We start from the raw sequence: 144,179 nt of genomic DNA on the forward strand, positions 1-144,179 counted from the left end.
ATGATTCTTTTTTGCAGTTTTCAATTTTGTGTTTAAATGAAGAATGGAAAAAAAACGGATAACGGCTGTTTCCCGTTTAGGTGACTTCCGTGACTGCGATGCCGGATTTTTGCGCTGCATATGGACTGAACCAGGACTGATCCATGTCTGGGACCACACCGGGACCAAAGCGGGACTGAGACCAGGACCAGACCGGGATCAGACCAGAGGCTCAGAGCCCACAGAAAGGCCGGAGCTCAAAGCTGAGGTTTGGACCCCGCAGAAGTTCGGAGTCAAAGCTCGGAGTCAAAGCTCGGAGTCCACTCTGGTCTCGGTCTCAGTCCCGGTCTGGTTCCGGTCCAGCATCGCAATCACGGAAGTCACGTAAACGGTTGTTATCCGTTTTTTCCATTCTTCATTTAAACACAAAATCGAAAACTGAAAAAAAAACAACAAACCGTTTTTTCATTTTGGATTTAGAGACAATTAATGAAGAAAACTGTTGTTTTTTCGTTTTCTTAGTTTTGGTTTTATATTGAAAAATGAATGAACGAATGATACACGAATTCATTTCATTAACCCAAATGTTGTTATTCAGCACCATACATAAAAATACGTGATTCAGAAATTCCTTGGCAAGTTACTTGGAAGGGATTGGAGAGCTACTGGTTGGAAACCCCTGTTTTAAAGGTTGTATGGAGGATTTTGTTTTAGTTTCATATTGTCAATTAAAGTTTAAAATACCATTACGAGACGCAGCAGACTTGTAATTATGATGACCAAAAAAAAAAAAAGAATGAAAATCTATCAACTGTGGACGTAGTGAGGCCAGATAAACATCAGCCAATAGAAAACAAGGCTGCCTGATTTTCTATTGGCTGTTGGGTTGTCAGTCAAACTCCCTACGTTTCTAGTGTAACTGACTTGCTGCTGCGTGGGGATTACGTGGTTTATGCAGCGGTTCTTAGAGGCTTTTTCAAACTGTTGCTTTTCGCACAAAGTTTGCCGCGATGGCAGACGAGAATCCACGACCGGTTCGCCACAAAAGAAAGTCCGTTTTCGAGGTCACTGAAAGAAGAAGAGAAGGAGAAAAGGAGCAAAGTCAAACTGAGGTGATTCTTGGAGATTTCTTCCAGCGATGGCGCGACTGAAGCAGACGGAAGGTCTAAAACTGACGCGTCGGTCGCTAAATTACTTCTAGACAGGAAACTTCAGCAGTAATTCTGAACGCGCACTGGATGTAAATGTGATTTCAAGGAGTAAAGAGGTGGGAGGAGATGTTTCTACTGAGGCTGTAGAGGACGGAGGTGGTTTGTGTCTCTGTAGTTTTCTTCCCTTAAAAAATCATCTACACAACCTTGAAACAAACCAGAAACACACGGGAAACAGCGGAACTAGAACGACTTACTACTTTCACGCTTAACATCTTCCTCAGCTCGAAATCGGCTGCTTGAATTCCAGACACGGTGCTCTGCTTCCTAGTTTTTACGGCCCATGTGACAACTTGACGCCAGCTCAGCCACGTGACCAGCGTTTCAGGCGGTTTCGTGTTACTGTGCGGAGGGAAAGCTTTGATCGCGGACACAGAAACGACACGTCTGGACGCAAATCATTTCCGGTACGGTGATGATTCGTTTCAGTGTAAACATAACCTCATTCTGACCTCAAGAGTTGCTTATAGAATCTATCTGTACTGTTTTGTGTCAGTTTTTGTTTCATGTTTGTGTTGGTACAGTATTTTTGGATCTTTTATGGGATCCAAATCGTTTTCGTGTGTTCATTTTATTTCAAAAAGTCGTTCAAAAGTCTGTGTTTCACTCTGTATTGATACGACAGGAGCCAATGTGAAAGCTCGTTTTATCTACAAATTAATCACGCAGAGAAATGACCAAGGCCCAGATTTGTTTAAACTGTTCAAACTGAGAGTGGGAGTGTGTTTGCTCATTGAAATGACGCAGAACCCAAATAAAACATTACTCTACAATAAATACTGAAACGTAAACTGTAATAATGATGTCAATTCGGGGTTTTTTTGGGGCACAAACCTCTCACTCCAGTTGCCGTCTCTGCTCCAAAAAAAAAAGCATAAACGTTTGCATCTGACAGCGACACGGTGAACTCCACCTGAGAGCTCTGACCCGTCTCCAGCTCAGGATTAAACAATTAAAAGTTGTGTTGTCTTGTAATCTGTGTATCATTCGTTCATTCATTTTTCAATATAAAACCAAAAATAAGAAAACGAAAAAACAACAGTTTTCTTTATTATTTGTCTCCCAAACCAAAATGAAAAGACGAATAACGACCGTTTCCCATTTACGTGACTGCGCTTCATACGAACTGAACCAGGACTGATCCAGGTCTGGGACCAGATCAGAACCAGACTGGGACTGAGACCGGGACCAGAGCAGGACAAGAGCGGACTCCGAGCTTTGACTCCAAGCCTCCGCGGAGTCCGAGCCTCAGCTTCGAGCTCTGGCCCTGCCGTGGGCTCTGAGCCTCCGGTCTGGTCTCGGTCTCAGTCACGGTATCAGTCCCGGTCTGGTCACGGTATCAGTCCCAGTCTGGTCTCAGTCTCAGTCCCGGTCTGGTCCCAGTCTCAGTCCCGGTCTGGTCCCGGTCTGGTCCCGGTCTGGGTCCCGGTCTGGTCCCGGTCTGGTCCCAGTCTCAGTCCCGGTCTGGTCCCAGTCTGGTCACGGTATCAGTCCCAGTCTGGTCTCAGTCTCAGTCCCAGTCTGGTCCCGGTCTGGTCCCGGTCAGGTCCCGGTCTGGTCCCAGTCTCAGTCCCGGTCTGGTCCCAGTCTGGTCTCGGTCTCAGTCCCGGTCTGGTCCCGGTCTGGTCCCCATCTGGTCCCCGTCTGGTCTCGGTCTCAGTCCTGGTCTGGTTCCGGTCTGGTCCCATCTGGTCCCCGTCTGGTCTCGGTCTCAGTCCTGGTCTGGTTCCGGTCTGGTCCCGGTCTGGTCCCCGTCTGGTCTCGGTCTCAGTCCTGGTCTGGTTCCGGTCTGGTCTCGGACTGATCTCGGTCTCAGTCGCGCTGTGGTCCCAGTTTGGTCCCAGCCTGGTCCTGGTCTCGTCTCTGTCTCAGCCCCGCTCTGGTCCCGGTCTGGTCTCAGTCTCGGTCTGGTCCCGGTCTGGTCCCGGACCTGGATCAGTCCAGACCGGGAAACGGCCGTTATCTGTTTTTTTTTTTTTTCAATTCTTCATTTAAACACAAAATCGAAAACTGAAAAAACAAATCATTATCTGTTTTTTCAATTTGGTTTTGGAGACAAATAATTCTTATTTTTGGTTTTATATTGAAAAACGAATTAATGACACATGGATCGTCTCGTGAACCCGGCCTCTGTCCAAAACGGATCCATTACTTGAGTATCTGTGACGGTGTTAGTCAGAATTAACTCACTCGCTCGTAGATCTGCGAGGGCCTCTGAGCTGCGGGATTTTCTTGGATTTTTGGCTCGTGATGTTTGTTTTCGCTGTAAATCAGGCCTCCCCGCGCTGCTCGCCGAGGATCCTAAAGCCTTTTTATAGAAATATCAATAAAACAACACTTATGAAAGAGTTAAACGCAGTAAAGTCCGCACGCCGGGGAAGAGTTATGTACCTCGGAGAAGCGCGGGGTTAAAGGGCCGTGCAGGGAGGAAAGGGGGGGGTTTACTTCGTGTACGTGGATGTTTCACTTTGGTAACCCGGCCCGCGGAGTCTGCACGTTCTCTGGGTGTTTCCGTCGGCCGGTTTCGCCACGTACACTAATCGCGGCACGTTGGGGTCTAATCGCAGATCTGTAAAGACGCTTCAGAATCCGGCTGATGAATGACTCCAGCAAGAATAGAGTCAGAGCTGCGGATTAAGAGCGCCAGTTTCGGTAAGATTGAAGAGGAAAAACTGGTTGTGTTGACGTGACATCACAGGATTCTGCAATGTCTTGTTTGAAAACTGGACGACAGGTCAGTGTTCTTAGGTGGAATTTGTCACATGAAAGAATCTGACAAAATATATCAAGTTTTATTTTTTTTTGAAGCCATTAGTCAACTCTGAAAGTGTGACTGTTTAGTTGAAAGGAAAGTTGAAAGTTAGGCTACGTTCAGACTGCATTCTGAAGTGACCCAAATCCGATTTTTTGGCCGCTATGTGACCTGTATCTGATCGTTTAATGACAGTCTGAACGACACAGATCTGATTTTTTTCAAATGCGACCCAGGACACTTGGATATGTGCTCCTGAAACCGATACATATCTGATCTTTTGACATGTGACTTCAGTTTGAACGGCCAAGGTGCATTCATCCACCTACACGTTATCAACAAGTGACAAATGTACACAAACGTTCATCTCGAAAATTGTTAATGAACTCCGTGTCACTGAAGCGACGCACATCGCCACTCACCACTCTTGGCTCCGTCTCCACATCCACACGTTCCTTTCAACGGACTGAACCACAAAACACCACGACCTAAAAACCTCGTCCTTCTCCTAAGTAAGTTGTTCATGTTCTGGCTCCGGTACGAGAGGAACTTTAAAATCTCCAGGTGCTCGATGCTCGCGTCCATGTTTGGACAACTTCCGTAAACACAGAGACGCTCGCTGCGGTTGACGTCGTCGTGTCTCCAGTGTCACATGTGGGACACTTTCGGGCCGTTTAACGTTCACACTGGAGTCACATACAAGTCACATTTAATTGGAAATGTGAACGACCTCGCAAAAACATCGGATTTCACAAAAAATTTCCGAATTGAGCGTTAAATAGGGACATGTGAGGGACATATTTAACAGCACAAGTCAAAGTCACCTGATGTAGCTCCAATTAAGTTACTTCTTTATGGTCAGATTGTGTTGAGCTCCCGAGGCAGACGTGGAGGAACAAGTCACATTTTAAAAGTGCATTGATTTTATTGTCTGTTTGTACCATGTGTGCACTTTAGTTTGACCAGAATATTTATTTGGTCAGAATACGACTGTCTACATAAACGACACAGATTCAGATAAATTATTTTTTTAAGTTTAAATGAGTTGAAATTTGACAAAACTTTATACTAGGTATAAAGTTTGATCACTGCACGCAAACAGCATCAAACCCACTGTCTCTAATCCAAAGATTTTCTTTTTCAATTTAATATAAATAAAAATTAATTAATTAAGTAAAAGGCTTAAGAAATGTGCAATCAAAACTGCATATAGGTTAAGGCAGGCATGTCCAAACTGTTTTCTTGGTCCTCAGGATTCCAGGTGAATTGGCCCAAATGACCTTGCATCAATGAAAAATTTACTTTTTACTGCAAGTTTTTTTTTTTTTTTTTAAATCTACCTTGATAAAGTTCATATTTAATATTTAGTGTGTGGTTTTAAGGATCTTAGCTCTGATAAAAAACTGACGGCTCATTCTAACATGTTAAGTTTTGACTGTATTGAGCACCAGTCTACGGCCCTCGATCAAACCTCTGCTTCATCTGTGTTTAGAGATGTGGTACTTGATTTAAAAAAAGTTTGGACACCGCTGGGCTAAGGGAATGTGCCAACAAAACTGCACAAACGCTAAGGGAGTGTGCAATGACTAATAGAAAACAAGACTGCAAATGGCTTAAAGGTTTTATTGGTGCATCACTCGTGGTCACACTTGGTCTCTTATTTGTTCTTATGTTCTATGGCAGAGGTGCGCAATACGTCGATCGCAATCTACCAGTCGATCGCCAAGGTCGTGTGGGTAGATCGCTGTGTCTTAGTACTCATCTCGGACTCGATCGTGTTTGGACTCGGTCTTGTCTCTCACTCGAGGTCTGACACTCAACAAGTGTGATCATATTTCATTACGGCCGCTGCTGTTGGTAATAAACTTGTAGCGGGTGCAGGAGCGTGTGGGGCGTCTCAGTGCAGCCTGTGCGCTCATTTGAAACCCGCGGAGACTCTACGGCGCATCACAAACACACACGCTCCCTATGCACGGCTCGTCTGCGACAGCGTGTGCCCTCGTGTACCAGCGTGCATCACAGGGCAGGTTCAACTTCCTAAACATCCTACCTGTCCACCTGCCTCACGTCAGCACGCCGCCCCTCGCCTTTTCACGCTCTCGCTCCTTCCTGTTGTGTTCCAGTGTTGGCACAAAGCAGGTCTACAGCATAGAGCGGATCTACAGAACAGACCTACTGCCACATTTGGCTGAAGTTTGTCTAACAAAAGTGACAAATGCATCTGTGTTTGTCACGATGTGCGTTTGGTTTGGTAAACGTGCAGAGGCTGGTAAATATCACTGCAAAACCAGAAAAGAATGTAACTCCAGTTTGGAACTTTAAAAAAAAAGGTTTAAAAATCTTCCTTCACTTTTTTCACAGAGTGCCAGAGGAAGTTCTCTTAAAGAAGAGGTTCTCAAACTGTGGGTGAGGGTCCAAAAAAGGGGCACAGAGTGTTTCAGTGCAGTTTGTTTGGCTTTGTATTAGGTAGATCATTTTGACTTGGTCATTTTGTAAGTAGCTCACATGTTGAAAAAGTGTGAACACCACTGATCTATGGTGAATGTTTGTGTGGTGCTTTTTAGGGGTGTGCAAAAATATCGAAATATCGACATATCATATCGTTTAATTTGATGATACAGTATCGATATCGTGGGTTGCTGTATCTATATGTCGCCGACAGTATTGTTTGGTATATTTTACTAAATTTTACTGAATTATTTACAGCGCTACAGTTTTGTTGCTTGTTCAGAGGAAGGAAACTCGTTTATGAGACACGTTTGACATTTTCACAGTTTTGATGATTATTAAAATGTTTGTGTTTCATATGAACTTTGCACAAGAAGAAGTGGTTTAACTTTAACTTTTAGTATCACAGCCATGATTTAGCCTTTATTTTTTATTGAACCATATCGAATTGTTTTGAAATATATCGTATCAATTCGAAAATGCACTGTATCAAGATATGTATCGTATCGTGGCTCATGTATCAAGTATGTATCGTATCGGCAACTTCTTAATGATATCCAGCCCTAGTGCTTTTGTTGTTGTGTTGTCCTGTTTTTTGATCAAACTCATGATCCCCTGATAAATTTCTCACGTGAGAGACAATAAAGGATTATCTTATTTCATCTTAAATACGTTGTAAAACTGGAGTGTGAGATTTACTGGATCTACACAACTGTAAACAGAAAAAACGTAAGGTTGTGTGAATCGATAGACGTCACTGTCGATTTAGGCTGCTGGGAGTTCATTTCAGCATCATCCCCTCGGTATGTTCATTACATCAGCTGCAAAGTATCAATAGAAAGTATCAAGAAATCCTTTGTGTTATATCCACATCTCCTGGCGAATCTTTCCACAGGATTCTAAATGTAGCGCTGCACTTCTGCCACCAGGGGTCGCCAAAATGTCTACAGACTCCCCCCCCCCATATATTCCAACCGTGTGAGAGTATCTACCTCTTGTAAATGCATGTGTAGCCCGGTGCTGTCAGTGCTGTAGATTTACAGGTCCCAGCGGCCCCGGGCCCCTCCCCTCTCGCTCTGAGGGCTCCTGGCAGCGGCGCGGGGGGAGGGAGGGGCACTTCTGGATTTAATGAAGGCGGGACCCTGGAAGACCTCTCCGAAGCATCACAATCATCCCGGGTCAGCCGCACATGGTTTACGATCCGGCTCCCAGGGGCCCGAGGACAGGGGATCAGAGCCGGAGCTGCGAGCCGATAGGTCGAGCCGGGAGCCGCGCGGTCCCCGGCGTCTGATTGGTGGAGAGCTCCGTGTATCCTTCAGGCGAAAACACTCACGACTTTAACTGTTTGCTCGCACACACCATCCGCCGAACGGTCGCAGAGTTCAACGAAGGTGATCCAATTTACGGCGAATGGAAAACAACATCGTAATTTGAGTAAAGAGATGTACAGCTTTTCACTGGCCTCTGTTTTCAGCGATTTCATCCACACATTCCCCTTGTACATGTGTGGAAGTCATGTAAACTAGACAAATACATTCATTCTCCTGTCACAGTCGAAGAGTTGTGAAGAACGATCACAAAAATGTGCAAAAAGAACAACAAAATGTACAAAAACTACAACAAAATGTGCAAAATTACAACAAAATGTACAAAAACTACAACAAAATGTGCAAAAACTACAACAAAATGTGCAAAATTACAACAAAATGTGCAAAAACTACAACTAAATGTACAAAATAACAACAGAATGTGCAAAAACTGACAAAATATGCAAAATTACGACAAAATGTGCAGAAACTACAACAAAATGCACAAAAAACTACAACAAAATGTGCAAAATCTACAAGAAAATGTGCAAAATTACAGCAAAATTCAATTTTTTAATTTAACCAATCGCTGCTATTTGGTCATGACGTATGTAATGCGCCAATTTACAGTCCAGCGTCAAATCGTTTGAGTCACGACACAGAGAGCCTGCGTCGACGTGAACCCCCTACACAGAGCGTCTGCATCGACCGACGTGCAACTCCAAAATTTTCTAACTACATGACGAAACGACACAGACAGCATGGGAAGTGACGCAGACAATAAGTGCTGTGATTGGTCGTCTCTACCACTGCACCACAGACATTTCCTATCCTCTGTTTTCCTTTCTTTCCATACACACTGAGTAATAATGTGTTTAATGCAGCTTTGCGCACATTTGTTTACGTTTTACAGAAACGAAACTTAAAACTGCATGGCTAATTTCCATAAACTAAGGCTCAAAAAACATCTCGTTCCTTGTGCCATGATGCAGTTCAGCTTCTGTCAGGCTTAAAAAGGACACGACTCAGTGGAATATGAGTGTTCTTTCTGTGACAGAGGGGTGTTCTGCTGATGGTGAGTCTGTTCTGTGTTTGTGTCGTGTTAGAGATGGTTCATGTTAATCTTTTTAGAGTTTATACGTCTGCAGGTCGTACATAGACACACGTTTATATGAATGTACATATATCCTCGCCCCCTAGTGTTTTGCTGGGTGAATTACTTTGCGGTGCACAGACCTGGACGCAGATCCATAAATCAAAAACGACAGTGACAAGGTGCCGGCGGCAGTGCGCGTTGAGTCGACGCAGAACTATACTTCACCCAAATCCCATAGGAAGAAGGACAATAGCGTCTTTCCCCTTGATAAAATTCACCAAACATTCTCTTTGTTCCGGCTTTAAATTCTCGATCTCGGGAATCGTTGCCAACACAGAATGTCTGGATCTTCGCTGATTGGTCGGTGCCTGAACTCGCACTTCCAGGGTTTTTGTGAACCTTCTAGTTTATTCTGATTCCTGACCTAGTCGCTGGAGAGAAATGAAATTGAGTGGAGGCACTAGGTGGCGCTAGAATGATTAACCAAACGACCCACCGTCCGACCAGTACTCAGTCTAGATGATCACTTTAGAAACACTCCTGGACGAATGAGGATCACATCGACTCAAGTCCAGGAAGCAAAACAAAAGTGAGGTATTCTGGTCAGTCGCTCCATCGTAAAGGTAAATCAGCACAAACCTGATCAGAGAGAATTTAGTAAAGTAGTACAGACTGAGAGCAGACCCCAAAGCCAAATGATCTTGTGTTCGATTCCCAAACCGTGTGGAGCTCTTCAGTGTAAAGAACCATGAACTACCAATGAACTGTGTAAGCTTTTACTCATAACAAGATGTTTTTGTAATTTGTTGTTCTCTCAAAAATCCAGTCGGTTTAAACCTAAAATGCCTGAGTCATCTCCTGTGCCTCTGCAGCTCGGGGAGGGAGATCTGGAGGTTTCTGAGCTTTCACACATGAGGCCTGTCCATAAACTTGAGAACGAGACACACTTGGATGAGCCCTCTACATATAATTGTCTAATCCTTCAGCCGCTCCTGACCCACATCCAGCTCGGATCGGGAGATGGGTCCCTGGAGGCGCTCTGTGGTGAGACGCAGCGTTGAAGGATGGGTCAGATCTGGCTTTCCTCTCTTAAGTGCGGTGAGTGGAGATCGTACTCTGTTACAGTCCATGTTCACAGCAACAGAACAGCGACGTGTTCATCAAAACCCCCAAACATGCGTCTTAAAGGCACACTATGGAACTTTTCTGGTTCAGGGTCCGTTACCTCCTTGTCTCCATGGAGTTGTCATGGATTTGCTTGGAATGTTCGACCGTATGGCTTTAAATGTACCTTATTTACTTAATGTGGGACACCTGAACTCCGCCCACAACCATTTTACAAACAGAGCTGTAAAACCGGGGACAATGAGCGTGATTGGTCGAACAGGTTTCCACTCTTTAAAGTTCGCCTCTTCAGTCAGGTGTTTGTACCAGAAACACCGCTCTGCTTATAGCTTATAAAACACCACATATACGAAACAAAATAGATAACGAATTATCTAAACTTTGTTGGCACAGTTGTGGGGCAGAGGGCACACTCATACACACACACACACACACACTCATACACACACACACACACACACACTCATACACACACACACACACACACACACACACACACACTCATACACACACACACACATCATACACACACACACACACACACACTCATACACACACACACAGCTCATACACACACACACACACACACACACACATCATACACACACACACACACACACACACACACTCACACACACACACACACACACACTCATACACACACACACTCATACACACACACACACACACTCATACACACACACACTACACACACACACACACACACACTCATACACACACACACACTCACACACACACACACTCATACACACACACACACACACACACACACACATCATACACACACACACTCATACACACACACACACACACACACTCATACACACACACACACACTCATACACACACACACACACTCATACACATGCTGTGGCATTGCCCTGAAGTGAAACTATATTGGAGCATTGTAATTGATCAGCTGTCTTGTATGTTTGATGTGCAGATCTCTTCATGCCCATTGCTGTGCCTATTTGGAATAAGAACTCAAGACTTTTCATCCCAAAAATGTGATCACATATTATCACTTGTTTTTTTTTATCAGGTAAATGTGTTATTATGATAAACTGGAAGGAGCGTAAACATAAGTGCTTTGACATAGACAATTGGTACAAAGACATTTTGGATTTAATTTCTATGGAGCCTCTGCTCAGCTGCTGGACACAGAAAACAAACACACTGTTGGCCTATGGACTGTGGCAAAACCCCATTTGGACAAAGCACAGTAAAATAAGAACAACATACTGTTGGACAATGTCAAAATATATGTATATGTAAATGCTTGTATAATGTAATGTACGTGTAAGTGCATTTTGGGGTTGCCAAAAACAAACAAATGAAAGATATGGGAAGCGAATAGAAAATATGTAAATGTAAATTTGATTTGACAGCGATAAAATGTAAATAAACACATATTTACATTTTAGGGAAATAGACGCATCCCACTGGGAAATCAAACATGGAGGTTTGATGCTCACTTTCTCGAAGGAACCTTTTCAGTATGGATTGCGCGATGACCGGAAGTCCTAAATTTGGGATCACATATATTGCAATAATACAGACGCCAACCAACAACCAAAGCTCCAAACACAATGAAAACACTTCATACTTACAGCTAACACTGGGGCGCAGCCGTCTTGGATTCTATCTTGTTATCTTTACTTGCTCAGTCTCCTGCGAGTTCTTCCGAGTTCTGAGTTCCACAGTCCGAGGAAAAGGGGCGTTTCAGTGTGTCACTAGGCAATGTCCGATTTGTATGGATAAACAAACGCACCGTCACTTACAGAGCGGAGCGACAATATGTCAGTGCAAAGTGAACTGGAGCCAGAGTTGGTGGAGTCGGAAGCGCCCCCCATGCTCACTTCCTCTTTGGAACGTGTCGGTCAGAGGATTAGCTGTGTTCACTTATATTTACAGTCAAAGTAATAACATCTCCATGGAGACAAGCATAAAAGTTACACAGTACGCCTTTAACTGCAGCTAAGTTGTTCTTCACATGCTCCTTTCTATTTTTAGTCCATGAAGTCGTCGTGTAAATACTGCTTTGTGTGTGTGCAGCTAATAAAGCCGTTCTGATCCGGTCCGGGTGATTGATGGTGCGGCTCCCTCCAGGCCGGTCCAGCTCCCCTCACCAGAGCCGCTCTTATTGACAAATACATCTTTTAAAGGCTCCAACATCTGCTGCGCATTAGCACGGAGACTCCACCGTGTGCCAAACGTGTGCTCCAGCTACAACAAGACGAGATTTAACTCTGCTGCTCCGGCCCGCGGCACCTCTGCATGCTAACGACGCACTAACAGCCGAGGAATGTCTCTGGTGACGCGAAGAAGAAGAGGAGGAGGAGGCGGAGAGGCTGAGGGGGAGGACGGTTCTGCTGATTTTGATTTTTTAAGGATTAATAAGTCAAATAAGTAGCTTTAGCTTTATCCAACCAAAATATCATTAGAATAGACGCGCAATTCATGGGAAGGATTTTCCAAAACTGAGCATCAAACCGCCGTGTTTGTTTTCCCAGTGAAATGTGTCTATTGACAAAGTCGATCTTTTCAAGTCTTTTGAACCATATCACTTTTGTTTCTGGTTCTGATATTGTCATATTTTAGTTTTGGGATTCGGACGTCGTAATTGTGTGGTTGTTGGATCCTAACAGCGGAAAACGAATCGAGAAACAGGCTTTGGAAGTTTGCGAACTCCATAACTGCAAAAGTGAATCAGATGTGTGTGACTCAAACCTCCGTTCAAACTGTTTCTCTTCCCAACGGAATTGAAAAATAGTGAAAGGTGAAGGCGATGGGCAGGATTGATCCACAGGAAGAACCAAAAAGGAAAACTTTGGCTGTCTAAGAAATCATCCTGAGTTTGCAGAGAACATTTTGTATGTGGAGCGACAACAAAGCAAAATCCCGTTTGTTAATGGAGAGGAGCAGAAGACAAACAGACTGAGCTGCACTTTCTTGTTCTTGTGGTTTTACAGCAACATCACGTCTTGGTCTCTTTGCAGTGGAAGGTGTTTCTTGGTGAACAGTTGGTGCCTTTCGCTTTGGCGTTGACTTTTTAAATTCGTAACCGAGGTTGAGCGACGGATCAGGATTTTGCTTTGTTGATGCTCCACATACAAAATGTTCTCTGCAAACTCTCTTAGTCAGACAAAGTTTTCCTTTTTGGTTCTTCATGTGGATCAATCCTGCCCATCACCTTCACCTTTCGCTATTTTTCAATTCCGTTGGGAAGAGAAACAGTTTGAACGGAGGTTTGAGTCACACACATCTGATTCACTTTTGCATTTATGGAGTTCGCAAACAAATTTCTCGAGCCGTTTTCCGCTGTTAGGATCCAACAATCCACACAGTTAACGATGTCCGAATCCCAAAACAAAAATATGACAATATCAGAACCAGAAACAAAAGTGATATGGTTCAAAAGACTTGAAAAGATCGACTTTGACAATAGACGCATCCCACTGGGAAAACAAACATGGAGGTTTGATGCTCACTTTTTCGGAAAATCCTTCCCAGTATGAATTACCCGTTGACCGGAAGTCCAGAGATTCTTGATGCATCTATTAAGTCCAGGTTCGCAAACAGTGATACGAGGTCCTGACCTTCGACTGTAACATGAATTCTCGCTCTAGCTGTGATTTCACAGACTCGTGGCAGGTTTGTCGTGCTCCCGCTGGAGATAAGAGACTGGAACAATCACGTCACAGTGTCATGGTTTGGGCAGAGCCAAAAGTGAAGCGTCCAAACAAACCAAAACAAACATGGAGACTCCAGCAAATGTACTTCAGACTATTTTAGTGAAATGCTGACTGTTTCGAGCAGAAGAGCTGTAGGGACAATTTTAGTCCTAACCTTTTGTCGTTTCTGGGTGCAGGGGATCCAGGTCTAACGCGCTACCAGATTGGCACATTAGATTATAGAGCAGAAAAAACAACAAATACAGACATCACAACACAAACGCAAATGCCGCAACACATTAAAAAGCCACAACACACCAAAAAAGGCACAACGGAAATGGCTGCGGGACTCTATTTTAATGCAAACGCCGCAACAAATACAAATGCGACAACAGAACAAAAAGCCACACCACACCAAAAAAAAAACACCACCACACCAAAAAAAGCCACAACACACCAAAAAAGCCACAATATACAAAAAAAGCCACATCACACCAAAAAAAAAGCCACAATGGAAATGGCCGCAGGACTCTATTTCAATGCAAACGCCGCAACAAATACAAATGCGACATCAGAACAAACAGCCACACCACACCATAAAAGTCACAACACACCAGAAAAGTCACAAAAAAGCCACAATATACCAAAAACAAAAGCCACACCACACCAAAAAAAAGCCACAACACGTAAAAAAGCCACAACACACAAAAAAAGCCACAACACACCACAAAAAAGCCACAATGGAAATGACCGCGGGACTCTATTTTAATGCAAACGCCGCAACAAATACAAACGCCACAACACAAACGCAAATGCCGCAACACATTAAAAAGCCACAACACATTAAAAAGCCACAACGGAAGTGACCGCGGGACTCTATTTTCCGAAGGACCAATCGAGCGGCAAGTGAAGAAGAAGAACTACAACGTGAAACGAATAATGATAAAACAATAAATTACTTTTACTCACGTTTCCAACTTCTCCGTTCCTTTACTTTTCACGTTGTAGTTCTTCTTCTTCACTTGCCGCTCGATCGGTCCATGGGAAAATAGAGTCCCGCGGTCACTTCCGTTGTGGCTTTTTGATGTGTTGTGGCTTTTTAATGTGTTGTGGCGTTTGCGTTTGTGTTGTGGCGTTTGTGTTTGTTGCGGCGTTTGCATTAAAATACAGTCCCGCGGTCATTTCTGTTGTGGCTTTTTTTGTGTGTTTTGTGGCTTTTTTGTTTGTGTGTGTGTGTTGTGGCTTTTTTGGTATGTTGTGGCTTTTTTTTGTGTGTTGTGTGTGTTTTTTTTTGGTGTGTTGTGGCCTTTTTGGTGTGTTGAGGCTTTTTTGGTTTGTTGTGGCTTTTTATGTGTTGTGGCTTTTTTTAGTGTGTTGTGTTTTATTTATTTATTTTTTTGGTGTGTTGTGGCTTTTTGGTTTGTTGAGGCTTTTTTGGTTTGTTGTGCCTTTTTTTATGTGTTGTGGCTTTTTAATGTGTTGCGGCGTTTGCGTTTGTGTTGTGGCGTTTGTATTTGTTGCAACGTTTGCATTAAAATAGAGTCCCGCGGTCATTTCCATTGTGGCTTTTTTTGGTTTGTTGCGGGTTTTTGTTGTGTTGTCGCGTTCGTATTTGTTGCGGCGTTTGCGTTTGTTGCGTTTGTTCCTCTCGGCTTCTGTAAGTTGGAGTCTTCAACCAAAACTAACCTTTGTCCAGTCGACAAACTGAATTTTCTCCTCGCCGTGGATTCAATAATATCACAGAGTTGAGTCGTGAAAGTTTGACCGCCGGCCAGAAGGAGAGAGGTACAGTGACAAACAGTGACCCAAATGAACCCCAGCCTAAACAAAAGAAGAAGCCTCCTACAAGAGCTTTAAGAGCTTTGTGCATTTGTGGACAGGGAGGATGTCTGTGCTTTTCTCCCAACTCGATATAACAAAAGTTTGATTTATTGGCTCTCTGTTGTGACGTTTCAACCAATCGGATCGGCGTATTCGTCTGAATGTGCCAGTCTCGTTTAGTGAGAGCCGTTCCAGACGCACAATGTGTAGGAGTGACTTCAGAGTGACACAGATCAGTCTGATGTGAGCGAATTGAACAGGGACCCCTGGGAGGCACTCAGATACTCACTGGGGGCAACGTGGATTCATTTTAAAATGCACACTACCCGTCAAAAGTTTTAGAACACCACACTTATTCCATTTTTTTACTGTTGAATGTTGACCAAAAAATATTCTAAACTTTTGATTGGTGTGTGTGTCGACCTGTAATGTCGCTGGTCCATTACACGGGCCTAGTGCAAAGTGAAAAGGCAGTGTTGGGGAGTAACAGATTACATGTACCGAAGTCACGTAATCAGAGTACAAATTATGAGTCAATGTATTCAGTTACAGTTACTATTTCAGTGAGTGGTAATTGGATTACAGTTACTTTGTTGAAATAAATGGATTACATGGTGGGATTTTCCTGTTTTCACATTTTGGGCTATTCCTTTTTTTTTTTTCCTTCTGTAATTCCGCTCATTGCCGAACATTAAACCATGTCTAAACCAGGTCTAAACCAGGTCTAAACCAGGACTAAACCAGGTCTAAACCAGGACTAAACCAGGTCTAAACCAGGACTAAACCAGGTCTAAACCAGGACTAAACCAGGACTAAAACCAGGTCCAAACTAGGTCTAAACCCAGGTCCAAACCAGGTCTAAAACCAGGTCTAAACCAGGTCTAAAACCAGGACTAAAGCAGAACTAAAACCAGGTCCAAACAGAGTCTAAACCCAGGTCCAAACCAGGTCTAAAACCAGGTCTAAAACCAGGTCTAAAACCAGGTCTAAACCAGGTCTAAACCAGGTCTAAACCAGGTCTAAAACCAGGTCTAAAACCAGGACTAAAGCAGAACTAAACCCAGGTCCAAACCAGGTCTAAAACAGGTTTAAACCAGGTCTAAACCAGGATTAAACCAGGACTAAACTAGGACTAAACCAGGTCCAAACTAGGTCTAAACCCAGGTCTAAACCAGGTCTAAACCCAGGACTAAACCAGGTCTAAAACCAGGACAAAAGCAGAACTAAAACCAGGTCCAAACCGAGTCTAAAACCAGGTCTAAACCAGGTCCAAACCAGGACTAAACCAGGACTAAACCAGGATTTAACAGGACTAAATCCTGCTGTGTGGACGTGTTTCTTCTTCTTCTATCAATAATATTTTTAATTTGGTTCAGTAAAGTCTGGACTTTTTATTTTCTTTTATCAGACAAAACTTCTTATGTGAAGATTTCCTCGTCTTTGCTTTCTCTACAGCAAATCAAGTAATCCAAAGTATTCAGATTACTTTACTCACTTTAAGTATTTTAATGGATTACGTTACAAACTACATGTTGGGGTGTGTAATCTGTAATCTGTAGGGGATTACATTTTAAAAGTCACCTTCCCGACACTGTGAAAAGGTAAGATAATAAGAAACAGTAACAAAGTTTTAAAAGTGTTTATTGAATTAACTGATTGATGTGCAGCTTGTTAAGTTACCTGTAAAAGAAAAGTAAGTAAGTAAAATAAATAGAATGAATTGTACTTACCCTGTGGTGTGGTCTGCTTCAGGTGTTCCGGCCAAAACAGTCCCCGGGGAGCCAGAGCACCTTAAGAAGGTTCCAGGGCAGCACAGATTTAAACTTTTTCTATTTAGTATTTTAAATTTGCCATTCAACACTGCTAATTTAAATAAAAATATATATATTTTTTTAGTTAAATGTAATTGAATATTTTTTGGCACTGTTTTTGATAGTTTAACTTTTAAATATTGAATGTAAAGGGACTGGAAATTACCTTTATCGTTAAGTTGGGCCTCACCCAATTAGGATGAGGCCTATAAAAGAAGCCAGCCTCACCTTTGTCAGAGAGAGGTGCTGTGTGAGCGCAGGTGACTGCCATGCCTGTTTTGTTTTTTTTTGTCTGGAAATGGAATAAATGCACTGGGATCTGCACTATAAATTGGCTCAACTTGACTCTGTTCCTCTGAAAGGTCCAGGCTGTTATTACTATTACACCACGTTTGTCAGATAGAACAGCAGGGTCTGGTCAAGCAGTAACAGAGGGAAACAGGGGCAGATTTTTGACATTCAAATGTCTCTTATTCAGAAACTAGAGGAACTATTGAAATAAGTAAAGTATCAGAATGTAGGAAAGAGTTACACTCCAACAGGGTCAAGTTAAACCTGTGATATTCTTTCAAGTTGTTGACAAAAAATAAAAAAACTCATGTCGGTAACGAAGGGAATGAAATATGCAGCACTTTTTGGGTAATAAATCCAAACAGTGATAACTCTTGGTTCTCACTTACATATCCTTAACAAACTGGTTTGAATATTTGCTTCATATAGTTTTCTACCATATGGTACAAGATTAGGTTGAAAAACCTCTTACTTTTTGACTCATGAGATTTTTTATTAAGAAAGTTCATGGTAACGGAGGGAAAAGTAACGGAGGGAAAATTGTTGAAACAAGTAGAAGGTGCAGGATTTTACATCATTTGTCACTTTTTTCTTCTGAATACTTTAATATTACTTCAAAATGAAAGGAAACTGTTTCTATAAAATATGTCAGTCCTTCCAAGCAAATTTTTATCATTTTAAATACTTTTTTTTTTTTTTTTAAATCATAAGATAAGATAAGATAAGATAAGATATGCCTTTATTAGTCCCACAGTGGGGAAATTCCAGTGTTGCAACGCACAATTTCAGAACAGCAGGAAAAGGTAACACAGATAATAAATGCACCTTCATCAACAGTTCAAAGATGGAATAACACAAGATATGATGAAATACAAACATTTATTTACATGATTTTCAGGTCTTTGAAATTTGGGAAATAGTTTTTGTTCCATGTTTCATACATGGTCTGTTTAAAACGTATGGAACTTTAGAACCAAAAATGGTACAGAAAAAAGGTCAACAGTTTCATAAACTAGAGTACATATGTATCTGTTCAATACACTTTTATATCAGATGCATTAACTTAAATTTTTGGCCTTGTTGTTTACTTCTGCCTGACCGGGCCCAGCTGAACACACTCGTAGCTCCTTCTTTTTACAACAGAAATAATCAAATATCCTTGAGAAAGTTCTTCCCAAGTCTGTTGCAGAAGTTTCCATAAATGTGTGGCACTTGTCGGTCGCTTCACTTTTCTGTCCAGTTCGTCCCAAACCAGCTCCATGGGGTTTAAGTCTGGACACTGTGCTGCTGCTGGACACTTCAGGTTTTCAAGTTTTACCGTCTAGTCCTTTTTTTTCCTGAGATCGTTTTGGCAGAGCTTGGACTTGTGTTTTGTTCTTTTTTTTTAACCTGTCCGTTCAGTTTTTACCTTTGTACCATTTCAAGCTCTTCACTGGACGACTTGAATTGTAATAAACAACTGGAAAAATGTGGGTGTTCTAAACCTTTTGACTCGTACTGTACGTTGTATGTTGTATATTGATTTCAAATGTTCTTTGATGTCAGATTTATATGTTTAATAATGTTTTGCAGAACCGCTGATTTGGACGGACTAAATCCATAATGTGTTTCGTCAACCAGATTTGTGAAAGTCCCCGCCTGGTGGGACATGTGCAGACGTGATGTTGGACGCTCGTGTTGTTTATGGTTTGGGGGCTTTGGGATTGAAAATTGGAGCTTGGATTTACTCTTCGCTCATTCTTTTCATATGCTTCGATTTTATTATTCAAGTCAAATTTAAATTCAAACCAAAATATCGACTTTTAGTTTCAGTCAACAAAAATGTTTTCAAATTTGCTTTGGACAAATACAACAAAATAACATGATACGACCAACAACAAAAAAAAAAACGGTGGTGGGTCAAGAGTGAGTCACAGGCGGATGTAACGTAGAGAATTTGGTCGTTTTTCAAAATAAAACATTGTTCGGACTCGGATAATAAATAAAACGGAAATAATGTAAGTTTTTTCTTCTTTATGTGTGACCCCGTTTTTTTATTTTGTTTTGGTCACGTGAATATAACACTGAAAACTCGTGGATGGAGTTAAAGACGAAGAGTAACTGTAACTTCAGCGCGGGCGACAGGAAGTGCATCTATGAACGACTTAAAGGTTGTATAGAAGATTTTCCTAGGAAAGAGAAATGCAGCGACGGTTTGTCCTTTTTCGAATGTTCCGCTTCGTTTCTTTTCCCCTTCTCTTCTTCTTTCCGCCGCGTCAAAAACGGACTTTCTTTTGCGGCGAACTGGTCGTGAATTCTCATCCGCCGTTACAACAAACTTCGTGCAAACTGACGGGAAACTACAGTTCGAAAAAGACCCTGAGAACTGCTGTGTTGGTTGAGTAAACGGCGAACGTAAACCTCTTAATCCCAGCGCGCCGGCGAGTCAGTGATGCTAGAAACGTAGGGAGTTTGATTGACAACATAACAGCCAATAGAAAATGAGGGAGCCTTGTTTTCTATTGGCTGATGTTTATCTGGCCTCATAACGTCCACAGTTGATGGATTTTCATTCTTTTTTTCTTTTTTTTTTGGTCATCATAATTACAAGGCTGCTGCATCTCTGTAATGGTATTTTAAACTTTCATTGACAATTTGAAACAAATAAACAAATCCTCCATACAACCTTTAAGACGTGATTGGTTGAGTGGTAAAAATATGAGGTTCTCGTGGCTTCGGGAAATAGCAGTCTTCTTAGTTGAATTTTCATTTCAACAACAGTGGGCAGAAGCAGAAGTAAACAACAAGGCCAAAAATTCTATTAATGCATCTGATATAAAAGTGTATTGAACAGATACATATGTTCTCTAGTTTATGAAACTGTTGACCTTTTTTCTGTACCATTTTTGGTTCTAAAGTTCCACACGTTTTAAACAGACCATGAATGAAACATGGAACAAAAATTATTTCCCAAATTTCAAAGACCTGAAAATCATGTAAATAAATGTTTGTATTTCATCATATCTTGTGTTATTCCATCTTTGAACTGTTGATGAAGGTACAGGATTTTTTCATAAAATGTATTTAAAATGATAAAAATGTTCTTGGAAGGACTGACATATTTTATAGAAATAGTTTCCTTTCATTTTGAAGTAATATTAAAGTATTCAGAAGAAAAAAGTGACAAATGATGTAAAATCCTGCACCTTCTACTTGTTTGTACAATTTTCCCTCCGTTACTTTTCCCTCCGTTACCATGACCTTTCTTAATAAAAAATCTCATGAGTCAAAAAGTAAGAGGTTTTTCAACCTAATCTTGTACCATATGGTAGAAAACTATATGAAGCAAATATTCAAACCAGTTTGTTAAGGATATGTAAGTGAGAACCAAGAGTTATCACTGTTTGGATTTATTGACCAAAAAGTGCTGCATATTTCATTCCCTCCGTTACCGACATGAGTTTTTTAATTTTTTGTCAACAACTTGAAAGAATCTCACAGGTTTAACTTGACCCTGTTGGAGTGTAACTCTTTCCTACATTCTGATACTTTACTTATTTCAATAGTTCCTCTAGTTTCTGAATAAGAGACATTTGAATGTCAAAAATCTGCCCCTGTTTCCCTCCGTTACCACTTGACCAAACCCATTGTATAATATAATTTACAATACACAATATCGTATTTACTCAAACACCCTCCATCCAGATAAATGTATTTTCAGATCTGATGGACTTTTTGAGGCCCGTTTAAATGAAATACTCGTTTACGTTAAAATAACTTAATTGCCGTGGCTGCAGTTTTCACCAAATCCCATAATTATGTCTTTGCTCGTGACACTTTTCCACAGTGACAATTACGGAGCAGATTTTCTCTTTCTGCACCTTTTCATTTCTGTTCACGCTGTAGTGAACAAGAGAGAGTTTAGAAAGTGAAAACACCTCTCCACAGTTGTAAATAGTGAATGCATTTTATGTATTTTGTTCTTGTCTCCATGGAGATGTTATTGCTTTGCCTTGGATGTTCCACAGTATAACATAAAACATACCAATCTCAATTACATAACCTGAAAAACATGCCGTCTTATCGTGAGTGGGCTCGTCTCTCCACAGAGCTGACCTGTGACTCGGCCTAGGAGCATCACCTGCTTGTCTCCATAAGTTTAATGCTTTACTTTGGAATATTTCTGGCAAAGCAGCCCTTGGATTGGCCATAACTGAGTGTTTATTGGCGTAAACTTAAACATAAATGTGCAATAAAAGTCTTTGTGGACCTCAGAACCAGTAGAGAGAATAAAGAACTTGAGTGATGTGTTCTTAGGTTTAGTCTTTGTTTGTATTGCAGCATTTGATGGTCTTGTGAGAAAGTCCTGTTTTCCGGCGTCTCTAGGCGACTGTACTGTGATCACTCAAAGCTAGACTGATTCATCAGACGGTTTCACTTCGTAGAAACCGTTTGAGCTCGCAGCATTAGGATTCTTTCACTCGACGGTAGAAGGGTACTTTTTAACATTTACCCAAGGGGTGTCAAACTAATTTTGGTCTGGGGGTCGTATCCAACCTTCTTTGATTCCAAAGGGGCCGGATCAGAAAACTCATGTCATAGAGGCGAGTTTCATTGTTGACAAAAGCGCATGCTGGGAATTATTTTGGTCGGCGGCAAGAAACAGTAATTCAACATGACGGACGGAGTGAGAAAGCACGTAAAGGGTATTGATCCTGGTTATTTATCCACTCTAACGGCAGACGACCCAAGACCATTTGACCAGAAATTGGTCATCATAAGCATCGACGGACGACAAATCACCCTTTTCAACCCCGACAAAATCTGGACCAAACCAAATTTCTGGTCAGAATCGCCAACTACCTGGACAAATATTCACTTTGGTGATATCCACAATGACTTGGTGGAAACTCCTGGGCCATTCACAGCAGAAAAGATGAAAACCTCCAAGAGTCTCGATGTGTTGTTGAACTTGTTGGAGTCCACGGTTTGTTAGGATCTTCTACGTTTGCTCTGCGGATGTTTCAAAAGTCGTTTAATTCACCGTTAGCGGTTCTTTTCACTCAGAATACGAAAGACATTTTCCTTCTTCCGTGCTTCTATTTGTGCATCTGATAATGCAGCAGGAATTTACCATTATCGGGGAGAAATACGCGAGGTTACGCACTGTGTTTGACGCTACCGTGTTTCTTACCTCTGACCAAAATATTTCCCAGCAGCAACGCGGGCTTTTAATAACAATGACGTCAGCTGAAACTCGCCTATAAACCCCAAAAATAACAATAAGTTCAAATATTTGTGCAGAGAAACACAAATCTATTACAGAAATCTTTTTTAATTGATGAACTCTTATACAAAATATTATAATATTATGAACAACCTGAGACTTTAAGAAAAACACAATTTCAACACAAAGTTTTAACATGAACTTGTTTGCATTTCATAGAATTTAGTCATGTTTTCTTTTTGCTCCTGAAACTTTTAGCCTGCACAAGAGCATCAATATCAGGCACCATGTCCTGAGGAGCTGCTGTCTTCAGAATCTCATTCAAGTGTTTGTGTTTAGTTTTGAGCGCAGCTTTGTTTTATTAATGTTTATTACTGAGAAAACCTGCTCATAAACGTATTAACTGTAATTCTATTATTTCTCGTTGCATGTCTGCGGCACATCAGAGGTTTTGACTGTGAATCGTGTGCGAAAAATGTCAAATTCTGTTTTTAGGTTTTAAAATATAATTAAAATATTTTAGTAGAAAATCAGCCGAGGGCCAGATTAAAGGTCTTGGAGGGCCGGATCCAGCCCCCGGTCCGGATGTTTGACACCCCTGATTAAACCAATCACTGATATTTGGTCATGATGTATGTAAAGCGCCGCTAACGGGACTAACTGGTTTATTAAGCTTTTCCCAAATCCCGTAGGAAGAAGGACAACAACGTCTTTCCCCTTGATGAAATTCACCAAACATTCTCTTTGTTCCGGCTTTAAATCCTCGATCTCGGGAATCGTTGCCAACACAGAATGTCTGTCTCTTCGCTCTTCGCTGTTTGCCGAACTTGCACTTCCGGGGTCTTTGCGAATCATCCAAACTTTTTTCATCATGGGCCACATTTCTAAACACATAAGAAGCAGAGGTCTGATCGACGGCCGTAGACTGGTGCTCAATACAGCGAATAATTGAAATATGTGCATGTTTAACACTTAAGAATGAGATATCAGTCTTTATTCATGCGAAGATCCTCAAAACCAAACACTAAATATTAAATATGAGCTTTATCAAGGTAGATTTACAAAAAACTTCCAGTAAAAAGTACATTTTTAATTGATGCAAGGTCATTTGAGCCAATTCACCTGGAAGGCTAAGGGCCAAGAAAAAAAATGTGTCTGAGGGCTGCGTTTGGACATGCCTGGTCTAGTGTGTTCTGGTTCCTGACCTGGTCGCTGGAGAGAAATGAAATTGAGTGGAGGCACTAGGTGGCGCTAACGCAGAGCCACACTGAAGGGTCAAAGGAGAAGGACACATTTATAGAGGCATGATCCAGTTTCTTGTTACTTCTCACTTGGTGTTGTGTTGTTGTTTTTTGTGTTGTGATGTGTTGAGATTTGAAGGCGAAATAAATGTAAATTTCATAACTTGAGCCTAAAGCCCTTGAGTGTGTGGAGGGACTGCAGTGTTCTGAGTCATGTTTGTGTTCTTCATGAATCACTGTAACATGATGAGTGATCAGTAAGAAAATAAAAAAGTAACTAACTAACTAACTAACCATGTCTGTGCTGTCCTGTTGTGTGTTCTGCTCATGTCAACACTTCGCTCTAGACAAATGTCTCTCTGGAACAATAAAGTTTATTTGATTTGAAGTTGGCCGTATCTCCTTGTCAGAGCCTGATCTCATCACGTGTCAGAAGCTGCAGGGCTGCGTCTGGTTACGACTTGGAGACCGTCAGGAATTCCAGGTTCACAGTGGAACAGCAGCGGCTTCAGTGGTCCTTAGGCAAGACACTTCACCTAAATATCTGTCCATCCATCTATTTTCTCCCGCTTATCCGGGGCCGAGTCGTGGGGCATCAGTCTAAGCAGGGACTCCCAGACTTCCTCCACCCCAGACACTTCCTTCAGCTCCTCCAGGGGGACCCCGAGGCGTTCCTCGGCCAGTCCAGCGTCCCTCCAACGTGACTTCAACAAACTAGAACATTCTTAAACAGGGGTCATCAACCTCTGCCTCAGGAGTTACCAGTATCTCTCCACCCTCTTCCAAGTATCTCACCAAGGGATTTCTGAATTACACATATTGTGCTTAAAACTGAAATCTGATCATTTTGATGCCTAATTTCTGCACTATTGCATGGACAAAGGTTTATATTTTATAAGCTTCTAACTGTTCCCCATCTAAAGCTCGACACGGTTCTTATACTTTCTCAATTTCTTGCGACTGCTAAAATGAGCTGGCAAGGCTGGCGCCACCTAGTGCCTCCAGTCAGTTTCATTGAAAATAATCCAGGCTTGAATTTGAATTTATTTGAATTTGAATTTATTTGTTTGGAGGATAAGCCCCTTGAGATGTGTCACCATCTCGTTTTCAAGTAAATAATCCAGGTTTAGACCAGTACTAAACCAGGATTATAAACCTGGTCTCATCCTGATCTAAACTCCAAATATTTCAGGACGTAACGACGTTTAAGTCTGCGTATATACAATGACGGTCTGAACTGAAGACGCAAAAGTGGCGTCACGTCTTCACTTTTTATTCTGCATTTAGACAAGCGTTTTCAGGAGGAAATCTGCATGCATACAGTGACGCAAAAGTGTGTGGAATTGGATTGGTTTTGCATGCCAGGTTTCTGTGTACTGTATGTATGTGACGTAAACACATATGCGACCTGAGCAGATCTGACCAGAGTTTTGCGTCTTGGGCAGTGTAGATGGAAACGCTACGGTGGAGCGTATTCAACTTTTCCACTCTGGAAGGTGGTTTCAAATTTTTTGCATTTTTAAGTCGCAAAAATGCCATCACCGTCTTAACAAAAGACACTTCTGATAAAATATTTTGTAGTTTTTACCTGCGAGCATTCTCGTGTAAACAGAACCTTAGGCTAGAATAACCCAAGTCTAGACCAGTACTAATGGTCTGTTTACATGAAAATACTTGCAGGTAAAAACGACAAAATATTTTATCGGAAGTGCATTTCGTTTAGACGGTGACGGCGTTTTTGGGTCTTAAAAACGCAAAAATCTGAAACCATTCTAAACCAAGATTATAAACCTGATCTCATCCTGAACTAAACTCCTAATATTTCAGGACCCAACGACGTTTAAGTCTGCGTTTATATGATGACGGTCTGAACAGAAGACGCAAAAGTGGCGTCGCGTCTTCACTTTTTATTCCACGTTTAGACGAGCGTTGTCAGGAGGAAATCTGAGTGCATACAGTGACGCAAAAGTGTGGGGAATTGGATTGGATTTGCATGCCATTCAAAGTGTTTGTTTCTGAGTACTGTGTTTATATGACATAAACGTGTACGTGACCTGAGCAGATCTGACCAGAGTTTTGCATCTTGGGCAGCGTAGACGGAAACTCTACGGCAGAGCGTATTCAACTTTTCCACTCTGGAGGGAGGTTTCAGATTTTAGTGTTTTTAAGCCCCAAAAATGCCGTCACCGTCTAAATGAAAGGCACTTCTGATAAAATATTTTTTACCCAAAAGCATTCTCGTGTAAACAGGACCTTAGGCTACAATAGCCCAGGTCTAGACCAGTACTAAGGGCCTGTTTACACGAAAACGCTTGCGGGTAAAAACGACAAAATATTTTATCGTAAGTGCATTTCGTTTAGACGGTGACGGCGTTTTTGGGTCTTAAAAACGCAAAAATCTAAAACCACCCTAAACCAGGATTATAAACCTGGTCTCATCCTGAATTGAAATCCAACTATTTCAGGACCTAACGCGGCTTAAACCAGGATTTATCCGAGTGCCAAACCAGGCCTCACCAGATCCACAAGCTCCTGTCGGTCACGTGCGAACAGACAGCGGAAATGGCAGCCTCCCAAACGGCACCGGAACCGCAGCACCTCGCCTCCTCTAATGGACAACCCGCACTTCCTCCTCCTCCTCCTCCTCTTCCTCATCTGTGCGTGCGCGTGCGTGTACGTCCGTGCGTGCGCGCGCGAGCCTCGGGGTGGGTGCGGGGCGTTTATGGCTTTATGCTTTTATGACAGTCTTTTGGTGTCGCAGCCAAACGGACGCCCCCATTTTCCCCCCATTTCCCCTTGAAGCAGCCGAGCGCATATTTTCAACACATGCTGCTCATCCGCTCGCGCGCGCCCCGCCCCCGCTTCCCACAGACCCACAGACTCACAAAACCCCGGAGCCGTGCCAAATATGTCGAAGGCGAGCGCGCTCCAACTTTCCGACCGGCTACGCACTCCGCTCGCTCTCAAATCGTGTATGAAAAACGCGCCGCGGCGGTGTAAATCTGCGCTTATTGTCCGCCATTGTCGCCGGTTGAGTTTAATTACGGGATAGGGCCATCAATCGTAACCGGTGGCGTCTCTCCGTTAATGAGATGTGCACCGGGAGAGCTGAGCAAGTACAAAGCAGAAGCAGAAAGAAAGAAAGAAACAGCAAAAAGAAACAGAAACGTAAAAAAAAATAAGCAATCGCAAAATAACGCTGAAAACAAAAACGCACCTTCCTTCGGTTTTCCAGTTATGTTTTTTTTTCCACGTAGGCAGGAGGTAAGCTGCAGGGAGAAGCTTTTATTCACCAAATTGAAGCCATACTTTTAGACAATACTTTCGTTTGTTTTGGTTCGTTACGTAAAAAAGGACGTGGGTAGGGAAAGTTTGGCGTGCGTTGAGCTGATTTGGCGAATCCAACTCCAACGCGTAACGCCACGGGGGTCATTTAGTTTTCTTTTCTTTTTTTTTTATTTTATTTTTTGGAGTATGTTTTCAGTGTTTTGGTCCACATACGGGTAATTACGCGCTTTTCTCATATGGAAAATATGAGCAGTGAAAAGGAACCACAAATTACCGTTACACAATGCGTAATTTCGTGAGAATATATGAACATTTTGAATTAATTATAAGAAATACACAGTGATGGAGTTGAAAAATGCGCATGTGCCATCTCAAAATCAGCCTGTGTCAGCTTTTTTGAATCTATATTCTCTTTGTTTACTCGTACAATACATATATGATTGAATAGTTTGGTGCGTAATCGTGCGTAATCGTGCGTAATGTTCAAAAACAAACCCAGAAACGCTGTGTCAAAAGAACATATATTTATTAAAAGAGTCCAGTCCGCTTACATTAAAACAGAGAAGACACGACCACAAGAAACGGACAAAACAATATTCATAACATACAACTCATTCCTTAAGAAAGACTAACACTATGTACAATAAATTAGAAATATGCCATAAGATTAATTACGAAATGTCTATTCATTTTAATATGCATTCCCTCCCATTGAACACAAACAATGTAACTCGAGGCATGCGCAATTCATGTAAACATTTTTCGATTTGTTTATTTTTTTTGTTCGGTTTTTTTTTTGTGTGTGTTTTTGTTTTTTTCTTTCTTAAGACTCGCCGCGTATGCGTAAGGTACAGCGGAGTGGGACGCCGTTCATTTGGAGCCCACTCGAAATGAGCTGTTGTAAACGTTGTAAAAGCCAATGTCTGTGTTTATGACGCGTCCATAAAAGTGCCAATTTGGACCGCGCCAAATGAGACACCCGGCAGCAAGAGCGCGCCGGAAGGACGGACGGACGGACTGCGGGAGAGACACGACGCGCGTCCTCGTTCGTGCTCACCCCGGGCTAATGAACACAACTATAAACGACTAAAGCGGACGAAATACAAAACACTTGGAATGAGGAGCCGGGAATGCGCAGTCGGCGTGCGTAACCGTAACGGAGGCTGTGCGCAAGTCTATCCACGGGTTTCAAAATGAGGAAAATTAAACTCGTTGCCATGGGGATTAACGATTTAAAACAATATAGACCATCTCGTGGAAAATAGTTCTCAAAATGTTGCATATAAAACGAAGCTGGAACCCATGGATAACGTAGGAAATGAACCCGCATTGCATAGAACAGTCACGGAAGGGGTTAACGTGAAAACGAAACCAGAGCCGGTTATTTCATCCGTCGCCACAAAAAACCAAAACATAAAAAAACACGTATTTGCAAACACGTTGTCATAGTAACCGGGCTCTTTAACAGTTTAGCCCTCTTGTGAAATCAATACACCGACTTAAATACTCTATCTGAGAAGCGGCGGCTGCTGCGTAAATGTGTGCGTAAAAGTGTGATCCACGGCTCACAGTGGCGGTGCGTAAAGAGCGCACAGGCAGGCCCGATATGGCACAAAAGGATGAGTCGGGACTGCGTGGCTTTCCGAGGAGGGTCTGTCTGTCTCTCTGTATAGTGCTTTACAAAACCTGAGTGCAACAAAAGTATAGATTTGCAACTACAATTAATTAAATAAGAAAAAAATAGAAATCAAGGAAATATTAAGATACAATTTGGAAAAAATAAAATATAAACGTCAAGAGCTTTCGTTTTTGGATATTTTTGAAAGGGTTGTGGTGGGGTAATATAAACCTACTGTAACATTTTTTCAAAGATTATTATTAAAAACAAAATAAAATAAAAATTAAATAAAAATGTTATATTTCAAATTTAATCAAGGATGCACTTCTATTACGCACACAATATTTACAAAAAATCCGGTTTTCATTTTAATTTAAGAAAGCAAACATGAACACATTTTAACTAGGCAGAAAAAATTAATCAGCTTTGCTTGTTAAAACCACAATCCATATTTGGAATTACCCGGAAAATATTACGATTTTCAGTTTGCTTTGAATTAGAAACGGCGAGGTTTTTACGCATGTGCCATTTTACGCATCGGATTTATGTACAATAATAATAATAATAATAATAATAATAATAATAATAATAATAATAATAATAATAATAAAAGGAGGACCCTGTGCGTATGTCACGTTGAATTTGGGGAAGATATGTGTGGTCTGTAGCCAACTATCTGGAGTGCGTAAAGACATAAAACACTGGTAGGCGGCTGACGCTTGAGACGCCGCATATCGACTGCCTCTAATCGGATCCGAGGCTTGTGCTGAGTCGGTTATCATCCTCCCCCGGACCCCCCCGGTACTCCCCCGCTCCCCCCGCTCCCCACGGCCCCCGCTATCTGCTCATTACTTAGACCGTCAGCGCGGTAACTAATGGCGCCCGCTGTCTTGTATCACCGCTCCGCCAGACGAAGAGGGAGAAGGAGAAGAAGAAGAAGAAGCCCCGTTTACGGTTCTAATCAAGCCGCCGCCTCGTGCGCAATGACCACGCGAGGGGAGGGTAGAGTACGAGAGAACGAGAGACACGGCGCCTTCCTGAGAGGGGGGAGAGAAGGGGAATTAATGACCACGCGGGCTCCGACACCTCCGCGCTCGCGTTCTGTCAATAAATAACCAAATGAAGTGCGGTGCGTCGTGAGGGATGGCGAAAGGGGGAAGGCCCGTATCTGCGGCTGTGTCTTCTCCAACCCCCGCACCCACCCCTTCCCGTCGTGCAGTGGGGTAATCAGAGCGCGGAGTAAGCGTTCTCGTGCGGGGAAAAAAAAAGGAGAGATTCGGTCACGTGATTCGGTCTGGAGAGGGCCGATTTGTTTCACGGACAGACAGAAAGGTGTCCGCGTTTTTTGTGCTGATTGCGAGGGTCAGAATGTGGTCAGAACAGCGCATTCCATCATCTACAGGCCTATTGTATTGTCACGTACGCGACCGAGTCAGAAGTTTGGACACGTCAGCTCATTTAAGTGTCTTTACGTTTGCCATTTTTCTATTTTAAATTCGTACGGAAGACCTCGGAACAAATGTTAAATAACGCGTAATTTAGACACCAATCCTCAAAGTATCCACCCCTTTGCTTTGTCGACAGCTGCAAATCTTTGCGCTTCATCATCTCATCTCCTGAAATGGTTTTGGCTTCACAGCTGGGCCAAAAGTGCAAAAACCAGGGTTCAATGCAAAGGGTACACTCGACAAAAATGACTAAATGAAGAACATTTGATTTTATTTGAGCAGATTCAACTATTAAAACGATGTACCAGTGGATTAAGTGTGTTTTTCTTAATTCAAGCAACATAAAATTGTCTTATTTTAACTGTAGCAAGATGTATTTTTATATTTTAAGCAAAGTTGCTTAGTTGTGAAGTGAAATTTACTCAAATCATGATAAAACTCTTAATTCAAGTCATCTTAACTTGACTAGATTTTGTTTTTTTGCAGGGTAAAGCTGTTTTTCTTTAATTATTTCATCTAAATTTTGAGTTATTTTGCAATTTTATTTAGAATTTGCGGCATTTCATCCGTTTTGACGCTTCAATAATCATGAAACTCAAACGGAAACGTGTCCAAACTTTTAACCGGTCGTGTAAATACGCAGCTATTTCATTATACAACCAACAAAAAAATAAAATCAAATCAAAAACAAAGTCACAAATTATGTAACAAACGTGTAATAATCGTGAGAGTAGAGCTGAGCAGAAGTTTCCTGGCCGCTTCTTGTTTTCGTGTCCGTGTTTTGTTGCGGCACGAGCGCCAGGGTTCGGATCCGTAAAGCTATTGACCTGCTGCGTGTGGAGTCCTGGTTCTGTCTCTGGGCTTAAAGGCGCACTACGGAACTTTTCCAGCGGAGGCTCCTTCCACCTGCGGGTCTTAACATGTCACGGGTCAGATCTGCGCAGAGGCGAGCCCACTCACAGTAAGAACACGAGCGTTTTTGAGCCTTAAAACTTCCGACAATTAAATACATCCTGTAAGTTTAATGCCATACTTTGGAATTTTTCATGTAACGCTTCAAAAAGTAATGAAAGTAAAGTAAAAATGACTTAAATTAAGACAGTTTTTTGACTTTATTTGAGTAGATTGAGCTTGACAAGTAAACTTAACTTAAGCGGTGTTCGATTTGGTTTTTGATCGAATTTTAAGAGCAAAAAGTCGTTGTTTTTCTTATTTTAAGTGTAGAAAGATATATTTTTGTATTTGAAGAACAAAAAATCTTGTTCCTTTGGTAGATAATTTAAGTTGTGAAGTGAAATTTACTGAAATCGTGATCAAACTTTCTACTAAATTATCTACCAAAGGAACAACAACAACTTTTTACTCTTAAAATTCGATCAAAAATCAAATCGAACGCCGCTTGAATTAATCCATTGCTCGATAATTTTACTTCTCAAGCTCGATCTACTCAAATAAAATCCAAAAAAGTGTCTCGATTTAAGTCATTTTCCTTTACCTTGATTACTTTTTGAAGCGGTGCGTGGAAAATTCCGAAGTATGGCATTAAACTAATAGGATTTCTTTAATTGTCGTGTTTTTAGAGCTCATGTCGTCTTAACTTGTCAAGATTTTCGGGGTTTTTTTTGCAGGAGATGGAGCGTCCAGCAGAAAAAGTTACGCAGTGCACCTTTAAAAGCGCGTGTATTTGCGTGTGCACGTGAGTCCAGACCAGCCCGGCCCGGCCCGGTACAGTCTCCTTCCCGGGGGATGGGGGGGGCCTCTTCAGTCCTTGGGCTGGTCTTTGCTCTGTTTCTTCATCTTCATGCGCCGGTTCTGGAACCAGATCTTGACCTGGCGCTCGGTGAGGTTGAGGGCGCGCGCCACCTCGTGCCTCCGGTCCCTCGTGAGGTACATGTTGAAGAGGAACTCCTTCTCCAGCTCCAGGGTCTGGTATTTGGTGTACGGGCAGCGCTTCTTCCGCGAGGAGCGCGCGTGGAGCCAGTTGGCCGAGGGGTCGTCTGCGGGAGAGGGACACAAGAGACAGAGACAAACGATTACGATTACGATCAATCAAACCGGAGCACGCGCCTTCTAACCCGTGCATATCGATCCTCTGTGTGTGTGTGTGTGTGTGTGTGTGTGTGTGTGTGTGTGTGTGTGTGTGTGTGTGTGTGTGTGTGTGTGTAGTGTAAGTGTGTGTGTGTGTGTGTGTGTGGTGTATGTGTGTAAGTGTGTGTAAGTGTGTGTGTGTGTGTGTGTGTGTGTGTGTTGGGGGGGTAAGTGTGTAAGTGTGTAAGTGTGTAAGTGTGTAAGTGTGTAAGTGTGTGTGTGTGTGTGTGTGTGTGTAAGTGTGTAGTGTAAGTGTGTGTGTGTGTGTGTAATGTGTGTAAGTGTGTGTGTGTGGGGGGTGTAAGTGTAAGTGTAAGTGTGTGTGTAAGTGTGTAAGTGTGTGTGTGGTAAGTGTAAGTGTGTGTAAGTGTGTGTGTGTGTGTGTGTGTGTGTAAGTGTGTGTAAGTGTGTAAGTGTGTGTGTAAGTGTGTGTGTGTGTGTGTGTGTGTGTATGTGTGTAAGTGTGTGTGTGTAATGTGTGTGTGTGTGTGTGTGTGTGTAAGTGTGTGTGTGTGTGTGTAAGTGTGTGTGTGTGTGTAAGTGTGTAAGTGTAAGTGTGTGTGTGTGTGTGTGTGTAAGTGTGTGTGTGTGTGTGTGTGTGTAAGTGTGTAAGTGTGTGTGTGTGTGTGTGTGTGTGTGTGTGTGTGTGTGTGTAAGTGTGTGTAAGTGTGTAAGTGTAAGTGTGTGTGTGTAAGTGTGTGTGTGTGTGTGTGTGTGTGTAAGTGTGTGTGTGTGTAAGTGTGTGTGTGTAAGTGTGTAAGTGTGTGTGTGTGTGTGTGTGTGTGTGTAAGTGTGTGTGTGTGTGTGTGTGTGTAAGTGTGTGTGTGTGTGTGTGGTGGTGTAAGTGTGTAAGTGTGTGTGTGTAAGTGTGTAAGTGTAAGTGTGTGTGTGTGTGTGTGTGTGTGTGTGTGTGTGGTGTGTGTGTGTAAGTGTGTGTGTGTAAGTGTGTGTGTATGTTTCTCCGACATTGTTGAGAAATAATTATATATAACTTTATTTACAGACTCAGGGTCCAAACCGTACACACACACACACACACACACACACACACACACACACACACACACACACACACACACACACTTACACACACACACACACACACACACACACACACACACACACACACACACACACACACACAAAACAAAAAAACCTACAGTGACACAAGGTCCATAGAGTTTAAATACATTTTGTGTAGAGAAGCAAAGACGATGAAATCTTCACATAAGAAGTTTATTTCTGATAAAAGAAAATTAAAAGTCAGAGTCTTTACTGAAACATATTAAAAATATTATTGATAGAAGACGAGGAGACATGTCCACACAGCAGGATTTAGTCCTGTTAAATCCTGGTTTAGACCTGGTTTAGTCCTGGTTTAATCTTGGTTTAGACCTGGTTTTAATCCTGGTTTGGACCTGGATTCAGACCTGGGTTTAGACCTGGTTTAGATTTGGTTTGGACCTGGTTTTAGTCCTGGTTTTAGACCTGGTTTTAGTCCTGGTTTGGACCTGGTTTTAGACCTGGTTTAGACCTTTGGTTTGGTCCTTTTAACCTGTTTGACCTTTAGTTTTAGTCCTGGTTTTAGTCCTGGTTTAGTCCTGGTTTTAGTCCTGGTTTAGATCTGGTTTAGTGTTTGGCAATGAGTGGCATTACTGAAGAACAAGAAAGAAAAAACAAAACAAAAAAAAAACAGGAAAATCCCGCCATGTAATCCATTTATTTCAACAAAGTAACTGTAATCCAATTACCACTCACTGAAACAGTAACTGTAACTGAATACAGTTACTCATCATTTGTACGATGATTACGTAACTTCGGTACATGTAATCTGTTCTTACTTCTTCTTGTAATCTTACTCCCCAACACTGATTATAATTCCATTTAACCTACACATACATTTATACATGAGCCGGAATGTGGGAATATTTTCCATCACAAACAAAGCACGAGCACTTTCCCACCCTGGAGTCTTCTGAGAGCGTCATTATACTCCACCTTCATCTTATTCATCTTTGTTTTGCTGTAATGACACGATAGTTGAGCTGTGTACAGTGGGGTACGGTGTGATCCAAAAAAAAAAAAAAAAAAAAAGTCGTCTTGACATTGTTTGTACACATGTGGAATTTGCGCGCCAACATAATTGAATACACGCGCAGAAAGTACGTGTTTGGAATTCTAATTTTCAGTGCCTGTGTGTAGTTACTTCTTTGTTTGGTGATATTAATTACGTTTTCAAATTACTCTTCTCATCACTGGTCACCGAGTCAGAGAAAACAAAGAAAGGCAAGAGAAAGATGGACACACCTCTTTGGCGCACCGGAACCCAAACGCACCAAACACGCCACCGCTGGATTGACATTTCCTTTGATTTGATTGATTAATTTGGGTCACAGTTTTATTCTGACATTATTTACCAGACATATTTACACACAGACTTAAAAGGTGTGACTTTATTCTGCCTCTACGCTTTACTCCTTTGTCAGAGCGTCATCTTGACACCAGTTCATCTTCAGAAATACAGCAAAAGGAAATAAACAAATCAGAAACAGTGCAACAAAACACTTCAGCACAAACTAAGCATCATAATTCACGTGTCTGTCCAGAGTTAAACAGTTAAACTTTTTTTATAAAGTCGAGGAGAGTGTGCGCAATTTTAGGTTTTGTGCGCAATTGTTCCAGCACTTTAACAAAAATTCATAATGTTTGTTCTGATTTTAGAGTCTCGTGAGGATGTGCGTGGCTTTTAATTGAGTATTTAAGTGTTGTTAGTGTAAATTCCAGTGCGCACCATAAGTCCTTGGTCCTTCCATGCGCGGATGAAACGGGCCCAAAAAACAAACGCGCCGCGCCTGTGCCTGTGCCATGTGCCGGAGCCGCGCGCGCAAACACCTGCCCGTGCCTGACTGTAATTGACACGTCCGCGCGTAAAGCGGCTTTATGGTGTCAACAGGGCGCACTTTGGCTGCGCGTAAATCCACATTCACTGCGCTGTTCGAATGGAGCGGACTGACGGAGTGCGCGCTCGTAAATACAGACAGGACGGGGACAGTGCGTAAAACGCCCTATTAAAATCCATAATCCGTAAATCAGGACGGTTAAAAGTGTAATTGATCGGTTAGATACTCTTTACAAGTCAGACAGCACGACAGATTGTTTTAAATAAACAGATTGCAAAAAAAAAAAAAAAAAAAAAATCTCAATCACTCAGGCCCCACAGTGACATGACTGAACTGAAGATACACAATTCAGTTTAATGTTAATATTGTAATAGGACAAATGTTAAAAATCACACATTTAGCTCTACAACTCTATAAACACATCATGACAGAATTTATTTTTTATTTTTTTCCTTCACGCCAAAAAGACATAATTTGTGCTTTTTTAATTAAGAGCTAACACTGCAAGCAAACCTTTTTATTTTTTTTTTTTTTTTTATTTATTTATTTTTTACTAAGAGCTGACATTGCAGGCAAACCTTTTATTTTTATTTGTATTATTATTATTATTTTATTAAAAGCTGACACTGCAGGCAAACCTTATTATTTTATTTATTTATTCATTTATTTATTATTATTTGTTTATTAAGAGCTGACACTGCAAGCAAATTTTATTTTTCTGTTATTTATTTATTTATATATATTTTTTTTACTAAGAACTGACACTGCTGGCAAACCTTATTTTTTATTTATTTATTTCTATTTATTAATTTTTAACTAAGAGCTGACACTGCAGGCAAACCTTATTTTATTTTATTTATTTATTATTATTTTGATTTTTTATTAAGAGCTGACACTGCAAACACACCTTATTTTATTTATTTTTTATTTTATTATTATTATTATTTTTATTAAGAGCTGACAATGCAAGCAAACTTTTTTTTTTTTTTTTTTTAAATACATTTTTATTTATTTATTTATTTATTGTTACTAAGAGCTGACGCTGCAGGCAAACCTTTATTTATATATTTATTTATTTTATCTTATTTTTGTTAAGAGCTGACACTGCAGACACACCTTGTTTTAATTTATTTATTTATTTATTTTTATGTATTCCAGTTTGCTCACATGACAACAACACCTTTCACGTGGAAACCATTTTAAGTCTATTTTCAATCAAATTTATAGTTATTGACTAAACAGTGAATAAAAAAATCCAAAAATGTTTAATATGCCAACAACATTTAGCGTTCCAAGTTTCAGATTTATGTCCCACTTAAAGGCCATTTGACTCGTTACAGGAAGAGCAGCTTGTAAAACACCTTTTTTTTTTTCATTTGTGTAAATAAACTCAAGTACAGAAACTTACATTTACATTTTCCTCTGCAGAGTCCAGATCCTTAGAGAAAAAAAAAAAAAAAAAAAAAATCTGCGTATAAAACGAAACACAAAACCACGGTCGTTTTCTCTTTTCACAAACAACAAACATGTCGGTCACGTGACTTTCCCCCCGCTGCTTCTTTTGTTCTGTCTGAAACCGAAGCTCGTGCACATCTGGCTCCGCGTGCGTCCCCGTGTGCGTCCCCGTGCGCGCGCTCTGGAGAGGACAGGACGCGGCGCAGGGATATTTACGGCCGAGCGGGGATCCCTCTGCTCCTTTCATTACGCTTCAAAAGAAACCCGAGGATTTTCAGCGCGTTTAGCTCCATAAAGCGGGATCAAGCTCGAGTGCGTCGGCTCGTGACGTCGCACCGTAACACGCACAAAACATTTTCAACCTCGTAACGTCCACAAACACGGAATTAGAGCTCCGTAATGTCATTGTTTACTTCAGGAACACATTATACTTTACGCACTACTTTTCCAGCCTCACACTTTTACTCCTTTACTTTTACTGACGCAAGTAACAGTACTTTTACTCGAGTGCATTTGTTCTTTACATTAGGCCTGTTTTATTTTAAAATTATAAATCATGTCTCGACAGTTACACGTCAAGTTACTCTTATTTGAACAGCAGTTTTCGCAAATACTAATTTTTACTGTAAATTAATTTCTTAGACTATTACTTTCTACACGTACTTGAGTAATAGTATTTTGCACTAATGTTATTTTTACTTTTGGCTTCTCTTTTTTAATTACTCTTAGTTGAGTAGTAGTAGTAGTAGTAGTAGTAGTAGTAGTAGTAGTAGTTTCTTGGGCCACTACTTTGTACTTTTGGCTATTCTTATTTTTTGGCTACTCTTTTTAAATTACTACTACTCTTTTTAAATTACTACTACTCTTTTTAAATTACTACTACTCTTTTTAAATTACTCTTAGTTGAGTAGTAGTAGTTGTAGTAGTTGTAGTAGTAGTAGTAGTAGTAGTAGTAGTAGTAGTAGTAGTAGTAGTACTCATTTCTTGGACCACTACTTTGTACTTTTGGCTACTCTTACACTTTAAATTACTCTTTTATGAGTAGTAGTTTTTTTTACTATTCATTTCTTGGACCATTACTTTCTACTTGTACTTGAGTATTAGTATTCTGCACAAACGTTACTCTTACTTGAGTTTTTTGGCTACTCTTACTCTTTTAATTACTCTTAGTTGAGTAGTAGTAGTAGTAGTAGTAGTAGTAGAGTCATTTCTTGTACCACTACGTTGTACTTGTGCTTGAGTAATATTATTTTGAACATTACTTTTACTTGAGCACTTTTTTTTTGGCTACTGTTACACTTTAAATTACTCTTATTCATGTAGTAGTTTTCGTAAATACTTTTTTTACTCTTCCTTGAATGTTGGTCTTTCTTGGCTAATCTTCCACTTTAAATTAGTTATAATTATATGTGTCAAATTGTTTTTTTGTAAACTATTACTTCATTTCTTGAACAACTACTTTGTACTTGTACTTAAGTAAGAGTAATGTTAGTGCAAAATAGTATTACTCAAGTATATACATACATACATACATACACACACACACACACACACACACACACACACACACACATATATATATATATATATATATATATATATATATATATATATATATATATATATATATATGTACTCTTATGCTTTAAATTACTCTTGAATTACTTTTATTTGAGTAGTCGCTTTTGCAAAGGTTTTTTTTTTTTCTTTACTGTTAATTTCTTGGACCACTACTTTGTACTCTTATACTCAAGTAAGAGTAACGTTACTGCAAAATAATATTACTCAAGTGCATTTTGTAGCTAGTCTTCCGAATTTAAGTTAGTCTTATTTGTGTAGTAGTTTTTTCTCAGATGCTTCTTTACTCTTCCTTGAGTCATTTTTTGGCCCACTACTTTGTACTTCTACTAGAGTAATATTATTCTGCAGTAACGTTTTCTTGAGTACAATTCTTGGCTACTGTTACACCGCTGAACACGAACACCAAAATTCCCAACATCGTAAACTTCAAATTAATTATTTCGTGTTTTCTCATTTAAATCCGTTCGCTGGCTCCGTGCGTAAAGCTTGTTTTTCGTCTGTGCCGTGCGCGCGGATGGTTTCTCCTCTTCCTCCCTCTTCCTCCTCTTTCCCCCCTCCCTCCTCCCTCCCTCCCTCCTCCCTCCTCCCCCACTTTACAGCCGTCAGACCGATGTAATTAGCGCGGCCTCTTGTTCTGCTCTGAAAGCTATCTGCGCGCTCCGTCTGCTCCGTATCGTGCCATTATCGTGCCACGGGGGGACGGCCGCAGAGCAGAAATAGCCGAGATGTTTACGCGCGGGCTCGTTCGTCAGGGCGCGTCGAAAGCGGTGGATTCTGGTTGGTTGGCCGTGACCTGCTGATGTCGTGTGTTTGCAAAAGAAAAAAATCAGATATTGGCCGTTCGCTTGCGGTTAGTCAATCGAATATTTGTGTCATAAACGATGCGCCCTTTGGAAAGAAGCCTCCGCGACACACGAGGGAACACGGCCACCATTTTGTGTTCCTGCTAAACCTAATCGATAGCACGTTTCCTCTCACGTTTTACACTTGTGTGACTATATAAGACCAATAATAATAAATTCATTGATTGCAACCTAATGAAATAAACATTTGTTAAAACTCCGCGTGTCTAATTTTTTCCACGTGTGTTTCATTTGAGCCAAACAGACGTGTGTAAAAGCAGCTCTTACGCTCAAAATAACTCTGTGCATTGAAGGTTGTATAGAGGATTTTTTTAAGGAAAGAGAAATACAGCGACAGTCCTTTTTCAAATGTGCACTGTTGAAGTGACCTGTCTAGAAATAATTTAGCGACCGACGCGTCAGTTTTTAGACCCTTCGTCCGCTTCAGTCGCGCCATCGCTGGAAGAAATCTCCAAGAATCACCTCGGTTTGTCTTCGCTCTTTTTCTAATTCTCTTCTTCTTTCGGCGACCTCAAAAACGGACTTTCTTTTGCGGCAAACTGGTCGTGGATTCTCGTCCGCCGTCGCGACAAACTATGCGCAAACTGCGAGGAAGCGACAGTTTTAAAAAGCCTCTAAGAACCGCTGCCTAAACCACGTAATCCCGAAAGAAGACGTAGGGAGTTTGACTGACAACCTAACAGCCAATAGAAAATGAGGCAGCCTTGTTTTCTATTGGCTGATGTTTATCTGGCCTCACGACGTCCACAGTTGATAGATTTTCATTCTTTTTTTTTTTTTTTTTGTCATCATAATTACAAGGCTGCTGCGTCTCTGTAATGGTATTTTAAACTTTCATTGACAATTTGAAAGTAAAAAATTAATTCCTCCATACAACCTTTAATGTTTTTTTTTTGGTTCATGGCCTTTTCTACTTCTTGTCTATTCTTTTGGTTCCTGTAATCCAAAATAAAACTGGTAAACTTGCATAGTGACATTAATGATTACGGGCCGTTACCATTGGCTCATTATCTAAGGGTCTGTCCACACGATGTCGTTTTTTTGGTCGAAACTCTGAAGTCTTTATTCGATTTGGTCTTTCGTCCACACGGCGTTTTGTGTTGGCGACAATGGTGTTTTTTGAGAACGGGTTCCAGAGTGGAGAAAGCTGAGAACACCGGCGTTGCGTTTGTCGTGTGGACGAGCAAACCGCAGCTTTTGGAAAACGATGACATCGCGACCCCGTCATCTCCAGGGTCCTCCGATGCAGCGAAGTCTGTAACCCTCGAACTAACCTCCGCGGATCGCAAGGCCCTTGCCGAAATGTGACAGGTGTAGCCTACGGAGCCGCTCCCGTCGCCCAGCAACCGATAGATGCTGCTAACACTAATGCCAACAACACACACCGCAGATTACGCACACTGATCAATAACAAAGATCACGCACGAGTAAATAAACCGTTGGATTTTCAGACCAAGTTATTCTAATATTCTCATCCAAATCTTATGGCTAAAAATGAAAACCTATGTTATATTTCTGGGATACATCTAAAATCATCTAAAAAACTATGATCAGATGTGCATTATCATCGTCGTCGTCTTTATTCCGGACTCATGATCCATTTTTAAAACAGAAAAGGACCGTGACATTACAAAACAATAAACATTTAACAGATCAGTCCAACATGTGGAGACACATGTTGGACTGATCTTTTTCCTCTGAGTCTCATATTTGTGAGTGACATTATTATTTCATTGTCTGATTTGTTCAGTCTGCAGATAAAACTCTACATTAAAATTCTACGTGCGGCTTACAAAGTGTTCACTCGTGCAATAACAAACATCTCAGTCGCACTCGTCCATCGTGTCCTCCTCAAAAGCTCTGTAAAGTGTCATTGTGGACACCTGCAGTCTTTGCCAACTGGCTTTTTTATAATTAATCCAGAGGTCAGCTGTGTACAACGGTGAACAATATGATTTAAACATTATATTAAATATTATTATCATTGTGAACAGCGTCAAATACAGGCGTGGCAGATGTAATACTTCGTTTTCACTGTTCGTTTCGTGCTTCGTTGTCATCTGGACGTGAATATTTATTGATCCGACACGTGTGTGGACACTTTTTTTTTTTTTCAGCCCATAAAAAAATAAAAAATTCATGAGCGTTTTCTTGTTCACGTGAATATTTATTGATCCGACATGTGTGTGGACGGAAAGTTTTTTCAGCCAAGTAGTGTTGTCGTGTGGACGCAGCCTAAGAATTCTTTAAACCAGACTCGAGTCAGATCTGTAAACCAGACGTCCGTTTGGCTTTGAGCGTGGTCATGGCACTGACACGTGTATCTTTGTGTCGAAGGAGATATGAATAAATATAATTCCCAGGCTTCCTTTCATAGACTGTATATAGAAACAGACATCGACTCTGGACGTTGGAATATTGTCATGTTGTCGTCCCTGCGTCTGTTACTGCTGCAGTGAGCCTCGCCATTTTGGTCTGAAAATGATCATATTAACTCTACTCTACGTGATCCTGGGGTTTTTATTTCGCTCCATTAGCCTTGTGAGCTTCACTTGACTGGAGCTGAACACTGAACGCTACATGTGACGTCACGCTCCCTTAGTCCACTTCTCTGCACATGGTCCGCACGTGTTTTCTGGATGCTCTGAAGTGTTTGATCAGATTAACCGTGGAAAACCGTTCAGCTGACATGTTCCGGAGCAGTGGTCACCAACCTGTAGATCACGATCAACAGTTCGACATTTGCCGTGTCCCCGGTAGATCTCCAGCTTAATTCAACAATTTGCGATACTAGATGTGCATCGAAAGTGAGTGCTTACTTTGGTTTAATTTATCCGCGTGAGGTGGTCTTTTTCACAAATGAAAATCATCAAATCCAAACGCAGAAACAGTCTGACTGACAGGCACCTCACAGATTGTCTCAGTTTAGCTGTCTGCAACTATAAACCAAACTTCAAAACATTATCCAAGGAAATTCAGACTCAGCCATCACCTGAGTTTGATAATAACAGAACTCCTCTCATTAACCCTTTGATATACTGTTAATGCTGTTTAATGGTCAAATTTTGGTTGCTTTCACTGCATTTGGTTTGCATTTTGTTTGTATTGCAGTTGCACATTTTTTCTTGCAGAGACTGTTTTAGTCCCCGTTCTGTAATGAGTGTTCTTTAAGTTACAAGATTGCAAAAATAAAGCTGTCTGGAACTATAAACATGGTCACGTTTGTTGTTGTTATTTATGTTCATGTTGGTAGATCTCGCTCTTTTCTCGGCCCAAGTATGTAGATCTTTGGCTGAAAAAGGTTGGTGACCACTGTTCTGGAGTATCTGACTGCAACACTTGTTTTCCGCTGCTCCTTTCAGTCCTGCAGGTGAACCACGCAGGGTCAGTCACGGGCTTTAACTAGTCAGGTTGGTGCCCTCCTAGTGCCTCAACTCAATTTCATTTCTCTCCAGCGACTAGGTCAGGAATCGGAACACACTAGACGCTTTGCAAGAACCACGGAAGTTGTAGACCACACACCGGCCAATCAGAGAAAAGCTGAACCAACCTGAGTTGCGATAGCAGACTGCAGACGCTCTCCTCCTTTGGACTTCCTTTGTCAAATACAAACTTTGCATCTTTTATTGCACCTTTAATTCGCAAAAAAACGACAATGATAGTTGACAGACATGTTCACTCTCTGTTTTGTTTGCTGTTGTGTGATTACTTGGACACCACCGAGCGTTCTGGTGCATTACAAATGTCACGACCAAACAGCAGCGATTGGTTAAATAAAAAAAGCACCCGCGTACCGTCGAGCGAACGAGTCCTAATGCTGCGAGGTTTGACGGTTTCCACGAAGTGAAACCGGCTGATGAATCGGGGTTAGTTTGCAGCAAGTGTTCCAGTCGGTGAGAGCAGGTAGAGGAAACTTTAGACACAAAGAAATCCAGACACTCCAAAGAAGTAAAACTCGCATGAGGAAAAGTACAGTTAGAAGTAGTGATGGGCAATCGATTACATTTTCTTAATCGATCGTCGAGAGAATTAACGATTGATTATTGATTAATCATTAATCATTATTATAACTATCTGCACTACTATTCTGCATAAATAAATTCAACTTTACGACATATAAACCGTAAGCACTCTAGAGCCACATCAGCCCGTTTGACATTATAATGTGTTTAAAGCAGGTTTGCGCAACTCTCACAGAAACTAAACTTAAACCCGCATGGCTCATTTGCATAAAATAAGCACAAAAAAAACAAAAAAACAGCTCTTGTGCGCTGATGCGGCACGACTCAGTGGAATACAGGTTAGTGTGACCAGATTTGCGTTTGTCAAAACCAGGACAGCGTACGGGGGGAGGGGGGCGGGGACTCGTCATCGACATTGAGCGACTCTCACCTGGCAAAACTTTTTCATGTTTTCAGTGTCCTGGTGAACTTTTTCCCACTGGACACCGAAACATATGTGCTGCTTTGTGCACATGGACTCACACTTGTCCCGACCGGAATGGAAAGCGTGGAATTTCTTGTACAAATCATCGTTAAATACACATTTGTGCTTCGGTACGTTGCAGACTGACCCACTGTTTGTGTCTCGCTCCTTCTGATGCAGAGACACATGTACACACCTGTTTGGTCACGGTACTCACAGCAACCTACATTCGGTTTGTAGATTAAAATAAACATAATCGATGAAATTCTTAATGATCAATTATCGATTAATCGACTAATCATGCCCATCCCTAGTTAAAAGGCCTGTATTTAGATGACCAAAGTCAACATGTGTCTCTGGAATCCAGTGTATTCATGTGTTTTGTTTTGTTTTGTTTTGAATGCTCTAAAGTGTTTGATCAGATTAATCATGGAAAACTGTTCAATAAACAGTCCAGCTGAGGTGTTCCAACATATCTTACTACAATACTTATTTTCTGCTTCACATGGGCTTCACCAGGCTGGACCTTTATCTCCTCTTTTCTTTAATATCTATCTTAATGACCTGTCTGTAAATCTTAATAAATGTCATATTAGATGTTTTGTTGGAGATTTTCCGTGTAGCCGACTAACTTCTGCAGGTGATCTGGTACTGCTCTGCCACAGCACGGCATTATCCACCAGGTCAAGTTACAAGTCAGATCGGCGGAGAGGCAAGTCCGCTCACAGTAACAAAGAAAGCATTGTTAACGAAATATGCACCGTGACAAAAATAAATGCTATGATGTAAATATGTTAAATGCCATACTGTGCAAACATTCCGGGCAAGTCAGTAAATACTTGAATTTAAAGAAACAGTAGGGTACACAGAAAAAACAACAACATCTAGATAAGTTAAAATTACTTAAATTAAGAACATTTGATTTTGTTTGAGCCGATTCTGCTTGACAAGTATTTTTTTATTTTATTTTTTTTTTCTTATTTTAAAGTGTAGTAAGATGTATTTTTATATTTTAAATACAAAAAGTCTTATTCTACTAGCAATCATTTTACTTTTCAAGTGAAAGTTACTCGCATCATGATAAAACTTTCTCCATTCAAGTCATTTTAACTTGACAACATTTAGTTTTTTACATAGCAATGCCACCTGAAAAAATATATCTACATCCATGAGCTAAAAGCAACTAATTAAAATACAAAGCTTAGTCACAGGCAATACATGCATCAGGAACTTCAGACTTCCGGTCACTGCGCAATTCACACTGGGAAGGATCCTCCGAAAAAGTGAGCGTCAAACCTCCATGTTTGTTTTCCCAGTGGGATGTGTCTATTGTCAAACCATAATCACTTGTTTCTGGTTCTGATATTGTCATGTTTTAGTTTTGGGATTTGGACGTCGTAATTGTGTGGTTGTTGGATCCTAACAGCGGAAAATGGGTAAATTTGTTTGCGAACTCCATAAATGCAAAAGTGAATCAGATGTGTGTGACTGCAAACCTCTGTTCAAACTGTTTCTCTTCCCAACGGAATTGAAAAATAGTGAAAGGTGAAGGCGATGGGCAGGATTGATCCAAAGGAAGAAGCAAAAAGGAAACATTTGTCTGCCTAAATCATCCTGAGTTTGCAGAGAACATTTTGGATGTGGAGCGACGACAAAACAAAATCCCGATCCCTCGCTCCACCTGGATTACGAATTTAAAAAGTCAACGCCAAAGCGAAAGGCACCAACTGTTCACCAAGAAACACCTTCCACTGCAAAGAGACCAAGACGTGATGTTGCTGTAAAACCACAAGAACAAGAAAGTGCAGCTCAGTCTGTTTGTCTTCTGCTCCTCTCCATTAACAAACGGGATTTTACTTTATTGTCGCTCCACCTACAAAATGTTCTCTGTAAACTCGGAATGATTTAGTCAGTCAAATGTTTCCTTTTCGGTTCTTCCTGTGGATCAATCCTGCCCATCGCCTTCACCTTTCACTATTTTTCAATTCCGTTGGGAAGAGAAACAGTTTGAACGGAGGTTTGAGTCACACACATCTCATTCACTTTTGCATTTATTTCTGAAGCCCGTTTTCCGCTGTTAGAACATCCAACAACCACACAATTACGACGTCCGAATCCCAAAACTAAAATATGACAATATCAGAACCAGAAACAAAAAACACAGTGATTTGATGTTCACTTTTTCTGAGGATCCTTCCCAGTATGCATTGTGCGACGATCAGAAGTCAGAAATTCGAGCATGTGTGCCGTTTTATATCTGTTTCAGGGTCAGTTTCTTCTGTCGTGTGTTTGGTTTGTGCCTCGGTGCGTCGCCCGTGGGTCGCGCTCTCGACTCGTCTCGGTCTAAACTCCGGAGACGCGTGGATCCGAGCGGGACTTTCCTGATTACAGAGGGCGAAGGCGAGGCTGCACTTAAACACGTGAAGAGTACACAGACCCAGCCCGACACCGTATCTCCTTTCGCACGGCTATATTTAAACGCCGAATTGGAATGAGTCTGTATTTCAAAGCGCCGGATTCCAAAGTGAAATGTGATTCGCAAGTGTCAGTGTGAAAAAATGTGTCGGGATTTATGAGTATCTCCTTTAGGTGCTGCGGGTCCTGAAACTACAGACAGACTGCTCTTGAATAAATGTCATGGAACTGTCTGTACAAGTTCCTAAAATATATATATGTATGAAAAAGGCAGAGGCAGAAACGCTACAGCGAGAGTCTGAAAACCCATAACTGGTTTAGTCCTAGTTTGGATCAGGTTTTGTCCTCTTTTAGTCCTGGTTTAGCCCTAGTCTGTTTTAACCAGGATTAAATAAGAACAAACCCTGTATTAAGACCTGGTTTAGCACTTGTTTAGTCCTGGTTTGGTCCTCTTTTAGTCCTGGTTTAGCCCTAGTCTGTTTTAACCAGGATTAAATAAGAACAAAACCTGTATTAAGACCTGGTTTAGCACTTGTTTAGTCCTGGTTTGGTCCTCTTTTAGTCCTGGTTTAGCCCTAGTCTGTTTTAACCAGGATTAAATAAGAACAAAACCTGTATTAAGACCTGGTTTAGCACTTGTTTAGTCCTGGTTTGGTCCTCTTTTAGTCCTGGTTTAGCCCTAGTCTGTTTTAACCAGGATTAAATAAGAACAAACCTGTATTAAGACCTGGTTTAGCACTTGTTTAGTCCTGGTTTGGTCCTCTTTTAGTCCTGGTTTAGGTCCTGTTTAAGTCCTGGTTTAGACCTGGTTTAGCTCTTGTTAAATCATGGTTTGGTCCTGATTTAGCTCTAGTAAATTTTAACACTGGTTTAGTTCTTGTTTAGTCCTGGTTTAGTCTTGGTTTGGTCCTCTTTTAGTCCTGGTTAAATCCTGGTTTAGCGTTTGTTTATTCCTGGTTTGGTCCCGGTTTAGCCCTGGAATATTTTAACACTGGTTTAGTTCTTGTTTAGTCCTGGTTTGGTCCTCTTTTTGTCCTGGCTTAGCCCTAGTTTATCTTAGTACAGGTTTAGTTCCTGTTTAGTCCTGGTTAAGTCCTGGTTTAGTTCTTGTTTAGTCCTGGTTTGGTCCCCTTTCAGTCCTAGTTTAGCTCTAGTATAACTTCATACAGGTTTAGTTCTTCTTTAATCCTGGTTAAGTCCTGGTTTAGCTCTTTTTAAATCATGGTTAGGTCCTGTTTAAGTCCTGGTTTAGACCTGGTTTAGCTCTTGTTAAAACATGGTTTGGTCCTCTTTTAGTCCCGGTTAAGTCCTGGTTTAGCCCTGGTATATCTTAATGCAGGTTTAGTTCTTGTTTAGTCCTGGTTTGGTCCCCTTTCAGTCCTGGTTTAGCTCTAGTATAACTTCATACAGGTTTAGTTCTTCTTTAATCCTGGTTAAGTCCTGGTTTAGCTCTTTTTAAATCATGGTTGGGTCCTGTTTAAGTCCTGGTTTAGACCTGGTTTAGCTCTTGTTAAAACATGGTTTGGTCCTCTTTTAGTCCCGGTTAAGTCCTGGTTTAGCCCTGGTATATCTTAATGCAGGTTTAGTTCTTGTTTTGTCTTGGTTTGGTCCTTTTTTAGTCCTAGTTTAGGCCTAGTACATCCTATCACTGGTTTAGTTCTTGTTTAGTCCTGGTTTGGACCTGATTTAGCTCTTGTTTACTCCTGATTTGGTCCTCTTTTAGTCATGGTTTAGACCTAGTTTAGACTTTGTTTAGTCATGGTTTAGGTCTTGTCAAATCATAGTTTGGTCCTCTTTTAATTCTGGTTTAGCCCTAGTTTATAAGAGGTTTAGTTCCTGTTCAGTCCTGGTTTAGTCCTGGTTTAGCTCTAGAAAATCTTAATACAGGTTTAGTTCTTGTTTAGTCTTGGTTTAGTCCTGGTTTAGTCCTGGTTTGGTCCTAGTTTAGTCCTGATTTAGTCCTGATTTAGCTGCGGATCCTAACAGCAAATAAATTCTACATGGACACGGAGCGTTTGAAAGATTCTGACTCTTGTGAGATTTAAGCCACATTTGAATGTTGTTTCCTCCTCAAAAACAGACCTGGACTTGTGTTTTGTTTCATTCACACATGTTTAAGTAATTTTTTTATTATTCGTCCGTCTACATCTCGAGGTTGAACAGAGTTTTTTCCGTCTGAAAGAAGAACTGAGCCCAAATCTGCAGGTTTGTGAGTTAAACATGTGAATGAAACAAAGCAACTCCAGGTAAAGTCAGTCAAACAACAGAAAACACACAGTTTCATCCTTATATATAATACTCCCTACAACAGCAACACAACACACACAGTATTTTTTATGCTTGGATTGTTTGCAAATAAATCCATTTCTTCTGACAAATTCAAACAAACCCGACAAACTTCACATTTGACCAAAATATCAGCACCTTCAGTTCTGAACACAGTTTCAGTTTAATCCTGGTTTAATTCTGGTTTGGTTTAGTCCTGTCAGACATCTTTTATTCCTGGATTAGTCCTGGGTTAGTCCTGGTTTAGACCTTGTTTAGACCTTGTTTAGACCTTGTTTAGTCATGTTCAGTCCTGGTTTAGTCCTGGTTTAATCCTGGTTCAATCCTGGATTAGTCCTGGTCTAGTCCTGGTTTAGTCCCGGTTTGGTTTAGTACTGGTTCAGTCCTCTTTTAATCTTGGTTTAGTTCAGGTTTAGACCTTGTTTAGTCCTGGTTCAGCCCTGGTTCAGTTTTGGTTCAGTCCTGGTTTCGTTCTAGTTCTGTCCAGTTTGGACCTATTTAAGATCTGGTTTAGTCCTGGTTTGCATTTCATTTAGACCTGGTTTGGACCTGGTTTAGTCCTCGCTCAGTCCTCACTTAGTCCCGGCTCAGTCCTGATATAGTCCTGATTTAGTCCTGATTTAGTTCTGGTTTAGCCCAGTTTGTACCTTGTTTAGATCTGGTTTAGTCCTGGTTTGCACTTTGTTTAGTCTTGGTTTGGACTTGGTTTAGTCCTGGTCAGTCCTGGTTTAGTCCTGGTTTAGTCCTGGCTTAGTCTTGGTTTAGTCCTGTTTTAGTCCTGGTTCAGTCCTTGTTTAGTCCTGGTTGAGACCTCATTTAGACCTTGTTTAGTCCTAGTTCAGTCCTGCTTTAGTCCTGTTTTAGTCCTGGTTTGGTCTCTGTATTACTCGGATCATAAAACCTCTCAGACTCTCTGACCGCAGCGTTGTCTCGGAGCAGACCGGCCTCTCTAAATGATTTAAACGACAGAAATCCCCTGCCGACTGGCCTCGGCACAACTTGGCACCGCTTTGGCACCGCTCGGCACAATCGGCACCGCTTTGGCACCACATGAGTTTGTCCTCGTCGCCTCGGGGCCGGCTCTGTCTGCACGCACTGTGGGCCTGACCATCACCAGAGAACACGATGCTATAAATCTGCCTCCGCACATCGGCCCCGGAGCCTCCGCCAACTTCACCAAGAGAACCAACTTCACCGAGGAGAGAGGACGGCATGTTTCAGCCGTCAGACAAATCTGTAAAGGTTTTATATTACGCACTGAACACGTGGGGATGAAACAAAACACACCGGCTGGAAGTGGACCCAGTTTAGACCTGGTTTGTTCCTGGTTTGCATTTGGTTTGGATCTGGTTTGGACCTAGTTTAAAACTGGTTCAGTCCTGGTTTAGTCCTGGCTTAGTCCCGGTTTAGTCCTGGTTTAGTTCTGGTTCAGTCTTGGTTCAGTGCTGGCTCAGTTTTCTTTAGTCCTGGATTAGTTCTGGTTTAATCCTTGTTTAGTCCTCAATTAGTCCTTGTTTAGTCCTGAATTAGTCCTGGTTCAGTCCTTGTTTTGGCCTGGTTCAGTCCTTGTTTAGTCCTGGTTCAGTCCTTGTTTAATCCTGGTTTAGTCCTTGTTTAGTTCTGGTTCAGTCCTTGTTTAGTCCTGGTTTAGTCCTGGTTTAGTCCCAGTTTAGTCCTGGTTTATTCCTGGTTCAGTCCTGGTTTAGTCCTGGTTTAGTCCTGGTTCAGTCCTTGTTTAGTCCTGGTTTAGTCCTGGTTTATTCCTGGTTCAGTCCTTGTTTAGTCCTGGTTTAGTCCTGGTTTAGTCCCGGTTTAGTCCTGGTTCAGTCCTGGTTTAGTCCTGGTTTAGTCCTGGTTTATTCCTGGTTCAGTCCTTGTTTAGTCCTGGTTTAGTCCTGGTTTAGTCTTGGTTCAGTCCTTGTTTAGTCCTGGTTTAGTCCTGGTTCAGTCCTCATTTAGTCCTGTTTAGTCCTGGTTTATTCCTGGTTTAGTCCATGTTCAGTCCTGGTTTAGTCCCGGTTTAGTCCTGGTTCAGTCCTGCTTTAATCCACGTCGGCCCCGGAGCCTCCGTCAACTTCACCAAGAGAACCAACTTCACCGAGGAGAGGGGACGGCATGTTTTTCAGCCGTTAGACAAAGCTGTAAAGGTCTTATATCACGCACTAAACACGTGGGGATGAAACAAAACAAAAAAGCATAATATAGGTCATTTAAATCAGACCTACAGATTTTTTTTTTTTTTGGTGCCTCACTGTAGGTTTGAGGAACTTCCCGTTAATGATTTTCTTTGTCAAAATGTGTGTGTAAATGTGTGTCATATTCACCACCAGCTTCATAAATCTGCCCCATCAACCAACAAGCTCCACAAAGGATAAACATTCTTAGCCTGATTCATCAGCCGGTTTCACTTCATGGAAACCGTGTGACCTCGCAGCATTAGGATTCGTTCACTTGACAGTAGGCGAGTACTTTTTTTATTTAACCAATCGCTGCTGTTTGGTTGTGACGTATGTAATGCTCCAAATCCCGTAGGAAGAAGGACAATAACGTCTTTCCCCTTGATAAATTCACCAAACATTCTCTTTGTTCTGGCTTTAAATCCTCAATCTCAGGCATTGTTGCCAACACAGAATGTCTGTCTTCGTCTACATCCATCTCGACGCTTTGTTTACTGTTGTTCTGAAACACAAAAGGGACACAGACAGACGCCACGAGTTTGACGTCATGGCTTCACAGCTCACAGCTGATTGGCCGGTGCCTGGACTCGCACTTCTGAGGTTATTGCAAAAACCGTCTAGATTGGGGGTGTCAAACTCATTTTGGTCCGGGGGCCGTATCCAACCTACTTTGATCCCAAAGGGGCCGGATCAGAAAACTCATGTCATATAAACCCCAAAAATAACAATAAGTTAAAATATTTGTGCAGAGAAACGCAAATCTATTACAGAAATCTTTTTTAATTGATGAACTCTTTCTTATTATAATATTATAATATTATGAACAATCTGAAACTTTAAGAAAAATACAATTTCAACACAATGTTTTAACATGAACTTGTATGTAAATAGGAATAAGTCAATTTTTTTTTGTAAAATCCTGCACTCGGCTCCACTTTTCTCATGTTGGACATTTTTCTGATGAGGGTGTCACGGTCAACAGTCAAAACGATCGTCCTTTAAGAGCGTTTGGAAAGAGACAAGTCTTCATTTGTGCTGCTCTGGTGGGAGGGGCCACGTACAGAGACGCTGGAGACGCTGCTGTGATAAACACCACAGAAAATTACCAATATTTTAATAGAAAATATAATTAAAATATTTGAGTAGAAAATCACCCAAGGGCCACATTAAAGGTCTTGGGGGGCCGGATCTGGCCCCCGGGCCTTATGTTTGACACCTGTGGTCTAGTGTATTCTGATTCCTGACCTAGTTGCTGAAGAGAAATAGAATTGAGTGGAGGCACTGGGTGACAACACCAGCCTGGCTAAAACTTTCTTCCATGAACAATTTATTCACAACTATCAAGGTAAGAAAGACCAGTTTACAGCCACGTGTAAAATCGTCTGAGTCGCAACACAGAGTCTGCGTCGCCTTGAACCCCCTCTGCCAAGTGTCTGTGTAGACCAGACCAGGAGTCATCAAACTAAGGCCTGTGGGACTCTACCCCCCTTTGACCGGCCCTCTGCCCCTCTGCCCCTCTGCCCCTCTGCCCCCCACCACTTGAACTGGCCCCATGAGACAATCTTCAAAAGTGTCATGGCCTTTTTACATTTTGGAAAATAATAACACATCTGCATCTTGTATTTTGTTGATTTTTTTCAATGTAAAAACTCTATTTATGTGAAGTATTTATATTTATATTTAGATTATTATATGACGCATGTACATTTGCCATAAAATTTTCATCACATGACAAGCTTGAGATCAAACAGTGACAGTCGACGCATGAGCAGAGTTCTGTCGAGCGGTTAAGGACGGCAAAATGACTCGTGTTAAAGTACGAAAAGTTGACAAAGAATGCCAAGTTTTCAAAGAATAGTGGATGCCCGATTATTTTTTGTTCAGGGTAAGGACCGTGTAGTTTGTCTGGTGTGTAAAGAAAGTGTACAGGTGTTCAAAGAATATAATCTGCGTTGTCAGGGTCAAACATTCCTGTTATACGACCGACCCGACCTCGACCCCCACCACAGTCAGGAGAGATAATGTGGCCCACAGAGAAAAAAAAAGTTTGGTGACCCCTGGTGCAGACCGATGTGCACTTCTAAAATTTTGGTAACTCAAACTGATCCAAACAGAAGGGGAAGGTCGCAGACAATGAGTGCGTATACATGCACATCAATAACCCGGTTATTAGCCATATCCCGATTATGTCAGTATTCGGGTTACTGCGTTTACATGCGCACTGAGAAACCGGGACACTCATATTCGCGTGTACATGATCAAATGGAGTGTCCCGGTTTCTTGACATAATCTTACAAATGCGCAGGCACAAAAATTAACTTAAATCAATTTCATAAACCAGGAAAAATACAAACCGTGAGCTCCTTTAGCATAAGAAGCTAAGGAGCTACGAGATCTCCCACAATCCACTGTGCAGATTCTTCATTAAAATCTTCTGCATAAATAAACTCAACTTTACAACATATAAACCATAAACACTATAGACACATCAGCCCGTTTGATCAGATCATTCAGCTGTGATCACATTTGTTTACGTTTTACAGAAACGAAACTTAAGACCGTTTGGCTAATTAGCATAAACTGTTAGCGGCGATAAAAACAACTCGCTCCTTGCGCCGCTGATGCGATCAGTTTTTTTTTGGACTAAATGACACGACTCTGTGGATTATGTGTGTTATTTCTGTGACAGAAGAGGTGCTAATGATGGTAAGTGTGTTTCGTGCGTATAGAGTATAGGAGATAGTTCATGTTTTAGCTTTTCAGCGTCACACGAGTGCAGGTCGTACGTCTGCAGGTCGTACGAGTGCAGGTCGTACATGTGCAGGTTTAGCTCAGCTCTTAATTTTACAGTCATTTCACTCGTTTGGTCACTTTATTTATGTTGGTCAATTTATTTATGTCACTACTGTTGTGTTGAGAGGCTGGAAAGTGTCTTTTGGACGCATGCGACTCAACTTTATGTTGCAGTAACCGGGGTACTGCGTTTACATGCCACAAGTAACCCGGTTACTATCAGAATAAACCAGCTACAGTAACCCGGTTTCTAATAACCGGGATACTGCCATAACCGGGTTACTGAAACCGGGTTACTGCGTTTACATGCACCATCAAGAAACCAGGATACTCAAAAAACCCAATCATAACCGGGTTATTGATGTGCATGTATACGCACTCATTAAGAGCTGTGATTGGTTCGCTCTAGAGACATTTCCGGTACTCCTCTTTCCCGCTTCATGAAATCGTTTTTTTTAGTTAGTTTTGTTGAGTAGTTCACTAACGCTCGTCACCTTTCAGCTTTCGTCTTTCTTAAGGCCATTTTATAGTTCTGCGTCGACTCGTCGCAACTGCCGCCGCCGTTTTTGATTTACGGATCTGTGTCGACATCGAGTAATTCACCGCCACAACACTAGAAGACTACGATTTAAAAATGGTGTTTGTGAAGCGGGAAAGAGGAGTACCGGAAATGTCTGTAGACCGATGTGCACTTCTGAAATTTTGGTAACACTCAAACTGATCCAGACAGAAGGAGAAGGTCGCAGACAATGAGAGTTGTGATTGGTTCGGTATAGAGACATTTCGGTCACTCCGCTTTCCCGCTTCATTTTGTAAAACACGAACACCATTTTTAAATCGTAGTCTTCTAGCGTCGCGGCGGTGAATTACTCGACCTCGACACAGATCCGTAAATCAAAAACGACGGCGACAAAGCGACGGCGGCAGCAGTGTCCGTTGAGTCGACGCAGAACTATAAAATGAAAAGACGAAAGCTTAAAGGCGATGAGCTTTCGTGAACTACTAAAAAAACTAAAAAAATCTATTTCACGATGTTGATATTGGCATAGATAGATACATTTGTTCAGTTCAAATGCGAGACATCTGCAGGGTCATAACACCAGACACCAGAAAAAAACAGATAGTGAAAACCGATTTGTCTTTATTCTCGTTATGGATCAGTTCTGCTTTGGAATTTCAGGATTTTGTTTTAATTAAATGTGAAATGAATAAAAGGCTTCCACTTCACAGAGACCACTTGGCTGAGCGCGGGCCTGATGTACATGTTCTGCTGAAGTGTGGGAGTGAATTATGTGGAAAACACACCCGGAGTAAAAGCATCAGAGCAGAACAAAGCGCTGGAGATTCCCTGGTTACAATTAGTTACGTAACGACTTGCAAACCAACGTGGGAATGAAACAAAGAAATATATGGTTTTAATTAAATAATATTAAACATGCTTAAAATTAAAAACACAAATGTAAAAAAAAAAAAAAAAAAAGAACAATGGTTAATAATATCAGACTCAGAACCTCAGAGTGTTACAGTTGTTTCTGGTGTAGGAAGCTGCTTTATTTTATTTATATTACTTAAAATTTCTGTAAATTACCAGAATATTTTTCATCTGTAGTGAAGACACATTATGTAGTTGCATTGCCTACAATGTTCCATGGTCTGGCATTAAATGTATTTATCTCCACAGAGACGAGCAGAGACACCTCCAGGCTCAGATCCAGGCCAGAGGGTGTTGAGACCTAGTTTGGGTGGAGTTTGGAGTCTGGTTTGGGTGGAGTCTGGTTTGGGTGGAGTCTGGAGTTTGGTTTGGGTGAAGTCTCATTTGGGTGGAGTCTGTAGTCTGGTTGGAGTCTGGTTTGGGTGGAGTTTGGAGTTTGGTTTGGGTGGAGTTTGGTTTGGATGGAGTTTGGTTTGGGTGGAGTTTGGAGTTTGGTTTGGGTGGAGTTTGGTTTGGATGGAGTTTGGAGTTTGGTTTGGGTGGAGTTTGGTTTGGGTGGAGTCTGGTTTGGATGGAGTTTGGTTTGGATGGAGTTTGGTTTGGGTGAGTTTTTGGGTGGAGTTGTAGCTGGTTGGAGTCTGGTTTTGGGTGGAGTTGGTTTGGATGGGTTGGTTTGGGTGGAGTTGGGTTTGGATGGAGTCTGGTTTGGGTGGAGTTTGGAGTTTGGTTTGGGTGGAGTTTGGAGTTTGGTTTGGGTGGAGTCTGGTTTGGGTGGAGTTGGTTTGGGTGGAGTTGGTGGGTGAGTTGGTTTGGTGGAGTTGGTTTGGGTGGAGTTTGGAGTTTTTTGGTTTGGGTGGAGTTTGGAGTTTGGTTTGGGTGGAGTTTGGAGTTTGGTTTGGGTGGAGTCTGGTTTGGGTGGAGTCTGGTTTGGATGGAGTCTGGTTTGGGTGGAGTTTGGAGTTTGGTTTGGGTGGAGTTTGGTTTGGGTGGAGTCTGGTTTGGATGGAGTCTGGTTTGGGTGGAGTTTGGAGTTTGGTTTGGGTGGAGTTTGGAGTTTGGTTTGGGTGGAGTTTGGTTTGGATGGAGTTTGGTTTGGGTGGAGTTTGGAGTTTGGTTTGGATGGAGTCTGGTTTGGGTGGAGTTTGGAGTTTGGTTTGGATGGAGTTTGGAGTTTGGTTTGGGTGGAGTTGGTTTGGAGTTTGGGTTTGGGTGGAGTTTGGTTTGAGTTTGGAGTTTGGAGTCTGGTTTGGATGGAGTTTGGTTTGGGTGGAGTTTGGAGTTTGGTTTGGGTGGAGTCTGGTTTGGGTGGAGTTGGTTTGGATGGAGTTTGGAGTTTGGTTTGGATGGAGTTTGGAGTTTGGTTTTGGAGTCTGGTTGGGATGGAGTTTGGTTTGGGTGGAGTTTGGAGTTTGGTTTGGGTGGAGTTTGGAGTTTGGATTTTTGGTGGAGTTTGGAGTTTGGTTTGGGGAGTTTGGTTTGGGTGGAGTTTGGTTTGGTTTGGATGGAGTTTGGAGTTTGGTTTGGGTGGAGTTTGGAGTTTTGTTTGGGTGGAGTTTGGTTTGGGTGGAGTTTGGAGTTTGGTTTGGGTGGAGTTTGGAGTTTGGTTTGGATGGAGTTTGGAGTTTGTTTGGGTGGAGTTTGGAGTTTGGTTTGGATGGAGTTTGGAGTTTGGTTTGGATGGAGTTTGGAGTTTGGTTTGGGTGGAGTTTGGAGTTTGGTTTGGATGGAGTTTGGAGTTTTGTTTGGGTGGAGTTTGGAGTTTGGTGGAGTTTGGAGTTTGGTTGGATGGAGTTTGGAGTTTGGTTTGGATGGAGTTTGGAGTTTGGTTTGGATGGAGTTTGGAGTTTGGTTTGGATGGAGTTTGGAGTTTGGTTTGGAGGAGTTTGGAGTTTGGTTTGGATGGAGTTTGGAGTTTGGTTTGGGTGGAGTTTGGAGTTTGGTTTGGGTGGAGTTTGGAGTTTGGTTTGGATGGAGTTTGGAGTTTGGTTTTGGAGTTTGGAGTTTGGTTTGGATGGAGTTTGGTTTGGATGGAGTTTGGAGTTTGGTTTGGATGGAGTTTGGAGTTTGGTTTGGATGGAGTTTGGAATCTGGTTTAGAGTCTGGCTTGGGTGGAGTCTTTTTTGACTCTGGTTTGGGCACAGAGCCACATCACTTCCTGCATTTCCATGGTGTTTATTACATTTGGATTTGGACATTTTAGACTCCAATAAACCTGAAAAAAAAAAAAAAAATAACAAGAGATGCACAATTCCACAGACCATGTGTAATTTTCCATTTATTTGGGAAATATCTGCACTTGGAGCCACTATTTTCAGTTGTTACGAACAATGACGCTCAGAGCATCAACCATTTTGATTCACTACACTCTTTGGCAAAGTTTGGCCCAATCAAAACAGATGGAGCACATGAGTTCGGCTGAAAACAAAGTTCCTATTGGACACTCATTTTCCCGACGTCATCACGCAGCGCGAGTGTGACGGAGGATAATGCCAGAAATCTGCTCAGAAAACCACAACTCTCTAGCCAGGCTGGAGCCACCTAGTGCCTCTGCTCAATCTGATTTCTCTCCAGAGACTAGATCAGGAATCGGATACACTAGATCAGGGGTGTCAAACTCATTTTGGTTCGGGGGCCGTATCCAACCGACTTTGATCCCAAAGGGGCCGGATCAGAAAACTCATGTCATATAAACCCCAAAAATAACAATAAGTTCAAATATTTGTGTGCAGAGAAACACAAATCTATTACAGAAATATTTTTTTAATTGATGAACTCTTTCTTTTACTAAAATATTTATATATTAATGAACAACCTGAAACTTTAAGAAAAATACAATTTCAACACAAAGTTTTAACATGAACTTGTTTGCAAACAGGAATAAGTCATTTTTGTTGTAAAATCCTGCACTCGGCTCCACTTTTCTCATGTTGGACATTTTTCTGATGAGGGTGTCACGGTCAACAGTCAAAACGATCGTCCTTTAAGAGCGTTTGGAAAGAGACAAGTCTTCATTTGTGCTGCTGTGGTGGGAGGGGCCACGTACAGAGACACTGGAGACGCTGCTGTGATAAACACCACAGAAAATTAACAAGATTTTAGTAGAAAATATAATTTGAATATTTTAGTAGAAAATCAGCCAAGAGCCAGATTAAAGGTCTTGGAGGGCCGGATCCAGTCCCCGGGCCGAATGTTTGACACCCCTGCACTAGATGGTTCGTGAAAACCCCGGAAGTGCGATTTCGGGAACCGGCCAGTCAGCAAAGAGCCAGACATTCTGTGTTGGTGATGATTCCCGAGACTGAGAATTTAAAGCCGGAACAAAGAGAATGTTTGGTGAATTTTATCAAGAGGAAAGACGTTATTGTCCTTCTTCTGATGGGATTTGGTGCATTATAAACATCATGACCAAACAGCAGCGATTGGTTAAATAAAAGTACCCGTCTACCGTCGAGCGAACAAATCCTAAAGCTGCGAAGTCACACAGTTTCCAAGTGAAACCAGCTGTAGCAACTCTCAACTTTCTAAGGAAAATAAAGTAAATTTCTATCTTTAATGGTTGAAAAGTTATGCAGAGACTCTGGTGCAAGTTACAGCATGAACCCTCATTTACACCTGTCGCCTCTGAGCAAATACTAAAATACAGATTCAGGGCACAGAGATAAATTAAAACAGATATTACACACACGTTCTACACTCTACTAATTGTTCAAATCACAGTCACCTGGGTGTGGTTTCCAGTGATAAAAGGTCTTTAACAGAACAGCGCTCTTCCTTTCTGTGGTTCTGTGGTAACTTGAGTCTTTCTCTGCACCCAAAATACAAAAAAAAAAAAAAAAAAAGTCCCTGCAGTTTGTCATGTTCGTTGATGTTTATTACCGGGTGTGTGGTGAATGAATAATACACCGAAAAAAACACAAAAAAAACACTATCAAACTAAATTAAAATGACTCAAATTAAGATTATTCGGTAACACTTTATAATAACTACACCTTACTTATCCTTAATAAAGCATGAACAAAGACTTAATTAATAATGAACAAAGATTTAATTAATAACGATTCATGCTTAGTAAATTCTTAATTATTAGTAAATCATTTTCTCATAGCTTACTAATGATTAATAAATGCTCAAATGGTTAGTTCATGAGTAATTAAGTATGAAATAATTATGAGTAACTATTTACAGCACAAGGCAAAGTGCGAATTAAGGTAGTAATTAAGTATTTACTAAGCGTGAATCATTATTAATTAAGTCTTTGTTCATTATTAATTAAGAATTTGTTCATGCTTTATTAAGGCTAAATAAGTTGTAGTTATTATAAAGTGTTATCGATTATTTTACTTTATTTGAGTCGATTCAACTTGACGAGTAAAACTATCAACCAAAGGAACAAGTGTGTTTTTCTTAATTTAAGCAACGTTTGATTTAGTTTCTTATTTTAAGTCCAAAAAGTTGTTGTTTCTTTCTTATTTTAAGTGTATTTTCATATTTTAAGTACAAAAATGTCAGATTATTTTACTTTACTTACTCAAATCATGATAAAACTTTCTTAATTTAAGTCATCGTAACTTGACTAGATTTAGTTTTGTTTTGTGTCTGTGAAAAGCATTCTATAAATAAAAACTTTCTTACTTATTACAACAAAAATCTGCATTTGAAAAAGATTCACTTTAACTCCTCGATCTCACTGTAAACCCGAACGCTCAAAGTAATTAAATAGATTAAGTTTTGTGCACGCAAAGTTTTAAAAATAGTCCGTCTAACTTAATTATGTCAAGCTGCCGTAACATGTTTTTCTTTTTGAATAATTTTAAGTCATATTTTTTGATTAAAGGGAACTGTTGTGCGTATAAATGAGCGTAACTTAAAAACATAGATGAGGTACGACTTAGTAGAATTAAGTGATTAAACACTGAGAATGAAAAAGTCCTGTTATTTCTATCGTTTCAAATAAGGATGATTTAAAAATAAAGTAAATTTATATATCGTGCGTGCTAAAATACAATATGAATTTCAAAGCGCTTCACCAAATAAATGTTAAAATCCATCATAACAAATAAAAGGCAGTTACAGTTATAAAACATTTATGGAATCCGTTTTAAAGTTTTCATTGGTCTCGTGGTTCGGGAGCGTCTCTGCTAAAAACAAGAACTCTCTGAATCAGTCGGTTAAAAGGGTGAGTGGGGTGATTGTTCATCCTCAGAGCCGCCCGGACTCTTCTGGACTCGAGACACTTACAGAGGACGACCCAGATTATTGTTAAAGATGAGCAACATCCACTAAATTCAGAGTTTCAGCAGTTTGAATCTACGGCGTGATCTTGTTTGCCTTTTGTCATCATCTGAGTACAGACCTATACACACATCCTGAATTTTGGACTTCTGGTCATCGCGCAGTCCATATTGGGAAGGATCATCTGAAAAAGTGAACATCAAACCGTTTGTTTTCCCAATGGGATGTGTCAAAAGTGACAAAGTCGATCTTTTCAAGTCTTTTGAACCATGTCGCTTTTGTTTCTGGTTCTGATTTTGTCATATTTTAGTTTTGGGATTCGGACATCGTAATTGTGTGGTTGTTGGATCCTAACAGCAGAAAAGTTTGCGAACTCCATAAATGCAAAAGTGAATCAGATGTGTGTGACTCAAACCTCTGTTCAAACTGTTTCTCTTCCCAACGGAATTGAAAAATAGTGAAAGGTGAAGGCGATGGGCAAGATTGATCCACAGGAAGAACCAAAAAGGAAACCTTTGTCTGTCTAAGAAATCATCTCAAGTTTGCAGAGAACATTTTGTATGTGGAGCGACAACAAAAAAAAAATCCCGATTCCTCGCTCAACCTCGGTTACGAATTTAAAAAGTCAACGCCAAAGTGAAAGGCTCCAACTGTTCACCAAGAAACACCTTCCACTGCAAAGAGACCAAGACGTGATGTTTCTGTAAAACCACAAGAACAAGAAAGTGCAGCTCAGTCTGTTTGTCTTCTGCTCCTCTTCATTAACAAACGGGATTTTGTTTTGTTGTTGTTCCAAACTCGGGATGATTTCTTAATCAGACAAATGTTTCCTTTTTGGTTCTTCCTGTGGATCAATCCTGCCCATCGCCTTCACCTTTCACTATTTTTCAATTCCGTTGGGAAGAGAAACAGTTTGAACGGAGGTTTGCAGTCACACACATCTGATTCACTTTTGCATTTATGGAGTTCGCAAACACATTTCTCGAGCCGTTTTCCGCTGTTAGAACATCCAACAACCACAACAATTAACAATGTCCGAATCCCAAAACTAAAATATGACAATATCAGAACCAGAAACAAAAGTGATGTGGTTCAAAAGACTTGAAAAGAACGTCTTTTGAACCGGAAGTCAAAAATTCAGGATGCATGTATTGTGCGTGTGTCTGCTCTGTTTATAATCTCGGACACTCGTGGATCATCATGTCATAATTTGCACTTTTTAAATCGCAATAAAAGAAACAAGTCCACTGACCTTTGTGTTAGAAAACTACGGAGCAAACTTTTTTTTGTCTTATTTTCATCGTGCATCATCGTAAAACTCCTATAAATGCGCATCACACTTAGAGCAGAGCTTTTTTTTTTTTTAATACTTGGACCAAAATGACGACGCAACGATGCCCAATCCGACAAATATCGTCGATCAAAATAATCAAACTGGAGAAGGAAGTAAACACAGATCAGTGAGTGTTTGTAATGTGGCAGTAAAACGTGAACGCGCGGGAATCACTCCAAATACAACTTCAGAAGGTCAGTGAGAAGAAACTACTAGAACGTGGTTAAAAGCTAAAAAAAAAATCAATTTGCAGAACAGAACGGCTTTAAAAACAAAAGTGCTCGTATGTCAACAGTGACTTTTACAGTGTTTCCACGATTATTTACGCTGTAGATTCACACAGGAGGAATCAAAACTATGAACGGAATGTAGTGAATAAAAAAGTGTGACATTTTAGATTTGGAGGACTAAAGGGGAGAGTGAGGGAGGAGGGGTTTGGAGGACTAAAGGGGAGAGTGAGGGAGGGTTTGGAGGACTAAAGGGGAGAGTGAGGGAGGGTGGGGTCTGAGGGGGAGAGTGAGGGAGGAGGGGTTTGGAGGATTAAAGGGGACAGTGAGGGAGGAGAGGTTTGGAGGACTAAAGGGGAGAGTGGAGGGTGGAGGGGGAGTTTGGAGGACTAAAGGGGAGAGTGAGGGTGGAGGAGGGTTTGGAGGACTAAAGGGAGAGTGAGGGGGAGGGGTGGAGGTCTGGAGGACTAAAGGGGAGAGTGAGGGAGGAGGGGTTTGGAGGACTAAAGGGGAGAGTGAGGGAGGAGGGGTCTGGAGGACTAAAGGGGAGAGTGAGGGAGGAGGGGTTTGGAGGACTAAAGGGGAGAGTGAGGGAGGAGGGGTCTGGAGGACTAAAGGGGAGAGTGAGGGAGGAGGGGTTTGGAGGACTTTGGAGGACTAAAGGGGAGAGTGAGGGAGGAGGGGTTTGGAGGACTAAAGGGGAGACAGTGAGGAGGAGAGGGGTTTGGAGGACTAAAGGGAAGAGTGAGGAAAGGAGGGGTTTGGAGGACTAAAGGGAGAGAGTGGAGGACTTTGGAGGACTAAAGGGGAGAGTGAGGGAGGGTGGGGTCTGGAGGACTAAAGGGGAGAGTGAGGGAGGGCGGGGTCTGCATGAGTAGGCTATCATTTTCCACAAATTGCCTTTCCAAATAAATAAATATCTGTACTCAAATAAATAATTAATACATGTTTATTCACACATTATCTAACTTAATATTAATGAATGTTATTTGTTATTATGTTGATATTTGTCCAATTTAAATAAAGTATTATATTCATTAATTAATAGTCATTTTCCTGTGCCTGTGTTAAACATCCCTGTGACGTCCAAAAAGTCACCTAGTCCACGGGTCAAATGTTTAACTGCAGATTAAAGTCAAAGTCGGGGTCATAGTTAGACCATAAGATGTCTAATGTTTAGTGTGGTATGATTGGTCGAACAGGCATCCACATTTTAAAGACAGGTGACAGGTGGACAGACAGGTGTTTGTATCAGAAAAACCTGTCTGTAATCAGGGCGGTGCTGCGTGATGTCACATACTACTTGAAATTGCAGAGGCCACTGAAGAATCTAAGCACAAACTTAGATTTAGACCAAAAAATTTTCAAAAAAGGAACATAAACATAAAAACAGTTTAACGAAAGAGCTTTTGGTTAAAACTACAATCATCCCGATCACTGACTTTGGAGACTTAGGCCCCGTTTACACGTACACGGGTATTTAAAAAAAAAAAAAACAATACAGACATTTCCCTTCGTTTGTTCCCATCTTTTAGTCAGTCTGGCGCCACCTAGTGCCTCCGCTCAATTTCTTTTCTCTCCAGCAACTAGGTCAGGAATCAAAATGCACTAGATGGTTCACAAAAGCCCAAAAGTGCAAATTTGGGCACCAGTCAATCAGCAAAAAGCCATATATTCTGTGTTGGTGACGATTCCCGAGACTGAGGATTTAAAGTCGAAACAAAGAGAATGTTTGGTGAATTTTGTCAAGGGGAAAGACGTTATTGTCCTTCTTCCTACGGGATTTGGCAAAATGTACCAGTTAGACCTGTTAGCGACGCATTACATACGTCACGACCAAACAGCAGCGATTGGTTAAATGACAAAAAGTACCTGCCTACTGTCGAGTGAACGAAATCTAATGCTGCGAGGTCAGATGGTTTGTACAAAGTAAAACAAAGTAAAACGAAGTAAAACCGGCTGATGAATCAGGCTAAACATTTTTTACACACAAACAGCAAATTCACCTCTGAAAACCATGAAAAAAAGTGAGACTTATAGTTAGAAAAATACAGTACTAGTCCTGGTTCAGTCCTGGTTTAGTCCTGGTTTAGTCCTGGTTCAGTCCTGGTTTAGTCCTGGTTAGTCCTGGTTCAGTCCTGGTTCAGTCCTGGTTTTAGTCCTGGTTTAGTCCTGGTTTAGTCCTGGTTTAGTCCTGGTTTAGTCCTGGTTTAGTCCTGGTTTAGTCCTGGTTTAGTCCTGGTTTAGTCCTGGTTTAGTCCTGGTTTAGTCCTGGTTTAGTCCTGGTTTAGTCCTGGTTCAGTCCTGGTTTAGTCCTGTTTAGTCAGTTCCTGGTTCAGTCCTGGTTCAGTCCTGGTTCAGTGGTCCTGGTTTAGTCCTGGTTCAGTTTAGTCCTGGTTTAGTCCTGGTTCAGTCCTGGTTTTAGTCCTGGTTCAGTCCTGGTTGTCCTGGTTCAGTCCTGGTTCAGTCCTGGTTCAGTCCTGGTTTAGTCCTGGTTCCTGGTTCAGTCCTGGTTCAGTCCTGGTTTAGTCCTGGTTCAGTCCTGGTTCAGTAGTCCTGGTTTAGTCCTGGTTCAGTCCTGGTTCAGTCCTGGTTCAGTCCTGGTTTAGTCCTGGTTCAGTCCTGGTTCAGTCTGGTTTAGTCCTGGTTTAGTCCTGGTTCAGTCCTGGTTTAGTCCTGGTTCAGTCCTGGATTTAGTCCTGGTTCAGTCCTGGTTCAGTCCTGGTTCAGTTAGTCCTGGTTTAGTCCTGGTTCAGTTCTGGTTTAGTCCTGGTTCAGTCTGGTTCAGTCCTGGTTTAGTCCTGGTTCAGTCCTGGTTTAGTCCTGAGTCCTGGTTCAGTCCTGGTTCAGTCCTGGTTCAGTCCTGGTTCAGTCCTGGTTCAGTCCTGGTTTAGTCCTGGTTTAGTCCTGGTTCACCTGGTTCAGTCCTGGTTTCAGTCCTGGTTCAGTCCTGGTTTAGTCCTGGTTCAGTCCTGGTTTAGTCCTGGTTCAAGTCCTGGTTTAGTCCTGGTTCAGTCCTGGTTTAGTCCTGGTTAGTCCTGGTTTCAGTCCTGGTTTAGTCCTGGTTCAGTAGTCCTGGTTTAGTCCTGGTTCAGTCCTGGTTCAGTCCTGGTTTAGTCCTGGTTCAGTCCTGGTTTAGTCCTGGTTCCTGGCCTGGTTCAGTCCTGGTTCAGTCCTGTTTAGTCCTGGTTCAGTCCTGGTTTAGTCCTGGTTCAGTCCTGGTTCCTGGTTTAGTCCTGGTTCAGTCCTGGTTCAGTCCTGGTTCAGTAGTCCTGGTTCAGTCCTGGTTTAGTCCTGGTTCAGTCCTGGTTTAGTCCTGGTTCAGTCCTGGTTCAGTCCTGGTTTAGTCCTGGTTCAGTCTGGTTCAGTCCTGGTTCTGGTTTAGTCCTGGTTCAGTCCTGGTTTAGTCCTGGTTTAGTCCTGGTTCAGTCCTGGTTTAGTCCTGGTTCCTGGTTCAGTCCTGGTTAGTCCTGGTTCAGTCCTGGTTCAGTCCTGGTTCAGTCCTGGTTTAGTCCTGGTTCCTGGTTCAGTCCTGGTTCAGGTTTAGTCCTGGTTTACCTGGTTTAGTCCTGGTTCAGTCCTGATTTAGTCCTGGTTCAGTCCTGGTTTCAGTCCTGGTTCAGTCCTGGTTCAGTCCTGGTTTAGTCCTGGTTCAGTCCTGGTTTCAGTCCTGGTTCAGTCCTGGTTCAGTCCTGGTTTAGTCCTGGTTTAGTCCTGGTTTAGTCCTGGTTCAGTCCTGGTTCAGTCCTGGTTCAGTCCTGGTTCAGTCCTGGTTTAGTCCTGGTTCAGTCCTGGTTCAGTCCTGGTTCAGTCCTGGTTTAGTCCTGGTTCAGTCCTGGTTCAGTCCTGGTTTAGTCCTGGTTCAGTCCTGGTTTAGTCCTGGTTCAGTCCTGGTTCAGTCCTGGTTAGTCCTGTTCAGTCCTGGTTCAGTCCTGGTTCAGTCCTGGTTAGTCCTGGTTCAGTCCTGAGTTAGTTCCTGGTTCAGTCCTGGTCCTGGTTCAGTCCTGGTTTAGTCCTGGTTCAGTCCTGGTTCAGTCCTGATTTAGTCCTAGTTTAGGTCCTGTTTACATGTACACAGGTATTTTTAAAAACAGAGACGTTTCTCTTCGTTTGTACCCGTCATTTACATGCAAACGGCAAATTCACCTCTGAAAACCGTGAAAAAAGTCCGACTTACAGCCCGAAAAACACAGTACGACCGCGAACAGAGGTGTTGCATGTTTCCAAACGTCTTTCCGGTTTGTAACGAGTTTATTCTATTTGTGCTTCTGTTTTATTCTGCTTCTTGTTTTGTTTGATCGTCATCGCAAACGAGAAGATGCAAAACGTGTAAAATATCGAATAAATGAATAAACACAAACACAAACCGATAAAGTATTTCGTGTTTAGTTCCACTTTAACCTTCCCGAGAATGATTCGGTCGTGTAAGAGCCTCATGTTTTCTCCTTTAACGTGACATATTTGCAGAGTGAGTGTCTCGGAGTGTCTCGGGGTTGCGCGCGAGCGGTCGGGGATTCCCTCGGACAGGACCGGCGTGTGTTTTATCGGCGAGACGTGATGGTTGGAGGCGCGGCCCCGCTCCCTGGCTCCGGCTCGCACACTGGAGCTTTTGTGGCGCAGCTCGCTCCTCAGACCCCTCGTGCACCGGAGCGCTCGTAAATCACGTTCGGGGTTTCGGGCCACGAATCGCTTCTCTCCAGTTGATTCTCCGCAGCTGATCTCGTCGACATTTTCCTCCGGGGGGTGAAGCTAACCGGAGGCACCGCTCTGTCTGAAGCTCTGGGACTCGAATTAAACGTTAATCTGAGTTTTATTTGACCACAATGTGACCAGAGACCAGTGAACTACAACAAGTGAGCTGGTTATTTGGGCTGTTTTAAAGGTTGCTTTGCGTCACTTTTCTGGTGTTTTTCCCCTTGGAGATGTGACTGCTTTGTCCGGAATTTTTCACAGTATGGCATTAAAATTTTCTATCGGCACGGAGACGACGTTTAACATTTTAGAATCCATTTTAAAATTGTAAAGATTGTTTTTAAGAGTCTTAATGAATCCGTGTGTCGTTCGTTCATTCGTTTTTCAAAATAAAACCAAAAATAAGAAACGGAAAAAAAAAAGAAAAGAAAGGATAACGATTTGTTTTTTCAGTTTTCGATTTTGTGTTTAAATGAAAAATGGAAAAAACGGATAAGGACCTTTTCCTGTTTACGTGACTTAAACTGTGGTGCCGGACTGAGCCAGAACTGGACCAGGACTGAACCAGGACTAAATCAGGACCGAATGTTGGGACGGGCCCAGAGGTGCGCCCATGTAGACTGTTGTGTGACCAGGACCAAACCTGGGCGAGACCAGGACTGAGACCGGTTTAGTCCTGGTTTAGACCTGGTTTAGACCGGGTTTAGACCTGGTTTAGACCTGGTTTAGTCCTGTTTTAGTCCTGGTTCATTTCTGTTAAGTTCTTTTTAGTACTGGTTCAGACCTGGGATCAAACCTGGTTTAGTCCTGCTTTAGTCTTACTTTAGTCCTACTTTAGTCCTGCTTTAGTTCTGGCCTCAGTCCTGGTCTCAGTCCTGGTTCAGTTCTGGTTTAGACCTGGTTTAGACCTGGTTTAGCTCTGGTTTAGTTCTGGTTTAGTTCTGGTTTAGACCTGGTTCAGTCCTGGTCTCAGTTCTGGTTTAGACCTGGTTCAGTCCTGGTCTCAGTTCTGGTTTAGACCTGGTTTAGTCCTGATTTAGTCCTGGTTCAGTTCTGCCAAGGTTAGACCAGTTTTAGTCCTTGTTTATTCCTGGTTCAAGTCCTGGTTCAGGGTCAAAATTGGAAACGGTCTTTATCCTTTTTTTTTTGTTTGTTTTGTTTTTGTTTTTTGTTTTTTTCATTTGGTTTTGGATAAAAATAATAAAGAAAATAGCATTTTTTTAAAATTTTTATTTATTTATTTTTTTTTCATTTTCTTATTTTTGTATTTTATTTTGAAAAACGAATAAACGAATGACACACACATTCATTAAACTCAGCTTTGTATCACCATTTAGACAAGCAAAAAACATCTTTTTTTTTTTTTTTTTGATCAATAAAAACACTTGATTGTAACTGAATAACCCTCTTTATATATTTATATTTAATGCCATAGTGTGGAACATTAGCAGTAAATCAGTAACATCTGGCAACAAGCAGCTGGGTATAGCCACCAGAAAAGTTACACAGTGCACCTTTAAAACAAAATAAGGTTTTGGTTTGCATTTGAACACAGCTGGTGACACAAACTACAGGAATTAATTTTCTTTTTCAAATTAAACCACAGAGCCTTGAATTGTGTAACCACTTTAATCCAAATGTGATCCAGCGGAGGGAAGATGGCGGCGGCGGCGGAGGAGGGGGTGTGTCTCTGTTCCCGGCGCGGCGAGGCGAGGCGAGGCGAGCTCTCTGCGGGTTCGTTGTTCGTTAGCGTGTCGTCGGTAAATATGGCTCTAATGTTTCTGGAATCAATCTGCTCCAACATGGCTCCAACATGGCCGACATGTCCTGCATCGATTTCATCTCAGAGCAGAATAATGCGCTGCAGAGAGGAAGACGAGGAGGACGAGGACGAAGAGAGGAGGAGGAGGAGGAGGAGGAAGAAGAGGGGGGGAAGTGTTTTGCATCGGCCGTCGCGTGATCCTGAGCCGAGGGAGGAGGGGGCAGGTTTGTACACTCGACATTATGGTTTCTACGTTTCAAATATGAAGATCTGTTGACCCGGTTTCTGCTTAAACGGTAAAAAAAAAAAAAAGTCAGAGTAAAATATTTCAGAGTTATTTTTACCACAAAAAGTGTTATTTTAATTATTTGAAAGTTTAATGAGGGTTGGAGTTGGGGTTATTTGCCAGAGTTGATATGGTTGAGGTTTAATTCAGCTTCTACCAGTGTTAATTAAACTCCCCTTGGTGTTAATTCAACTTCCGCTAATGTTAATTCAGTTTCCCTTAGTGTTAATTCAACTTCTCTTAGTTTTAATTAAACTTCTCTTAGGCTGCGTTCAGACTGCAGCCTGAAGTGACCAAAATCCGATTTTTTGGCTTCTATGTGACCTGCATCCGATCTTTTAATGTCAGTCTGAACAGCACAGATCTGAATTTTTCAAATGTGACCCAGGACACTTGGATATGTGCTCCTGAAACGGAAACATATCTGATCTTTTGACATGCGACTTCAGTCTGAACGGCCAAAGCGCATTCATCCACCTACACATCATCAACAAGCGACAAACGTAACTATTCTGCGCTGAAGCAGGCGGAAACCGGAACTGTAAAATCTCCAGGTGCTCGATGCTGCGTCCATGTTTGGACAACTTCCGTAAACACAGAGACGCTCGCTGCGGTTGACGCATGAGTTTGACGTCATCGTGTCTCCAGTGTCACATGCGGGACACTTTCGGGCCGTTTAATGTTCACACTGGAGTCACAGACAAGTCGCATTTAATTGTAAATGTGAACGACCTCGCAAAAACATCGGATTTCACAAAAAAATCGGAATTGAGCGTTAAGCCCTGCAGTCTGAACGTAGCCTAAGTGTTAATTCAACTTCTGTTAGTTTTAATTAAACTTCCCTTAGTGTTGATTCAACTTCCGAGTGTTAATTCAACTTTGCTTAGTGTTAATTCAGCTTCTCTTGTCTCCTCTCACCACCACTTCTAACTCCAGTGAGAGCAGACCAGTTTGAACCAGTTTTGTTCATAATTTCATCTTAAATTAACTCAAATAAATTGTAAAAATAAAACTCCTCTGTGTGTTGTTTAATTAAATCAGGATAACTCTACAAAGTGTTTTCCGTTTACTCTCAAAACATTAAAATAACTCTGGATTTCGGGGTTAAACAGGAACTTTGATCCAGTATTACTTTCAAAAAAATTTTTTAAATTAACTCTAGAACAGATTGGACTCCTTCAACGGCGCTGGGGCATCTCCTCAGGACAAACTTCTCTGCATCATGGACACCCACTTCACCAGACTATAGAGGGACAGATAATACTCCCTACAACCATACAACAATTCACCCAGTGCACCAGACTACAGAAGGACTCCTACAGCTCCGCTCAAACTGTGACAGATACAGGACTACGTTCATACTATAATACTCCCTACATCTGTACAACAACTCACCCTTATGCAACAGATAATACTCCCTACAACTGTACAACAACTCACCTTATGTAACAGATAATACTCCCTACAACTGTACAACAACTCACCCTTATGTAACAGATAATACTCCCTACAACTGTACAACAACTCACCCTTATGTAACAGATAATACTCCCTACAACTGTACAACAACTCACCCTTATGTAACAGATAATACTCCCTACAACTGTACAACAACTCACCCTTATGTAACAGATAATACTCCCTACAAACTGTACAACAACTCACCCTTATGTAACAGATAATACTCCCTACAACTGTACAACAACTCCTTATGTAACAGATAATACTCCCTACAACTGTACAACAACTCACCCTTATGTAACAGATAATACTCCCTACAACTGTACAACAACTCACCCTTATGTAACAGATAATACTCCCTACAACTGTACAACAACTCACCCTTATGTAACAGATAATACTCCCTACAACTGTACAACAACTCACCCTTATGTAACAGATAATACTCCCTACAACTGTACAACAACTCACCCTTATGTAACAGATAATACTCCCTACAACTGTACAACAACTCCAGATAATACTCCCTACAACTGTACAACAACTCCAGATAATACTCCCTACAACTGTACAACAACTCCAGATAATACTCCTAACTGTACAACAACTTCAGATAATACTCCCTACAACTGTACAACAACTCACCCTTATGTAACAGATAATACTCCCTACAACTGTACAACAACTCACCCTTATGCAACAGATAATACTCCCTACAACTGTACAACAACTCCAGATAATACTCCCTACAACTGTACAACAACTCACCCTTATGTAACAGATAATACTCCCTACAACTGTACAACAACTCCAGATAATACTCCCTACAACTGTACAACAACTCCAGATAATACTCCCTACAACTGTACAACAACTCCAGATAATACTCCCTACAAACAATGTACAACAACTCCAGATAATACTCCCTACAACTGTACAACAACTCACCCTTATGTAACAGATAATAAAAGTCAATCAAACCTCTGCTATAGTTTTTATAGTTTTGCCTCTAGAATTGTTCACTTTTTACCATTTTAAAGGCACACTGTGTAACTTTTCCTGGTGGAGGGTTTGTTTTCACACTCCGGTCATTATGTGCAGTGTTGGGAAGGTGACTTTTAAAATGTAATCCCCTACAGATTACAGATTACACACCCCAAAATGTTGATTGTAACGTAATCCATTAAATTACTTAAAGTGAGTAATGTAATCTGAATACTTTGGATTACTTGATTTGCTGTAGAGAAGCAAAGACGAGGAAATCTTCACATAAGAAGTTTTGTCTGATAAAAGAAAATACAAAGTCCAGACTTTACTGAACCAGATTAAAAATATTATTGATAGAAGAAGAAGAAACACGTCCACACAGCAGGATTTAGTCCTGTTAAAACCTGTTTTAGTCCTGGTTTTAATCCTGGTTTAGACCTGGTTTAGATCTAGTGTACATCTAGTTTAGACCTGGTTTTAGTCCTGGTTTAGTCCTGGTTTAGATCTAGTTTAGACCTGGTTTTAGTCCTGGTTTAGTCCTGGTTTAGACCTGGTTTAGACCTGGTTTTAGTCCTGGTTTAGACCTGGTTTAGACCTAGTTTTTAGACCTGGTTTTTAGTCCTGGTTTAGTCCTGGTTTTAGATCTAGTTTAGACCTGGTTTTAGTCCTGGTTTAGACATGGTTTAGACCTGGTTTTAGTCCTGGTTTTAGTCCTGCTTTAGATCTAGTTTAGACCTGGTTTAGTTTCCGGCAATGAGTGGAATTTACGAAAAAAAAAGAAAAATACCACACAAAAAAAGCCCAAAATGTGAAAACAGGAAAATCCCGCCGTGTAATCCATTTATTTCAACAAAGTAACTGTAATCCAATTACCACTCACTGAAAAAACAGTAACTGTAACTGAATACAGTTACTCATAATTTGTACTCTGATTACATAACTCCGGTACATGTAATCTGTTACTCCCCAACGCTGGTGATGTGAACGTTCAGTGAGCTCAGGCAGGTCGCGTCGGAGCATCGTTCCGTTCGGTGTGAGAACATGATTTATGAGCTGGGAACTTTTAAACCCTGTGATTTGGTCGGGGCCGAGCAACACGACCGAAAATATCGCCCAGCGTTCGCCCGGAATAACGTGGCTGGGGCATCTGTTCCGGACGCCCCCCGGATGCCTCTCTCGGGAGGTGTTCAGACCGACTGTGTCTCTGGACTGGCCTGGGAACACTTCAGAGTCCTCCCCACCCACCCCCCCCGGAGGAGCTGGAGGAAGTTTCCGGGGTGTAGGAAGTCTGGGAGTCCCTGCTTAGTCTGCTGCCCCCGTGACCCGGCCCCGGATAATCGGGAGAAAATTGATGGACTGTGTAATTTTTTTCTGGTGGAGTTGTCGGTCCGGGCAGCTGTTGGGAAGAGAGGGCGGCGTGTCGGGGCGGTCGCGAGTCCCCCCGGCAGGCACATGCTCGAGGGCGTGGCCGTCGGGGCGAGGGGAATCATCATCGGCTTTAATGTTTGTTTTGTTTTGTTTTTTCTTTAGGACTGATATGAGCAAATTTCAGCAATTTACCTTTTCGTCAGTGTTGTTGTCGTAATAACGGCAGCGCTAGTATTTTATTTTTTTTCACGCCGAATGCAGCAACTGAAACAGATAATCAAATAATCTGTGTATGATTCATTTTTCACAGTTTTTGTCCTAAACCCTTTTTTACATTTTGGTTTTGGAGACAAATAATGAAGAAAGCTGTTTTTTCGTTTTCTTATTTTGTGGTTTGATATTGAAAAACGAAACGAATGACACACGGATTTCTAATAATTTGCGTTATCTATTGAAATATCGTGATATCGTATCGTCAAAAGTCTCACAGTAATATATCGAGTTTCAAGTTGGAGACAAATAATGAAGAGAAACTGTTTTGTCGTTTTCTTATTTTTTGGTTTTATGTTGAAAAACCAATGAACGAATGACACACGGACTTCCAATAATTAGTGATATATAATCGAAATATCGTGATATCATAAAAAAGTCAAAAGTATCACAATAATATCATGGACTGTCACAATATATCGAGCAATTTACCTTTTCGTCAGTGTTGGGAGTAACGCGTTATAAAAGTAAAAAATGACTTTTCTTCATGCAAATTCGCAAAAATCACGGCGATATCGGCAGCGGGGAAATGCCAGAGGTGCGCCCGTGTAGACCGTCGGGTGACCGCGGGCGAAAGGACCGACGCAGAACTCCGCAGCTGACGCCCGATCGCGCCAAGTCCAAGTTCTAGTCCAAGATTAGTCCTGGTTTGGTCTTGGTTTGGTCCTGGTTTAGACCTGATTTAGTTTTGGTTTAAACCTGGTTTAGACCTGGTTCAGTCCTGGTTCAGCTCTAGTTTAGTAATAGTTTAGTTCTGGTTTAGTCCTGGTTTAGACCTGGTTTAGTCCTGGTTCAGTCCTTGGTTTAGTCCTAGTTCAGTTCTGGTAATTGGATTACAGTTTGTCGAAATAAATGGATTACACGACGGGATTTTCCTGTTTTCACATTTTGGGCTATTCCCTTCTTTTTTTTTTTTTCTTTTCACTAATTCCACTCATTGCCAGACACTAAACCAGGACTAAACCCAGGTCCAAACCAGGTCTAAACCAGGTCTAAACCAGATCTAAAACCAGGTCTAAACTAGGACTAAACCCAGGTCCAAACTAGGACTAAACCAGAACTAAACTAGGACTAAACCAGGTCTAAAACCATATCTAAAACCAGGCGTAAACCAGGTCTAAAACCAGGACTAAACCAAGATTAAACCAAAACTAAACCAGGTCAAAACCAGGTCTAAACCAGGACTAAACCAGGACTAAACCAGGTCTAAACCAGGTCTAAAACCATATCTAAAACCAGGCGTAAACCAGGTCTAAAACCAGGACTAAACCAGGTCTAAACCAGACTAAACCAGGTCTAAACCAGGTCTAACCAGGTCTAAACCAGGACTAAACCAGGGACTAAACCAGGTCTAAACCAGGTCTAAACCAGGTCTAAACCAGGTCTAAACCAGGTCTAAACCAGGACTAAACCAGGTCTAAACCAAACTAAACCAGGTCTAAAACCAGGTCTAAACCAGGTCTAAACCAGGACTAAACCAGGTCTAAACCAGGTAAACCAGGTCTAAACAGGTCTAAACCAGGACTAAACCAGGTAAACCAGGTCTAAACCAGGTCAAAACCAGGTCTAAACCAGGTCTAAACCAGGACTAAACCAGGACTAAACCAGGTAAACAGGTCTAAACCAGGACTAAACCAGGACTAAACCAGGACTAACCAAGCTGCCCGGACAATGTCTCCTCGTTTTCTATCAATAATATTTTTAATTTGGTTCAGTAAAGACTCGACCTTTTCATTTTCTTTTATCAGACAAAACTTCTTATGTTACAATATCCTGGTCTTTGTTTCTCTACAGCAAATTGAGTAATCCAAAGTAATCAGATTACATTACTCACTTTAAGCAACTTAATGGATTACATTACAAACTATATTCTGGTGTGTGTAATCTGTAATCTGTAGGGGATTACATTTTAAAAGTCACCTTCCCGACACTGGCTACAGAAATAAACTGGATTTGGATTTGATTATTTGAACAACTAGCATGCAAACACGCACTTTCAATGTGACAATAAATAAGCCTTTGTACTACAGAAAAAAAACGACAATCAATCTTACAATTTGACTGGAATTTTAATCCCGCTCAGTTTCTAAACTCTTTACGCTCTTACGAAACCGTCTTGAAACAACAGTAGACACAACAGAGCCACTCATTGTGCGTCCGAGTCCTGCCTCCCTCCCTCCGTCCCTCCCTGTCCCTCTGTCCCTCCCTCCCTCCCTCCCTCCCTCCCTCCCTCCCTCCGTCCCTCCCGTCCCTCCCGTCCCTCCCTCCCTCCCTCCCTCCCTCCCTCCATCCCTCCATCCCTCCCTCCCTCCCTCCCTCCGTCTCTCTGTCCCTCTGTCCCTCCGTCCCTCTGTCCCTCCCTCCCTCTGTCCCTCCGTCCCTCCATCCATCTCTCCCTCCGTCCCTCTCCCTGTCCCTCCATCTCTCTCCATCCCTCCTCTCCTCCTCCCTCCTCGTCCCTCCCCTCCCTCTCCCTCCTCCCTCCGTCCCTCCCTCCCTCCCTCCCTCCGTCCCTCCCTCCGTCCCTCCGTCCCTCCCTCCGTCCCTCCGTCCCTCCCTCCCCTCCCTCTCCTCCCTCCCTCTGTCCCTCCGTCCCTCCCTCCCTCCGTCCCTCCGTCCCTCCCTCCCGTCCCTCCCTCCCTCTGTCCCTCCGTCCCTCCGTCCCTCCCTCCCCTCCCTCCTCCCTCCCCCTCCCTCCCTCCCTCCGTCCCTCCCTCCCTCCGTCCCTCCCTCCCTCCCTGTCCCTCCGTCCCTCCTCCCTCCCTTCCTCTCCCTCTGTCCCTCCATCCCTCCGTCCCTCCATCCCTCTGTCCCTCCATCCCTCCGTCCCTCCATCCCTTCGTCCCTCCCTCCCTCCGTCCCTCCGTCCCTCCCTCCCTCCCTCTGTCCTCCTCCCTCCGTCCCTCTCCCGTCCCTCTCCCTCCATCTCCGTCCCTCCGTCCCTCCGTCCTCCTCCCTCTCCTCCATCTCTCCGTCCCTCCGTCCCTCCGTCCCTCCCTCCCTCCCTCCGTCCGTCCCTCCATCTCTCCGTCCCTCCGTCCATCACTCCGTCCCTCCCTCCCTCCGTCCCTCCATCTCTCTGTCCCTCCGTCTCTCCGTCTCTCCCTCCGTCCCTCTCTCCCTCCCTCCCTCCCTCCGTCCCTCCGTCCCCTCCATCTCCCTCCGTCCCTCCGTTTCTCTCTTTCTCTCGTACAGTTGCCCACACGGACACGCTGATCTAGTGTAAATACCCCACAGCGCCGGCGGCCATCTTGTGTCAGGGCGGCGTGATGGATGCTCGCGCTCTCATGGAAACGCTGGAAACTGTCTGCCCCCTCCCCCCCTGTCCCCTCCCCTTTCCCTCCCTCCCTCCACCCTCCCTCCTCCTCCCTCCTCCACCCCAATGCAATTTCACCCCTGGGCCCCGGACCTGACCTGCCGTATATCCCGCTATTACCTTTTCCCGGAGTTGTATTTTTTTAACCGTTCTCGCCCCGGACCCTGAACGCATCGCGGGGAAAAAACAGCAGCGGTTAATGTGCACTTGTACCGCCGTAACTCGTAATAACGGCAGCGCTAGTATTTTATTTTTTTTTACGCCGAATGCAGCAACTGAAACAGAGGTGGTCAAATAATCTGTGTATGATTCTTTTTTTTTTCACAGTTTTTGTCCTAAACCTTTTTTACATTTTGGTTTTGGAGACAAATAATGAAGAAAGCTGTTTTTTCGTTTTCTTATTTTTTGGTTTGATATTGAAAAACGAAACGAATGACACACGGATTTCTAATAATTTGCGTTATATATTGAAATATCGTGATATCGTATCGTCAAAAGTCTCACAGTAATATATCGAGTTTCAAGTTGGAGACAAATAATGAAGAGAAACTGTTTTGTCGTTTTCTTATTTTTGGTTTTATGTTGAAAAACCAATGAACGAATGACACACGGACTTCCAATAATTAGTGATATATAATCGAAATATCGTGATATCATAAAAAAGTCAAAAGTATCACAATAATATCATGGACTGTCACAATATATCGAATTTCAAGTTGGAGACAAATAATGAAGTAAAACTGTTTTTTCATTTTCTTATTTTTGGTTTTATATTGAAAAACGAATGAACGAATGACACGGATTTCCAATAATTAGTGTTATATATCGAAAAATCGTGATATCGTATCGTCAAAAGTCTCACAATAATATCATGGACTGTCACAATATATCGAATTTCAAGTTTCTTTGCAAAAATTCATGGTTTTATAGCAGCAACAGCTGAACTACATTTCCCATGATTCATTTCAGCGCAAACAACATGAAGAAATATGTTTTTTACTTGAATTCTTGGGATTATGATGGAAATAATTCACACCAAAATCTTATCAAGGTATTTTAAAAGCAAAAAAAAGTGTCATCTACAATTTTATCAACCTTTTCAAAATATCGCAATAAATATCGTACCATGAAATGAATATCGTGAAAATATCGTACTGAGAGATTTGGATATCGTTACATCTCTAATTATTACTGTTTAGAAATGAATCATGGGTTATGTAGTTAGTTAGTGTAGTTAATTCAATATATCGTGACAGTTCTCGATGTTTTTGCGAGACTTTTGACGACACGATATCACGATATTTCGGTTATTGTTACATTCCAACAAATAATGTTTTTAAAGGACGTGTTGTGAAACTCGTGTGCGGTACAAATTTCGGTTTAAATGTAAAAATGTTCACAGATTTGTTGATCTGGTTTATGGTTCCACATTTTAAAAAAAAATAAAAATAACGGCACAAAGTTCTGACTCAAAATGAAATTCAGCTTTTTGTTTAGAATCGAAATTAAAATTGAAATGTGTAAATTTATGCAACTGAAACCTTTACAGTTAAAATCACTATCAAAAACAAACCTGAAGTTGTGTTTTGTTTCATTCACACATGTTTTGAGTAAATTTATTATCAATCTGTTCAAATCTCTAAACCTCAAAATGCTCCGTTCCACCTTGTGATGTCATGAAGAGGTAGTTTTCAAGTGAACAGCTCGTTTTTTTTATTTTAGTTCAGCAGAGATGAACAATTCCGGGGTTGAAATGGTCCATATGATTCTAGTGAAGGTGTGTGGAGTTTAAAAACACAGCGGAGCACTTCCTGTATTCTTACCACATGATGACATCACGAGGTGGAACAGAGTGTTTTCAGTCTGAGAGAAAAACTCGGCCTGAATGTGCAGGTTTGTGTGTTAAACATGTGTGAATGAACCACAAAAACACAACTCCACGTCTGTTTGTGATGAGGAAATATTAGAACAAAGATCTGAAAATTTTATAATATGGGACCTTTAAAGCTTTTAATTTATAAAAAATAAAATAAAATAAAAATCACAAAAATCTTCATATTGTTGCCATTCACAAAAGGATAAACAAATATCCCTCACTCTGCTAAAAGTATCTGGCAACTTACACATGATCCAATAAAACGTACACAGCAAAAACTGGAGGGTTAAAATTTCAGAGTAAAATATTTCAGAGTTGTTTTTAACCCCAAACTTTAACTATTTGAAAGTTAAATGTGGGTTCGAGTCGGGGTTATTTGCCAGAGTTGTTAATTCAACCTTTCTTAGTGTTAATTCAACTTCTCTTAGTGTTAATTTCCTCATTCGACCCTCCACTTCAAACTCCCGTGAGAGAAGACCAGTTTGAACCACTTTTGTTCATAATTTCATCTTAAATTAACTCAAATAAAGTGTAAAAATCAAACACCTGTGTGTTGTTTCGATAAATCAGGATAACTCTACAAAGTGTTATCTGTTTACTCTCAAAACGTCAATATAACTCTGGATTTCAGGGTTAAACAAGAACTTTGGTCCAGTGTTACTTAATGAACTTTTCCAAAAGCAAATGTTAAATTAAATCTAGAACAGATTGGACTCAAATAAACTCTGAGAAAATGTTAAAACTGATTCTGTGAGAGTCGATTTTAACACTCCACTTTTTGGATTTATTGGGTATCAGAAGTATTTGTGTTAATTTTACATTATTTGACTTATTTTGTGGTAATTTGGACCAACGTCGAGGTTTTAATTTGATTTTATTTCAAGATTTTCTGGGTGAACAAAACTCGACTAAAGAGATCAGGTTTTTTTCCACAGTATTTTTATTTAATTTTAATTTTAATTTTAATTTTTTGTTGACTCGGCTCGGACTCGGTTTGGACTCGGTCTGGACTCGGTCTTGGACTCGGTTTGGACTCGGTCCTGGACTCGGTCTGGACTCGGCTCTGGACTCGGCTTGGACTCGGTCTGGACTCGGTCTGGACTCGGTCTGGACTCGGGTCTGGACTCGGTTTGGACTCAGTCTGGGCTCAGCCTGGACTCGGTTTGGACTCGGCCTGGACTCGGTCTGGACTCGGTTTGGACTCGGGCTCGGTCTGGACTTGGTCTAGACTTGGTCTGGGCTCGGCCTGGACTCGGTCTGGACTCGGTCTGGACTCGGCCTGGACTCGGCCTGGACTCGGCCTGGACTCAGTCCGGACTCGGTCTGGACTCAATCTGAACTCGGTCTGGACTCGGCCTGGACTCGGTCTGGACTCGGTCTGGACTCGGTGGACTCGGCCTGGACTCGGTTTGGACTCAGTCTGGACTCGGCCTGGACTCGGCCTGGACTCGGCCTGGACTCGGTCTGGACTCGGTTTGGACTCGGTTTGGACTCGGTCTGGACTCGGTCTGGACTCGGTTTGGACTCGGTCTGGACTCGGTCTGGACTCGGTCTGGACTCGTCTTCACACATGGGCCACATTAGACGGGTAAAAATAAACGTCCATAAAACTCTTCATGCTCCTGCAGGTTTAACACTAACACTGCTCAAGGTGACAGGACCAGGACCAGGACTAAACCAGGACTGAACCAGGACTGGACCAGAACTGGACCAGGACTAAACCAGAACTGGACCAGGACTAAACCAGGATTAGACCAGGACTACACCAAGGCTAAACCAGAACTCAACCAGAACTAGGGTAGGACATGACCAGGACTGGACCAGGACTAGAACTGATCTATACAAGGACTGGACAATGACTGGACTAGGACCAGACCAAGACTGAACCTGGACTAGACCAGGACTAGACCTAGACCAGAACTGAACCAGGATTAGACCACGCAGGATTACACCATGGCTATCCAAAAACTAAACCAGAACGAGACCAGGACCAGGTCAGGACTAGACCAGGGTCGGTCCGAGACAGGGCCAGGACCAGACAAGGAGTGGACCAGGACTGGACCAAGGCTAGACCAGAACTAAACCAGAACGAGACCAGGACTGCACCAGTACTAGACAAGGATTAGACCAGTATTTGACCAGAATTGAACCAGGATAAGATCAGTACTGAACCAGGACTGAACTAGGACTAAGACTGGCCTAGACCAAGACTAGACCAGGACTACACCAGAACTAAACAAACTAGACCAGGACTGGATCAGAACTAGACCAGGACTAGACCTGATTTATACTAGAACTAGAGAAGGACTGGACCAGGACTAGACCAGGGCTAAACCAGTACTAGACCAGGACTAGCCTAGAAGTAGACCAGGACTAGACCAGAATTAGACGACCAGGACTGACCAAGACTGAACCAGGACTAGACCAGAACTACACCAGGGCTAATTCAAGACTAGGCCAGGACTAGACCAGGACTACACCAAGGCTAAATCAGAACTAAACCACTACTGGACCCGGACTGGATGAGGATTAGACCAAGATTACACCAGGGCTGAAACAGGACAGGACCAGAACTGGACCAGGAGTAGACCTGAACTATACCAGAACTAGAGAAGGACTGGACCAGGATTAGACCAGGGCTAAACCAGAACTAGACCAGGACTAGCCTTGAAGTAGACCGGTATTAGACCAATATTAGACCACCAGAACTAGACCAGGACTGAACCAGAACTAGACCAGGACTAGACCAGGACTAAACCAAGACTAGACTAGGACTAAACCAGGACTAGACCAGAAGTAGACCAGGACTAGACCAGGACTGAACCAGGACTAGATCAGGACTAGACCAAGACTAGACCAGGACTAAACCAAGATTAGACCAAGACTAGACCAGGACTAAACCAAGATTAGACCAAGACTAGACCAGGACTAAACCAAGATTAGACCAAGACTAGACCAGGACTAAACCAAGATTAGACCAAGACTAGACCAGGACTAGACCAAGACTAGATCAGGACTAGACCAGGACTAAACAGACTAGACCAGGACTAAACCAGACTAGACCAGAAGTAGACCAGGACTAAACCAGGACTAGACCAGAAGTAGACCAGGACTAGACCAGGACTGAACCAGGACTAGATCAGGACTAGACCAAGACTAGACCAGGACTAAACCAAGATTAGACCAAGACTAGACCAGGACTAAACCAAGATTAGACCAAGACTAGACCAGGACTAAACCAAGATTAGACCAAGACTAGACCAGGACTAAACCAAGATTAGACCAAGACTAGACCAGGACTAGACCAAGACTAGATCAGGACTAGACCAGGACTAAACCAAGACTAGACCAGGACTAAACCAGGACTAGACCAGAAGTAGACCAGGACTAAACCAGGACTAGACCAGAAGTAGACCAGGACTAGACCAGGACTGAAACCAGGACTAGATCAGGACTAGACCAAGACTAGACCAGGACTAAACCAAGATTAGACCAAGACTAGACCAGGACTAACCAAGATTAGACCAAGACTAGACCAGACTAGACTAGACCAAGACTAAGACTAGATCAGGACTAGACCAGGACTAAACCAAGACTAGACCAGGACTAAACCAGGACTAGACCAGAAGTAGACTAGGACTAGACCAGGACTGAACCAGGACTAGATCAGGACTAGACCAAGACTAGACCAGGACTAAACCAAGATTAGACCAAGACTAGACCAGGACTAAACCAAGATTAGACCAAGACTAGACCAGGACTAAACCAAGATTAGACCAAGACTAGACCAGGACTAAACCAAGATTAGACCAAGACTAGACCAGGACTAAACCAAAGATTAGACAAGACTAGAGACTAAACCAGACCAGACTAGACCAAGACTAGATCAGGACTAGACCAGGACTAAACCAAGACTAGACCAGGACTAAACCAGGACTAGACCAGAAGTAGACCAGGACTAAACCAGGACTAGACCAGAAGTAGACCAGGACTAGACCAGGACTGAACCAGGACTAGATCAGGACTAGACCAAGACTAGACCAGGACTAAACCAAGATTAGACCAAGACTAGACCAGGACTAAACCAAGATTAGACCAAGACTAGACCAGGACTAAACCAAGATTAGACCAAGACTAGACCAGGACTAAACCAAGATTAGACCAAGACAAGACCAGGACTAAACCAAGATTAGACCAAGACTAGACCAGGACTAGACCAAGACTAGATCAGGACTAAACCAGGACTAAACCAAGACTAGACCAGGACTAAACCAGGACTAGACCAGAAGTAGACCAGGACTAAACCAGGACTAGACCAGAAGTAGACCAGGACTAGACCAGGACTGAACCAGGACTAGATCAGGACTAGACCAAGACTAGACCAGGACTAAACCAAGATTAGACCAAGACTAGACCAGGACTAAACCAAGATTAGACCAAGACTAGACCAGGACTAGACCAAGACTAGATCAGGACTAGACCAGGACTAAACCAAGACTAGACCAGGACTAAACCAGGACTAGACCAGAAGTAGACAGGACTAGACCAGGACTGAACCAGGACTAGATCAGGACTAGACCAAGACTAGACCAGGACTAAACCAAGATTAGACCAAGACTAGACCAGGACTAAACCAAGATTAGACCAAGACTAGACCAGGACTAAACCAAGATTAGACCAAGACTAGACCAGGACTAAACCAAGATTAGACCAAGACTAGACCAGGACTAAACCAAGATTAGACCAAGACTAGACCAGGACTAAACCAAGACTAGATCAGGACTAGACCAGGACTAAACCAAGACTAGACCAGGACTAAACCAGGACTAGACCAGAAGTAGACCAGGACTAGACCAGGATTAGACTATTTTTGGACCAAGGCACAAGGTGAAGGGTTTAGTCTTGTCCCAACACAGATCAATTTTTAAATCAGCAAATCTGTCGGCCTCAAATCCTGCTCCTCTGTGACCCAGAAAGTACAGCTAGTGCACTGTTAGCATGCCGATATACCTCACAGCATAATATCCACAACCTCAGACCGAAACGACGCTTTAAATCTCAGATCCGGGCTCCAAAATAAAAAATAAAAAAAAGTTCAAACCGCGAAAATCCCCGACGAGCGCGGAGACCGAAACATCTGCGTCCACATGTGTGCGCCGCGCTTTAAGATGGCCGCCGTGAGAACAACTGGAAGCGCGGGCGCCTGCTGAGCTCTGGAGCCGGAGCCGTGCGACCCGAGCCGGAAAAAATAAAATAAAATAAAATAAAAATACAGGAAAGAAAAAGAGAAAAAGAAAAAGACTCACTGCACAAAATCTAAACGCAAATGTGTCCGGAATAAGATAAACTTACTTCTTTCATTTCTTCAAGACCTCCCAGACGCTGTTTACACGGATATCGCTTCCTCGTTTCCACGGTTACGCCATTACTTTGCTTGAAATGTTCCGCAGTGTGACATTAAACACCTCTACTTTGCATTTTTTTTTAAATTACGGGTGGTTTTAAAGCTCAAAAACACCTCGAAAAACAGACTTTTTGACTGTGAGCGGCGTCGCCTCTGCACAGATCTGACCTGTAACTCGGTCCAGTTTGGTTTCCGTGAAAATATAGTGCAAAAAAACTAAATTTTGTCAAGTTAAAATGATGGGAATTAAGAAAGTTTGATCATGATTTGAGTAAATTTCACTTGACGAGTAAAATGATCTGCCAGTGGAATAAGACTTTTTGTACTTAAAATATGAAAATACATCTTACAAAGAAAAATACATAAAATAAAAAATACAAAAAAATACAAAAAAATAAATAAATAAAATAAAATAAGAAAATAAGAAAAAAAACTACTTTTTGCACTTAAAATAAGAAACAAAATTGAATGTTGCTTGAATTTAGAAAAAAAACCAAACATACTTATTCCATTGGTGGAAAATTTGACTTGTCAAGTTGAATCGACTCAAACCAAGTAAAATGTAATTTTAACTTAACTCGATCATGTTTTTTTTCCAGTGCAGAGTCAGTTTGTCAAAAGTATCAAAAATCAGACACTAATCGATCCCAAAACCAAACCAAAACATCTGAAGACGTGTCAATACTAAAAAATAATCTTACAGCTTTATTAAAACTCTGATAAAACCATAAGTTAATGATTATTTTGTGTTGAAAATTCCATTAAACTGTCTAAAAAAACAAGTATTATTATCATTCACTGCAAAAAAACTAAATCTAGTCAAGTTAAGACGACTTGAACTAACAAAGTTTGATCACGATTTGAGTAAATTTCACTTAAAAAGTAAAATGATCTGCCAGTGGAACAAGACTTTTGTACTTAAAATATGAAAATACATCTTACTATACTTAAAAAAACTTAAAACAACAACTTTTTGCACTTAAAACCGAATGTTGCTTGAATTAAGAAAAACACACTTGTTCCATTGGCAGATAATTTGACTTGTCAAGTTGAATCGACTCAAATTAACCCAAATGTTCTTAATTTAAGTCATTTTAATTTACCTAGATATTGTTTTTTTGTTTGTTTTTTTCCAGTGTAGAAAGGTTTAAAGCCAGGCCAAAACAGGACTAAACCAGGACTAAACTAGAACTAAACTAGGACTAGAACAAGACTAAACTAGAATTAAAACAGGACTAAACTAGAACTAAACCAGGACTAGAACAAGACTAAACTAGAATTAAAACAGGACTAAACCAGGACTAAATTAGAACTAAACTAGGACTAGAACAAGACTAAACTAGAATTAAAACAGGACTAAACCAGGACTGAACTAGAACTAAACTAGAACTAAACTAAAACTAAACCAGGACTAAACCAGGACTAAAACAGAACTAAAACAGAACTAAACCAGGACTAAACTAGAACTAAACCAGGATTAAACTAGAACTAAACCAGGACTAAACTAGAACTAAACCAGGACTAAACCAGGACTAAACTAGAATTAAAACAGGACTAGAACAGGACTAAACTAGAACTAAACTAGAACTAAACTAAAACTAAACCAGAACTAAAACAGAACTAAACCAGGACTAAACTAGAACTAAACCAGGACTAAACTAGAACTAAACCAGGACTAAACCAGGACTAAACTAGAATTAAAACAGGACTAGAACAGGACTAAACTAGAACTAAACTAAAACTAAACCAGAACTAAAACAGAACTAAAACAGAACTAAACCAGGACTAAACTAGAACTAAAACAGGACTAAACTAGAATTAAAACAGGACTAAACCAGGACTGAACTAGAACTAAACCAGGACTAAACTAGAACTAAACCAGGACTAAACTAGAATTAAAACAGGACTAAACAGGACTAAACTAGGACTAAACTAGAACTAAACCAGGACTAAACTAGAACTAAACTAGAACTAAACTAAAATTAAACCAGGACTAAACCAGGACTAAAACAGAACTAAAACAGAACTAAACCAGGACTAAACTAGAACTAAAACAGGACTAAACTAGAATTAAAACAGGACTAGAACAGGACTAAACTAGAACTAAACCAGGACTAAACTAGAACTAAACTAGAACTAAACTAAAATTAAAACAGGACTAAACCAGGACTAAACTAGAACTAAAACAGAACTAAACCAGGACTAAACTAGAACTAAACCAGGACTAAACTAGAATTAAAACAGGACTAAAACAGGACTAAACTAGAACTAAACCAGGACTAAACTAGAACTAAACTAGAACTAAACTAAAACTAAACCAGGACTAAAACAAAACTAAAACAGAACTAAACCAGGACTAAACTAGAACTAAACCAGGACTAAACTAGAATTAAAACTAGAACTAAAACAGGACTAAACTAGAACTAAAACAGAACTAAACCAGGACTAAACTAGAACTAAAACAGGACTAAACTAGAATTAAAACAGGACTAAACCAGGACTGAACTAGAACTAAACCAGGACTAAACTAGAACTAAACCAGGACTAAACTAGAATTAAAACAGGACTAAACAGGACTAAACTAGAACTAAACCAGGACTAAACCAGGACTAAAACAGAACTAAACCAGGACTAAACTAAAACTAAAACAGAACTAAACCAGGACTAAACTAGAACTAAACCAGGACTAAACTAGAATTAAAACTAGAACTAAAACAGGACTAAACTAGAACTAAAACAGAACTAAACCAGGACTAAACTAGAACTAAAACAGGACTAAACTAGAATTAAAACAGGACTAAACCAGGACTGAACTAGAACTAAACCAGGACTAAACTAGAACTAAACCAGGACTAAACTAGAATTAAAACAGGACTAGAACAGGACTAAACTAGAACTAAACCAGGACTAAACCAGGACTAAAACAGAACTAAAACAAAACTAAACCAGGACTAAACTAAAACTAAAACAGAACTAAACCAGGACTAAACTAGAACTAAAACAGGACTAAACTAGAATTAAAACAGGACTAAACCAGGACTGAACTAGAACTAAACCAGGACTAAACTAGAACTAAACTAGGACTAAACTAGAATTAAAACAGGACTAGAACAGGACTAAACTAGAAACTAAACTAGGACTAAACCAGACTAAACCAGGACTAAAACAGAACTAAAACAAAACTAAACCAGGACTAAACTAAAACTAAAACAGAACTAAACCAGGACTAAACCAGAACTAAAACAAATAAAATCAAATGTTCTTAATTTAAGTCATTTTAACTCACCTAGATATTGTTTTTTTCCAGTGTAGAAAGGTTTAAAGCCACACTGTGAAACATTCCAGACCAATCTATAACATCTCCACGGGGAAAAAAAAAAAAAAGAAAAGCGTCTGCCAGAAAAGTTACACAATCCACCTTCCAGATTTAAGCTCGTAAAACAACGAAACGCTGATGGTTCAAGTTCAAGCTGCGAGTCGAGCACCGGGATGTAAAGAGACGAGACGTTTTAATTTTGTTTTATTCGTAGTTTTAACTTTTCTTTACATTTTAAGACGTAATATTGATCTGAAACGGCGACACTAAGCTCCAGAAACGGATTTTCTCTTCAAACGTTCAAACATTTCACCAAAGCAAGCAGCAGAGTTACACTTACAACGGTTTATTTGTGAACCACGGCTTTGCAAATCTTCACATAAATACAATGAATCGGTAAATCAAAACGATAAAGACGTGTGGGTGGGGATAGGGGGTAGGTGAAAACAGGGATTTTCTGAACACTCAAGCCTCCATGTACAGTATGAATCAACGGAAATACAACTCTGAGAATGTTTAAGTCATTTTTTCAGTCTTAATAACATAAAACCTGTTTTTATAGTTTAAAATGTCTAATCAAATCGGTGCCAAACTGTCCACTCTGTTGTTTCTGTGTTTGAACAAAGGGCTGAAAACTATTTGAGACCAAACTGGGATTAAACTGGAACTAAACCAGGACTAAACCAGGACAAAATCAAGACCAAAACAGGACTAAACCAGGACTAAATCAGTAATAAACCAGGACTATGTGTTTGAGCATAGGGCTGAAATCTGGGACCAAACACGAACTAAACCAGGACTAAACTAGAACTAAAACCAGGACTAAAACCAGGACTAAAATAGGACTTAACCAGGACCCTAAAACCAGGACTAAACAAGAACTAAACCAAGAACTAAAACCAGGGCTAAAACCAAGACTAAAGTAGGACTAAACTAGAACTAAAACCAGGACTAAACAAGGACTAAACTAGAACTAAAACCAGGACTAAAACCAGGACTAAACCAGGACTAAACTAGAACTAAAATAGTACTAAACCACAACTAAAACTAGGACTAAAATAGGACTTAACCAGGACCCTAAAACCAGGACTAAAACCAGGACTAAAGTAGGACTAAACTAGAACTAAAACCAGGACTAAAACCAGGACTAAACAAGGACTAAACTAGAACTAAAACCAGGACTAAAACCAGGACTAAACCAGGACTAAACTAGAACTAAAAACCAGGACTAAAACAGGACTAAAACTAAGGACTAAACTAGAACTAAAACCAGGACTAAAACCAGGACTAAACCAGGACTAAACTAGAACTAAAACCAGGACTAAAACCAGGACTAAACCAGGACTAAACTAGAACTAAAATAGTACTAAACCACAACTAAAACTAGGACTAAAATAGGACTTAACCAGGACCCTAAAACCAGGGCTAAAACCACGACTAAAGTAGGACTAAACTAGAACTAAAACCAGGACTAAAACCAGGACTAAACAAGGACTAAACTAGAACTAAAATAGTACTAAACCACAACTAAAACTAGGACTAAAATAGGACTTAACTAGAACTAAACCAGAACTAAACTAAAACTAAAACAGGACTAAAACCAGGAGTAAAACCAAGACTAGAATCAGGACTATAACAGGACTAAACTAGAACTAAAACAGGACTAAACTAGAACAAATATTCCATTGTTGTGGTAAAATAATCAGGCAACTTAAACAACCTTAAACTGCAATAAACATAAAATGACTTGATTAAACAAACTAAAAAATATATATTAAACAAAAATACGTATTTATTGAAAAAATAAAGCAACAAAAATATTCAACAAATCATCTGAATTCAAGTCATTTAGTTCAGATCATGTCTAACTGAAGTGACGCCCAAATGTCCACTCTGTTGTTTATGTGGATTTTGAACATGTGAGACCAAACTGAGACTAAACCAGGACTAGGACCAGGACTAAACCAGGACTAAACCAGGAGTAGAACCAGGAGTAGAACCAGGACTAAACCACCACTAGAACAAGACCAAGAATCATCATTGCGCTAAAAATGAACAAGCAACTAAACAATTTTAGACAAGATTTGATTCCACAAAGTAACAAAAATATTGAAATAGGCAAAATTATCTTCAAAACATGAAAATTAAATAAACTGATGTTGAATTCGAGTCATTTAGTCGAGCTCAGGTCTAATCAAAGTGATGCGTAATGGTGCGCTCGGTTGTTCTGTGTGGATTTTACGCACGGGGGCCTGTTCTTTCTTTCCTTATGTAAATCCTTCTCTATGTAAATACTGTATTGAAATCCATGTTCCATCGGTGTGTTTTATAATGTTATGGCCCTGAGCGTCCCTGGCACATCCCGTATCCAGGCGCCGCTCCCCCCCGCGCGGGACCATCCACGCCGAACCCGGGATTATTGCTGGAAAGTCCCATAACTCACGCGGATACCCTGGGCCCTCTCCAAGCCTTTACGCGCGCGCTCTGATGGATGGCACCGCGCGTCATTTGTGTGCTTCTGTTGAAAAGAAAAGGCCACCTCTCCTCTCTCTCTCTCTCTCTCTCTCTCTCTCTCTCTCTCTCTCTCTCTCCTCTCCTCTCTCCTCCTCCGTCACCACGCACTCTCACGCGCACGCAGACGCACGCATCAGACGGCCCGTGGCGTCGACGAGATTTATCCCGCGAGTTTCTGTTTTTGTGCCGTTGTTTTTGTTCTCACATCCACTCGCAGCCACTAAGAGAGGGAAGAGTGGCGAAAAATTGGACTCGAGTTAAAACAACATCACTTCAAAAATAACTCAGACTAAGATAACAATGAGAAAGTCAAATATTTAAGTCAATTTGCGTAAAAACTGTATTTATTGTTTGAAACTTCTAATCAAATCCGTGCCCAACTGTCCTCTCTAAACGTGTTTGAACAAAGGGCTGGAAACTACGAGAACAAACTGGGATTAAACCAGGACCAAGCCAGGACTAAACCAGGACTAAACTGGAACTAAAACAGGACTATAACAGGACCGTGTGTTTGAACAAAGGGCTGAAATCTGAGACCTAAGAGGAACTGAACCAGGACTAAACCAGGACTAAAACCAGGACTAAACCAGGACTAAATTGGAACTAAAACAGGACTAAGACAGGACTAAACTAGGACTAAACAAGGACTAAAACAGGACTAAGTGTTTGAACAAAGGGCTGAAATCTGAGACCTAAGAGGAACTAAACCAGGACTAAACCAGGACTAAAACCAGGACTAAATTAGAACTAAAACAGGACTAAAACAGGATTCAAACAGGACTAAAACAGGATTAAACCAGGACTAAACAAGGACTAAATCAGGACTATGTGTTAGAACAAAGGGCTGAAATCTGAAACAGGAACTGAACCAGGACTAAAGTGCAACTAAAACAGGGCTAAAGCAGGACTATGTATTTGATCAAAGGGCTGAAATCTGAGACCTAACAGAAACTGAACCAGGACTAAACCAGGACTAAAACCAGGACTAAAACCAGGACTAAAACCAGGACTAAACCAGGACTAAATTGGAACTAAAACAGGACCAAACTAGGACTAAACCACAACTAAACTAGGACTATGCATTTGAACAACGGGCTGAAATCTGAGACCTAACAGGAACTGAACCAGGTCTTAACCAGGACTAAACCGGGACTAAACTGGAACTAAACCAGGATTGTGTGTTTGAACAAAGGACTGCATTGTAAAATCTCACAAAGTTAAGATGATTAGAATCAAGGAAGATTTATCATGATTTGATTCAATTTCAGTTTAGAAATACTTCAATATTTTCATATTTTAAGTACTACAAGTTCTTAAAATATGAAAATACATATTGGAACACTTAAAATAAGAAAAACAAGAACCTTTTGCACTTAAAATATGACACGAAAATCTATTTTTGCTTGAGTTAAGAAAAACAGACTTATTCCATTAGTAGATCCTTTCACTTATCAAGTTGAATCTGCTCAAATAAAGTAAAACATTCTTAATTTACGTCATTTGAACTTGTTTTGTGGAGTGTGAAATCTGAGACCTAACAGGGACTAAACCAGGACTAAACCAGGACTAAAAATATCCAGTAAGAGATGATAAAGTGGCGAAACATTGTACTCAAGTTAAAACAACATTACTTCAAAATACGATCACTCAAACTGAAGTACAAAGTAGGTGTCCAAATATTTATCAGAGTGAAAAAAAAAAAGATTTGGAAAAACGAATTAAAGTTGGGACATAAAATCTGATTTATTTTTTGATTGGAAGTACAAAAAATTATAAATGCTGTACAAAATCTGGTACAGACACAAAAACGAGACACTAAATCAGATGTGAAGGAGCTGCAAGACACACAAATGTTCAAATCGTTTCATTTTTTTGTCACTTTACAATTACGCCCGGTGGGAAGACGAAGAGGAACTTTTACGCACGAGTACTGTTACTTCTGCGAGTAAAAGTAACTAAGAGCTCTGCCCACCTCTGCATGGAAAATACCAGGAGCAAAAAAAAAAAAGCAAAGTAAAACATTAGTGATTCGTTTCTGGGGAGCGCTTACGAATCCCGCCTAAAATAATTCCTCCACGCGCCGTCCAAACGTCGCCGCTCCGTGATGGATTCAGTGTTGTCGTTAGCGTGCGTAAACGTTCCATCAACACGAGTGCGCGCCACGACGGGCCACATCGGGTTATTTTGGAGCCGGGGCAGATGAATCACGCAGGTAGAATCCACAGAACAGTTCCATAAAAGCAGCGGGGCGTCTCGGGGCTCGGGGCGGACCGGAGCGCGCACAGACCGGCGCTTTGTGGACACGGCACAGCGCGCGTTTCTCTGGGAACATTTGTAACGCGTAATGAGCTGCGCTGGGCTTTGGTAATATATTATAAAGAGAGAGTCCGAAACGCGCGGTCCGGTTCACAATGGTTCGTGTATGTTTGAGGAGCCATAACGTCGCCATGTTGTGCTCCCCAAAGATTGTGGGCTGGGAAATATTGATCATTGTTATTCTATGGCCCTGTGTGTGTGTCAGGAATCTGAAATAGATCACAGTGCTGACTAAATATTCAGAAATGTTGTTGTCTTTGTCTTTGGATACGCGTAAGGGAATGTTTCATAAGCGACTGAATGTTCTTTGTAAAAACATGTATCCGGTTTTTTACATTTTAATCTGTTTTATCTCCTACTTTTAGATTTTAGAAACAATAAATTGATATTTCTGGTTGTATGAGAACAACAGTTACTTTTGTCAAACGTTGTGTTGAAACATAAAACATAAATCAGGCCTTTCTTCTCCGTCTCATCTGGGAGATATTAGGGATAAACCCGGTTTATATCATGTTTCATATATATGTTTTATCCCAGATGAAAACGTGTGTTTTCTTTTTCCACATTATATAACAAAAGACTTCTGTGTGTGAGTCGAAACATCTTTATTTTTAAAACAAAGCGACTACACTCGTGAAACGTCTCCTCTCCTTGTGGAAATGTAACAAACACACGAGTGTCGGAGCTCTTGATAAAACCAGGTCATACCTGAGCTCAAATATATTTCCCGTGACAAAAAGCCTAAGTAGTTGTAACTATTCTGCAGACGTGCTTTGAAAAGTAGGTTTTGAGCCCGCGGCATGTTTGTCTTCTCCGGTTTCCTCTCCTCTCAGCGCCTCCAGAGCAGGAGCCGTGCGCGCTCTGGTGCCTCCGCGCGCTCTGACGCATGAGTTATGGGGCCTTTGGAGTGCTCAGAGCTCATCTGGCGGCGCGGCTCCGGCCCGGCCCCGTGATGGACGGCCGCTCCGCTTTTATGATTTGGGGAGACGGCGCGCGGCTGACACTCCGCGGATTATTTTCTGATGGACAAGGTTTGGAGCCGCCATCAGAGCAGATATATCACTCCGCCTGTGTTTACGCGCGGCTTTATGGACAGATATGTGGACTTAATGTGGATACTAAAGGCGAGTCTGACAAGATATACCAGACTGGATCAAACTGTGTTTGAGTTTTATTTGTGACAGACATCAAACTCTTACACAAACTCAGAGGGAAATCTTGTAACTTATAAAGTATAATACAACATTATTACACAAAGAGGATGGTGCCTGTTAGACGAACCACTCTGAACATATGTCTCTCCCCGGGAAAAAGAGAAACAGAAACAGTCTGACATTATCCTCATGCTTTAACAATGGAGAGACCAAACATGTGGCATGTGTGTATGCTTCAGACCCATAAGGCTGCGCTTCAGTTCCGCACAGGCTGCGTGCGCACTTTGTGTGGCGTTTGGATCTTACATGGACCATTATATCACTGTGCGTCTTTACGCACAGGGTTTACAGACAGATATATGAACCTAATCCACATAATAAAATCACTGATGAGTTATAGACTTATACTTCATGCAACTACTACACTAGACTTATATTAAAACTTGCATTTATGAATTTTAAACAAATAAACATTTTCCCAGTATTATGATAAACATCACAGTTCTGTTTTAGTGCTTCTAACGTGGCACTTTTGTTTAAACTGATTCTTCTATAACGCGCCAAAACAAACGTGTCCACACTACAACAACACGCTCAAAATCATGTTCCGTTTCAAACACGAGCTCTCAACACAAACTCAACATCACTTCTCAGATATATGGGAAATTCACACTCGGACCTCGGTCATCCTCTGTGGCCACGCGCCAATGTTTCCGTCTAAACTGACCCAGATCCTCGGATACAGCTGCTGTTCCCGCTCCGGTGCCAACTCACATCCTACGCAAAATACCACAGAGCCTAACCCCAGCCTGCAGCGCCCCGAGCCGCGTAAAACATGCAGCCAGAGCTTGGGGCGCACGGAACGGCGACAGCCAGAGAAAGCAAGAGCTACGAGCTACAATGTACCTGCCGTAAAAATGACAAATCTACCGCTCCAGCCGCTCCGTCCTGTTTAAACAAGTCAGGAGTGCGCATGTCCCGGCAATTAACGCACGGGAACCCACAACGAGCCGAAGAAATATTTTACTTTTACTGTCCAATAGGAAAACTTCCCCGGAGAGGTCGTTATCCCGCGCGTGTTATAGACTTCTGTTATTTTACAAGCGAATGAGACAAAGAGACTACTGTGCGTAAAGGACTGCGCTTTTAATTACGCACGATGACACGGGGTGATTGGGTAAAGCCGGATTACTACTGTTTAGATTACCAAACAAGACAGCAAAGCACTTGTAAAACAAACAGAGCATCGCTGTAACTCAAATGTACATTTAGGGAGTTAAGATCCAATGTTTTCTATAAGCTCTTGTAACTGAAGTGAGCACAGTTTGGGTTAAGTGGCCTAGTCACAGACGCATGCGTAAAAGTAAATATTTGACATGTTGATATTTTATTATTTTCGACTACTCAAAGAAGTTAGAAGCACGTTTAGTGGTTTCTGTAAGACGCACAAGAAAACTACAACGTTGCACAAAAGGAAAGGAAATATGTTTTGAGTTTATACATTCTAAAATAACTTTGAGCTGCTTGGGACAAATATTCTAATTTAAAACTGAACCTAAATTGTACTTAAAGTGAAATTGTGTGCAGATTTCCTTCTTTGATTTCTTATTTAAAGACTGTTTATTGTTTTATTTGACTATTTGGAGAACACAAGTCTTGGCTTTGTCTAAGTTGGACAAGTTGAAGTTGTCTCCAAGTGAACAAATCCCGTTAAACTAAAGTAAAGTTTTAGTAAGTTTGCACATCTCCATATTACGCATGTGTAAAACAAGTGTCTAAAAGGCAGTGACCGGCGCGGCGCGGGTCGTGGCCGGGGTCAGCGCGGCTCATAAGGCTGCAGATGACAGGAGCCAACTCCCAGTGAACTCGGAGCGGGAGGCGGGGGTCGGCTCCCGGCTCTTTGTTCGTGTTTTATGGCGGCATAAAACGCTTTTACAATCCCTCGCTCTCCGCCGCTATTTCCGCCCGAGAAAAGGACTTACTTTGATCCAGCGCGTCTTTGTCCTCGGGCCCGTCACAAACGTCCTTACTGTCGTCGAAGCTCGCTCCGGGGATGGACACGGGATGGTGGCTCAGCTCCCGGGGCTCCACGGGGGAAGGCTCCAGAATGTAGGCGCTGTCGAGCGGATGCTGCGCTCCGAGCTTCCCCGGCAGCTCCGCGTTCAGATGCCCCAGCTGCGGCTCGAGCTTGACCTGCCCCTGCCCCGGGTCCGAGGCGCGCGGGGCACAGTCCAGCCACGAGCGCAGGTAGCGAGAGTCCGCGGCGGGCACGTGCTGCGCGGGGAGGTACGGGTGGTAGACGCCGTGGTGCGGGCTGAACGGGCTCCAGGACGACGAGAAGACGGGGGGTTTGGGCTGGAAGCTGCACGACGGGTACGGGTCCGGGTGATCCGCGTGCACGCCGACCCCCGGTTGCCTCGCGCCGCCGCTGGCTGACGCGGGGCTCGCGGAGGAGGAGGAGTACGGCCCGGGGAAGCGCGCGGCCGGCCCCGACAGTTCATCGCTCTCGTGACTGATGATGGAGTCCACGTAGTAGTTGCTGAGAGCGCCAGACACGGCCATCATCGGACATTCTCTGGGACGCACAGGGTCTAAGCAGAGCGGCTCCACAGCACACACACTCCCGGGTCCTCCCCCTCCCTTCGCGTCCACCGAAACTCTCTCCAGAAACAAAGTGCTACTCGCTACAGCCCCTGCATGCGCGCGCGGGGGAAGGACTGCCTGCGTGTGCGCGAGGCGAGAACTGATTGGCCGGACTTTTTCCTTGTTGCCTGATAAAGCGTCAATGGTGCGTAAATCAGGCACGCAGCGGCCTCCCCCTCTCCGCTCCGTCTCTAATAGATTGCCCTCTAAATAAATGATCTTGTTTATATGCAATATGCAAAATGAGCCCGAGTCCAAATTTATGCACGTGACCATTGTGCGTCTGTATGGCGCAGTATATTATTGTACCATACATTTCCCCGCGCGTAATTCTGCCCCTTTAAGAGCCATAAAGCACAATCATTTCAGGTTATTTGAAGAAAAGGTGAAAAAATGTCACTGGAACAACTTCAAATCAAAATGTTAACTATGCCTAGATATTTTTTACTCTGATTTGCAACATAAAAACTTAGAAAATTTTGCTCGCCACGCGTATTTTTTTTTTTTTTGGAATGTCTTCGTAAATCCTTCTAAATCCGTCACGCTTTTTGCAAATCACCCAAAACATTTCACCAGACTGCAGCTTTAAAATAAAAGTTCCTGTTTTATTTTACATGCTACACGAAAGAATACACTGAAAAATATGTTCACTTTTTATCCTGGCGTGGTAGAGGATGATATAGAAGCAGGAATCGGTCTTGGCACTGTGCGTAATACGCGCGGGCGGACAGCGGCTGACAAATAATCATTAGGTTTGTGCCGTGCGTAAAGTATATTTATAGTGATCAGAACATGTGCGCGCGTTTTTGGATTTAGAGCCGTCAGAAGCCACTTGTGCTGAATTGTTATCCACATCAATCCATGTTATAAACGCCATTAGCTCCAACTTGAGCCATGCACTTTTACGCACGGGCCAGATAGACAAGATAGATGCGTAAAACCAGCTATAGGTGTGAATTATTTATCCTCGCGCTGCGTTCACTCCGTTTTTATTGGCAGATTAACAGTCATTTTTGGTTAACGAGCGCTTCTTATTTTTACAACAACTACTCGCGCTACTTTTGGCTGGAGTTTTAATACCGTAATAAAAATCGTACACGCGGGCCGGCTGCTCCACTTTTATAGGCCTGATATATGACCGGTGCTAAACGCGAGGGGAAACAGGATCGCTATAGCCCCCTGGTCCGGCTTTGGGTGCTCACTCTGCGGAGAGGACGCGTAAAGGAACCACGGAACTATTTTGGAACAGTTTTGGAGACGTGTCGGCTGCGTATACTCGGATGGTACAAAGTTTTGGACGGCCGCTTGAGAACTTGAGGCTTACCACGCGGGATTGCACTCGTTATCAGTGGGAAACTACGCTGTACGTTGGTGCGTAATGGTTTAAAAGTCTATGCTGGAACAGTTTAAATCGGAGCGTCGTGCGTAAAAGCCGTAATTTACGACAATCAAAGCTTTACGCGCTTAATTTATGGTGAGAAGACTTGTCAGTGCTGCGTGCCATTCCCATCCACGACGCAGAAGAGGCCGAAGCGCGCGTTTTGGAGACGTTCTGGACACTCTTGGCGCACATGCTATGGCGTTTAAGCTCGAAAATCCTCCGCATTCCTCCTCCTCTCCTCCTCCTCTTCGTCTTCTTCCTCCGCTTCCCACCCCGGGCCCAGACGGGAGCTTTAGCCCGTGGATCTAACTCATGCGCGCGGCTTCCTGTGCGCCAGTCATCCATCAGACGGCACTGACGCACGGATGGGGCTGCGAAGGAGCGGAGCGCAGAGGTGATTTTGGAGAGCTTTGATCTGGAAAAGCGCGTTTGGGTACAGTGGCCAAAATGGATACACGGGAAATATATGTAAAGGAAAAGTTTGGCTCGTTCAGTCGGTTATTGTCTCTCCGCCGTGGGGATTTAACACTTTATTTTAGGACGCACAATGGCAAGAGTCGTAATTTTCTGCAATTCTTAAGCCCACGGAACCATAATGAGAAAAAAATGGGCTTCATATCGAACTCTAGCTGCTCATTTGCATACGGTTAACTGCTTTGGCACAGTCGTAGTTGTCTATAATTCTAAAATCCAAGGAATTATAACGAGAAGAAAAGAAACTTACAAACTCTACGTGGTGATTTCTGTTTCTATTTCTTTATTTTTTGCCTATGTACTAACTATTTCCTATTTATAAACTTATTATAACGTTATGAATGTGATGTTATGGCATTTTTGTGCATGAATTATGATTTTAATATCGTTTTTTTGATCATAAGGGCAGTGTTACGAGCTACTACCACAAGAAATTCACGTTTTATACTTATAAGCAGAACTAAAAACTGTTAAGGAAAGTGGCTAAATAATAAATAAATATAAGTTTATGAAGAAAATATTGTGAATTAAAACACATTAGAGCTGCACCATTTGCGAAAAAAACTAGGCCTTAAATCAGACAATTTTGTGATTTTGATTTGCAATTTGTGTTTTAATCATGGATTAAAAAGGATTCTCTTCAAAGTTCATTTAAAAAAGACTAAAATACGAACAAGAATCACATTTTTGAACACGTTTGCACGAATCTAAACCACAGTTTTTGCAGCTTTTACGCAGAATAAAACTTGTGAAAATTGTGTTTGTTTGTCTGGGGGAAAAGCTGCGGCTAAATGCGTGAATTCCGATTGCGATTTCGATTCGATCACGGTTAATCTTGCATGCAAATTAGCTGCTACTTGTTAATAAAAGCACGCTAAAATAAATGTTACTTAATTAGTTTCGTGTAATATTATAAGATGGATAAAACGAAGAAAAAAAATACGTCAAAGTTTCAGAATCATGTTTTTTTACTTTCACTTTTGTAGGATTCATAATATTTGTAGTAGTAGTAGTAGTAGTCTTAGGAACAAGTCCATAAACCTCAAGTACTTTTGGTGAAAATGGGTGACCTAATTTTCGGTCTAAATTTCATTACAAAATCATAAATGGAGCTCGAGTCAAAATTTACGCACCAAATCCAAATTCCAGACACGATGAGAAACTGTTGACGAGTTTTTCCGAGTTGGTTTAAAAATGGTTTTACAATCACAGGCTTTTAATTGTGGTCGCTTTTTAAACTCTCAACACGCACTTACAAAAATCTAACGAGTTCAGCGCAGTGTTGGAAAGTACTGCAAGTGTGTACTCAAGTAAAAGTGTAGTAAAGTTTGTCGATTGCAAGTACCAAACTGTACTGAAGGAAAAGTCGAATTTTAATAGAGTTTTTGATGCATTAAAAATACAAGTATAAGTATTAAAGTACAAGTTCTGCTGCCAAAATTGTACCGAAGTAAAAGTGAAAGTGTGCAGGAAACTACTAAAATACTAGTTACAAGTTACTTTTCAACACAATTTTCAAAGCATTTTAGATCACAATTTTATTTAAAACAAAAACAAGTACAAAGACTGCTTCCAAAATTAAAACTATGATAGTATATTACTTTTAAACACAATTTTCGAAGTATTTTAGATCATATTTTTATTCAAAACAAACAGTACTGATGCCAAAATTGTACTCAAGTAAAAGCGAAAAATACACATGAAAAATACTGCTCCAGATAGTAGTTATAAGTGACTTTTAAACATAATTTTCAAGGTATTTTAGGTCACACTTTTATTAAAAACACACACAAAGAAAGTATACAAGTACAAGTACTGCTGCCAAAATTGTACTCAATCAAGTAAAAGTGAAAAGTGCACATGAAAAATACTGCTCTGGATACTAGTTAAGTTACTTTAAAAAACACAATTTTCAAAGTATTTCACTTTTATTAAAACACACACACACACAAAAAGTATACAAGTACAAATACTGCTACAAAAATTGTACAAAAGTAAAAAAAAAAAACATGCATGAAAAATATGATCCAGAGTACTAGTTACAAGTTACTTTTAAACAATTTTCAAAGTATTTTAGATCACACTTTTATTCAAAACAACAAAAAGTGTTAAAGTACAAATACTTTCTTTTACTTAAGAACAGTTCTGGAAGCAGTATGCATGAAAATTATGATAGTATTTTACTTTTAAACACAATTTTCAAGGCATTATAGATCAAACTTTTATTCAAAACAAACAGTACTGCTGCCAAAATTGTACTCAAGTAAAAATGAAAAATACTGCTCCCGGTACGAGTTATAAGTTACTTTTAAACACACAAAAAGTATCTAAGTACAAATACGCATGAAAAAATATGACCCAGAGTTCAGTATTTTAAATCACATGTTTAATTAAAATGAAAATATGACAGTTTACTACTTTTAAACACAATTTTGAATCATCAAACTTTAATTCAAAAAAAAAAAAAAATACAAGTACAAGTACTGCTGCCAAAATTGTACGAAAGTAAAAGTGAAAAGTATGCAGGAAAAATACTTTGCCGGATACTAGTTAGTTAAAGTATTTGAGATCAAACTTTTATTAAAAACACACACACACAAAGTAAACAAGTACAAGTACTGCTGCCAAAATTATACTCAAGTAAAAGTAAAAACCACACATTAAAAATACTGCTCTGGGTACTAGTTACAAGTTACTTTTAAACACAATTTTCAAAGTATTTTAGATCAAACTTTTATTAAAGCACACACACAAAAAGTATGCAAGTACAAATACTGCTACAAAAATTGAACTAAAATAAAAAGAAAAAAATCTGACCCAGAGTACTAGTTACAAGTTACTTTTAAACAATTTTCAGAGTATTTTAGATCAAACTTTTATTTAAAACAAAAAAAGGGTTAAAGTACAAATACTGCTTCCAGAGTTCTACTTAAGTAAAAAGTATGCGTACAAAATATACTGTATTACTTTTAAACACAATTTTTGAAGTGTTATAGATCAAACTTGTATTCAAAACAAACAGTACTGCTGCCGAAATTGTACTCAAGTAAAAATGAAAAGTACACATGAAAAATACTGCTCCAGGTTCTCGTTACAAGTTACTTTTAAATACAGTTTTTAAAGTATGTTTAGATCACACTTTTATTAAGTGTACAAGTACAAATACTGTTTCCACAATTGTACTTAAATGAGAAGCATGTATGAAAAATATGATACTATATTACTTTTTAAAACAATTTTTGAAGCATTTTAAATCAAAAAACAAACAGTACTGGTGCCAAAATTGTACTAAAGTAAAAGTGAAAAGTACACATGAAAAATACTGCTCCAGGCACTCGTTACAAATTACTTTTAAGCACAATTTCTGAAGTATTTTAGATCACACTTGTATTTAAAACAAACAAAAAAGGTGTACAACTACAAATACTGCTTCAAAAATTGTACGTAAGTAAAAATTACGCATGAAAATTATGATACTATTTTGCTTTTAAACATGATTTTTGCAGCATTTTTAGATCAAACTTTTATTCAAAGCAAAAAATACAATGATCCAGCCCAAAAGTCTACTCTATTAAAGTAAAGTAACGCGAGTATTTGTATTTCGTTACTTCCCATGCTTGGTTAAATTATATAAAATCCAAAATAGTTCACCAAACCCTCGTCACATTTTACGCGCATTTATTTTTTGTATTTTTTTTAACTTCCTCGGAAATATTTCTAAAGTCACGTGATTAAAAATGATACCGCATAAATCTCCGCAAATTAAACTCTCACGTGCGCAAATATAACTCCAAAAAAAAAATGCAGGTCAAACTAACAGAGTCGTCACACTGGACATGGGACGCGTTTGGCCCGTGCGTAAAAGCGCATTCCCGGGATGTTTTTCCCTCTTCCGGCCGCGCGCTGTGGAGACGTGGGGCGGTTTGGGGGAAAAGGCCCCGCCCTGCTGCAGCCTCCGAGCCGCGCCGTGACGCCTCTGGCCCGGGGAGAGAAGCCAGAGCGCCGCTGTACATCCACGAGGAGATGAGGGTTTTGTGGAGAATAAAGGTTCAGCTACAAACATTTTGGACAAACGCGTTTTTATCCCGTAATTTCAAAAGGCCTTAAAGATGGTGTGCGTAAAAAACATATTTGAGATCACGTTTTAATTTGATCTATTTTGAATAAACTCAAAATAGTACTCTGTTTGATCTCAAAATGCTTCGAAAATCGTGTTTAAAAATAGAATAGTATCATAGTTTTCATGCGTAATTTTTACTAAAGTACAATTTTGGAAGCAGTATTTGTACTTGTACACTTTTCTTTTGTTTTGAATTAAAAGTTTGATCTAAAATACTTCAAAAATTGTGTTTAAAAGTAGTATAGTATCATATTTTTCATCCCTACGTTTTACTTAAGTAGAATTTTGGAAGCAGTATTTGTACTTGTACACTTTTTTGTTTCATTTTGTTTTGAATTAAAGTGTGATCTAAAATACTTTGAAAATTGTGTTTAAAATTAACTTGTATGTAGTATCTGGAGCAGTATTTTTCATGTGTACTTTTCACTTTTACTTTAGTACAATTTTGGCAGCAGTACTGTTTGTTTTGAATAAAAGTTTGATCTAAAATGCTTCATTATATCATATATACACACACACATACACATACACATACACATACACATACACATACATGGTGGCTGAGTGGCGAGCACTCATGCCTCACAGTAAGAAGGTTCTGGGTTTGTTCCCTGGGTCGCCTGGGCCTTTCTGTGTGGAGTTTTCATGTTTCTCCTCGTGTCTGGATGAGTTTCCTCCGGGCGTCAGGTTTTTTCCCCCATCAACATAAAACCTGCTCCAGGTCCAAGAACAGTTGATAGTCAAGGTCAGTTAAATATAATCAGTGTGGCAATAACTGTGTCCTTAGGCAAGACACTTCACCCACATTGCCTAGTATGAAAGTGGTGTGTGTGTGTGTGTGTGTGTGTGTGTGTGTGTGTGTGTGTGTGTGTGTGTGTGTGTGTGTGTGTGTGCGTGTGTGTGTGTGTGATGATGGCGCTGATTGACATGGCAGCCGTGCTTCTGTCAGTCTGCCCCAGGGCGGCTGTGGCTACAGCAGTAGTTTCCATCAGCAGGTATAAAGTGAGTAAATGATTCTGTAAAGTGTCTTTGTGACAAAAAATGTGTGTGAAAAGCGTTATATAAATAACGACTTACTTACATACATATATATACATACATTTATAGTATAAGCAGCTCAGGTCAAAATAAGTTTGTGTTTGTGCAGGAAGTTCATGTTGGCATGCTAGTGCTTATAAACTCACTAAGCTGTTAAAGAGTTTATGTTCGGCTTTTTTCTGATCTAGTTTATTCCTCACAGACAAACCTGGAGTCGTGTTTTGTTTCATTCACATTTTTAACACACAAACACTTAAAATGAGTTCTTCTCTCAAGCCAAAAACACTCTGTTCCACCTTGTGATGTCATGTGATGATACAGGAAGTTGTATTTTTTAAACTCCATACTCTTTCACTAGAATCATTTGGATCATTTCAGTCCTGGAACTGACAAATCTCTACTGAACTAAGATTAGATTTACACTGAAACGATGTGTGTTTCTGTGTCAGTGTTGGGTTTGCGTTGGCGCAGCTTCTGCGTGTTCATATTGGAGATGAAGTGCATCATTAAGCTTCACTCCAATAAGGATGAGACTCGAGCTCCTACGTCAGAGTATCAGTGTTTTCAGGCGTCCACGCGGTGCCGGATCAGATCTGTACGAATATGAATTCGTGGAGCTGGACGCACCAGATCGTTCCGTCTCTGGAGCCGTTTTCCGTCGTATTAGTGTGAACGAACACTGCACCAACAACAAAAACAACTCAAATATGAATTAGTTTGGACGGGGCCCAAAGGTAAAAGGAGCTTCATGACATCACACAGTGGAACAGAGCATTTTGAGCTTTTGAGCAAACAGACTAATAACAAAGTCTAAACTCAAACATGTGAATGAAAGAAAACACAAGTCCAGCTCTGTTTCTGAGGAGGTGACGTTCTGTTTGCTTCCTTCTCAAACCCTTCGCTCGAGTTTCTCTGTGTGACGTTGGGCCTTTAAACGTCGTCGTGTTTTTGTGATCCGAGGTCACGGAGTTGAACTGCTGAGCTCTGCCGAGGTTTACGAGCAAAACTTCACACGCTCAGAGAGGAGAGCGAAGACGATCACACACACCACAATAAAATCACACAGGCCGTTTGAAAACACCACTCACGCTGCCAGAGAGGCTCGTGTGTGTGTGTGTGTGTGTGTGTGAGGATGTGACGGTTTAGACACAAAATAGATGAAAATAAAAGTCTTTTGTTCATTTTTGGGATGTTTATTGCTCTGAAAAATGTAAAAACAAACCTGATTGTGAGCGGGTTTGTGTCTCAGGCTGGACTCTTCTTTGGTCTGGAGGAGGTTTTGCTTCAAGGTGTAAATGTGTAACTTTTTGGTTGGGGGTTCATAATCTGTATCATTCATTCTTTCATTTTTCAAAATAAAACCAAAAATAAGAAAAGGAAAAAATAATATATATGTTTTTTTCATTATTTGTCTCCAAAACCAAAATGAAAAAACATATAATGATTAGTTTTTTTCAGTTTTCGATTTTGTGTTTAAATGAAAAATGGAAAAAAAAAAAAAAAAACGGACTGAACCAGAACTGAACCAGGACTGAACTAGGTCCGGACCAGACCAGACCAGGACTGAGACCAGGACTGAGACCGGGACTGATCATGGTATCATTCAGAAGTTGCTGATACGATATGATCCTCGATACAGTGAGCTTACGGTTCAGTACGATACATTTCAATTCGATTCGAAACGGTTCAGTAAAAAATAAAGTCTAAATCGTGGCTGTGACACTAAAAGTCTTTGTTAAACCATATTTGCGTTTGTCAAAACCAGGAAACACATGTGCTGGTTTCACAATGTGCACATAGACTCACACTTGTCACGACCGGGAAGGAAAGTGGAGAATTTCTTGTACAAATCATCGTTAAATGTGCGTTTGCGTTTCGGCGCGTTGCAGACTGACCCACTGTTTGTGTCAAGAGATGCTCAGTTTAATGGCCCAATGAAAGGAAATGAAAACCCGGACATTTACATCACTTTATGAAAAAATCCGGACAGAAGGACAGAAGGACGGGGCGTGAAAAACAGACATGTCCCAATCACTTCGTTAGCAAAGTTCATATGAAACTCACCCACTTTAATCGTCGAAACAGTGAGTTTCCTTCCTCTAAACAAGCAACAAAACTGTAGCTCTGTAATAAAATAGTTTATTAAAATGCACCAAAAAATACTCTTGGTGATACTGTATATCGATACGTCAGTCCACGATATCGATACTGTGTCATCACATTAGACTCGGGACTGTGCGGTGCAGCAGAGCAGATCAACATCCCCCAGAGTTAGAATATTTACTCTAATAAACTCGGATGATGTTTGATTCTAGTGAGAGAAGAAACATTTGTCTTTGGAACAAGTGTCGCTGCATCTCTCCAGCTCTAACTGTGACAGCTCAGGTCAGAGTCCTGCACCGGGTCGGTCTGAGTCCCACACCGGGTCGGGTCTGAGTCCCACACCGGGTCGGGTCAGAGTCCCGCACCGGGTCGGGTCAGAGTCTTGCCCCAAGTCGGGTCAGAGTCCCACTGCAGGTTGGGCCAGAGTCCCGCTCCAGGTCATGTCAGAGTCCCGCTCCAGGTCATGTCAGAGTCCCGCTCCAGGTCTTGTCAGAGTCCCGCTCCAGGTCATGTCAGAGTCTGGCTCCAGGTCATGTCAGAGTCCCGCTCCAGGTCATGTCAGAGTCCCGCTCCAGGTCTGGTCAGAGTCCCGCTCCAGGTCATGTCAGAGTCCGGCTCCAGGTCGTGTCAGAGTCCCGCTCCAGGTCATGTCAGAGTCCGGATCCAGGTCATGTCAGATTCCCGCTCCAGGTCATGTCAGAGTCCCGCACTAGCTCAGGTCAGAGTCCCGCTCCAGGTCGGGTCAGAGTCCCGCTCCAGGTCGTGTCAGAGTCCCGCTCCAGGTCATGTCAGAGTCCCGCTCCAGGTCATGTCAGAGTCCCGCTCCAGGTCATGTCAGAGTCCCGCTCCAGGTCATGTCAGAGTCCCGCTCCAGGTCATGTCAGAGTCCCGCTCCAGGTCATGTCAGAGTCCCGCACCAGCTCGGGTCAGAGTCCCGCTCCAGGTCATGTCAGAGTCCCGCTCCAGGTCCTGTCAGAGTCCTGCTCCAGGTCGGGTCCCCGCAGACTTAAGAGAGAGAACCCTGAGCCCGAGCAGAGCAGGTGTCCACAAAGCTCGATCGGGCGACGGCTGCGTTTACCTCTACACTCCGGTCCTTTCGCCTCTGGTCACCCGACGGTCTACGTGGGCGCACCTTAGTCCTGGGACTGTCCTAGTTTAGTCCTGGGTTAGTTGTGGTTTAGACCGATTTTAACTTAATGGAATTTTTGGCAGCTCGACCAACTTTGACTAAACAGGAACGATACTGAAAGTTCGACTTGACGCCTGATGAGCAAAAGGCACAGAATTCTTCCACATCTCAATTTTAAACTCACTGACAACATGTGATTCACTAAATAAACCGTCTTGTCTAGAATCTCTCTCTCTTGTCCGTCCTTGACACGTGCAGGACGCTGGGAGCTGTGGGGGGGGTGGTTCGGCGTGTGAATCTCTCCGGCTCCTGTCGACTAGTTCCTGGCACAAAAGCCCGAGTCTGCGCCGCTCGGCTCCGTTTTTAGATCTCGTCCTTCTAATTAGTGATAATAACTCAGACGTGAAGACACGAACATGAGGCTCATTTTGGGTCGCGGAGGAGATTTTGTCATCTTAGTCCTGGTTTGGACCTGGTTCAGTCCTGTTTCAGTCCTATTTTCATCCTGGTTTAGTCCTAGTTTAGGCCTGATTCAGTCTTGGTTTGGACCTGGTTTGAATCTGGTTTGGATCTGGTTTGGATCTGGTTTAGACCTGGTTTGGACCTGGTTTGGACCTGGTTTGGACCTGGTTTAGACCTGGTTTGGACCTGGTTTAAACCTGGTTTGTACCTGGTTTAGACCTGGTTTGGACCTGGTTTGGACCTGGTTTAGACCTAGTTTGGACCTGGTTTAGACCTGGTTTGGACCTGGTTTGGACCTGGTTTGGATCTGGTTTAGGCCTGGTTTACACTTAGTTTGGGCCTGGTTTAAACCTAGTTTGGACCTGGTTTAGACCTGGTTTAGACCTGGTTTGGACCTGGTTTAGACCTGGTTTAGACCTGATTTAGACCTAGTTTAGACCTGGTTTGGACCTGGTTTGGACCTGGTTTGGACCTGGTTTAGACCTGGTTTAGACCTGGTTTAGACCTGGTTTAGACCTGGTTTGGATCTGGTTTGACCTGTTTAGACCTGGTTTAGACCTGGTTTAGACCTGGTTTGGACCTGGTTTAGACCTGGTTTAGACCTGGTTTAGACCTGGTTTAGACCTAGTTTAGACCTGGTTTAGACCTGGTTTAGACCTGGTTTGGACCTGGTTTAGACTTGGTTTAGACCTAGTTTAGACCTGGTTTAGACCTGGTTTAGACCTGGTTTAGACTTGATTTAGACCTAGTTTAGACCTGGTTTAGACCTGGTTTGGATCTGGTTTGGACCTAGTTTAGACCTGGTTTAGACCTGGTTTAGACCTGGTTTGGATCTGGTTTGGACCTAGTTTAGACTTAGTTTAGTCCTGGTTTAGTCCTGGTTTAGTCACAGTTTGGAGCTGGACAGTGTGACGACTTATTCCAGTGAAAACATTCTTTTAAGTCTTATTTTATCCAGAATTGTCGTGTGGGTGACAGAGGCTTGTGGGCGGAGCCTCGTACAGAATCGGCCAACCGTGAGGAGAGTTTGAGTAGGGCCCGCAAGAGATCGCTAAATTACTCAGACCTGTTTTTGATGAGTTAGAACGAGATAAAAAAGCTCCAAAAATCAATTTAGTTTCAAAGCCCGTGGCAGCTCCTCCGCTCGTCCCTCCTCAGCGAGATCCTCCGAGTCTGATAAACGTCTGATTGATACTCGTAGATTTTAATCAAAGCCGCGGCGAGCTGCTGTGTTCACGTTTCTCCAGTGAGCGACGCTTCGGTTTCAGCGCACGTGTGGACGAGACGGAAAAACGAACCACACGAACACGTTTGGAGGAAAGGATCTCGCCAGACATTTTCAGAGCTTTTCTCTCTTGTTACGTCATCCCCTCTGAAAAACGTGTCTGAGGAGGTTTTAGAGTCACTCACGCATGTTTCAGCAGTGTTGGGGAGGTGACTTTAAAAATGTAATCCCCTACAGATTACAGATTACAGATTACATACTCCAAAATGCAGTTTGTTACGTAATCCATTAAATTACTTAAAGTGAGTAATGTAATCTGAATACGTTGGATTACTTGATATTGTCCTGGTTTTAGTCCTGGTTTTAGTTCCTGATTAGTCCTGGTTTAGTCCTGGTTTTAGTCCTGGTTTAGTCCTGATTTTAGTCCTGGTTTAGTCCTGGTTTAGTCCTGGTTTAGTCCTGTTTTGTTTTTTTGTTTTTTGTTTTTTTGTTTTTTGTTTTTTTTTTGTCTTGGTTTAGTCCTGGTTTAGTCCTGGTTTTAGTCCTGGTTTTAGTTCTGGTTTTAGTCCTGATTTAGTCCTGGTTTTAGTCCTGATTTAGTCCTGATTTTTAGTCCTGGTTTTAGTCCTGGTTTTAGTCCTGTTTTAGTCCTGGTTTAGTCCTGATTTAGTCCTGATTTAGTCCTGGTTTAGTCCTGGTTTAGGTTTTAGTCCTGGTTTAGTCCTGTTTTTTTGTCTTGGTTTTGTCCTGATTTAGTCCTGATTTTAGTCCTGGTTTAGTCCTGGTTTTAGTCCTGGTTTTAGTCCTGGTTTTAGTCCTGTTTTTTTTTCTTGTTTTAGTCCTGGATTAGTTCTGGTTTTAGTCCTGATTTAGTCCTGGTTTAGTTTTTAGTCCTGGTTTAGTCCTGGTTTAGTCCTGGTTTTAGTCCTGGTTTTAGTCCTGGTTTTAGTCTGGTTTTAGTCCTGGTTTTAGTCCTGGTTTTAGTCCTGATTTTAATCCTGGTTTAGTTCTGGTTTTCGTCTTGGTTTAGTCCTGGTTTTAGTCCTGGTTTAGTCCTGATTTAGTCCTGATTTTAGTCCTGGTTTTAGTCCTGGTTTAGTCCTGGTTTAGTCCTGGTTTAGTCCTGGTTTAGTCCTGATTTAGTCCTGGTTTAGTCCTGGTTTTAGTCCTGGTTTAGTCCTGTTTTTTTGTCTTGGTTTAGTCCTGATTTAGTCCTGATTTTAATCCTGGTTTAGTCCTGGTTTTAGTCCTGGTTTAGTCCTGGTTTAGTCCTGGTTTAGTCCTGTTTTTTTGTCTTGGTTTAGTCCTGGATTAGTTCTGGTTTAGACCTGATTAGTCCTGGTTTTAGTACTTGTTTTAGTCCTGGTTTAGATCCTGGTTTTAGTCCTGATTTTAATCCTGGTTTAGTTCTGGTTTTCGTCTTGGTTTTAGTCCTGGTTTGGCCTAAAATATGAAAACAGGAAAATCCCTCTGTGTAATCCATTTATTTCAACAAAGTAACTGTAATCCAATTACCACTCACTGAAACAGTAACTGTAACCGAATACAGTGACTCATCATTTGTACTCTGATTACGTAACTCCGGTACATGTAATCTGTTACTCCCCAACACTGTGTTTCAGTAATCTAGTGATCTCTCCTTGGCCCTATTCAAACCCTCATTACAGTTTGCAGTCAGATTCAGTACAAGGCTCCGCCCACAAGTCAACAAAAACGTAAAACAAAACTTTACAACAAACAAACAACAAACAAACCTGATGTGATGTGCAGGAGTTTCATTAGGGGGATGCACGCTCTGAAGGGGGAGTGACTTAGCACGCAGGAACATTTACTAAATATTTTAATGTTGTTTTCAATTAATACAGCATTTTCAAAACTACAAAATGTAACATGGTGATGAAATAAAATACCCCCTTTTCCACAAGGGAAATGATTTACTTTATACAATTATAAAATAAATAAAAAATTATAATAAATAATAAAATAAAATAAATACAAATAAATAATAATAATAATAAATAACAAATAATTAAAAAATAATTTTAATAATTTTAAAAAAAAAAAAAAAAAATAAAAAAAAATTATAAAGTAAAATAAATTTCAAAAAATACAATTTATTCATTTTATACAAGCAGAGGTGAAGAGCAGACAAAACCGTTACTCAAGAAACATCACTGTTACTTCAAAATAATACGACTCAAGTGGAAATATAAAGTAGTGGTCCAAGAAATGACACAAATAAGATTTTTTAAAAGTCCTGGAGTTCAAAAATGACTTTCTAACACGTGAAAATAAATGCTCTAAGAGAAGACGACACGTTCGTCCACGAAACTGCAACGAGTTTTCAGGTGAGTCCTTCAAACAGCAGAAAATGAAAAAAAAAAAAAAATTAAATATTGGAAATTGACGTCGAAATCTGTTTTTTGTTTGACACTAAAACAGAAAAATGAAATAATAAACTGTTTTCCCGTTTGATTGTTTTTCGTTCTTGATTGAAATTCAGAAGAACAAATGTTACGGGGACCTTTGACCTCTCCGTCGTCATGGTTACGGTGTTTATGTTTATGTCGATTTCATTCGTTCTCGTGTTGTTTTATAACTTTGTGTTTGTTTGAATGTTTAACGGGGATAAAATAAAATAAAAAACAGCCCGAAGAAACCGAACGGAGCGAGAGGATTTAGAGTCTGATCGGTGAACGCCGCACTTCATAAAGAACCAACACAAAACAAAACAAAACACACACTGAAGCTCAGAGAACAGAGAGAGAGGGATGAAAGGAGGAGAGGAGAGGGGAGGAGGAGAGAAGAGAGAAGAGGAGAGGAGAGAAGGAGGAGAGAGAGAGAGGAGAGAAGAGAGAGAGAAGAGAGAGGAGAGAGGAGGAAGGAGAGAAGAGAAAGGAGGAGGAGAAAGGAGGGAGGAGAGAAGAGAGAGGAGAGAAGGAGAGAGGAGGAGGAGATGAGAGGTAAGAGAAGGAGGAGAGAGAGAGGAGAGGGAGAGAGAAGGAGGAGAGGAGAGAGAAGGAGGAGGAGAAAGGAGGGAGGAGAGAGAGAGAGAGGAGAGAGAAGGAGGAGAGAGGAGTGGAGAGAGAGAGGAGAGAGAAGGAGTAGAGAAGAGAGAGGAGAGGGAGAGAGAAGGAGGAGATGAGAGGAGAGAGAAGGAGGAGAGAGGAGTGGAGAGAGAGAGGAGAGAGAAGAGAGAGAGGAGAGAGAAGGAGAGAGAGAGAGGAGAGAGAAGGAGGAGAGAGGAGCAGGAGAGAGGAGAGAGAAGGAGTAGAGAAGAGAGAGGAGAGGGAGAGAGAAGGAGGAGAGGAGAGAGAAGAGAAGGAGAGAGGAGGAGGAGAGGAGAGGAAAGAGAAGGAGGAGAGAGAGAGAGGAGAGGGAGAGAGAAGGAGAAGAGGAGGGAGGAGAGAAGAGAAAGGAGGAGGAGAAAGGAGGGAGGAGAGAAGGAGAGAGGAGCAGGAGAGAGGAGAGAGAAGGAGTAGAGAAGAGAGAAGAGAAGGAGAGAGGAGGAGGAGAGGAGAGGAAAGAGAAGGAGGACAGAGGAGAGGAGAGAGAGAGGAGAAAGAAGGAGGAGAGAGAAGAGAGAGAGGAGATGAGAGAGAAGAGAGAAGAGAAGAGAAAGAGAAGAGAGAGGAGAGAGGAGAGAAGAGAAAGGAGAGAAGGAGAGAGGAGCAGGAGAGAGGAGAGAAGAGAGAGAGGAGAGACAGAAGGAGGGAGAGGAGAGATGAAGGAGAAGCGAGAAGGAAGAGAGGGTGAAGAGGAGAGGAGCGAGGGAGGAGAGAGAAATTATGGGAGAGGAGAAGGAAAGAGGATGAGGAGAGAGGAGAGGGCGATGGAGGAAGGAGAGAGAGCGACTGAAGGAGAGGAGAGAGAAGAGGCGAGAGGAGGAGGAGAGAGGAGAGAGAGAGTGATGAGAAGAGAGGAGGAGGAGAGAACAGAGGTGAGGAAAGAGGAGAGAAACGGAGGAGAGAAGAGAGAGGAGGAGAGAGGATGAAGAGGGGGGAGTGTAGGACAGAGAGGAGGAGTGAGAATAGAGAGGAGGAGAGAGGGAAATAAAATGAAAGAGAGAGAGAGAGAGAGGAAAGAGAGTGGAAGCGAAGGAGGAGAGAGGTGGAAAGAGGAGGGTGAGGAGAAAAGATGGGGAGATGACGATGAAAGAGAGGAAGAAAAGAGAGGAGAAAGGATGGGGTGAAAGTGATAGAGGGGTGGAGAGAGGAGAGCGAGAGAGGGATGGAGAGTGGGAGAGAGGATGGAGAGAGGGATGGAGAGGTCGAAAGAGGGGATGAGAGAGGGAGAGAGGAGGGAAAGGGGAAGAAAGAGAGGATGGACAAAGAACAGAGAGAACAAAAGTAGGAAACAAGACAGAGAGAGAGGAAGGAAAGAGGAGAGAAAGAGCGGGAGAAAGGATGAGAAAAGAGAGAGGACAGAGAGGAAGAAGAGGGGGAAAATGGGGAGGAGAGAGGAGGAAGACAGGGATGGAGAGAGGACAGAGAAGAGAGAAAGAAAGAGACGAAGAGCGACAGAGTGGACAAAGAAGAGGATGGAAAGAGGGAGAAAGTTTTCATCAGTGCCCCACAGCTTCATCTGACCTTATATCATAACAGAAAGAGGAGGAAGAGAGAGAAAGAGAAAGATCCTCCTCTCTCTCTCTCTCTGTCTCTCTCTCTCTCTCTCTCTCTCTCTCTCTCTCTCTCTCTCTCTCTCTCTCTCTCTCTCTCGTCCTGTAATTAGCCTGATGGCGTCTTATATCACTGCGTCCCCGGAGCGTAGTAAAAACAGGTTTTTATGGCGTGTTAGCTTACCTTCTGCTCGCTCAGCTCCTCCAGCGTCACCACGGCGACAGAAATACTCACAGACCCGACTCGTACCCGCCTATAGATTTAAGCTATTACACGTGTGACCCCATTTATTAAAGCGCCGCCACCGCCGGGGCTTCTGGGAAACTTTTATGAGCCGCGCTGTGAATCAAAAGACTTCATCAACATGAAATAAAACATGTTAAAAAGTCTGTGAGGACGCGAGGGACACTCCTGTCTCTGTGAGGACACGAGGGACGCTCGTGTCTCTGTGAGGACGCGAGGGACGCTCCTGTCTCTGTGAGGACACGAGGGACACTCCTGTCTCTGTGAGGACGCGAGGGACACTCCTGTCTCTGTGAGGACGCGAGGGACACTCCTGTCTCTGTGAGGACGCTCGTGTCTCTGTGAGGACGCTCATGTCTCTGTGAGGACGCGAGGGACACTCCTGTCTCTGTGAGGACGCGAGGGACACTCCTGTCTCTGTGAGGACGCTCGTGTCTCTGTGAGGACGCTCATGTCTCTGTGAGGACGCGAGGGACGCTCCTGTCTCTGTGAGGACGCGAGGGACACTCCTGTCTCTGTGAGGACGCTCGTGTCTCTGTGAGGACGCTCATGTCTCTGTGAGGACGCGAGGGACACTCCTGTCTCTGTGAGGACGCTCGTGTCTCTGTGAGGACGCGAGGGACACTCCTGTCTCTGTGAGGACACGAGGGACGCTCGTGTCTCTGTGAGGACGCTCGTGTCTCTGTGAGGATGCGAGGGACACTCCTGTCTCTGTGAGGACACGAGGGACACTCCTGTCTCTGTGAGGACACGAGGGACGCTCGTGTCTCTGTGAGGACACGAGGGACACTCCTGTCTCTGTGAGGACGCTCGTGTCTCTGTGAGGACGCTCGTGTCTCTGTGAGGATGCTCGTGTCTCTGTGAGGACGCTCGTGTCTCTGTGAGGACGCTTGCGTGTCTCTGTGAGGACGCTCGCGTGTCTCCGTGAGGATGCTCATGTCTCTGTGAGGACGCTCGTGTATCTGTGAGGACGCTCGCGTGTGTCTGTGAGAACACTCGTGTGTCTCCGTGAGGACGCTCATGTCTCTGTGAGGACACTCGGGACGCTTGTGTCTCTGTGAGGACGCTCGTGTCTCTGTGAGGACGCTCGTGTCTCTGTGAGGACGCTTGCGTGTCTCTGTGAGGACGCTCGCGTGTCTCCGTGAGGACGCTCATGTCTCTGTGAGGACACTCGGGACGCTTGTGTCTCTGTGAGGACGCTCACGTGTCTCTGTGAGGACGCTCGTGTCTCTGTGAGGACGCTCACGTGTCTCTGTGAGGACGCTCGTGTCTCTGTGAGGACGCTCGCGTGTCTCTGTGAGAACACTCGTGTGTCTCTGTGAGGACGCTCATGTCTCTGTGAGGACACTCGGGACGCTTGTGTCTCTGTGGGGACACTCGGGACGCTTGTGTCTCTGTGGGGACACTTGTGTCTCTGTGAGGACACTCGTGTCTCTATGAGGACGCTCATGTGTCTCTGTGAGGACGCTCGTGTGTCTCTGTGAGGACGCTCGTGTGTCTCTGTGAGGACGCTCATGTGTCTCTGTGAGGACGCTCGTGTGTCTCTGTGAGGACGCTCATGTGTCTCTGTGAGGACGCTCATGTGTCTCTGTGAGGACGCTCATGTGTCTCTGTGAGGACACTCAACGCTTGTGTGTCTGTGAGGACGCTCGTGTCTCTCTGAGGACACTCGTGTGTCTGTGAGGACGCTCGTGTGTCTTTGTCAGGACGCTCATGTGTCTCTGTGAGGACGCTCGTGTCTCTGTGAGGACGCGCGTGTGTCTCTGTGAGCACACTCAACGCTTGTGTCTCTGTGAAGATGCTCGTGTCTCTGTGAGGACACTCAACGCTTGCGTGTCTGTGAGGACGCTCGTGTCTCTCTGAGGACACTTGTGTGTCTGTGAGGACGCTCGTGTCTCTCTGAGGACACTTGTGTGTCTGTGGGGACACTCGTGTGTCTGTGAGGACGCTCGTGTGTCTCTGTCAGGACGCTCATGTGTCTCTGTGAGGATGCTCGTGTCTCTGTGAGGACACTCGGGACGCTTGTGTGTCTGTGAGGACGCTCATGTGTCTCTGTGAGGACGCTCGTGTGTCTCTGTGAGGACACTCAACGCTTGCGTGTCTGTGAGGACGCTCGTGTCTCTCTGAGGACACTTGTGTGTCTGTGTGAGGACGCTCGTGTCTCTCTGAGGACACTTGTGTGTCTGTGAGGACGCTCGTGTCTCTGTGAGGACACTCAGGACGCTCGTGTCTCTGTGAGGACACTTGTGTATCTGTGAGGACGCTCGGGACATTCATGTGTCTCTGTGAGGACAAGGTTTACATCTGTACTCACGCTCACATTACGGGACAAAGATAAACTCCAACAGTGTAAATATTTTATTAAAGATCAACATGTTTAAAGTTCAGATCTGGGTTACAGTAAATTAGGCTTTGGGTTTAAATGAAGCTTTGTGACTCTGAATAAATTGGAACTAAACCAAAGACTGTAAATATACATGGACACAGAAGACACAATAAAAGTGTGAGCATGTGCGCGCTTCTGGCTCCATCAACTCTGGCTCCAGTTCATGTTCTATTGAAAATCTGCTGCGATAACACATGTGCTCGTTATTGTGAATATGGAACTCAGCTCCAAATATGCCCCCATGTCTGACTATATGACTGGAGCGGATCTTTGTGAGTGGCCTCACACAGTCAGTCCACTTCTTTACAGTGTGAATTTAACACCGAAACTCCACCCACAGCTACATTTTACCTGTGATGGTACCTGGGAGACTAAGAGGCGGGTCTGGGGTTATAATGAACACTGTGATTGGTCAAACAGGTGAGAGGTGTTACACATCCAGACTGGACTATTGTCTGTTTACCTGCCTGAGCAAGAAGGAACTTACTTGAAGATGGTCCAAAACTCTGCCACAAGGCTCCTGACCCGCACCAGCAGAAGAGCGCAGATCACTCCCTCATCTTAAAATCCTCACATTGGCTCCCTGTTCTTTTTTGTGTCCATTTTAAGATCCTGGTGCTGAACTTTAGGGCTCTACATGACCAGACTCCCGCTTACATCACAGATCTGATAAAGCCGGTACACCTCGGCCCGTAACCTGAGGTCCACCAGCCAAAACCTGCTCAGATAAGCTTTAAAACATGAGGAGACAGATCCTTTCAAGATGTCTCCCCTAAACTCTGGAATGAAGTGCCACCTCACCTACGCTCTCTATCATGTAGATGCAACTCAAAACATTTTTCTTTGAACAAACCCCCTCAGGTTTAGAGCTGCTGTGACTGATTTTATTTTATTATGGATGCATCTTCTGCTGTTTTGATCTATATAAATAAACTTTACTTGCTTGTGTCTTGTGTGATGTCACATAGTACTTGAAATTGCGGAGGTTACCAGAGTCAGGACACACTCATTTGTATAAGTTTTTGACCAGAAAGTTGCAGATTTAGTGTTTAATTTCACTTTAAGGTTCAGCTGGTGCTGGTGCTCACCACGTCACTACTCAAACATACGAAACTGTCAGCAGGGGGCGCTGTGGGGGGTGTTTCTATTTACACGGTTGGTCTACGCGGTGTCATCGGACCTGGTGGAAGTTGTCTCAGTAGAAGTTTTGTTCTGTGTAACCAAATGTGGACGTCGCCGTTAAAGGTTTCTGTCCAAGTGCGCTGTGGAGACTGTGTGACTCAGGCAGTTCCAGGTTCCTGTGATCCAAGTCACGCCCAACAACGTGAAACTACCTACACCACACAGCTCCAGATCAGAGACTCCAGAAGACTCCAGAAGATCCACCACACAGCTCCAGATCAGAGACTCCAGAAGGTTTCAGAAGATACACCACACAGCTCCAGACTCCAGAAGACCCCTGAAGACCACATCCCACGGTTAATCACACAGACTGGAGGCTGCTGGTCACCAAAACAACTCTGCTCACTGCATGACCTGTCCCACCGATGTAGATGGAGCTCTGCCCAGCGTGAAGACCACGGCTCACTCCTGCAGACCTCAGCAAACCTCAGCAGACCTCACGGAAATCTGAAAGAAAAAAGAAAATGTCCAATATTATAAATGTACTCAAATACATTTACTGATAAACTCTAAACTCTTCACCAGTGATGGAGTAAGTGTTTCTTTGCAGTCGTCAGTTTGGAGTGGAGCACTTTTTGACGTGGTAGGTGTGTTCTGATTGGCTTCACGCTCTTACCACAAATTAGTGAGTGTTTTGTTCATGTAAAACACAAGTTGCAGATGCTGCCTCGTGTGGAGACTTCCTGAACCAACGTTCTTCTGTTAAGGGGCGTTCACACCAAAGCGTCAAAAAACGCCTTGACGCCTCTATTTGGACGCGTTTGCATTTGAGTTTAGACGCCCCCGACGCGCGTCTTTGACGCTGTGGACAAACGGGACAAAAATACTTGACGCGCGTCCGTTGCCCTGGAAACAAGAGCCCGGTCCCGGTCTTTTCCCGAAACAATATCAGACCAGACTGAGAGAGTGTTTTTATGACATAAAACATCAAAGGAGGAGATCGGGTCGACGACTTGGGCGTATATATATTTCTACTCCGCTAATGACACAGGATCAGTCCCGGTCTAGTCCTGGTCTAATACCGGTCTAGTCCTGGTCTAATCACGGTCTAGTCCCGGTCTAGTCTCGGTCTAGTCTCGGTCTACTCCCGGTCTAGTCCTTGTTTAGTCCCGGTCGAGTCCTGGTCCGGTCCTGGTGTAGTCCTCGCGATTGGCTCGGTGATTGTGGCGTATATATTTATGCTCCGCTCATGTTTGTGGTTCTCGTTCTGGTTCTCGGGTCTTGCTTCCTGATAATAACGTCGCTGCGTCACTGGATACTCGTCCCTGATTGGTTGACGCGGCACGTCTGACGCGAAAAGTTCAGCATTTTCAACTTCTTGACGCTGACGCTTTGGACGCGCGTCTTGGCCGCTGACGCCAAAACGCTGGACGCTCTAGTCGCGCGTCCACATAGACTTTACATTGAAACTGGACGCTTTGACGCCTTGGTGTGAACGGGCCTTTAGAACTGCTCCTCTGCTGCTCCTCTCTTTATATTATACGGTATTTGACAAGTTCTCCACCTAAGTAGGTATTCAGGCACATGTTTCCAGATATTTGATCTACAGACTCAGTGTAACAAACAGCCTGGTTGTTATTGTAGAAATACTCACACGTGCACTTTCCTTCACTTTGCACTTTATTTAGTTCTGGTCCAGCTCAAGACGTCAGACATCGGGGGAAAATAGCACTCGTTTAAACTGGGTTTAGTCACGTTGTGTTTTATTACATCAGGAATGTCAAACTCTTTTTGGTCCGGGGGCCATATCCAACCGACTTTGATCCAAAAGGGCCGGATCAGAAAATTCAAGTCATATAAACCCCAAAAATAACAATAAGTTCAAATATTTGTGCAGAAAAAGACAAATCTATTACAGAAATCTTTTTGAACTGATGAACTCTTTCTTTTATAAAATATTATAATATTATGAACAACCTGAAACTTTAAGAAAAATGCAATTTCAACACAAAGTTTTAACATGAACTTGTATGTAAATAGGAAAATCCTGCACTCGGCTCCACTTTTCTCATGTTGGACATTTTTCTGATGAGGTCGTCACGGTCAACAGTCAAAACGATCGTCCTTTAAGAGCGTTTGGAAAGAGACAAGTCTTCATTTGTGCTGCTCTGGTGGGAGGGGCCACGTACAGAGACGCTGGAGACGCTGCTGTGATAAGCGAAAAATATATATTTAAAAATATAATTAAAATATTTTAGTAGAAAATCAGCCGAGGGCCAGATTAAAGGTCTTGGAGGGCTGGATCTGGCTCCCGGACCGGATGCTTTGACACCCCTGTAATACATGTTTGGTTTTAGGGTTTTATCTTTTGTATTTGGGTTTTATGAGATTTATTTGGTTATGGTTATTTTATTGGATGATTTGAACTTAGGTTTACACAGCTAAGGTTAATTGTATGTCTCTCTGGGTTTTAATGGTTTTATCCAGTAGTATACAGGGGTTCGGTCAAGTTGTAACAGAGGGAAACAGGGGCAGATTTTTTACATTCAGATAGCTCTTATTTCAATAGTCCCTCTAGTTTCTGAATAAGTAAAGTATCAGAATGTAGGAAAGAGTTAACACTCCAACAGGGTCAAGTTAAACCTGTGATATTCTTTCAAGTTGTTGACCAAAAATTAAAAAACTCATGTCGGTAACGGAGGGAATGAAATATGCAGCACTTTTTGGGCAATAAATCCAAACAGTGATAACTCTTGGTTCTCACTTACATATCCTTAACAAACTGGTTTGAATATTTGCTTCATATAGTTTTCTACCATATGGTACAAGATTAGGTTGAAAAACCTCTTACTTTTTGACTAATGAGATTTTTTATTCAGAAAGGTCATGGTAACGGAGGGAAAAGTAACGGAGGGAAAATTGTGCAACAAGTAGAAGGTGCAGGATTTTACATAATATGTCAACTTTTTTCTTCTGAATACTTTTTTTAGAAATTATTTCTCTAAAATATAATTTATCATTTTAAATATTTATTTTTTGAAAAATCATGTACCTTCATCAACAGTTCAAAGATGGAATAACACAAGATATGATGAAATACATCCATTTATTTAAATGATTTGCAGGTCTTTGAAATTTGGGAAATAATTTTTGTTCCATGTTTCATACATGGTCTGTTTAAAACGTATGGAACTTTAGAACCAAAAATGGTACAGAAAAAAAGGTCAACAGTTTCATAAACTAGAGTACATATGTATCTGTTCAATACATTTTTTATATCAGATGCATTAACTTGAATTTTTGGCCTTGCTGTTTAATTCTGCTTGAACGGGCCCACAGGACGCCTGTGTTTCCCGTTCTGTATTCTGCTGCTGGAGAAGACCTGCTGCTCTGATCCTCCCTGCACTTTATTTGGAGAATTGAAATCTGTGGACCAGGCAAAACCTGTACATATTCAAAGAGAAGAAAGTCTCAGCATTAGTTTTAGTATGTTTACCTAAGAGCTGTCAATTATGAGAGGTTCATTCGATTTTATTCATGTCACACGTGTCCTTCAGAAACGATGAGCTCCTTCAATGGTCAGATGATGTTTAAATCTATTTATTGTGCATTTATTATTGAGAATGAGAACATGACTTTAGTTTTACTTCTCAGAAACATTTAGCACTTCCCTAAACTTGTGGTCAGAGTGAGTTATGAACATCACCGAGACAGACTGACTGGTTCCACTCAAATGCATTCACATAAAAGTGACCTTCAGACCTCCTCCGGTCCATCCACTCCGCCTCAGTGGAGACCGAGGCCTGAGAGCACGAGGCATGGGCCTGCAGGTGGGTCCCCAGGAAACATATATTACACTCAGTTGCAGTTACTTTTAAACAAATTGTACTTCATGGAGTAGTTTTTGGACTGAATATGTGTTTGACGGTTTTACAGCATTAGCAATAACTACTAAAAAGTGTTAAGATGAAACTTGATTGGACTTAAACAGCACATTTTCAGGAGCCAGTACAAGCGTTTTGCTGCTTATTTTGAATTTCTTATTACCATTTATATTTCTACTTATTTTTTTTTTTGAGCTACTGTAATAATTTCCCTTGTGGATCAATAAAGTTTGTCTAAGTCTGACTGAAAAACTGTTGGCTAATGCTAGTTAGTTTGTGACTTTTTTTATTTAACAGCACAAAAGAGTCCCTGCCTCAAGTGGAGGAGTTCAAGTATCTCGGGGTTTTGTTCTGGAGTGAGGGCAGGATGGAGCGTGAGATTGACAGGTGGACAGGTGCAGCGTGGACAGTGATAAGGTCGTTGTATCGGACCGTTGTGATGAAGAGGGAGCTGAGCCGAAAGGCGAAGCTCTCGATTTACTGTCAGTCTACGTTCCCACCCTCACCTCTGGTCATGAGCTCTGGGTAATGACCAAAAGGACTTGATCGCGGATACAAGCGCTCGAAATGAGTTTCCTTCGCAGGGTGTCTGGGCGCTCCCTTAGAGATAGAGTGAGGACCTCAGTCACACGGGAGGAACTTGGAGCAGAGCCGCTGCTCTGATGCTTCCTGGACGCCTCCTTCAGGAGGTGTTCATGTCCCACCGGGAGGAGGCCGTGGGGAAGAGCCAAGCTGGACGGGACTATGACTACGTTCAGACTGCAGGGCTTAATGCTCAATTCCGATTTTTTCGTGAAATCCGATGTTTTTGCGAGGTCGTTCACATTTCTAATTAAATGCGACTTGTATGTCGCATGTTCCAGTGTGAACATTAAAGAGCCCAAAAACGGCCCCGCATGTGCACTGGAGACAGGACAACGTCAACCACAGCGAGCGTGCTCTGTGTTTACGGAAGTTGTCCAAACATGGACGCAGCATCGAGCACCTGGAGATTTTAAAGTTCCTCTCGTACCGGAGCCAGAACACGAACAACTTACTTGTTTTAAGGAGGAGATTGAGAAGGAGAAGGACGAGGTTTTTGGCCGTGGTGTTTTGTGGTTCAGTCCGTTGAAAGGAACGTGTGGATGTGGAGACGGAGCCAAGAGTGGTGAGTGGTGATGTGCTTCACTTCAGTGACATGGAGTTCATTAACAATTTTCACCTACTTCAGTGCAGAATAGTGACGTTTGTGTCTTGTTGATAACGTGTAGGTGGATGAATGCACTTTGGCCGTTCAGACTGAAGTCACATGTCAAAAGATCAGATATGTATCAGTTTCAGGAGCACATATCCAAGTGTCCTGGGTCACATTTGAAAAAAACGGATCTGTGTTGTTCAGACTGTCATTAAAAGATCAGATACAGGTCACACAGGGGCCAAAGAATTGGATTTGAGTCACTTCAGGCTGCAGTCTGAACGCAGCCTATGTCTCTGGGCTGGACTGGGAACACCTCAAGGTTCCCCCGGAGGAGCTGGAGGATGTGCCCGAGGTGATGTGCCCCCACAACCCGACCCCAGATAAGCGTAATCAAATGGATGGATGGCACAAATCAGCTCACCTGTTGCACTATTAAAACAAAAGTCAACCAAAGTGCTGTACACAGAAATAAAAACATTTGTGTGATACAATGAAAAAAAATGAAAACAAAAAATGCTTGAAGAGTAAAAGACTCAAGTTAAACGAAAAAACGAGTTAAAAGCCAAAGAAAATAAATGTGTTTTAAGAAGTGATTTAAAAGCAAGAAAAGAGTCGGCTTGTCTTACATGAAAAAGGAAACTCATTCCATCATTTAGGCCCGAAAACAGAAAACGCTCCGTCTCCTCTGAGCTTCTCCTGGACTGAGGAGCGAGAGGAGAGCCTCATCAGCAGATCTGCGGGAACACAACGGAGAGGATCACACAGCAGGTCAGCGAAGTACTGCAGGGAAGCCCATTTAAAGACAAATAAAACTCATTTAAAATCGACTCTGAAAGGAACAGGGAGCAGTGAAGGGCAGACGGGATCGGGGACACGTGGTGGTATTTCCGTGAAACAGTTAATAGATGAGCAGCTGCGTTTTGGACGATTTGAAGCTGTGAGGACCGACTTATGCCAACACAGAGGGCACTGCAGTAATCCAGACTCGGCGTGACAAAAGCGTGGATCAAAATCTCAAAATAGTGTCTCGAAAGTGATGCTCGTCTTTCCCACAGCACTCATTTATTTATTTGTCAAGTTTAAAGTCTTCATCAGTTTTCACTCCCGGTTTTGTGACGGTGTTTCTGACAAACTGTGCCAAGGAGATAAAATAAAAATAAAGAGTTAAAATGAAAACAAAGCTCAGATTAAAGTCTAACCCGAGTAACTGTGTTTCAGCCAGAGCAGTGCTTTCGGTTAGCGCCACATCCCCAGTTCCTAATCCGTGTGTCGTTCATTCATTTGTTTTTCCATCTAAAACCAAAAATAAGAAAATGAAAAAAACAACTTTTTTTTTTTCATTATTTGTCTCCAAAACCAATATAAAAAAAAAAAATGATAAAGATTTGTTTTTTCAGTTTTCAATTTTGTGTTTTAATGAAAAAATGGTTTCCGTGACTTAAACTGAGATGCCAAACTGAACCAGGACTGAACCAGGTCTAAAACAGGTCCGGGACCAGACCGGAACCAGACATGGACTGAGACCAGTACTTAGACCGGGACAAGACCAGGACAAGACTGTGATTGAGACTGAGACCAGAACCAGACCAGAACTGATTTCAGGACCATACCAGGACCAGGGCTGAGACCGGGACTGAGACCGGAACCAGACCGGGACTGAGACCGGGTCTGAGACCGGGATTGAGACCAGGACCGGACCGGGACCAGACCAGGACTGAGTCTGGGACCACACCAGGACCAGGACTGAGACCGGAACTGGGACTTGGACAAGACCAGGACAAGACTGTGATTGAGACTGAGACCAGAACCAGACCAGAACTGAGACCGGGACCAGACCGGGACTGAGACCAGGAGTGAGATCGGGATTGAGGCCAGGACCAGACCAGGACCAGACTGTGACTGAGACAGGGACTAAGATCGAGACTGAGAACAGGACCAGGATTGAGACAGGGACCAGACCCCGGACCAGACTGTGAATGAGACTGAGACTGGGAACAGAACCGGGACTGAGACCAAGTCCAGACCCCGGACTAGACCGTGATTGAGACTGGGACTGAGACCAGGACCAGGACCAGGACTGAGACCGGGGCTGAGACCGGGACCAAACCAGAACTGAGACCGGGAACAGGACCAGGACCAGACCGGGACTGAAAAAGTTTCAGACCTGGTTCAGTCTGTCATCCATTTTTTCCATTTTTCATTTAAACACAAAATCGAAAACTGAAAAAACAAGTCATTATCCTTTTTTTTCATTTTGGGTTTGGAGACAAATAATGAAGAAAACTGTTTTTTCATTCTCATGTTTGGTTTTATTTTGAAAAACAAATGAACGAACGACACACGGACGGTTCTCGTCTCGTCGTCCGATACTTTGACAAAACTCTGAATTCAACTATTTTGCTCCGAGTCTCCGCACAGACCCGAGCCAACGTGCCTCCTCCGGCGCTCACATAAATCCCGCTGACGTCCATTCTTCCAGACGACCCCAGCGCCGACGGGGTCACGATCCGGGGAGAACCTCCGACACACTGGCCCCGCTACGTTCGAGTGGGATCAGCTCCATACTGTTCACATTTACTATCAAAAGACCTTCTGAACGCGACCACGAATTTAACACAAACCAGAAGTCATTACGGAGATTTACAAATAATATATCTTGGAGAATTCAGTTAGCGAGCGCGGCCGTAATAACCCGTTTGGCTCGGCTCCACGCTCTGGGCCGGGATGACGGGGGAACATGTGTGTCTCGGGAGGGGGTCGGGCCGAGCTCCTAAATCAAGTGTAACCGGTGCAGTCCCTCAGCACGCCGCTCCACAGGCCCGGCTAATGACGGGCAACTCTGCAACCTCGCTGCTCCCAGGGATCTGCGGCGGTGGAGGAGGAGGACATCTTGTTTTGGAGTGGGGCAGATGAGATCACGCGAAGAGGGGGAAGAGGAGGAGGAGAGAAGGAAGTTGAAGGAGCCTGAGTATTACAGTTTTAATCAGTGTTAGGAAGGTTTTTTGTCAAGCAGAAGTAAACAACAAGGCCAAAAATTCAAGTTAATGCATCTGATATAAAAATGTATTGAACAGATACATATGTACTCTAGTTTATCAAACTGTTGACCTTTTTTCTGTTCCATTTTTGGTTCTAAAGTTCCATATGTTTTAAACAGACCATGTATGAAACATGGAACAAAAATTATTTCCCAAATTTCAAAGACCTGCAAAAATCATGTAAATAAATGTTTGTATTTCATCATATCTTGTGTTATTCCATCTTTGAACTGTTGATGAAGGGACAGGATTTTTCAAAAAAAAATGTATTTAAAATGATAAAAATTTGCTTGGAAGGACTGACATATTTTATAGAAATAGTTTCCTTTCATTTTGAAGTAATATTAAAGTATTCAGAAGAAAAAAGTTGACAAATTATGTAAAATCCTGCACCTTCTACTTGTTTGTACAATTTTCCCTCCGTTACTTTTCCCTCCGTTACCATGACCTTTCTTAATAAAAAATCTCATGAGTCAAAAAGTCAGAGGTTTTTCAACCTAATCTTGTACCATATGGTAGAAAACTATATGAAGCAAATATTCAAACCAGTTTGTTAAGGATATGTAAGTGAGAACCAAGAGTTATCACTGTTTGGATTTATTGCCCAAAAAGTGCTGCATATTTCATTCCCTCCGTTACCGACATGAGTTTTAAAATTTTTTGTCAACAACTTGAAAGAATATCACAGGTTTAACTTGACCCTGTTGGAGTGTAACTCTTTCCTACATTCTGATACTTTACTTATTTCAATAGTCCCTCTAGTTTCTGAATAAGAGACATTTGAATGTCAAAAATCTGCCCGTTTCCAGACCGGGACTGAGATCGAGACTGAAACAGGGACTGAGACCAGGACTGAGACTGGGACTAAGACCTGGACCAGACCGGAGCTGAGACCGGGACCAGGCCGGGACCGGGACCAGACTGGGACTGAGACTGGGACCAAACCAGGACTGAAGTTACTACAGACACAACTGGACTTCACTATTGACAGTGATTTTAAATTTGAAAAAGAAGTGAACACAGTCGTCAAATCTGGATTTTGTCATTTGCGACTTTTATTACTCTCGACTTACTCTTGATGTGTCGAGAGTAACGCATTACAAAAGTAACGAATTACTGTAAGGCATTGGTTTTTGCTGTAACCAAGGTATCCCGAGGTTTGACTACCCCAAATTTAAGACCTTCTTAAGACCACTTAAATGAAAATTAAGACCAACATTGCAGCCAATATGCAGGTGAAAAACACCAGATCCAGTTCTAATAATGACCAACCAAGTATCTGTAGTACTACATCTAGAATCTGAGGCTACATTTACACATCGCCAGGTATGTACAAATATTTCCCTCCCTCTGTTTTCCAAAATAACATTGTGCACAAAGCATCGTTTTCAAAAAAGTTTTTGTTTACATGAACCCACATAAATACACCATCGAGCGCCGTCGTAACTACACCAAACCTCTGGGGTCACGCATGAAAAGTGTTTTCACCAGAACAAATGTGACTGCTGCTCTGAATGCTTTATCATCATCATCATCATCATCATCATAATCATCATAAGAGCAAAAGGGAAACACTGGTCACACTTTTGGCCTTTCAGCTTCTAAAACTCTGATCACTTTACATGCAAACGCCAAACTGCGGATTTCCAGAAAGATTTTTAGAAAGATTCATTTTCAGATGTGAATTCACCGTTTGTGTGTAAAAGACGGTACAAATGAAGGGGGAATGTCTCAGTATTTAAAAATGCCTGTGTACAGACAGAGACACATCCAAGTTTGTCTCATTCTCAGGTTATGTTCAGGCCTCAGGTGAAGCTCAGAACCTCCAGACTTCCCTCCCTGAGCTTCAAAAACTGCACTAGCACTGACTCATGTTGGCTGCAGGTGCTGGGGTTTATGTCTTTTCCTCTGCAGCAAACGACTCAAAAGAAATGAAGGAACTTAAGTCTAAATGCTGCTGCAGACTGTATGTTGTAATTTTCTGTCTTCAGTTTTACCATACCAACTTTATTTATAAAGAACTTTAAAATCTTTACAGTAGGTCAAAGAGCTGAACACAAACACAGGACAGACAATGATAATCGCAGTAGAAGTAAATATATGGTACAAACACAATACAGCTACTAAAAAACATAGAAAACAGTAAAATACTCAACAAGAAATATACATGTCACTTATTAAAAGCCAGTGAAAAAAAGGTACGTTTTTAAGAGTGATTTAAAAACAGGTACAGACTCGGCCTCTAATCTCTAACGGCGACTGGTTCCAGAGCCGAGGGGCAGAAACAGAAAACGCACGGTCCCCACGAAGCTCACGTTTAGTTTTTGGGACGGCGAGCTGGAGTTGGTCTGCAGACCTGAGAGAGCGAGACGGGGACATAAGGGTGGATCAAGTCAGTGAGGCAGGAGGGCGCTGGGCCGTGCAAACACTTAAAAGTAAATAAAATAATTCTAAAATCAACTCTAAAAGACAATGGGAGCTGATGGAGAGAAGCTTAAATAGGTGAGACGCTCTCGTGTTTCCGGGTTCCAGTTAAAAGTCGAGCCGCTGAGTTTTGGACCCGTTGCAAAGTGCATTTTGGCCGACACCAACATAAAGTGCATTACAATAATCCAATCGAGTCGTCACAAATGCAGGTATGACAGTTTTGAAGTGTTGCGTTGACAAAATAGGCTTAATTTTGGACAGTTGTCTTAGCTGGAAAAAGCTGGATTTTACAACAGCACTCTGGGTCCAGATCTAAGATTTAAACTTAGAAGGAACTGTTCTTTTAATCAGAGAGAGTTTGTTCACCTTTAGAAGTGTCACGTGAGGCTGTAGTGTCTTGTTGGCTGCTTTATTTGCTTTGGTCTGACAGTAGGAAAAACTCGTGCCCCCTGCTGTCTGATGCCTTCTCTGTGGTTTATGTTTCTTGGAGCTGGTTTGTGGATCTGAATGCCTTTGATCCAGCGCTGGTGAGCAGCCAACAAGACACGTCACTGCACCATCACGAGATACTTCTGTAAAGCAGGTGAATAAACTCTCCTGTATGATGAAAAGAATTGTTATTTTTAAGCTGACATACTTGGCAAAACTAATCTAGCCCCTGGTCCAATGAGATCCAATTGGTCTTCTGATAATTTATGTAATTAGATTCTTTTTTTCAGACCAAAAGGTTCGACTGCTCCCTGCATCTTCCTCAGAGTCTCGTGATGTTTCTGTGTCGTGTCGCTCAGATGATTTAAACAGGTTTTGGTGCCGTCTTCCTCTCGGTGGAGGCGGGACGACAGCGCCACCTGCAGTCCCACTTCCTCAGGACAGTATCCCAGGTGTGTGAGAGTAAAAGAGCTCCTCGTCCCGGTTTATCGTCCTGTGGGCACGTTTCCGTATTTCGATTGCCTCTTTGATCCAGCGACGGTGTTTGTTTAACTCTGTCCCAGTCCAGAATGTTCTTTTCTCTTTTACAGTGTCAGAAACAGCCGATTTGAGTTATTCCTGTTCTGCTCGCTCTTTGTTTTGTTGCTTGTCGCTGTTTCTTTCTCGCATTCTATTCTATTCTGTTACCTCGATGTGTGTTTACTTGTAGGTCATGCAGGGGATTTCGCATATGACGTTACATTTATGCTCCGCTTCTGATTTTGTCTTTTTCTCAGGTATGAAGACAAACTTTATCAGAAAAAAGAACCTAATAAGTAGGGTTGTCCCGATCCGATCACGTGATTGGAAATCGGAGCCGATCACGTGACTGTGAACTCGATCCAGACTCGGCAGTTATGTTCTGATCAGGTATTGGATAAATAATAATACACTAATGTTTTGTTTGTTTTTTTAACTGAGGCATGGGATTTGTTCAGGGACGTCCAGTCAGCGCAACTGTCTGTCCCAGCGCCTGTTGTACTAGAGACACACTTACGCTGGGACTTTTGGGCGGTGTCGTGCTCAGGAGCTGTTACCTGTGGTTCTGTGGCCCATGGTCACACCTGCGCGGCCGAAGGCGTCGTCGCACGGTGCTGTTTGTTTGCATGTTGCACAGTGGAGCTGGCACTTTTGACGGGGAGGGTGGGAAAAGAGGCGTGAAGCATCTATTGAGCGGTGGGTCCGATATTGCGGTGCGCACTTCTCTGTTTGCGATGTGGGTTTGTGGATGTGGTGGCGGTTTGGGGGAGTGGGGGCAGTCGAGGGAGTGAGGCTGTGGGGCTTCTCTGTCATCTCGTTTTTATTTGGTAAGATTTTGTATTATTTGGATTTCATAGACGAGCCTAAATGTTTCAAATGTAATGCACATATCAAATGTACAAACTGTACAGAGTCGAGTCTCAGGTCTGATCTGATTCTGGTCTGGTTCTTGTTTTGTCCAGTTCATTAAGTTTACAAAGTTACACATTCCAAGACCAGACTGTGGTAAAAGTTAAGATTTTCAACAATGATGATGAATGGTTAGAAAAGTTAATTTAAAAAATGAAGGTTTTGGTTTTTGGTTCAGCCCAAATACTACACATGAAATCAACACAATCTGATCTCGCACACATCCTGGATCTTATTCTTTGCTCTTAGTTCATTTCATAATGTTTTACAGAAGTATCGGATCGAGACTCGGTATCGGCAGATACTCAAAATCAAATGACTCGGACTCAGGGGCAAAAAAATCCAGCCCCTGTTAGCTCTAGCTCAGGGGTGCACAATACGTCGATCCCGATCTACCAGTCGATTGCCAAGGTCATGTGGGTAGATCGTCATGTCTTAGTACTCGTCTCCGTCTCGATCGTGTTTGGACTCGGTCTTGTCTCTGACACTTAACAAGTGTGATCATATTTCATTCCGGCCGCTGCTGTTGGTAATAAACTTGTAGCGGGTGCAGGAGCGTGTGGGGCGTCTCAGTGCAGCCTGTGCGCTCATTTGAAACCCGCGGAGACTCTACGGCGCATCACAAACACACACGCTCCCTATGCACGGCTCGTCTGCGACAGCGTGTGCCCTCGTGTACCAGCGTGCATCACAGGGCAGGTTCAACTTCCTAAACATCCTACCTGTCCACCTGCCTCACGTCAGCACGCCGCCCCTCGCCTTTTCACGCTCTCGCTCCTTCCTGCGTACAGCCAACACAAGCCCCTCCCACAGTGCGGCTGATTAGAAGAGCAAGACCAAACGTGAAGCAAAAACCAGTCTAAATTTGTGTTCCAGTGTTGGCACAAAGCAGGTCTACAGCATAGAGCGGATCTACAGAACAGACCTACTGCCACATTTGGCTGAAGTTTGTCTAACAAAAGTGACAAATGCATCTGTGTTTGTCACGATGTGCGTTTGGTTTGGTAAACGTGCAGAGGCTGGTAAATATCACTGCAAAACCAGAAAAGAATGTAACTCCAGTTTGGAACTTTAAAAAACAGGTTTAAAAATCTTCCTTCACTTTTTTCACAGTTTTGTGTAAAGTGCCAGAGGAAGTTCTCTTAAAGAAGAGGTTCTCAAACTGTGGGTGGAGGGTCCAAAAAAGGGGCACAGAGTGTTTCAGTGCAGTTTGCAGTTTTCATTTTGACTTGGTCATTTTGTAAGTAGCTCGCATGCTGAAAAAGTGTGGGCACCCGTGATCTAGCTGTTTCCTGTTTATTAATGCACGGCTCTGGCTTCGGCGATCTCTCCGGTGCATAATGCGTCTGACACGAGCCACACTCACTGCATTACAGAGACATTAAAGCTGCAGAGAGCTCGGCCTGCACGTGCTCATTACCACCTCGAGAACGCTAAATCACTGCGTTAATGTTACGCCACGGCTGTTTACTCTCTTTAGTCCTGTAACCTCAGCTGGGTTTGACTGTTGAACTCCATCATGAGTAAGAATCTGATTGTTTCACTTTGACTTTGTGCCTCTGAGCCTGATCCGGCCTCAGATTCGACATGAGACACACGTGGATCAGAAGAACCACAGACCCCACAGTTCACAGTCTGGAGATGTTGTTGTTGATTTACACTCGCAGACTCGTCCCGGGCTGTTGTCAACAGTAAACAGTGCAGATTGTGTGAGGAGGAAGTGGGCGTGGCCGCGTCTTTTGTCGACAGCAGCCGGGGCCAATAAAAGGTCATAAAATCATAAAACGCTCGGATGCTGGTCCCTCCCCCACTTCCTCCAGTCGTCAATAAACGCCACATCTCTGACCCCGGGAAACAGCCAAACATACGACCTCGGTCTTTGTGTCAGACGAGAAAATGCGTCTGGAGCAACGTAAAGTCAAGGTACCCGAGCTGAGTAAACAAGTTTGAGAAAAAACAGTAAAGCAGGGGTGACAAACTCAAATTCACAGTGGCCAAAATTAAAAACTGGGATTAAGTCGTGGGCCAAACTTAATTTCAACAACATCTGCGTGTTTTCTCTTCTTTCGAGGTATGTAAAGTTAAACCTTTTCTTATTAAAATAAATGTTTAATAATAGTTTTGCTTAAACAATGATTCCAAAACAAACATAATATAAAATAAGAAAAAAATAAATAATGTCTCTATAGTCTATCTGTCGCCGGCGGGTCAGATCTAATACATAGTTGATATTATCACAAGGGCCAAATATAATTATATCGTCGGCCAAATTTTGCCCCCGGGCCAAAGTATTATGCAAAATAGATAACTTTTAGGTTTTCTCTACCATGTTCTAATGTTGTTCCTTCATCAAAAACCTGCCTGGAGAGTTTTTGAGTAATCTAGCGATCTCTCTCGGTCCCTATTCAAACCCATGATACAGTTTGCTGTACGATGGCAAAAGGTCATGTTTTTATACAGCGTTTTTCCACCTTCGAGACACTCAAAGCGCTTTAAATCAGGGAACCACTCACCTACTCACACACACCTGGGACGAGGTGGGTTAAGACGTTTACACTAAAACGAATCACCGTATCACCATGTTGGAAATGATTTCTTTCCAGACACGTGGTTCCTGTGTCCACATTCAAAGCCTCCCCACACACAGTAACACAGAACCGCCTGAAACTTTAGTCACATGTCCAGGCTGGCATCACAACATCACGATGTCACGTGGGCGGTAAAAACAATTAAGTGGAGCACCGTGTCTGAAGTTGCAGCAGCTGATTTCAAGCCGAGGAAGACGGCAATGAGAAAACTGTATTTTTGTGGACCGGCGACGAGGTTTGTTTAAACTGTTTTTCACAATAGTCAATCAATCAATCAATCATTGCATTTACATAGCGCCTTTCAAGATGCCCAAAGCACTTTACAGTTCATTCTTCATTCACTCAACCCTCAGTGGTGGTAAACTACTACTGGAATATGCGTGATCGGCCCCTCCGACCACCACCACCACCACGCACACAAACGACTTTCATACAAGGCAATGTGGGTGAAGTGTATTGCCCGAGGACACAAAGACAGGTTTTTGCCATTGGCGCCCATAGCGTCACATGACCAACATCACGAACCCAGAGAATCAGGAAGGAGCGAGTCACAGTGATGTGGTCCAGTAAGGACACGACTAGAGCTCCTACGTCAGAGTATCAGCGTTTTCAGGCGTCCACACAGTCAAGGATCAGATCTGTGCTCTATTCTCTGTTCTGTACCCTGTTCCGTCTCTGGAGCCGTTTTCCATCGGATTAGTGTGAACGAACACTGCACCCACAACAAAAACGACTCGAATACGAACTAGTGTGGACGGGGCCTAAGAACACAACGACAGCGTTCATCTGTGGGATCTGGAATCGCACCGCCAACCTGTGAGTCAATGGATTTATCTGCTCAAACAACCCACTTCACAAACGTTACATTCTGACCATTTTGAACAGAAAGTCAAAGGATCCATTTGTATCACTAACCCATTAAGTAAAATCGTAATCTACGTTGAAACAAACGTGGCGGCCTATGCAAAGAAACAGGAATATTTTTGTTAAAGTTGGGGTTGACTTGATGTTGTCTAATAATAAAATATTTTATCGACGCAAACCATGAATAAAGAGACACGTGTAAGAGAATTTTAAGAAATTTGACTTGTCGAGGTCAGGAATCTGAATATGTTTAACTTGCACATGTTTAGTCTTGGTTCTGTCCTGATTTAGTCCTGGTTTAGACCTGGTTCAGCCCTGGTTTAGTCCTCCTGGTTCAGTCCGGGTTCAGTCCTGTTTTAGTCCAGGTTCAGCCCTGGTTTAGTCCTCCTGGTTCAGTCCGGGTTCAGTCCTGTTTTAGTCCAGGTTCAGTCCTGGTTCAGTCCTGATTCTGTCCTGGTTCAGTCCTGTTTTAGTCCTAGTTCAGTCATGTTTTAGTCCTGGTTCAGTCCTGATTCTGTCCTGGTTCAGTCCTTGTTCAGTTTTGGTTTAGTCCTCTTGGTTCAGTCCTGGTTCAGTTCTGGTTCATTCCTGGTCCAGTCCTGGTTTAGTCCTGATTCAGTCCTGTTTTAGTCCTGGTTCATTCCTGGTCCAGTCCTGGTCGAGTCCTGATTCAGTCCTGGTTCTGTCCTGTTTTAGTCCTGGTTCAGTCCTGGTTCAGTCCTGTTTTAGTCCTCCTAATTCAGTCCTGGTTCAGTCCTGTTTTAGTCCTGATTCAGTCCTGGTTCTGTCCTGTTTTGGTCCTAGTTCAGTCCTGTTTTAGTCCTGGTTCAATCGTGTTTTAGTCCTGGTTCAGTCCTGATTCTGTTCTGGTTCAGTCCTGGTTCAGTCCTGGTTTAGTCCTGGTTCAGTCCGGGTTCAGTCCTGTTTTAGTCCAGGTTCAGTCCTGGTTCAGTCCTGATTCTGTCCTGGTTCAGTCCTGTTTTAGTCCTAGTTCAGTCATGTTTTAGTCCTGGTTCAGTCCTGATTCTGTCCTGGTTCAGTCCTTGTTCAGTTTTGGTTAAGTCCTCTTGGTTCAGTCCTGGTTCAGTTCTGGTTCAGTCTTGGTCCAGTCCTGGTTTAGTCCTGATTCAGTCCTGTTTTAGTCCTGGTTCAGTCCTGGTTCTGTCCTGTTTTGGTCCTAGTTCAGTCCTGTTTTAGTCCTGGTTCAATCCTGTTTTAGTCCTGGTTCAGTCCTGATTCTGTTCTGGTTCAGTCCTGGTTCAGTCCTGGTTTAGTCCTGGTTCAGTCCTGGTTCAGTCCTGGTTTAGTCCTGGTTCAGTCCTGGTTCAGTCTTGTTTTAGTCCTTGTTCAGTTTTGGTTTAGTCCTGGTCCAGTCCCGGTTTAGTCCTGATTCAGTCCTGTTTTAGTCCTGATTCAGTCCTGGTTCAGTCCTGGTTTAGTCCTGGTTCAATCCTTTTTCAGTTCATCACAGTTTAAGTTCGAAAAACAAATGAACGAACGATACACACATTTTCAGATTTTCACAACAAAGCGCCGAACCAAAATCCTACACGTATCACCAATTAAGAAAATCAAACTAGAGAAGGAAGTGCGTACCAGCGAAAACGAGGGTAAAATAAGAGATTAAAGCTGACTCAAACTCGCACGAATCACTCCGAACACAACTTCAGACGCTCAACGGAAGGAAACAACTTGGCCGCGGTTAAAATATTGGTTCCGTTTTGCAGAACAGGCCCGATTTAAAAGAAAAATAAAGCCACAAGAATGCGTCATGTGCGTTGTTTAAAACTCAACCACCGCCTCCGAGGGCCACCGTAGTTCATCACTTTAAAACGGGATCAGACATCAAGTGCAATTAAAGCGTCTTAACTCATCGGGAGGTAAATACGATTCACATTTTCACTGAGAGTTCGAGAACAAAACAAAAAAAAAGAACCGTAGTTGTCTGCGGAATAACGTTGGCTGCTGTTTTCCACTTGGCTGGTCACTAGAAGAAGGGCATCTGGCGTAAAGACCTGCTGCTCCAAATGAACAAAGGGATATTTCAGTATTTATTTTGACCCATGCTGTGAGTTTTTTTGGCGTTTGCGTTCAAATGTGCGCGAAAGATGTGGCGCTCGTGTGCGGCTCGGACACGAATCACCACAACAACATCCAGTACTCCCAGAAAAATCTCATTGATAATCTTAAATGGTGCGTGGGGTTTGGTGTGTTTTGGCCGAGTTCGACGTGTTTTTGATGAAAACCGTCGGGGAGGAAATGTCAAAAGTAAAACATGTGCGATTCGGTTTGATCTAAAATGGCCGGCTGCTTGTTGAGTTTAGGACATGTTGTTTTTTTGCCTGGATCTCCATTTCTGTTTGTGATTGACGAGTGGACAGTGTTGGGAAGGTGACTTTTAAAATGTAATCCCCTACAGATTACAGATTACACACACCAAAATGTAGTTTGTAACGTAATCCATTAAATTACTCAAGGTGAGTAATGTAATCTGAATACTTTGGATTACTTGATTTGCTGTAGAGAAGCAAAGACGAGGAAATCGTAACATAAGATGTTTTGTCTGATAAAAGAAAATAAAAAGCCCAGACTTTCCTTAAACGTATTAAAAATATTATTCATAGAAGAGGAGTAGACACGTCTGCGCAGTATGGTTTAGTCCTGGTTTAGACCAGTTAAATCCTGTTTTAGTCCTGTTTTAGTCCTGGTTTAGACCTGGTTTAGACCTGTTAAATCCTGTTTTAGTCCTGGTTTAGACCTGGTTTAGACCTGGTTTTAGACCTGTTTTAGTCCCGGTTTAGTCCTGTTTTAGTTCTGGTTTAGTCCTGGTTTTGTCCTGTTAAATCCTGTTTTAGTCCTGGTTTAGTCCTAGTTTTGTCCTGGTTTAGACCTGGTTTTGTCCTGTTAAATCCTGTTTTAGACCTGTTTTAGTCCCGGTTTAGTCCTGTTTTAGTTCTGGTTTTAGTCCTGGTTTAGACCTGGTTTTACACCTGGTTTTAGACCTGTTTTAGTCCCGGTTTAGTCCTGTTTTAGTTCTGGTTTAGTCCTGGTTTTGTCCTGTTAAATCCTGTTTTAGTCCTGGTTTAGTCCTAGTTTTGTCCTGGTTTAGACCTGGTTTTGTCCTGTTAAATCCTGTTTTACACCTGTTTTAGTCCCGGTTTAGTCCTGTTTTAGTTCTGGTTTAGTCTTGGTTTTGTCCTGTTAAATCCTGTTTTAGTTCTGGTTTAGTAATGGTTTAGACCTGGTTTAGTCCTGGTTTAGACCTGGTTTAGATCTAGTTTAGATCTGGTTTAGTTTTTCGGCAATGAGTGGAATTACAGAAAAAAAAAAAAAAGAAAAAAAGGGGATATAGCCCAAAATGTGAAAACAATCCTGTTTTAGTCCTGGTTTAGACCTGGTTTAGTCCTGGTTTAGACTGGTTTAGTCCTGGTTTAGACCTGGTTTAGTCCTGGTTTAGTCCTGGTTTAGTCCTGTTTTAGTCCTGGTTTAGTCCTGGTTTTAGACCTGGTTTTAGTCCTGGTTTTAGTCCTGGTTTAGTCCTGGTTTAGACCTGTTTTAGTCCTGTTTTAGTCCTGGTTTAGACCTGGTTAGTCCTGGTTTAGTCCTGGTTTAGACCTGGTTTAGTCCTGTTTTAGTCCTGGTTTTAGTCCTGGTTTAGTCCTGGTTTAGTCCTGTTTAGTTTTTAGTCCTGTTTTAGTCCTGTTTAGACCTGTTTAGTCCTGGTTAGACCTGGTTTAGTCCTGGTTTAGTCCTGGTTTAGTGGTTTAGTCCTGGTTTAACCTGTTTAGTCCTGGTTTAGTCCTGTTTAGTCCTGTTTAGTCCTGGTTTTAGTCCTGGTTTAGACCTGGTTTTAGTCCTGGTTAGTCCTGGTTTAGTCCTGTTTTAGTCCTGGTTTTAGTCCTGGTTTTAGACCTGGTTTTAGTCCTGGTTTTAGTCCTGGTTTAGTCCTGGTTTAGACCTGGTTTAGTCCTGGTTTTAGTCCTGGTTTAAACCTGGTTTAGTCCTGGTTTAGACCTGGTTTAGTCCTGTTTTAGTCCTGGTTTTAGTCCTGGTTTTAGACCTGGTTTTAGTCCTGGTTTAGCCCAAAATGTGAAAACAGGAAAATACCTCTGTGTAATCCATTTATTTGAACAAAGTAACTGTAATCCAATTACCACTCACTGAAACAGTAACTGTAACTGAATACAGTTACTCATAATTTGTACTCTGACTACATAACTCCGGTACTTGTAATCTGTTTCTCCCCAACACTAGTGGACACTCTGACACTGCAGCTCCCAGGAGTTTGGAAAAGAATTCTCCCAGAGCACAAACCATGTTTCTGTGAATTCAAAGTGCCGGTTTTGAGCTGAAAAAGGCGTCTGCAGCTTTCACAAAGGTCGGATTTTGTACGATTCTTCTGTATTTATACAATGAGTGCGTTTACATGCACATCAGTAACCCGGTTATGATCGGGTTTTTTGAGTATCCTGGTTTCTTGATGGTGCATGTAAACGCAGTAACCCGGTTTCAGTAACCCGGTTATGGCAGTATCCCGGTTATTAGAAACCGGGTTACTGTAGCTGGTTTATTCCGATAGTAACCGGGATACTGTGGCATGTAAACGCAGTATCCTTAGTTACTGCAACATAAAGTTGAGTGTGCATGCGTCCAAAAGACACTTTCCAGCCTTTCACCACAACAGTAGTGACATAAATAAATTGACCAACATAAATAAAGTGACCAAACGAGTGAAATGACTGTAAAATAAAGAGCTGCGCTAAACCTGCACACGTACAATCTGCACTCGTACGACCTGCACGTGTGACGCTGAAAAGCTAAAACATGAACTATCTCCTATACAACACACGCACAGAACACACTTACCATCATTAGTGCCTCTTCTGTCACAGAAATAACACACATAATCCACAGAGTCGTGTCATTTAGTCCAAAAGAAACTGATCACATCAGCGGCACAAGGAGCGAATTGTTTTTATCGCTGCTAACAGTTTATGCTAATTAGCCTACGGTCTTAAGTTTCGTTTCTGTAAAACATAAACAAATGTGATCAGAGCTGAATTATCTGATCAAACGGGCTGATGTGTCTATAGTCTTTATGGTTTATATGTTGTAAAGTTGAGTTTATTTATGCAGAAGATTTTTATGAAGAATCTGCACAGTGGATTGTGGGAGATCTCGTAGCTCCTTAGCTTCTTATGCTAAAGGAGCTCACGGTTTGTATTTTTCTTGGTTTATGAAATTGATTTAAGTTAATTTTTGCGCCTGCGCATTTGTAAGATTATGTCAAGAAACCGGGATACTCCATTTGATCATGTACACGCGAATATGAGTGTCCCGGTTTCTCAGTGCGCATGTAAACACAGTAACACGAATACTGACAGAACCGGGATATGGCGAATAACCGGGTTATTGATGTGCATGTATACACACTCATTATGAACTTTTGGAAAATTGTCAAAGCTTTTAAAAGTTTTGCTTTGTCAGATTTTCAGACTTAGCCTCTCTGCCTCAAGTGGAGGACTTCGAGTCTGTCGGGGTCTTGTTCTCGAGTGAGGGGAGGACGGAGCGTGAGATTGACAGGTGGACAGGTGCAGCGTCCATCTAATAAAGTATTTTATCAATACAAACCATGAATAAAGAGACACGTGTAAGAGAATTTAAGAAATTTGTCCTTAGCGACTATGTCAGGAATCGGAATATGTATAGCTTGCACATGTTTAGTCCTGGTTTAGTCCTGGTTTAGTCCTGGTTTAGTCTTGATTCAGTCCTGTTTGATTCTTGGTTCAGTCCTGGTTTTGACCTGGTTCTGTCCTGGTTTAGTCCTCATTTAGTCCTCCTGATTTAGTCCTGGTTTGGTCCTGGTTCAGTCCTGGTTTAGTTGTGGTTTAGTTGTGGTTTAGTCCTGGTTCAGTTCTGGTTTAGTCCTGGGATCAGTCTTGGTTCAGTCCTTGTTTAATCCTGTTTTAGTCCTGGTTCAGTTCTGGTTTAGTCCTGTTTTAGTCCTGGTTCAGTTCTGGTTTAGTCCTGTTTTAGTCCTGGTTCAGTCCTGGTTCAGTCCGGCATCGTAGTTCAAGTCGCAAAAACAGGGATTCTTCTGTATTTATACAATATGAACTTTTTGAAAATTGTTAAAGCTTTAAAAAGTCAGAGGAGTTCAAGTATCTCGGGGTCTTGTTCTCGAGTGAGGGGAGGACAACTCGCCCTTACGTAACAGATAATACTCCCTACAACTGTGCAACAACTCACCCTTATGGAACAGATAATACTCCCTACAACTGTACAACAATTCACCCTTATGGAACAGATAATACTCCCTACAACTGTACAACAACTCACCCTTATGTAACAGATAATACTCCCTACAACTGTACAACAACTCACCCTTATGTAACAGATAATACTCCCTACAACTGTACACAACTCAACAACTCACCTTATGTAACAGATAATACTCCCTACAACACAACCTCCCTACAGACTCCTACAACTGTACAACAACACTCACCCTTATGTAACACAGATAATACTCCCTACAACTGTACAACAACTCACCCTTATGTAACAGATAATACTCCCTACAACTGTATTACAACTCACCCTTATGTAACAGATAATACTCCCTACAACTGTACAACAACTCACCCTTATGTAACAGATAATACTCCCTACAACTGTATAACAACTCACCATTGTGTAACAGATAATACTCCCTACAACTGTACAACAACTCACCCTTATGTAACAGATAATACTCCCTACAACTGTATTACAACTTGCCCTTATGTAACAGATAATACTCCCTACATCTGTGTGACAATTCGCCCTTATGGAACAGATAATACTCCCTACAACTGTACAAAAATTATTATTTTGACTTGTACATTTACATTTATATAATTATGTTTTATTTAACGCCTCTGTTGTACTTTTTTGCAACTTAATTATGAATTTATTATTAACATTTATTTATATATTTTTGATTTTTGTTATTATATGATGTTGTGATGTGTGAGCGTCTGTGTCCAAATAATTTCCCTTGTGGATCAATAAAGTTTCTCTAAAACTCTAAATTTAAGTCTATACTAACATGGAGTTCCTGATTATTGGACAATAAAATGCTTTTCAAATGCGATTTCATCAGGGTTTGATCTAAAACGGCTGCTGCTTGTTGTATAATCTGATTTTCGCACGTCCAGACCCTGGAGCTTCATCTCTGTTTCTGACCGACTGGAGGACACGCTGATACTGCAGCTCCCAGGAGTTTGGTCCCATTAGGAATTTTCCGGTTCATCCATCCATCCATTTTCTTCCTCTTATCCGGGGTCGGGTCGCGGTGGGAGCAGTCTAAGCAGGGACTGTGAGACTTCCTTCACCCCAGACACGTCCTCCTGCTCCACCAGGGGAACTCCAAGGTAGGGGTGGGCGATATATCGATATTTTAAACTCGATATGAATTCTGACATATCGTAAATATCGATATAATGCTTAGATTCAATTCTGATTTCGCCGCTTCGCTTGTTTACCTTCTCTCGTCGCCTCCGCCTCCCTGATGTTGTTTGCTCGTGTCTCCTTCGCTTGTCACTGTCGCCGTGAACGCTGAAATTTGGTGCCAGTGAAAAGCTTCAAGCACCACGAACCTTTTCCACCATTTACAAACAAAACCATCAGCAGCACATCCTCATATTCCACCGAGTCGCGTCCTTTAGCCCGAAAGAAGCTAAACGAGCTGAGCTGCATGAGAAGTGCTGTTTATGTAAATGAGTCATGCGCTTAAGTTTTGTTTCTGTAAAATGTAAACACACGTGCGTAAAACTGCATTAAACACATTATTATCGCAAACGGGCTGATGTGGCTCTAGAGTCGTTATGCTTTATATATTGTAAAGTTTATTTATGCAGAAGATTTTAATGAATAATCTGCTGCAGTGTCACTTGTACAACAGTGTTTGGAAACGTTGGGTTTGATCTGCAGTGGATTGTGGGATTAAACCTCACAGCTCCTCACTGCTGGATAATAACATGGATCTATTGAAATAAGGAACATCCTGAGCTTCTTCTGCTAAATGAGCTCATGGTTCTGGTTCTGGTTTGGATAACAGAGTTAATGCAAAGATGAGCTTGTGTTGAGTTGTTTTATTTATGAATGGAAAGAAGGAAATATGTATTATTTCTTTTATTTTACAGTTAAATTATTATTTATGTAATTAGGTTTTTTTGTAATCTTAAATGTTCCTATATGAACTGCCGACCTCTTACACTTCAATAAAAAAAAAGACCTTGTGGAATTTGGCAGATTTGTTTTTGCAGTTTTCAGTTTTAGGGGGTTATTTTTTCTTGAACATATATCGAGATATATATCGTATATCGAGATATAGCAAAATATATCGAGATATATTTTTTGATCCATATCGCCCAGCCCTACTCCAAGGTGTTCCCAGGCCAGTCCAGAGACATAGTCCCTCCAGCGTGTCCCTGGGGGCCTCCTCCTGGTGGGACATGAACACCTTCCGAGTGAGACGCCCAGGAGGCATCCGGAAATAGGGATGGGCATGATTAGTCAATTAATCGATAATTGATCATTAAGAATTTCATCGATTACGTTCATTTTTAATCGACAAACCGAATGTAGGTTGCTGTGCATAGCGTAGGGAAACCAAACAGGGTCTGTACATGTGTCTCTCTGCACTCAGAAGGAACGGTCGGTCAGTCTGCAACACGCCAAAGCACAAATGTGTATTTAACGATGACTTGTACAAGAAATTCCACACTTTCCGTTCCGGTCGGGACAAGTGTGAGTCCATGTGCACAGTGCACAAAGCAGCACATATGTTTCGGTGTCCAGTGGGAAAAAGTTTTACCAGGACACTGAAAACATGAAAAAGTTTTGCCAGGTGAGAGTCGCGCAATGTCGATGACGAGGCCCCTCCCCCCGTACGCTGTCCTGGTTTTAACAAACGCAAATATGGTCACACTAACCTGTATTCCACTGAGTCGTGTCCTTTAGTCCAACAGAAATTAAACCGCATCAGTGCACAAGAGCATTTTGTTTTTTTCTTCACTTAGTTTATGCAAATTAGCCATGTGGTTTTAAGATTTGTTTCTGTGAGAGTTGAACAAATCTGCATTAAACACATTATAATGTCAAACGGGCTGATGTGACTAGAGTCCTTACGGTTTATATGTCGTAAAGTTGAATTTATTTATGCAGATTAGTGCAGATAGTGATAATAATGATGATCATTTTAATATAAAAACATTCATGATTATTCGATAATCTATCGTTAATTCTCCCGACGATCGATTAACCCTCTCCAGGCAGGCGTTGCAGATTTGCAACAGCTAAATTCCAATTACCTACTTACTCCACATCCATATTTTATGAGCTTTTTTTACTCAGGAGCCTTTTCTCCCATCCATGCTGATAAACATGGACGATGCAGACTGTGCAAGAACGGCTCCACGCAAACGGCCAGAAGTGCAAAACACTTTTTTTGTTTACAAAGGATAAAAAAGTCAGAATTGTATATTACTACCCCATGTTATAATTTTTCCCAAATATCAGATTTTTCCTGATACTAAAAATGTATTTGAGCCTGAGAGGGTTAATAAAATTTAATCGAATGCCCATCCCCATCCGGAACATACGCCCGAGCCTCCTCAGCTGCTTCTCTTGACGTGGAGGAGCAGCAGCTCTACTCCGAGCTCCTCCAGTCACACGGGAGGAGCTCACCCCATCTATAAGGGAAGCGCCCAGACACGCTGCAGAGGAAACTCATTTCGACCACTTTTATCAGCGATCTTGTTCTTTTCGGTCGTTACCCAGAGCTCGTGAGCAGAGGTGAGGCGAGGAACGGACACTGACGGTAAATCGAGAGCTTCGCCTTTCGACTCAGGAATTCTCCCAGAGCACAGAGCATGTTTTGTGAATTCAAAGTGCCAGTTTTGAGCTGACAGGACATCCACAGATTTCACAAAGGTCGGATTTTGTGGCATTCTTCTGTATTACTCCAAGCTTTTAAAAGTTGGTGTTTGAGCCCACACCAACTCCACTACAGCACTGGTCCCCAAAGACTGGCCCGTGACCCTCAGGTGGTTCAATCAATCAATCAAACTTTAATTCTATACAGTGTTGGGGAGTAACAGATTACATGTACTGGAGTTATGTAATTTATGAGTAACTGTATTCAGTTACAGTTACTGTTTCAGTGAGTGGTCATTGGATTACAGTTACTTTGTTGAAATAAAAGGATTACACTGCGGTATTTTCCTGTTTTCACATTTCGGGCCAAAACCAGGACTAAACCAGGATTAAAACCAGGTCTAAACTAGGTCTAAACTAGATCTAAACCAGGACTAAACCAGGACTAAAATAGATCTAAACCAATACTAAACCAGATCTAAACCAGGTCTAAACCAGGACTAAACCAGGTCTAAACAGGTCTAAACCAGGACTAAATCCAGGTCCAGGTCTAAACCAGGTCTAAACCAGGACTAAACCAGGTCTAAACCAGGACTAAAACCAGGTCTAAAACTAGGTCTAAACTAGATCTAAACCAGAACTAGACCAGGACTAAAACTAGATCTAAACCAGGTCTAAACCAGGACTAAACCAGGACTAAAACCAGGTCTAAACCAGGTCTAAACCAGGACTAAACCAGGTCTAAACTAGATCTAAACCAGAACTAGACCAGGACTAAAACTAGATCTAAACCAGGACTAAACCAGGACTAAATCATGCTGCATGGACCGTGTTTCCTCGTTTTCTATCAAAAATATTCTTAATTTGGTTCAGTAAAGTTTGGTCTTTTTATTTTCTTTTATCAGACAAAACATCTGATGTGAAGATTTCCTCGTCTTTGCTTCTCTACAGCAAATCAAGTAATCCAAAGTATTCAGATTACATTACTCACTTTAAGTAATTGAATGGATTACGTTACAAACTACATTTTGGTGTATGTAATCTGTAATCTGTAGGGGATTACATTTTAAAAGTCACCTTCCCGACACTGATTCTATAGCATCTTCCGACAACCAAAGCCGACCAAAGTGCTGTACAACATTAAAACAAGATAAAAAACAATAAACATCATACAAACAGGTCAACAAAGAACATTACACCATTAAAATAAAGAAAGTGTCACAGGGGCCACTAAGTGTTAAAAGTCTTTCTAAATAAGCAGGTTTTAAGTTTGGCTTTGAACAGAGGCAGGTCGGGGATGGAGCGTAACTCAATGGGCGAAGAGTTCCAGAGTTTTGGACCGACTACTGCAAAAGAACGATCAGCCCACTGCAAGAGATTACAAGTTGCAAGAGATTTTTTTCTGGGTCGCCTTGTCACGATCTGCATGTAGGTCTGAAATATAAGTTTAATTTTGTTCCCATATTGCTGGTTCAACTGAGTGTTAAAAAGAAAGAATAAGAAAAGTTCTACATTTAAAGTCCAAATATGCGACTTATGGATCCTGTTATTGGTGCTTCAGTGAGTGTGTACACATGCACATCAATAACCCGGTCATGATCGGGTTTTTTGAGTATCCCGGTTTCTTGATGGTGCATGTAAACGCAGTAACCCGGTTTCAGTATCCTGGTTATTAGAAACTGGGTTACTGTAGCTGGTTTATTCCGATAGTAACCGGGATACTGTGGCATGTAAACGCAGTATCCCGGTTACTTGAGTGCGCATGCGTCCAAAAGACACTTTCCAGATTTTTAACCACAACAGTAGCGACATAAATAAATTGACCAACATAAATAAAGTGACCAAACGAGTGAAATGACTGTAAAATTAAGAGCTGCACTCGAACAATCTGCACTCGTGTGACGCTGAAAAGCTAAAACATGAACTATCTCCTGTACAACACACACACAGAACAGACTCACCATCATCAGCACCTCTTCTGTCACAAAAAGAACACACATAATCCACTGAGTCGTGTCATTTAGTCCAAAAGAAGCTGATCGCATCATCGGCACAAGGAGCGAGCTGTTTTTATCGCCGCTACCAGTTTATGCTAATTAGCGATGCCGTCTTAAGTTTTGTTTCTGTAAAATGTAAACAAATGTGATCAGAGCTGAATTATCTGATCAAACGGGCTGATGTGTCTCTATAATGGTTATGGTTTATCTGTTGTAAAGTTGAGTTTATTTATGCAGAAGATTTTAATGAAGAATCTGTTGGTTTGATGTGTGCAGTGGATTGTGGGAGATCTCGTAGCTCCTTAGCTTCTTATGCTAAAGGAGCTCACGGTTTGTATTTTTCTTGGTTTATGAAATTGATTTAAGTTCATTTTTGCGCTTGCGCATTTGTAAGATTATGTCAAGAAACCGGGATACTCCATTTGATCATGTACACATGTGAGCGTCCTGGTTTTTCAGTGTAAACACAATAACCCGAACACTGACGGAACCGGGATATGACTAATACCCGGGATACTGACGTGCATGTAAACACACTCAGTGACTGTTTTTATTTGTTTAAATCCAACTTTATCTAAATCCAACTTTTGTTTAATGTTTATTGTCTTGGGTCATTAAAGTTTATGACTTTTAAAATATGGGTCTCTAGAAAAAGATTGGTCAGAACTGAAGAGCGGGAGGTGTTGGTCTGAACTGAGGAAATAACGCGGGAGAAAAATTTGGGAGGAATTTTGCACCAATGAGCACAGACCACTGAAAACAAAACGACGCCTTCTTTGGATCAGCTTCCAGATCTTATTATTTTAATTATGTAAAAGATAAATATTACATTTTTATTTCCAAGTTTGTTGATTTTTTTTTCTGTTTGGGTTCCCATTAGCCCCACGAAAATCGAATTTTGATGCAGCACAACTGAATCATCCTGAATATTTAGAGCTCATTAACTCGAAAAGTTCAGTTTAGTCCAGTTTAACATTTTTACTCAAACTGTTCTGGCTGCAACTACTGATCAAAACAGCTTCATGACCACACTGTAGGTGGACATAGATTAAAAAAAACAAAAACAAAAAAAAGACATCTTGTTTCACTGTTGTGCTTTTGATTTTCAGACATGCTGGGAGCTGCATTACTCACAAGTCATTAGAGGATCATTCGGAGCACAGTTCCAGTTTTTCTAAATCCTTTTCATAAAAACAACTGAGCCTGATATGAAGA

General features: G+C 42.0%; 1 protein-coding gene across 1 annotated transcript; it reads right to left on the reverse strand.

Moving 5' to 3' along the window:
- Positions 1 to 32,098: 32,098 nt before the first annotated feature.
- hoxb9a (homeobox B9a) lies at positions 32,099 to 94,828 on the reverse strand. Its single transcript, XM_055153011.1, has 2 exons — positions 94,249 to 94,828; positions 32,099 to 32,334 (listed from the first exon to the last, which is right to left on the reverse strand). The coding sequence occupies exons 1-2, from the start codon at positions 94,826 to 94,828 to the stop codon at positions 32,099 to 32,101; spliced, it is 816 nt and encodes a 271-aa protein (XP_055008986.1).
- Between the last annotated feature and the right edge of the window lie 49,351 nt (positions 94,829 to 144,179).

The sequence above is a fragment of the Boleophthalmus pectinirostris genome, unplaced genomic scaffold (genome assembly GCF_026225935.1).
Source record: "Boleophthalmus pectinirostris isolate CB_2022bp ecotype Guang Dong unplaced genomic scaffold, ASM2622593v1 HiC_scaffold_17, whole genome shotgun sequence".
Classification (NCBI taxonomy): Eukaryota; Metazoa; Chordata; class Actinopteri; order Gobiiformes; family Gobiidae; genus Boleophthalmus; species Boleophthalmus pectinirostris.

Coding starts and splice junctions, on each gene's coding strand:
- hoxb9a (XM_055153011.1), bottom strand. CDS start 94,828: ATGGCCGTGTCTGGCGCTCTCAGCAACTACTACGTGGACTCCATCATC. Junction 32,335..94,248: donor CAAAGACGCGCTGGATCAAA/GTAAGTCCTTTT, acceptor CCTCTCCCGCAG/ACGACCCCTCGGCCAACTGG.